This window comes from Anabas testudineus, chromosome 9 (genome assembly GCF_900324465.2).
Source record: "Anabas testudineus chromosome 9, fAnaTes1.2, whole genome shotgun sequence".
Lineage (NCBI taxonomy): Eukaryota > Metazoa > Chordata > Actinopteri > Anabantiformes > Anabantidae > Anabas > Anabas testudineus.
Window position 1 is genome coordinate 24,270,096 of NC_046618.1, and position 144,179 is coordinate 24,414,274.

At 40.0% G+C, this 144,179-nt stretch overlaps 11 protein-coding genes, 2 non-coding genes and 2 pseudogenes across 14 annotated transcripts in view; 9 read left to right on the plus strand and 6 right to left on the minus strand.

Moving 5' to 3' along the window:
* The window catches only part of ier3 (immediate early response 3), a 1,076-nt gene extending 450 nt beyond the window's left edge, over positions 1-626 (minus strand). The window contains exon 1 of the mRNA XM_033326134.1: positions 1-626. This exon is cut by the window's left edge and continues 450 nt beyond it. Coding sequence (XP_033182025.1) covers positions 1-539 — 539 coding nt within the window. The 5' untranslated portion in view covers positions 540-626.
* Positions 627-24,220: 23,594 nt separating this feature from the next.
* LOC113151039 (cilia- and flagella-associated protein 157-like) lies at positions 24,221-27,258 on the plus strand. The gene is made up of 9 exons (XM_026343845.1): positions 24,221-24,397; positions 24,476-24,747; positions 24,979-25,141; positions 25,247-25,493; positions 25,846-25,946; positions 26,155-26,305; positions 26,414-26,565; positions 26,794-26,917; positions 27,133-27,258. Exons 1-9 carry the CDS (start codon positions 24,315-24,317, stop codon positions 27,175-27,177), a joined length of 1,338 nt encoding a protein of 445 aa, XP_026199630.1. The 5' UTR covers positions 24,221-24,314; the 3' UTR covers positions 27,178-27,258.
* Positions 25,526-25,597, minus strand: trnac-gca. The gene has a single exon. It is a non-coding gene; the product is annotated as a tRNA-Cys (tRNA).
* On the minus strand, positions 26,036-26,107 carry trnac-gca. The gene has a single exon. It is a non-coding gene; the product is annotated as a tRNA-Cys (tRNA).
* A 3,815-nt stretch (positions 27,259-31,073) lies between the features above and the next one.
* Positions 31,074-36,772, minus strand: LOC113151358. 2 transcript variants are annotated; one of them, XM_026344310.2, is made up of 3 exons: positions 36,702-36,772; positions 33,820-34,705; positions 31,074-32,884 (listed from the first exon to the last, which is right to left on the minus strand). In XM_026344310.2, exons 2-3 carry the CDS (start codon positions 34,581-34,583, stop codon positions 32,635-32,637), a joined length of 1,014 nt encoding a protein of 337 aa, XP_026200095.1. In that variant the 5' UTR covers positions 34,584-34,705; positions 36,702-36,772; the 3' UTR covers positions 31,074-32,634. The 2 variants fall into 2 exon arrangements, with proteins under 2 accessions (XP_026200095.1, XP_026200096.1); XM_026344311.2 differs by lacking the exon at positions 36,702-36,772 and adding an exon at positions 35,347-35,523.
* A 2,325-nt stretch (positions 36,773-39,097) lies between these two features.
* On the plus strand, positions 39,098-41,356 carry LOC113150514 (annotated as a pseudogene).
* A 2,181-nt stretch (positions 41,357-43,537) lies between these two features.
* Positions 43,538-48,059, plus strand: LOC113150515 (GTPase IMAP family member 8-like). The gene is made up of 2 exons (XM_026343063.1): positions 43,538-43,553; positions 45,985-48,059. Exons 1-2 carry the CDS (start codon positions 43,538-43,540, stop codon positions 48,057-48,059), a joined length of 2,091 nt encoding a protein of 696 aa, XP_026198848.1.
* Positions 48,060-50,502: 2,443 nt separating this feature from the next.
* Positions 50,503-58,730, plus strand: LOC113150516. The gene is made up of 4 exons (XM_026343064.2): positions 50,503-50,832; positions 53,998-54,094; positions 54,494-55,105; positions 55,430-58,730. The coding sequence occupies exons 1-4, from the start codon at positions 50,503-50,505 to the stop codon at positions 58,165-58,167; spliced, it is 3,777 nt and encodes a 1,258-aa protein (XP_026198849.1). The 3' UTR covers positions 58,168-58,730.
* A 5,199-nt stretch (positions 58,731-63,929) lies between these two features.
* LOC113150518 (GTPase IMAP family member 8-like) lies at positions 63,930-71,032 on the plus strand. The gene is given in 7 exon segments (XM_033326147.1): positions 63,930-63,971; positions 66,504-66,556; positions 67,090-67,149; positions 67,296-67,877; positions 68,463-69,665; positions 69,775-70,773; positions 70,776-71,032. Coding segments are annotated over 6 exon segments (3,120 nt in total). The 5' UTR covers positions 63,930-63,971; positions 66,504-66,537.
* A 371-nt stretch (positions 71,033-71,403) lies between these two features.
* On the minus strand, positions 71,404-73,050 carry LOC113150519 (fucolectin-5-like). Its single transcript, XM_026343067.1, has 3 exons — positions 73,045-73,050; positions 71,795-71,928; positions 71,404-71,601 (listed from the first exon to the last, which is right to left on the minus strand). The coding sequence occupies exons 1-3, from the start codon at positions 73,048-73,050 to the stop codon at positions 71,427-71,429; spliced, it is 315 nt and encodes a 104-aa protein (XP_026198852.1). The 3' UTR covers positions 71,404-71,426.
* Positions 73,051-83,032: 9,982 nt separating this feature from the next.
* Positions 83,033-88,381, plus strand: LOC113150520 (GTPase IMAP family member 8-like). The gene is made up of 3 exons (XM_026343068.1): positions 83,033-83,710; positions 88,061-88,194; positions 88,288-88,381. The coding sequence occupies exons 1-3, from the start codon at positions 83,033-83,035 to the stop codon at positions 88,379-88,381; spliced, it is 906 nt and encodes a 301-aa protein (XP_026198853.1).
* A 927-nt stretch (positions 88,382-89,308) lies between these two features.
* On the plus strand, positions 89,309-101,900 carry LOC113150522. Its single transcript, XM_033326148.1, has 8 exons — positions 89,309-89,768; positions 94,194-94,250; positions 94,421-95,090; positions 95,160-95,182; positions 95,411-96,625; positions 96,713-98,123; positions 100,816-100,866; positions 101,879-101,900. Exons 1-8 carry the CDS (start codon positions 89,309-89,311, stop codon positions 101,898-101,900), a joined length of 3,909 nt encoding a protein of 1,302 aa, XP_033182039.1.
* Positions 101,901-113,660: 11,760 nt separating this feature from the next.
* Positions 113,661-118,281, plus strand: LOC113150108 (annotated as a pseudogene).
* A 10,925-nt stretch (positions 118,282-129,206) lies between these two features.
* Positions 129,207-133,302, plus strand: LOC113150058 (GTPase IMAP family member 8-like). Its single transcript, XM_026342439.1, is given in 3 exon segments — positions 129,207-129,394; positions 129,770-130,725; positions 130,727-133,302. Coding segments are annotated over 3 exon segments (2,874 nt in total). The 5' UTR covers positions 129,207-129,249; the 3' UTR covers positions 132,500-133,302.
* Positions 133,303-139,535: 6,233 nt separating this feature from the next.
* LOC113150523 (fucolectin-1-like) lies at positions 139,536-140,454 on the minus strand. The gene is made up of 3 exons (XM_026343070.1): positions 140,448-140,454; positions 139,883-140,165; positions 139,536-139,689 (listed from the first exon to the last, which is right to left on the minus strand). The coding sequence occupies exons 1-3, from the start codon at positions 140,452-140,454 to the stop codon at positions 139,536-139,538; spliced, it is 444 nt and encodes a 147-aa protein (XP_026198855.1).
* Positions 140,455-144,179: the final 3,725 nt, after the last annotated feature.

Here is a 144,179-nt window from a genome sequence, read left to right on the forward strand (position 1 = left end):
CTGTTGCTGGCGCTCTGCTCGAAGGGGCGGCTGCTCTCTGCGTCCTGGCCGGGCTCGCTGCTGCCGCTCGGCATGTTCTGGTTGCTGGATGAGCAGTTGTCCTCGGGGCTGGTCGGTGAGGCTGACAGGAGCTCGGAGCTGGCGCTGATGGCTGCGAGCTGTCTGGCCTCCTCCTCTGCAGACTGGAAGGAGAACCCCTTGTACTCGGTGATGGGGCTGTCCGCGCTGCCCAGCTGCGTCTCGGCGCAGGGCTCCTCGGTGTAGATCTGCCACAGAACCACCAGGCACAGGACCACCAGCCAGCGCTTGGCCTGGCTCTTCTCCGGTGGGGGAAGATGCATGCGGACTTTAGCTGGGTACATAACCCGGGTGCAGCGTTTCTTCGGCCGGATGGGCACGAAGGACGGCACGGCGGTGGCCTGGGGAGGAATCTGCTCGAAGGTAAAGACCTCCGGCTCCCTGCTGCGGGCCGCCATCCTGGAGCAGGCGAAGCTCTCCTGACGAACAGTCAGAGTCACACTGTTGGTCCGTGCGTACATGTTCTTAGAGTTTAAGGTTGGAGTTAGAGTTTCTCTGTTTGACTCTCTCGGAGCTGTGTCTAAGTCAGATATACCAGAAGCAGCTGAGCGCTCACGTTTTATATGTTCAGCTCAGGTTGAACTCTTGAAACGCCCCCGACAGGAGGCCACTCCTCGAGGTTCAGCCAGCGGTGTTTCACAAGCCGGAAAAATCCCCAGAATTTGCATATTTGTGTTTCTTGTGGTCGCGGACACAGACTGAGGAAAGCTGCGACACCAGGGCTCCATCATTAAATCCCATCAGTAACACGGAAATTAATCAACCAGGAACTTTATTATTATGGATTTTAATGAGAAAGGAGTTGTGATTGTGTAGAGTTTAGTCATGAAGTGAAGTCATAGTGACAAAGAGATCAGACACCTGAAAAAAAAAAAGAAAGCACAGAGTTACATCAGGAAATGAGAACTGTCTTATTTCTACTGATTCCAGTTTGTTGTCATGTTGTTGGACACATGCTGCAGTAACATGACCCTCATCATATTTATGATATTCATCCTGAAGGCCGCTTCTCCCAGTTTACTGTAAACACCACACACAGCACTGCTCTCTCTCTCTCTGTGTGTGTGTGTGTGTGTGTGTCCTGTAGGTGGACGTGGAACAAATATATGTGAGATTCACTCTGCAGGAAAGTTGCTCACATGAAACAGAGTTAAGATTTAACCTGAACTAGAGGAATGAACGAGACCAGCGGACACCTCAGTGACCAGCTGTGGTTCAGCTTCAGCTGCAGGTGGACGAGGGAAGACACTGCAGTGATGATGTAAATGTGGACAAACAGAGAAGTCGACAGTGGAAACAACAGGTTTCAATAAAACACAACATGCTGTAGTTTAACTATATGTTCAGTCCATAACCTGCTGAAACTGAACTGTGTCACATCAGAAATACATTTTCTAATAACTTGATTTATTTGTTTACGTCTTCAGGCCTTAATCAAATTAAATCCTATCATGTTTTTCAGACTTTAGTGACGAATGTAAACACATCACGCTGCACCTGTTTCGTTCTGAATTGGTTCTAATATTATCTCATTTTGCATGAGGAGGAACGCAGCATGACTAAGGGGGTGGGGGGTGTTTTGATGGCTGTCACTGTCATCGTGGTCGGTGAAGTCATCGGATGTTACAGCTTCAAAAGTCAGCGCTCGAAGAGGAAGGAGCTCTATTTTGAAGTCAGTTTCAGTGTTTGAAACAGGAGGGGTATCACGGCACGTTGCTTCCCCTCCTGTGTTTTTAACGCTGTTGTAAGAACTGAAAAGTCGAAACGCACACATTCAGTGCAGCGTCGTGCAGCAGGTTGAGTTTCACCACACGCTGCTCCCGTCCTGACCTGCAGGCTGCACCTGTCACTCTCTTACTGTCATTTGTTATGAGAATGACTCTGTTTACTCACACAGTCCAAAGAAATGACAGTGTTTACCTGGGAAATGTCAACTCAGCACTGACCTCGTGCTCTCTGGGGGGGTTGAACTGTAGCTTCTCTGATTCACTCCTGCCTGTATACATTCACTGCTGAGGTCTGTTGGTATTTCCAATTAATCTATCAGCTGTTTGATTTAGTGGGAATCCCTTCAAACACCCCCCCACCCACTCCCCCGCCTCTCTGCAGAAAGGGTTGCATAGTTTCACTCATCTGGAGGTACGTGACTTGGCAGCGTCCTTCTGTTATTGAAATCAGCTGCTTGTTGATTGGGTTTTTCACATGAATGGTGTGATACACCAGGAAATACAGAGATAAATGAATGAGGCGATGGAATGAATCACATGTTGGTTTTTCTTTGCCGCCTGCAGCTCATTTCCCTCTTCGTACTTTTCCTCTTTTCTCTCTCTCTCTTACTTTATTCTGTACTTTCCAGGCACAGATATTTCATGTATGTGATTTGAACACAGCTCTAGAGCTGAACCACGTCCTGAGTCCTGAGTCCAGAGTCCAGAGGACACTTCTGCAGCCCGTCCGGCAGAACGCTTCTGTTTCTGTTGCTATTTCTGTTGCATGCTCAACACGTTTGAAGTGAAACTTGAAGTCGTGCATGTTTTAAATACCTGGAATATTATTTCTGTTCCTATTGTTTCACAATGAGCTTCAGCAGAAAGAATCAGAAGCATCTGACACACATACAGAGCGCAGTGGGACGTTTGACTGTGAGTCTCGAGGGGGAGAGAGAGAAATCGCAGCTCAAAGAAGTGTCACAAAACTTTCACACTTCAGCTGAGTGGAAGATTCGTGACGTTGCATCAACACTTCAGACGACTCTGCGCTGACCTTCGTTCTTTTTCCTGGAGAGTTTCAGTAAACCTGACTATTATCAATCTGTGCTCAACCAGAAACTTTTTACAGCTACGTGAGGAGTCTCTGCAACACACACACACACACACACACACACACACACACACACACACACACACACACACACACACACACACACACACACACACTGCACCATTATTTCCAGAAACGGCAGACAGTGGGGTAAACCACAGACCAACACCAACGCTGAAGAATGTGAGATGACACATGATGTAATGGTCAGGGATCAGGTCCGACCCCCCGGCCCACGTACCCGTGTTTTGTGATGGGGGTTTATCTACAACAACACTGTGTGGCAGTGTGAATGGGTCGATTCTGGTTGAGATGACTCACACAGTTTTCGCTGCTAAAGCTGTGAATTCTCCTGAAAAGGCAGGAGTGACATGTGAGTAGGAAAAGCTCAGCACTCAGACCACATGGTTTTATTTGGGATTATACGGGGATACCTTCAATCCAAAAACCAAAGACATGTGAGAGAAACGATTTAACCTTCTACAGATCTGGATATTTCTACTTCTCCATCGTCTTTATCTAAACACAGCACGTATCCTGTGCAGATTATGTTCATGTACACATGTGATGTACTTATTATGTTATTACACTGTAAATACAATAAAAGAGTCAGGAAATGTAGATGTTAATGAACTGTGTTGTCATCGTTTCTCAGTAAAAGGTTCACAGGTGTAAAATGCACTAATCACAACGTTTACTACAAAAGAACTGAACATATAAATGAACAGTACATAAACAAGATGGTTGATATTTTATTAACTGGAAAATAACTGCACCTGATTCAACAGTTTCCCTTCAACATTTTTTCACGTTGATGTAGTGCCGTGCAGATATCGATGGTGAAACCTGTTGTGTCAGAGCCCGTTCTCCTCATGGTATGAACTTCCTTTGTCTTAGTATAATGCTGTGTTTTAACACGACTGTTCCAGGAAGGACGCGTTTCACTGTCACCTCCACCACTTTCATTTGCTTCAGACAGTTTTGTTCCTTGCAAGATGAAGGAATTGTGTCAAAATGTGTGTCGACTGCTACGTAACAAATGTTATTCTGCGGAAAATCCTTCAGTAAAACCTTGATCATCGTGTGATGTCATGAATCTGACTTGATGAATTCTCTTTGATCTGCTTCCATGGCCTGATCTCGCTCCAGTTCGCAGACAGTGAGTGAAAACCTGTCTCAGATAACACTTCATTATTAAAACAGTTTAGTTAAATGTAAACTCAGCCCTGATCCTGACCTGAAGACAAACAGGCCGTAGAGGTGGATCAGAAAAAGGTCGTGTGGGTTCGTTTTGTGAGGCTCTCTCTCCATGACTCAGCTGTCTGGACGTCTGTTCCACTCAGACACTAACTCTCTACAGAATAAAGTATTTTAATTGTAGTGTCTCTAAATGCTCTTGTGTTATTTTTATGCACCCAGCTCCTCTTTTCTTTTCTGCGTGTGGTTTATTTCTGGCGAGCTCTGTCGGCCGTCTGGTATTCAGAGCTTCCACTCCGTGAACATTGTCATGCGCCACTGTTGCCTTTTCCACACTTACTGTAAGAGTAGGGACGAGTTCCAGCTCTGCCCTCGGTTACAGCTTAACTCACACAGTCTTTTTCCTTTACAGTAACTCGTGGTCCTGCAAACCGTGAGGAGTCATGGGCAGGTTCAGTCAGCAGCTTAATGAGTGTGCACACACACACACACACACACACACACTTTACCGGCCATTGTCACTGATCACAGGCCTGTCAGGTTGTTACAGTGACCATGTGATGTGGGTCACTTCACTCTTGTGCATTGATTCTGATCAAAGACACTTTTCTCCGGCCGTGCTCGCTCATCGTTGGAGCGCTGCCACAGAAACAGGCCTACGTGCAGGACGGAGCAGCGACGAGGGGGCAGCAATTATCACAACGGGTCACGTGTTTATTCCTCGATGGTTCTTGGCGGTCGTTCATTCACAATATCTGAGTTCATTCATATTTTATAGATCAAAGATTTTTGTCCTCTGCAGCCACCATCTGAGGAGCAGATTTCAAGGCCAGCTGAGTAAACTTAGCTTCTGATTAGCAGGAGAACTTTCTCTCACATTGCTTGGGTTCATTTTTCTTGAAAACTGTGTGTTGTGTAAATGTTGTATTGCTCAACTTTGCACACTGACCGGCTCCTCACTTCGTCTTTGGCTGCCGTGCAGAAAGTTTTCTCTCTTATTTCGTCACTTTCCCTCTCGAGTGATTGGACGAGCAGATCTAGGAGGAGAGAGGCGGGGGTGGGAAACCTCCTGACCAATGCCAGTTGTTTCTGGTTTGAGGTGAGCAGGAGCGGCTGAACAGTCCAGAAACCTTGTGGGTTTTCACAGCTCATTTCGACCTCAACAAATCAAACAAATCACTTCCAGTCTCTGAGTAATTTCTGATCAACGTCAGCATCACCGGCTCCAGCCTGATGTCTACGGCCAATCGCACGGAGGAAAACACACACACACACACAGGAGATTTCTGTCACACTACTGTGTCACTACTTTTCATATTTCTTTCCTATTTCCTGTAACTCTCAGACTCAACAGCTGGAAAAACCCAGAGGTCTTTGAGTTGAAGGAAATTTGACCAATTCAAATTTACTCTGACCAACATTTTAAAAGAAAACACACTTTCACCATGTAGGTCCTTATTACATTAGCATGACTCAGCACATTTGTCTGGAAATGAGGAGAGGTCAGAGAGGAGAGTGATGCTGAGCTCCACAGATCGATGGTTGAAATCATTTTAACAGGCGAAGTCATGTTTCTGTTGCAGTGTTTCAGTCCACGGTGTCCACACGTCTCCTTTAAAAATACTTTCCTGTACTTTCTATAACAAGACACACAGTTACCTGGTCAAAGCTGAAGGTCAGAGGTCACACAGAGAAGCTACTTGTTCCTTCTGCTATGCTGCTGTGCTGAGCGCTGCGAGTGCTGTGTATCTTCATCAAGAACCCATATTAGGCCTGTGACTTCATATTACATCAACAAATCATGTTTATTCATCAGCTCAGCACTGTAAAGCCCATTTTTATGCTGATGAAAGCATCGTTATGTTATCGACCACCGGTCACTCGTCCACGTTCAGTTGGTTTTGTTTCCGTCTCCTTCCCGTTCTCACCTGGTCTCTCTCCTGTGGCTCTGACCTTCCTGATGCCCATATTTGGACTACCTCACTCCCCTTTTGCTCTTATTACGGATCAGTTTCACCTGTGCTCACCTTTTCTTTCTAGCTCCCCTCAGTCCTTTGTTTGTCGCCAGACTGTTGTACATGGATTGTTTGACGGATTCACCTGGACCCTGCCTTACTTTGTCTGTGAGTTGTTTATCTGCCTTTTGCAGTGATTTTCCATTGTTACTTCATATTGCTGATTAGATTAGATCCCGTGTCCTCTGTTTTGAAATAAAATCCTTGTTTTGTTTGTTACTTGTGTCCAGTTTGTCAGTTCGTAACAGATATGACCAAAATGAAAAGGTCAGAGGTCATGACTGGCAGCTCACAAGGCCGTACTATGTATAGTAATATTATATATAACTGCCAACATATTTATCATCCTTTTATACAACAGTAATAACATTTTAACGTGTGCTGTGATCTGTTGGTTGGTTTGAGGATCTTAGTATGAAAAAGAATCGTAACTGTAAATCTGAATAATCCTGATACAAATATCTCAGATCTTCTGTTCCATCCATCAGCTTCTTGAACAAAATGAGAACTCATGTCATGACTTCTTCTCCTGACTCTTCATCTCTGCACTGTGACAACATTAATGACATATAAGAGAAATCTGTGAGTCGATGTGTGTATTTAACTCTTTAACTCTGAGGTTTAAATCATGTTCTTTATTCTCGTCACTGTTTCTACTTGAAAGTTTACACTGTTTTAGTCATTAGGTTCATTTTGATTAAACGTCAGCTCTGAAATACTAGTAAACAAGAAGTAGAGTAGTAGTGTGTAATCAGTGTGGACTAATGTATTCACAGGAAAGGGAACTGTGAAATATTGACCTTATTTGAATAATGCAACACTACAGCAGGCATTTAGAAAACATGCACAGTCATCGTGAAGTCATGATCCAGTTTTCCACATTACTTGCTGTGCAGAAATGCACCAGCTTTTTTATTCCACATTAAGTCCAGCAGATGATGAATTGCTTCGTGCAAATCCCTTGTTTGTGAGTTGCACAATTTGAGTTCAGTGTGGGAGGGACGGACTCCGTCACCAACAATGAAAACTAATATTTGGAAAGACCATCACAGAACGTAAACACACAGAACCACGGCTGCTGTAAAGGGCTGGACAGAAACAAACCCAAAAAGTGGTCCGACATAAATAAACTTTCTACTAATAGAAGTGGAAGCAATGACGTGTCAAACTAACAAGAGTCGATGTTTTCAAACCTGCAGGCTGTTTGTGTAATGTAGAGAACTGTTAATCTTATACAGGCGTGTAGTTCACTGCAGCGTTTCCTGCAGCAGCAGCACAGTTAACGGTTTCCTGAGCAGCTAATCACACTGAAAGGCTGCATCACTGTGATTTAACTGTTCAGCTGTTAGTGCTGCGCAACTCTGAGCATCAAGAGAAGTTATGAAACACGGTGATGAACAGCGAACTTACCACAGAATGGGTGTGATTGAAGAAATTCACTTGCATCATAATTATCATTTTGGAATTACCAGAACAGGTGGAGGTGAAGAAAACTGGAGCGGAACTTCTTCTCGGCACAGGATGATGAAGCAGTTAAAGTGCCGCTCAGCAGAGTTTCTACCAGCTAACATGAAAAAACATGTTCACATCAAGCCGCAATTGAACTGAACTCATTAACTTATACCAGGTAGTTCAGGTGATGTTATCTGGAAGCTGAGTCACGGCAGCTGAATTTCTTCCTCGATAGCTCCAAACATTTCACTACTATCACGTAGCTTCTTCAGTTAATAAGAGCTTGGCATGTATAAGGTCGACTGTCTGCTTCATATTGTCGTGCCTCATTTATTATAATATATTTTTTCTTTTAAAAATGTTTATTTTAGCATTTTAGGCTAAACAGTCCATCTAATTTAGCCGTGTGTCATTGTGTTACTTTTCATTTTTATTAAATTAGCCTCTGGACTAACACCAACACACCTACAGTAATATTAATTAATGTGCAGCGTGACTTAAATAAAAATAAACAGGCCAGTTGTTTTTTTTGGAAATCTTAAACTATGATGTTTGCACCTCTTACCTGAAGTCTAGAAAATCGAGTTCTGTGTATGTGGAAGTAAAAGCAGCTGCACATAAATCATAAAAAAACAGGTAGAAAACAAGGTTAACAAACAAAACAAAACCTTTTTTCACATGTAGGAAACATCTGTCGCTGTGGAACACAACACATCCACTGTGTGAGTGCAGAAGAGGCCTTCGTGGAAAATCCAACACAGTGACAAGACAACTTATCTCAGATTACACTTTCAAAAGAAGCTATTTTCTCACCATTGTAAAAGACTTCAAACAAAGCACTGTTTCCTTTATCACAGCCAAAAATCACAACCGCCACACCTCAAGGAATGTTCCATAAACTGAAAGTAAATCAGGCTTCAAGCTAAGATTGTTAAACCTGGGCCAAGTGGCAGGAGTCACCTGTTGGTTTAGACCCGGGTGGATGAAGGGGAACCTCCTGGAGGCTCTCGTTACCCAGAAGACTTAAAGATAACTCCTGTATTCATGTTTGCTTTTGCTGCTCTCTGATGAAGCTCAATGGCAGCACAGGAATGTTTGTTTCTTTCAGGTGTGGACTTTGACATTCACTCTTTTACAAACAATGTCAGCTGTGAGCGACAGCATCAGTACGAGGATGACTGACTGATTCAATGTCTGCAGGCAGCTTTTCTGTGGAAGGAGGCAGAAGTTTCCAGGAGGTGCAACAGAAACTCTGTGAAGCTGATACTGTGGGATGAGTTTCTGTTGCTTAAAGAGCACAAAACTACTCTTAACACAGTTGTTGTTGATAAGTACAGCATACAGTATACTGAGATGTTGTTTAGTTTAGTTTAGCGTCACAAAAGTCATTTATCTTATAATTTGAAGTTCTGACTGAGTAGCAGCACATGTGGTACTAAAGATGAAGAGGAACAACCCGGATGTTCACACAGTATGTGATGAAAAACAAATGGTTTCTTTGTGCAAAATAGATTTTAAATTCAATTAAGCTGCTTTATTTTACGGGTCTAATGAAGACAGGTCACTTTTAATGCTTAGGGCAGACTGGGGTTAAATTCAGGTCAAGAAGCAAACCGACCTCAACATCCAAAGGCAATGGGAGCAAATCCCTGCAGCAGCTTCATCGTGAGCTGGAAGGACATCTCCAAGAGTGGAGGCCGGAGACGTGTCTTTAATAGACGTGTCTTTAATAGACGTGTCTTTAATAGACGTATCTTTAATAGACGTGTCTTTAATAGACGTATCTTTAATAGACGTGTCTTTAATAGACGTATCTTTAATAAACGTGTCTTTAATAAACGTATCTTTAATAGACGGTGGTCTTTAATAACGTAATCTTTAATAGTATAACGTCTTTAATAGACGTGTCTTTAATAAACGTATCTTTAATAGACGTGTCTTTAATAGACGTGTCTTTAATAGACGTGTCTTTAATAGACGTGTCTTTAATAGACGTGTCTTTAATAAACGTATCTTTAATAGACGTGTCTTTAATAGACGTGTCTTTAATAGACGTGTCTTTAATAGACGTGTCTTTAATAGACGTATCTTTAATAGACGTGTCTTTAATAGACGTGTCTTTAATAAACATGTCTTTACACGTCTTAGTGTCACATATGGCTGGAATGTTTAACCAAGGCTGAAATCTTCTGCTCCTATTTGAATCCTAATGCGGACAGAGCTGACACACACCTCAGTAAAAACAATAACACATGTAGTATTCCTCTGTATTTTCCTACTCTAACTCGGCTGATACACACTATGGAATTGAATACAAGAACATTTCTAGTGTATTTCTACGTGAACACTTGGTCGTCACAAATTATTATCATTATTAAAACAGTGCATCACAGAAAATACACAAGCAACACACTTCAGTAGGAAATCGGCTGTGACCTGTGTAACGCATGTACTACAGGTGGCTGTTATTCTGGGTGGAGGACACAGAGTGTATCAAGCTCAGTGGACATTAAGTATGTTCAGCAGACACATTTCCATCCCTCATAGTGTGTGAAGGTTAGTGGTAGCACTGTTACTCATCTGCTTTATCAGCCATTATATCTACACTGCACCTGCTGCTGTTCAGACTGGACGTGCACCACGTTACCAGATTTCCATTTTATGCAAAACAACGGCTGCGTTGAAGCTGAATTCTAAGTGAACTGATGAAAACTTGGCAGATTGAACCACAGTGAAACATGATCAGAAGGCGACTGCTGCTTAAATTCCTGTCATATTTCAGTGCAGGTTCTGTGTTGCCACACTTACTAATTTCCTTTTATTACTTTAATGATACCTTGAGGAGAAAACAATTGCACATTATCGGCAAGCATTCCTGCCATTTTTTAAGTTGGAATGAAACAGGAATGCTACTCAGGAAAATTACTGCACAGATTCCACTGTCAGTACAGAAACATGCCCAAATGAAGGTGTGTGGTGATGTGCAATGTGCTAAACTATGTCTCCTGGTGTCTTTAATCTAAATTCATTGGTCTGATTACATAATAAAACCAGTTCAGGTAGATCTTATTTATTTAACTGATCCTGTGGCACTAAAAGAAAAACCAGCTCAGGTTATAAATATCAGAACAACGACTGGACAAATACAGTTAAACACAACACGACTCGTGTTTTCTACCAGTTTAACACTTTTAAATCTTCTTCTTTTTATGTCTCAGTGTGAAGCAGCTCTGTGGGAACCTAACATGCACACATACACCTGTGCACACACCTGTACACACCTGCTTTGAGTATGCTGCCAATTTCACAACACACACACACACATTGATGAGACACTTGATAGAAACTAGCCGTCGTGCTTCATGAGGCTGTCATCCAGCTCTGCGCCGACGTTACGTCTTCTTCTTCTTCACCCTGACACAGTTTGACATTTAGTCACTTCAGGTGTCGCCAACACGGTGACAGAATCCATCCCAACATGTCTGTGTTTGCTCGTTTGTCTATTTCTGGCTCAGTGATCTCTGAGGTCGTCATCGCATGCTTCTCTTCTACATTGAAGATTATCAGACCTGTTGATGACACTTTGTGATGTGTGTTCACATCATCTGTGACAAAAGTCTCAGAGACGTCAGATTAAATTAGGATTTATCCTTTTGTCTCTTGTTAATCTTTCAAACAAATGAGTTTATTTATCGCTGCTTTTCAAATCGACCTCTGGTTACGTATTCCTTTGTCTCACACAGATGCCACATCCCTACCTCAGCTATTTTAATGCCTCCACAAGCGACACGCACCGTCAGAGTCATTATGTATTCAGGTTGTTCGTACGTCCATCCATCTGCGCGCACGTATGTACGTCTTATTCTTGCAAACAAGAGATCTTGACGTCTTGAAACAGTGTGAGGGTAGACTGATTAGTGTTTGGTGATCTGTGCTGTGACCTTCTGTATGTACAAATCACTGGTTGACAGAGTCACACAACCACAATATGGTGATTCTAGCTTCTTTAAACCAGCTGTGATTCAGTAATTGACAATGGTCCAGTTTAAGTCCAGTTTAGGTCCAGTTTAAGTCCAGTTTAAGTCCAGTTTAGGTCCAGTTTAAGTCCAGTATTCTCCCTGGTTTTACTTCAACTGGTCACAACAGTATCTGACTCTTTAGTTGTGTGAAAACATGTTGTTATTTACAGATTTACAGATCATTTAATTTTGGTAGCTTCATCAATGCAACAGTTTTTTAAGACAAAAGGCTCAAATGCAAAACACAGCGTATTTAATGTGATTCATTACTGAAAACACAGGAGCTGTACATGTACAGAGTTCAGGAAACTAATGCAGGTACTTAACAAACTCCCCCCACAGTGCACGCTGGCACATGTCGGTGTAGTGGGACAGACTCTCATCCAGGAGACTGGACCGCCATCAGCAGCTCCTAGTTTCCTTTTAGGGGCTTCGCTTGAGCAGCTGAAGCTCATTGGACGAGGTGATGGGGACAGAAAGTGTGCACGTCTCTGATGTGCTGCTGGAAACCATCTGTTTGTCATCAAACTGTCTGAGGTGACGTGATGTTTGTGCTCGTGCTATATGAACCACAGCGAGTTAGACGAGTGAACACACAGTCCTAAAGTTCACATAAATATTACAAATCCACGCTGACTTCATTTTCCCTGGAGGCAAAAACTGTTTGAACGTCTGAACGTGTGCCTTCGATCCGATCTGTGCATCAACCCATTGATGTCTCATCCATCCAAAGATTTACATCTTATCTAGAAAAACTGCGTCTCAGGTGCTTTTCAGGTTGTCTGTAATCATCTGTGAGATCACACACACCAACACAAATGTTGAACCAGGTTTATTTCCTGTTTATTTATTTATTTCTATCTTGTTTATTAAATTTTTCTCTGTTTCTTGTGCTGCTGTGATATGAATTAACCACAGACAACAGAAACTTCATGTTAGGTTTAATCATATCTAAGTTAGTGGTGTTGCATTAGAAATATATCAGTCTACACACACACACACACACACACACACACACACACACACACACACACACACACACACACATACCAGGACATGTACAGACACACTCACTTTCGTACAGTGATATCAGTCGGTCTTTGTGTCTTTGTGTTTTCTGAACATGCTGAACATGGGGTTACCTCCTCTGCTACATATACACCCACCCACACATCCACCCACACCCCCACCCACACACAGTCCTCAGAGTTTTCCAGACTGCCTCGGGATAAAGTGTGGGAAGCTCAGGTGGGTGTCTGATCATGGAGGTGGAACTATCGCGCTCAGAGCAACAAGCAGGTTAAACCAGATACTAATTAGTTCCTTGTCTGATGCAGAGTACAGAGAGTGTACTGCACACCAGTGGTGAAAGAAGTATTCACATCCTGCGCTACAGTAAAAACACAAGTACATCTGTATACAAGTACTGCATTATACTGTACATATATATGTGTATGTCACAAGCATATAAATACTTAAATTATACTAATACTCTATGGCTTCATGAGGAATTAGCTGTTTAATGTTGAACCTCATGATGTTGAAGCCAATATCTGCTAAATAAAAAGTAAGAATAGGTTTACAGCTGTACTTCAGTACAGTACTTGAACTTAGTTATTATTTTCCCCACATTTACACAGAAACACACACACAGATGCTTTTTAATTTATTTGATTTTATATTTAAAATACAGTTTAAAAATACAGATACAGACGTAACATTTTTAATATGTTATTACTAAAAGTGTGCAGATGTTTGTCTCTGAGCTTCAGAAACTTTCTTCTTTCTTTTTCAAGTCTTTTGAAGAGAAAAAGCTCATCGACATCAACTTTAAACTACACACGTCTCATGAACCCAACTGCACAGAGTCCGTGAAATGTTCGTGCAACCACTAAGCGAGAAAGAAGCCTCCACAGCATCGTCACACGAGGCTCTGTTAGTGACCACGTCTCTACCCAGTCCAACTGAACCAGGATGGAACAACTGAAACGCGCTCAGCTCACAGACTCTCTGACGTCATCTTCACAGCCAGTCTTCTTTAAACAGTTAGACCCGCTGCTCTCAGGCCACCACACACTCCTGCTGATTCTCTGAAGCTGCACCCACAGTCTGGACCCTGAAGGGCTCGTCCCTCATCAGGCCCTGTGCTGTGCTCAGGCTCCCGTCATCCTCCTGGAGCTGACACACTGCCAGGTCTGCACACTGACTCTGTGGCTCTGCAAGTACAGAAGAGGACAATTGTTCAGACTGGATTTTGGACAGAGTTCACGATCTGAGATTTTTCTGTGACAATAGCATCAGGAAACAGGAAACAAAAATGTTTCAGTAAGAATTTCATTCTTCTGTTTGTGCCTAGAACCATCAGCTGCAGACTCTCGAAGGACCATTACGATGTGCAAGCAGTCGGACTGAAGTAGTAAACGGGTGTTGGAGAATCTCCATCTCATACTTTGGTTAGTTCAGTTAGTGAAAGGTAAAGAATGACTCTGCTAGTTCAGATCATGTATCAACACTTGTTCACTGACCTGTGCAGGCGTTCGTCTCCTCGTTGTAGATCTGCAGGAAGACGAGTGCAGAAAAGAGCAGCAGCCAGCGGCGGGCCTGGTCTGGGGCCTCCTTCAGCGGGGGTCTTACTTTCTGAGAGGCCGGGTACAGGACCCGACGGGGGCGACGGAACCGGGGGCAAGAGGGATGAAGGAGAGAGGAGGGGGTGCAGGTGGTGAAGGCGCTGGTGGCCTCCAAAGGCCCCAGTCTGCAGGAGGAGGAGGGCTCCATGGTCCAGGTCTGAGGATCTTCCTACTGTTCTGTTGCTTTTCTAGCTTTAACTCTACTGTTGAGTATTTTTTCCTCTTGCTGTCCTCTGATGTCTCCTCAATAAAGACACCTCTGCACTCTGATCTGCTGCTTCTAGTCTTCTCTTTCACACCTGTCCTCTTGTTGTCACTTCCTCATTCGTTCTCTCGGTTGTCAATCTAGTCTTGCACCATGTGTGCCCCTATTTTTTGTGCTCTATTATCTCTTTCTTTCTCTGAAGGTCTTTGTCCATCACCAATCTAGTTCAAATTCAGCACCCAAACTGTTTAAATATGTGCAGAGTAGGTGTTGTCATTTTGCCTGTGGCCAGATAGATCCCGCCCACACCTGGAATTCTTGTTATTATGAGTTTAAATTATTTTTAGCTGCACGCAAACTACATGTCTCCCACAGGGGGAGAGTCCTCCACCTCTTTCTGCTGTTTGCATCACGTTTCACTGCTGCGGTTGCACCACAGGCTCGGTCAGAGAAGGAAGGATCTCTGGTATTCTTAGGATGATTTTGTCATTTTATTTACTTACTTGGCGAAAGCTGCAATGTAGGAAATAAATAGCTGAGCACAAAACTATGATACCAGTATTTTATTCGCAGGAGAAATAAAGAAAGAAAGGAGTGGGTCCTGCAAACTACAGTGTGAAAAGCAGCCATTGATCACTAGAGTCATCAACAACTGTACTTCTTTAATCTAATTCACCTTAATTCTTTCAGCACTTTTAATAGATTTGCATAGAATATCTGTCACAGGTACATTTGACCCAATCATTTGTCTGACACAGTTTACCTCCACTTTACCTCAACACATCAGGGAACTAGCTTATACTGTCTTTCTGAAAGTGTGTTTTACTTAAAGAAAATAACCACGTACTGTAGTATTAGCACAGTCGAACATTCCTCGCGAGCACGGCTCTGTTGCGCCATATATGTGAGGCGTTCAAGGAATGTACAGAGAGTAGGTCAAATCAGTGGAAATGCTGGAAACTTGTAATTGCTTCCATGCAGACTCTCCGGCTGTATCCTGTCCTGACGTGTGCTTTTCTGCGGCTGACACTCTGCCTCAGCGTGCTCCCCACTGGCAATGTCGGTTTGTTAGTTTAGAAATTGGACAGAGCATCACCCCCCTGCAGAAAAGCTCCACGTGGCAGATGCTGAGTCACTGGGCGATGCCATCTTGTGTGCACTCGGCTCCACAGCTTCCAGCTCTCTACTGCCAGTCCTCGATGCGGCCTTGTCAGCAGCTGTTGTTTGAAGGAGGAACTCAGGCACTCAGACTGTTGCTGTTTCCTTCTGTTGGCCGCTGTGTTTCGGTTCCTCCACACACATACACATCATTCATTGGATGTTTCAACATTCACTGTTCACACAGTTCCTTTCACACTGGAGACTCCATTTGTTTTTTAACTCCTTACACGACTAGATCATTGGGGCAGGTAATGGTTGGACTCAGGAACGCTCCTGCAGTCATCGGGAGAATCTGACCCAAAATCGGCCCAATGAAGTTGAGGCTGACATGTTTCATGAGGATTTGGCTGGTACCATTTTTCTTTTTTTGTCTCAGTCAGGTCAGAGTTTTAGGAGATGAAAAGCCAGTTGAAGCCATTGAGTTAAGTTCTGGCACAGACTAAAGGAACATTTCAACAATGATTGGACGGATTTTTGTGTGGGCATCATTAGTGCAGCTTCGGCTCTGGCAGCAGGACCACTTGTTTTCTCACCTCGCCTCTTGTGTAGACTTCAATTTAGTTTTCCTCGTGTCTCCTCAGGCTTCGACCACAGAAACTCTCACTGAAACTTCTGGAATGTTTTTAAGTTGCTTTGATCACCTCCTTACATCTCTCTGCACGCAACACACACACACACACACACACACACACACACACACACACACACACACACACACACACACACACACACACACACACACACACACACACACACACACCACTGCATGCATCCTGTACATCATTATTACATTACAGTCTGTGGTGTACAGTCATTTCTGCTGCATGCAATGTGCTGTAAGTTGACACCCAGAGTTTGTTAGAATAACACATGGAATAAAATGTCTCTGTATGTTGATTTATATCCTACAAATCTCACTTTCACCTTCACCTTAACCCTTGACGTTTCATAAAGTCAGTGTTTGTTTCACAACAACACACAAAAAGCTTCTCTGTACATGAACAGCGCCAAAACCACTTTCCATTGTTTTCCTATGGACATACAATGTTCCTCATCCTTGCAGTGGTGCTACATTGGGTGTTGGCTCATGAATGCACTCAATGTTCACTTTCAATACTGACTCAGTTGTCAGTAATCGTTAAGAATAAGTGCTCCATGACTGAACTTGAAAGAGATGTACATGTACCTAACCCCTTCAGAGTCATCCTTCTCTCCAGCGCTGTGACAGCACAGCTTCGTGTCACGTGGGAGAAGAACAGACGAAGACGACCGTGTTGACCACAGAGGTGAAGAAGAATAACAGCCTCTCACGTTCGGAGACAAACTGCATATTGGATCATGTCCAGGTCCAAATTAACTACAGATGGAGCTGCTGGAGATGTGGCCTAACTATCTGCATCATTAGATCCTGACTCTCATGGATCTCGACCCTGTGAAACCCCCCCTCAGTTTAATCCACGAGTTCACAGAGTCCATGCCCTCAGTAATTTACTGAGGGAGTGTTGCAGGTTCAAGTCATGGCCAAGGGGAACACATAGTTCACTGGTCCACACCCACCGTCAGACAACGACAGATCAATCAGTTGCTAAATTACAGCAGGAGAAGATCAAAGATTAGTTCAGGAATTATTTTGTCTGGGTCTCAGAACACCCACTGTGGGACCATCACGTTCCCTGCTGCATGGCTGACATCACACTTCACCCTGAAGCCGATCCCCTTCACGGTGGCTCCATGTCATTTGCCCGTTGGACCTGAACATGTTGTGCTCCCCTCACACACCCGGCTCCATTAGGAGGCCCAGCTCCAAGTCCAGAGGAGGTAACGCAGCTCTGAAAAAGATTTGTAGTAACTAGGCCGTATTTCCAGGAGCTCCAGAGTCTGACAGCAGCTGCTCCTCTCTGGGTGTCACATCGTTAGACGGAGAAGCGTTTTCAATATGTCTGCTGCTCAGGTGAACAGGTTTCCACCCACATGTAGAACACATTTTAAAGAAAGAGAACACTGAAACCAAAACGCTCGTCCTCACTGGACAATGAATTTAACACATCTGGAATCAGAGGTTTGTCTTCTAATTGTCCCACTGTCTCAGTCTCTCTGTCACATCACAGCTCAAATCATTAATACTTTAAAGTAACTCAGGGTCCGTTTGCTACTTTTGACCAACAAATCTCTGCATTTAAAAATTGAAATGTTTGATTTTATTATGAAACCCGAGATGAACTTACAGTCTAACGTTATTATGACCCCACTTTTACTTTACAGTTATGGGAGGAAGTAACTCCGCCTCTATGGATTAAATCATCCACCTAAATTCTAATTTCTCAATAAAAATAATTGGTTAAACCAGCAGGAATGATACCAAAACCACAACTTGAATAAAACTGGAATTTTCCTTTGAATTCTTTCAGCAGGGTGTTAGCCGATGGGAAATATTTGTCTGTATTATTAAGGTGTAATAAATGTGATAAATTTGACTTTCAAGCTCTAACGTGCCTTCACCTTGTGTGTTTCCTGCAGCCGAGGCCGAGCCTTTTCCTCTCAGCAGGTATGAACCAACACATCGGTATTCTGTTACCATGTCAGTGCAAACAACAGGCAGACACGATTGCAGCATCAAGGATGAGGAGAAACATTTTGACAACAGCAGAGTGAAATGTCTGCAGGTCTGCTTTCAAACATCTTCATCAAACCAAAGCGGAGCAGAGGTTTGATCACGACACCGTCGTCTCGTCGTGTCTTTTTTCAATCTCTTGCTTTCACTCTGGTTTCCTCATCTCGTTCACCTGAACTGACCCCAGAAAATGTTTTCACTTTCTTCATGTTGCAACACAGATGTCAGCGATCATCCGCTCTGACACACTGGTTTCCCGGTTTACTGCAGCTGAATACACAGAAGGTAAATCCAGGTATTTGAAAGGAATGTTTCCCAAACTCTCCTCCCTTTTTCAGGTAGAAAACCCAGAATCTCCAGGATTTATTAGAAGCAGAGGGCCTGCCTGCGCTTGTGTTGAAGACCGTCGCTTGCACTGAAACATAAAGTGCATTTCCAGAAACTTAAACACCTCATTATTCACCATAAAGCTCTTATCTTAAACCACATCAATGAAAACCTGATGGTAGAGCAGCAAGATCCTGTTTAAAGTCAGAGTAAAACTGAAACTAAGTTTTCTCCAGAAGATAATTTGTTTTCTGCTGAAGCTCCAGCAAAACACAAAAACAAACCAGTGCACTGCCCAGTCATTGCCACTGGCTATAGGCGTTAGCCTAGTGTGCAAGTATACACAACACAAATACTTTGTAACTTCAAAAACATCCTTCTGCTGTTTACCTCGTGATTGTGGAGACACAAGATAAAATACTGTTTCTCACCACATTTACTTTTCGTAGTTGTAAAATCTTATCTTGTATCGTGACATGTGAGAAGACTTTAACTCCTGAGTGCATCGTCTTCTTAACAAAAGAGATCTTATCTTAACGTAAATGTGTCACAGCATTGTGTGTGATCGGGACACACCAACATGCAAGAGTCCAGATTCAGTGTAGTTTCACCTGTGTGAACAAAAGCTGCTGCAAAGACACAATACACTGACGTAGAAGAGCTCGAGTCACGTCAGGAGAGGGTTTCACTGTGGGAACAATACAGCAGACATTTGAACAGGACAGATAAACACAAATTATGTTCTTAAAGTGATTAAATGTAAGTGGGAAAGAGGTTATCGATAAACCTACCAGCACTTCATGTGCTGAAGAACAATGTGAGGATCAGCTGAGTGTGTGAGAGGCGTTCTCTCATCTCAGTGACATTAACATGGACTAAAGGATAAAATGTCAGTTTTATTGTTTCAGCTGTAAAAAGCCACGAGAAAGTCTGAAATCCCATATCAGAGCTACTGAAATTGGGTTATGACATAATAAAGCGAGTTAGACCCTGACATTTAGAGGAAAACCCAGACTTTGGATGAAATTATCTAATGTGCTGTGGTGTCAAAGGCAGTAGCTCAGTAGACTGAGTCTTTGTGTGTGAAGATCTACACATGTCGAGCCGCCCTTAGGCAAGACATCGACACCGTGTAGCATCAGTGTCATCTGTTTGGGGGCTGTCCAACAGCGCTCAGTGTTCAGTGTTCACCACCCGACCTGTGAGACAGCTCCACGTGTTCACAGCCTGATGATTGTTAATACAACATGTGTGTTGTTCCTCTGCACCGTAAAGCTCCTGATGTCTAATGACCCACACAGCTGTACTGGGTGTGTTCATGCTAACTTTATTCCCATATTGTACAAGACATTACAATACACCATCACGCTCATTAGTGGACTTATCCACTGCTGAAAATAGTCCCTAGTAAATGCACTTTTCCCTCTTTGAATCATGTCATATCATTCCTCAGATGGGCTTTAAAACTACACTGGAATTTTCTACCTCCTGCAGGAAGATGACTGAAGCCATTAAATGAATACTTTGTGTGTTTCTGAGTCTAATAACAGACTCTGTCATGACAACAGGAAAACAAACAGCTGATGTATGTGCATGTTAATAGAACTGTGTAGGGAGCTATTTTAGCATGCCTCTCCCCTGCTCTACCTGCAGCCTGAGGCTCGCAGCAGGTCATGTTCTGTTCTCAGGTTCTGTTGATCTGAACACAAACCCCCACTGTTGTTGTCAGGAGAAGCAAAATTGATAAGAAGAAAACACTAAAAATATAATTATCATAATACTGGAAATGTCCCAGTGAGTATGAACCATTCACAGTTCAGACTTTCGTGTGCGGCATCATCAGTGGTTAGTGTCAGTTAATATGTGTCACAGATCACAGAGGCCGCTGGGTGACAAACATCCTGAGTGGTTTTCCTTTGTGTCTCTCACTGACGTGTGGTTGAACACATTCTCTCCGTTTGCTGTGAGGATCATAGAAATGCTGCAGAAACTACAGTCTAACACTGTTTGTTCTACTGTAGTTTCTGGAAATCGTGTTTCTATCTATTGAGGTTTATTTGTTTCACAGTTCTCTCTGTGATACTGAGCGCTGCTGCTCTGGGTGTCACTTTAATTTAATTCTGAATGCATTGGATGTTTTCTCTTGCTGAATTCAGCTCCAACTGTTGTGTATCTGCATGTTTTTTGTTTGATATAGATGAAAACGGCTCGAATAATGTGCAAATTAAATGATTACATGGCAACATCAGGAGCAGGAAACAGCTGCTCCAGCATCTTTGATTCATCTCAGGATTATAGTTTCAGCTTAATCGAAAACGCATTTGTGGGAGTTTCTGTCGTGAGAGTTAAACGTCTCTGCCCGTCGCCTCCACACCCTCATCTTTTCTGCCTCTGTTTGATCCTTTCCTGATGAGGAAACATTTTCCTCTCACTTTTCGTGCAAAGACTGTATTATTGGTGTTATAAAAGCATCATCCTCTCAGGCTAGTCTCTGGTAGGTTGATGCAAAGGACTGAAATGAAGAAAGAAAACACAGACAGTAAGACGGAGACTGAACAGGTACAGTACACTGGCCCTAGGCTGAATATTTGCGGGAGGTGGAGGTAGCGTGCAGGACACCACACAGGTTATGGCAGAGCACAGAGGAGAAACCTCAGCTATGCAAATTACATGCTGTACCTGAAGGCATCCTCACACAGGTGCATGCTGAGATCGGTGAACTTGGGTTCAACCCTCAGTCTGGTTGGTTACTGAATATTTCACTTTCAGAAATTGTCAGTATGAAGATATAAAGGACCGGGCTTCAAAAGTAACTGACATGATGTTTTTACGTTTGAACAGAGAACTGAACTGAACTGAACTGAACTAAATTGAACATGCAAAACCTCAGAGTGTTAGACATGGTTAAGAGTTCGCAACTGACTTAGTAAAGCACTGTATATTCTCAGTTTTGCTCTACACCAAGGAGTATCATACAGTATCTGAGAAAATTGTGTCGTATTGTTTTGTATCATATTGTGAAATAATTGCATCAAAGTTTTTGTTAAAAAACTAAAATTCATTCAGCCAAAAACAGAGATCTTCTTTTTTTTATGGCATGACATCATTCGACTACACTGTCCCTCCAGAACAAAATGACCCTCATAGGTCGGACCAGGAGGTGGAGGTAAAAGGTTTTATTCTGAATGGTAAAAACACATCAGAAAAAAATCAGAAAAAAACAGGTTAACTGTGAAAAAACAGGAACAACTTGACCAGAATAGAAGTTAAACTACAGGAAGGTGCAGGGACATGATTAAGACGACATAACAGCAGCAAATCCTTCACTGCTTGGTCATTTTTGGAACCATCACATGACCCAACTCATTGTCAGGTTGTCTTTGGGCCTACATCAAACCAAACTATTCCTCAACCATCCCATAACTCCTGTGACCGTTTGTTTATTGTTGTAACTATGAAAACAAAGGGTCCAGTTTGCCGCCACAGGAACACGTTGTATCTTCATGACTGACATCATGACGGTAAAGTGTGGTACAGCTGCTGCCTGAGGGGGTTTCAGGAGACACTCCTGTGGGTCACATCACAGGGCTGGACTGGAGGACTTGAAGGTAAATGGAAAAAATTTGTCATTTGTGAATGTGAAATTTAGAAAACGATGGATTCTTGGTCCCCTCCCCGACCAAGAACCTTAATATCAGGGTAGTTTTGAATGATGGGTAAAGGTCTGAAAAGGTCGCTGCCAGTTCCAGACTTCTTCCGTTTCACAGTCAATCAGGTCAACGTGCTCATGGCAACAATCTGAGCTGTAGACATTTTCATTTTCATCTATATCTTTGCTCTAATTATTAGAGCAAAGATATAGATGAAAATAAAAATGTCTACAGCTCAGGGTCCGTTTGCTACTTTTGACCAACAAATCTCTGCATTTAAAAATTGAAATGTTTGATTTTATTATGAAACCCGAGATGAACTTACAGTCTAACTTTATTATGACCCCACTTTTACTTTACATTTATGGGAGGAAGTAACTCCAGCTCTATGGATTAAATCATCCACCTAAATTCTAATTTCTCAATAAAGGAAATCACTGCAGACTGAAACGTTTAGGTATACCTAAACGTTTCAGTCTGCAGTGATTTCCTTTTCGTCCTGACTTGCTGTGGGACTTGTGGAGCCTTAAATAAACAGGTGTGCTTCTTTCTAAACTATGTCCCATCAGTTTAATTTGCCACAGGTGGACTGAGTCAAGTCTTTGACTCATCCCAACAAAACCTAAAGCAAACAGGAAGCACCTGGCCACAGTTTCGAGTCACGGAAAAGGGTGTGAACTTCTGTAAATTAGAGATTTAAAGTTTTAATAGATTATCTAAAAGGACTAATGACTAATTTCACTTTCTTGCTGTTTCTTTTAGTGCTGAGATTGAACACTGGTGAAAGATGTTTATTAAAATTAGATCACAGCAAAACAAAAACAAATCAGAGAATAAACTCATCTGTCTCATGGATGCTGTAAATATGACCTAAAAAAGACCTTAATCCAGATTGAAAATAAATCTGCAGTTTAGCATTATCACACAACCAGTTACTTAGATTAGAGCAGAAACATTTTCTTCTATAGAAACATAATGTGAACTTCACAGTACTTCTGATGAACATGTCGGGAACAAACCCACTAACAAAAGTGGTACAAGGACCCAAATTCAAGAAGTAGGGTTCAAATTCCTCATCTGAGTTAAAGAACAAAGTTCCAGCTTTATAATTAACTCAAGATGTGAGAAGTGCTCAACTAGAAAACTGAACAAAAACTACAGTTTGATAACAACAAGTCTCGACCAGATTTAATATGAAAATTAAGGCCAAAACTATTTCTGGTAATTAACAGAGAGGCTGCTCCTGAACTAGGCTAGAGACTGGTGGTTTAAAACAACAGCTGCTTTAGATGGAGCTAATTTTACAGTTAGTTAAATAAGAATAAAAGACATAAAAGAACCTCATAATTAAGTATTTGACTACTTAACACCTCTGCGTGTTGGTGTCATCAGTGAGATTTTATTTATTAGTTGTTGGGTTTGGGTGGATCCCAGGAAGACTAGCAACCGCTCAGTGAAAACTAATAGCGATTTAAAAATAAATAAAAGGAGGAATAACACATCAGTGTGTGTGTGTGTGTGTGTGTGTGTGTGTGTGTGTGTGTGTGTGTGTGGCTAAACACAGTAATTAGAGAAACATTTTGGTTTGGTAGCCACAGACTGAGGGAACACCTCTCTTTGTATGTGCAGGTATTAATAGAGCTGTATGTGTGTGTGTGTGTGTGTGTGTGTGTGTGTGTGTGTGTTGTTCTTGTCCTCAGGCAACACAACAATCTGCTGACTGATTCAGTTTAAAACATCTTAAATCTTCATGCAGCCTCAGCCTCCTGTTGGGTGGAGAAACCTTCACACTGAAACTCTCTCTGTCAAAGTGTTGACAGCTCTGTACTTTAGGGCAGAGAGACGAGGGAAACACACGTCCAGAGGCAGTACAGTGATTTACGAAGGTGACTGTCGGGTCAGGAAAGACCTTCTCTGTCTGTGTATACGGCGCTGAGACCTAATGTTGCTGTGACATAACCCAAAACACAGCGTTAATTCTTCTGTTGTACTGCAGAACAAACAGACTAGGACATTAAAGACCTTACCTAGCAACATATTCCATTATTATTTTTTAAACTATGTTTTTTTTTACGTGTTTGCTAGTAATTAAAAAGGTGGAGATCAAATCTAAAAGCCAAAAATCATTTAGCAAAAACATACAAGAAGAACCATGGAGGATATTCAGGGATCTGAGGACAGAGAGAAGTCTCTGTATTTGACACAAATTCGATATTTGGATGAGCAGCTGGAGAGGTAAAAAGTGATTTGTTCTTGAGTTCTTTCTTGTGCAGGTTGTACCTGGAGCTCTCACGTCCTTCCTTCCTCCTGCAGGTGTCAGCTTAAATGTGACAAGCTCCAGAAACAGAACAAGGACTTGGTCTCTCTGTACCGTGCACTGGAGCAGGAGAAGAACGACATCACTGAGTACTTGAAATACTCAGAGGCTGCGAAAGAGAAGGAGGGGGACGAGCTGGTCGTGAAGCTGGAGAAGCTGCAGCAGGCAGCTGAGCGGGACAGGGAGGCCCTGGAGCTGCAGCACAGCCAGGAACAGCAGGAGCTGCAGGAGCAGAGAGACAAGCTGGACTCAGTGGTGACAGGGCAGGGTGAGACAACGAGACGATTAACTAATGTTAATATGTTTATTACTGATGAATGTCTTGATTATTTAGTGACAGTGATCATCTCAGCGACACTAACATCAGATCACCACCAAGTAAATATGAAGGACGTGGATAAAAACTTTGAACCACGCCCTAATGAGCAGCACAAGTTTGATAAAGATCTGACATGTTCGGTTTTAATAAAATAGAAGATGTTCTCTCTCTTCCCCTTAGGGGAGGTACTGAAGGAGCAAGAGGAGCAGACGCAGCAGCTGACGGAGCTGCTGCAGCAGTGGCCTGCTGTGGAGTTGCTGGAGAAGCAGCTGGTGTGTCTGCATGACCAACATGAAGCTGCCTTCCAGAGTCTGAAGATGGAAGCACTGCTGGAGAGAACAAAGTAGTAATAGTAGTAGTAGAACAAGTGAAGCTGATCTCGGTTGTTTTGAAATGTTCAGTAAACAGTACGTGTTCAGCCTGATTGGTCCCTGTGCTCCAACAACAGGCTGATGGAGGAAAGGCGGAGCACAGTGGACGCTTCCATCAAGAAGAAGATCTGGAAGATTGTGCAGGAGGAGAGAGCTCAGCACAGCGAGCAGCTGAAGAAGCTGCAGACGCTGCTGAAGAAGAACATGAAGCTGTGGGAGCAGAAAAAGGAGATGCTGGACACAAAGTGGAGTCTGTGCCATATGATGGACCAAATGAGGGATAGCATCCACAGGTTTAACCAGGAGGCGTCCAACTGCAAGGAGGTACGGAGAATCAGGTGGTATAATAGACAGACAGGGGGCATCTGGACTTGAACCAGAGACCTCTTGATCTGCAGTCAAATGCTCTACCACTGAGCTATACCCCCACACTGTATCAAAACATCAGTGACTCACCTGTTGTTTCTTATTGTGGCCACAGTGTGAATTTAAATGTTCCTCATTCTTCTTCCTAAAATTTCTAATGCTGCAGTTTAAAATGTAGAAGTTGTTGAGACCAAATACTGAAACAAACATCATCATTAGATCTGATGTTTGGATAGAGGACAATCTACCTTTAGGTTGTTTCCTGTTTTAAGTTAAGATATGATAAAACCAGCTGATCACTTGTCCTCAGGAGATGGAGCAGCTGAGAATGAAGTTGGATCAGATGAAGGAGGAGCTGGAAGACTGTAGCTTCACTGACAAGTGTCTACAGCAGGAGGAACAGACACAGAGGTTTTATTATTGATCATGTGTCTTTATGTCTAGAAGCAGATTTTCAGAGTTGATCTCTGTGTTTTAGTCAAACTGCATAACTCTAAATGAGGGGGCATGCGGACTTGAACCGGAGACCTCTTGAACTGCAGTCAAATGCTCTACCACTGAGCTATACCCCCACACTGTATGTGAGCTGTGACAGCTCATGTCCCTGTTGTGTTTTCAGACTGCTCCTGACGTCAGCGTCAGACGAGAGCAACCAGAAAACAGCTGAGGTGGCTCAGTTCAGAGCTGAGCTACAGATGGAGACCGGCAGGAGGAAGAAGCTCGAGGACGACGTGCAGAAGGCGGTGAGGATCCTCAGACACATCCTGAAGGTAAAATCAGTCAGGACCAGAAGTATTTAGACAGCTGTCTGTAGTGTTTACATCTCAATACCAATCATCAGCCTGAACATCCTGAGGCTCGACGTTCTCTGTCTGCAGGACTCAGAGAACCTGTCTGAGAAGGAAATGCTGAATCTGTTGGAAATCCTGGAGAGCACCGTGCCCCAGGGAATAGACTCTGCCCCCCAGGGAAGCCTTGAGAAGAGCAGTGAAGGACAGAAACCAGGGACCACTGTCCTAAAACCAGACAGGTACTGGAACCACCGGCCACATGTTTGTGTGAAAAGCCCAGAACAAGCTGACTCACACTAACACAAAGTAATGAACTGTGTTATGTTGCTGTAACTTACTGTAGCTTCAGTAGTGTAACTCTGTCCAATCGGAGCTTTGTGCAGCGCCCAGCAGCAGCGGTGGTGACACCACAACAGAAAGCCCCCACTGCCTGCTCCTGTCCCAGTCATCCTGTCTGTCCTCCACAGAGCCGAGACCCACAACCTCGCCACGGATCCCATGTTCCTGATGGCCCGCTACAGGCCGGGAGACCTCGGCCTTGTACCACGACCTGCGTGGAAACAGAAACCAGCCCTCTCCAGCTCCCAGCAGGTAAAACTCAAGCAGTCGCTCATCTTATCATCACTGTCATCTTCTCACACAGGACCTGCTTTGGATGTGGGTCCATTATTTAGATCTGTCAGGAGAGGAGGTGGGTTCACGTTTGTGTTTGAAGCTGAAAAAGACCCAGTAAATAAAAAGTAAATAATAATAAAAATGTTCTGCTCTGTGGTGCTCGGTGTGTGAATGTGGTCTTTGTCTGTCAGGAAAGTCTGCAGCTCAAAGTCTGCTCCAGCTCCTCAGACGCCTGATTCAGAGGCAGGAGCCTCCTCCTCTGCAGGCTGCTGTGCACCCGACGCTCTGCTTCACAATAAAAATCAAAACCACTTCAATCCTGCTTCTGTTCTGCCTGTTTACTTAGATTTGTACCTAACTACTGAACACAGTAAAAACCATTGGGACTCTCAATAGGAGCCAATCACATGCTCCCAAAGCAGCAACAACAACATGACCTCCGAGTGACCGGACTTACTGTGGCCTGGCTTCCTGCAGCGGTGGACAGGAACTGATGACAGTGTGATGAACTGACTGAGAAAATTCCCAGTTGACTCTGAGCACACGTCCAGTGAAGTGTGACTGCACTGAATGGGAAAACACAGCAGATGGTCAGATGGTGTGTGTGTGTGTGTGTGTGTGTGCTTGTGTGTGTGTGTGTGTGTGTGTATATATACACACATTCACTTACAGGTCAGAACCAGTGTAATAAGTGAGTGTTTTGATTTCGTCAAAGAGGAAGTTGGAGCCAGCCTGGAATGTCCAGCTGAAACACATAGACATGCACACACACACACACACACACACATACAGTACTGATATTTTAATCCTGCCTCCTGTAAGAGGCGACTCAGCAGTATAATGGATTACTAAGAATTAAAAATGAAAAGTTACTCTTAAACCTCAGCTTCAGATTCCTATAAATGTACTGACGTTGGCAGCTGATAATATTCTCACCAGGATGTGGCAGCATTTGAATCTGATCTGACGACAGCTGGTGGTTGTTTAGTTACTGTCAGTCAGATCTGAACAAGCTACACCTGCACACACACACACACACACACAGTGATTGTTTGATTGTCACTTATTTAATCAGTCTGACGTCAGTTCTTGCTTTAAGAGTCGTCCCAGTTGTTCCTTTTTGTCTAGAATGAGTTCACGCAGCACGAACTGGGCGATAATTACACAGTATAAGGTCATAATGAGAGCTGTCTCCCCCTGATCTCTGATCAGCTGCATCAGACCGACTGACCGTCCTACAACTGTTTGTTGAGTTTCAGACTCCCGCAGCCTACGTGCCCACGCAGAGAACTGAATCCTGGGAAACTGGCAAAGCATCATGAGACAATGTTGATGTCCTCTGCTGCCTCCACAACAATCAGCCTTCTGACAGACAAAGTGCATTTGTGTGTGTCCTGGACAGTCGAATGAAATTGTTCTGAATGAGGACAGTGAACTAAAGAAACCCTCCTCTGTCCTCGGTGTCTCGTCTAATAATCATCTATGTGCAGGTTATTCAGCAAGAAAGAGTGTCAGGATCAAATAGAGTAAATGTTGTGTGTAACATCTGAAACAGGATCCAGAAAAACATGAAAGTCTAGTGGAGAAGAGGAGCTGCTTGTTTTGGTGTTTTACAGCTAGATGAGGGCAGGAGGGGAGCTCATTGTGTCCAGGTTAAAGGTCAAGTTCAAAACCTTTCCAGCATGAAAGCACTTTTATTTGCTGCTTTTATTCCCTCTCTTGATGACATAAGTAGGTTTATGTTAAGCGTGAGTCCTTTAAAAACAGAAGTGAAGGAGAAGCATCGAAACCGGACTTAGACCTGCAGAGTTTGCTCCCGCTTGAAGACATCTCAGTATCTCACTCTTTAGGTTGTGAGTATCACTTAAATGCTAATTGTGACAAACAACGTGTGGGAGTTTGTTTGTGTTTTTGTCAAAGCAACATTACTGAACCCAATTGGATTACAGCTGAGACAAAGTTTTCTTCAGTGTTGAAGTTTGTCACAGACTCTATGTGAGTTCTTGGACTGTTATCTTTCTGAGGATGAATTTCAGATCCCCAGGTCAGATGCTGCATTAGTTATTTTCCACTACGACACAGTTCAGAACATACAGCGTGTGTATTGGTGCATTTTAATACTCTCTGTCGTTCAAGCTGTCGATTGAAGCTTGGTGAACTGTCCTTTAAACACACAGATGCTGCACTGACCTCTTTAAAGAACTGACTCAGCTCTGGCCACATGTCATCAACGCTCGGTTTGTTCCGGCGGGTGTGGTACCTGCTGAGGGTAGGGACGGGGCGTGCAGCAGCTGATAGACAGAGGGGCAGCACAACGTTTGGCCTGGGTGTTGTTACTCAGTGGGACTGAAGGACAGACCTGTTGAGGACGTGAACTCTCAGCATGGGTGGGTTTCAAGCACTGGCTCACATGGCCTGTCTCCGGGGAAACAGGCTTGTTTAATCGCTCAGGGTGTTGTTAGGGTGGGTCCACCATTATTCACAAAGCCTCCTGTTAACACACCCACTGACACACACACACACACACACACACACACACACACACACACACACACACACACACTGTGTCATGAGGGATATCACAGCAGAGTCACAGGAAGCAAACACAACCTGGAGACTGTTCAAACAGTCAGCTGAGATACGACTTCCCCAGCGGTCACCTCGACGTTTCCAAGGTGAAGCGATTTATTGGAAACTGCCTCTAACGTACAGTAAAGTATGCTGCGTTGTCATAGTGACACGGCAGAAAAGAAGATGATGAAACCAAAATTAAGAACCACATGCTGCAGCTGAGCAGGATGCTGCAGGAAGATTCTGATTCAGGTTCACGTCTTGTCTGTTCTCACATAATCACTATAAGGAAAAGTGACGGCATCACGTGAAACGCTGTTATTAAAACTAATTTTCTAAACTAATTTTCTGAATGAGCAGATAAAAAAAAGAATGTGACATTCCTGAGTATTGTTTCAGGGAACCTGCAGAGACAAGTGTGTCAAATGATTCACGTTCAAATCCTGCATATATAGAACAATGTGTAGGAGGTTCACATTTACAGGAACTTCAAATAAACTGGAATTATGCTTTAAGCACTGTGCATCATTTTTCAAGCTAGCGGCACGATGTCTGCCAGTCAGTCGTTGTGTCAGTGTTTTACTATTTACCTGCAGTTCTGGACGAGTTCTGCTGAACTGAAACTTCACATCATAAAATAATCTCAGCATGTAGCTGCCTTTGTTTTACGATCTCTGGTCTAAACCACTAAAATCCAGGTTTTAAATTAAGGAAAATTATAAAAAATAAAACTGGAATCAAACCAAACGATAAGTCTGAGAACTGATTAAAGCACCTTGTTTATTATAGTTTATTACATTACAGTATATTGTAGTTCTCTTCATACTAATAAGTGTAACCTCGTCTTCAACTCACTGCATATCTTGATGCTACAGCGCCACCTGCTGCCAAAATGTGCAACAACAAACAAAATTCTGGAGCATTCATTACTTCAACAAACTTGAAGTCAACTCTGACATGTCGACCTCAGGCGGTCCTTGTTCCCTTGGTGGAGGGAGCTATGTGGTCTGGACTGAACTGCTGCATCAAGTCATCAAACCTCGCTTTACCCACCAACCCACTCTACACACAACAGGTTTTAAAAATATCTGCAGTACTTTTTCTGGAGACTTCCTTTTCCTACTGTAATCCAACCATCTGCTCACTAAGCACTAGCATGTTTCCAGTAGTGCTGCTTTTGTGCCATCCTGCATGTGTTGAATCCAGTTTGAACTGTCAAGTTTAAATCTGAACACTGTTCATCCAAACACTCTTCTTCAGCTGAAACACTGCAGGTTTGTCCTTCACCTGCAGAGGGAGACTGTACCTCAGCAAACATCACTTACTGATGCACAAAGATCATTCCTGGCAATAAACCAACTTTAAATGACTTTCCTGCTAGTATCCAACTCTGAGCAGCTTACTATTCCAACTTTTTATGACTTGTCTACAACTTAAAACTTGGCTTTATACTGGGAACAAGAGGATGCAGCCTATCTACATGTCAAATAGAGTTATCCTTTTTAATTTGCATGATTCTAGTTCCAATGTAAAATGTAATAAAAAACAATAAACTTTAGAATTCAATAAGGTATTTATTTAAGTTTAACAAGAGACAAACATGGTGACTGTGCAGATTCTTCTAAAACAGTAACATAAATATATAAAAGGTTTTATTTTACATGGCACAGTAAAACAGGCCAGAATCTTAAAAAACAACTACAGTACAGTTACATAAAACGCCCGACAGACAGTTTGGTATAAAATGCGTTTCTCTTTCAGTCAACTACATTTTTCATGGATGAGGTTATGGGACAAAATGTGAAGGTGGTTTCTGATTTCATGTTACAGTACGTTCGATTTGCAAGACAAATGGGCAATTTTTTTTTTTGCCTGTAGGTTGAGTTGAGCAGGATTTTTCACTGATCACTTCACTTTCTTCAGCTGGATTAGAAACCCGGTCCATACGTAATCCCAGAGTAACAGATGAGCCAACAAGCACAACACACACACTGGCCAAAACTTCTACTTCAAGTACAATTTCAACATACAATTATTTTGCTTTTCTTTTAAACAGAATCACTTCACCGAAGCTACAACTGCAGACGGTTTTCACGGGGCTATGAGATTTCTGAGACCTCTGTATCAGTACAAAACCAAAACCACCTCTCAAACTAATCCCTAACTCACCAGCTGAAGTGGGATCAGAGGAAATATCAGTATCGCCGTCATGTATTAATGGTTTTAGTATGAAAAGTTACTGAGCGCTGAGGCCATTTATAGCTGTGGTCATTTGCATGACTCCTGTTTACAGCATTTGTCTGTGAGCGAGTTCAGAGCTGCAGCTCAAACAGAAGGAAATCACCTTCAAATGTAAACACACACACACACACACACACTAACATTTAACATTCAGTATTTGTTTTTTCTCTTAAAGTGCAAAAGCTGCTAGGACGGAATAAAACAGGAGAATAGAGATGAAGACAGCACCACCTGCTGACAGGTTCACGTCATTTCATATTTAAAGTGAGGTTTAAACCACAGACCAGGTCAGGTCTTAAATAACAGTAACCAGAGACTTTGACCCGTTAATAAACCTGCTGTCAGTTGTAGCTCACACAGCGTTATCACTGCTATCAAATCAGCCAGCTTGTGTTGCCTGATTGTAAGATTGATACCAAGTGGTCCTTTCCCGCCTCTGCTGGTATCTGACCATCGTTCCGCTTCATGCAGGAAGTTTCATGCTCTTAGTTTTTTCCTTTACATCAGCTGCATCATTATTCAATTTTTAACACAAGCTTGTTGTGCAGCAGAATAAAGTCCACCTCTTCTGTTTCCTGGATCCGTTTCCTCTTCATAAATAGACGTGTTGGAAGGAAAGTTAATATTTACAGCCATCAACTGATCATTTGAATCTTCTGGAACAAGTTAAAGCAGAATTTATTCCACTGCCTCTCAGTCTCTATGGCACACTGTCAGCTGCGAAACATCATCCTGTGTCTTCACTTTGGATGATGTTTGATTAAAAGCTGGTTTTGAATGCACATCTGGACATGCGGTTATCCTTTAGCCCAGGAGTTGAAACACACATGATGGATTCAGACATGACACTCCCTCGAGGTCTAGACAGGATGTGATGTCACTCACTGATTTCTGGTGATGAGGTAGATGATGATGCCCATCAGCAGCACCATCATCAGCACCACAGACGTCAGGAGGAAGGCTCGGCACGCCGGACGGCCCGTCAGTCTGAACAGAGCTCCGCCCACTCTGCCCGCCTCGCCACGGCGACCTCCGAGAGGTGGACTGGGAAGTCCCACATCCAGAGTGCGGTTTATTGACCTCAGAGATGTTAGCGACCTCTGACCCCACTGCTGACGACTCTCAGAGGACCTTAACGACAAAACAATATAACTGGTTAAAGATGCTCCTAATCCATGTTTTCATCATTTTATTTCTGAGATTGTGTAAATTCAGGTAAACTGTGCAGCATACGCAGGTTTGAGAGCTCTGGACCTTGATCAGTAACTGATCTGGTTTTGTTCCCACCAGATTTAGCAGCAAAAGTTTGTTCTAATAAATCAAACCTCTGACCTGTGGCTCAACATTTAAATCCGATAACATTCACTTCTTCAGGTAAACTCATTAGGCCGTCTATTAGCAGTAGACTGTGGTACAGTGCACAGAACAGACACACTGCATCAAAAACCAAAGAGCACGAACTACTTGATGACATTTCCACCACTGCCCCAAAGTTAAAGACATTTGTTTTAATAACTCTTTTTCAATCAAACAACTCTGCTATTAGAAAGACTGAAGTTCTGCCCAAACACGTCTTGATGAACTTCAGACCTTTTACAAGGATTTTCTATGAGACGAAATGAAAGTGAAGGTGTTTGGATTATTAGAGTCTCAGTTCACCTGGCTGTAACCAAACAAGACATCAATCAATGAGACCATTATACCTATGGCCAAGCACAGTGGCTCTAATGTTAGTGTGTCTGCTCTCTACCAGGAAACACTGGGGGGTAATATCCAATTATTAGTTTGATTTCTGATTCACAGAGCTTTTTTATCAGCCTTCTTACAGCCTCAAAGTGTTTCTCAGTTTAATTCTTACAGCACCTTTTCAGAAAGCTTCACCTCCTCCACCAACATCCTCCCTTCAGTTGAAGGCTGAACAGAGGGAAACACTGAACATAGAATTGAGAGCCAACTTGTCAACTACACTTAAATTTGAAGTGATGACTTTCATGCAAACATGTAATTGCAGCAGCAGTTTTTAAGTAATTGGTCACAATCACAAATGATTACTCTATTCGTCTGACCTTTTGACCTCCAGCTTCCCTTTGTTGCGGAGGAAGCGGATGCTGTAGACCCTCTGCATGGCCGCAGGGAGGTAGGAGAGCACGTCAGAATCCGTGGTGAGTTTCGGCAGGCCGAGAGCCGGCAGAGGCGTGAAGCTGCGGCACAGCGGGCACTGGATGGCGCTGGGCTCCGCGGACTTGACGTTGATGCGCGCCAGGCACTCCAAGCAGAACGTGTGGTTGCACTGAAGCATCTTGGGACACCGGAAGACGTTGTTGAACTGGCTGAAGCAGATGGAGCACTCCAGGTCTGGAAGGGATTCCTCGGAGCACTGAGACGTGAGCGGAGGAGGGTGTGGTTCTGGTGACGGGATGATGACTGAGACACGGCAGGTGGTGTCAAGGGCAGGGTAGGGGTTTGGTGTGGAAATGGGGACTGGGGATGGAGTCTGTGATCGAGGTAAGACTGGAGTTAGACTGGACTGAGACCTGAAGCTAAGGTTCAAGCCTGAGTCAGTGGCTGGTAGTGGTAATGTGGAGCGGTCTGGGTTTGGTGATGGGACCTGGTTTTGATCTCCATCTTTGACTAATGGGGGCTGATAGGGAGCAGAGATCAAAACAGAGGTATGACCAGTCGGGATCACTGGAGCAGAGGGTACACCGGATGAAGAGGGACCATTTGAATTATCGTAGAGTCCTGGAACCAGAGCTGGACTTGGTAAAGGACCAGGTGCAGCAGCATCACGTGGGCAAGAGTTCAGGTTTGCATTTCCATAGGGGTTCATAACTGGTAAATTAATACAGAGGAGTGATGTAGAGAAGGAAGTGAGTGACGCTCCGGGATGGAGGCTGACGAGCCCTCAGCAGTCAGCGGGTGCAGGAGGTGTCAGACACATGGAGGATGGTCCTGGTACAGGTTCAGTGTGCAGGAAAAAAAAAAATCTCCATGAGTACACTGAAAAAGAGGATTAAATCTAAAAACTATAAACTGGCAAAAGTACGGACATGACATTTCTACTGATTTGTTCCAGACCCCTGAGTTTCTATGAACCAAATTTTTACTGCAGCAGCAAAATTATTCATGTTTCAGCAAAAGTGCAATTGACAGTTACACAGCAGTGTTCAGTGTTATAAGATCCGTGCACGTCTTCCTTCACCGTTGATGAACCTGGTGCTGAAATTAGATTCTGCAATCTCATGGCTTCATTTCATGTCGTTTGGCTCCATCTGCAATCGGTTCAGTTTCATGTCTGTAAAATGTTACTTCTACTAAAATAAACACCGATCTGGTCAAGTTGAAAGTTTCAAAGCTTTTGAAAATGATTAAGACGACAGCAGCTCGACATAAAGCTCGATCCACGTGGCGCCCACCACAGGTTCTTAGCTTTACTTCATGAAGCGTGTACATACATTTATTTTTCATCCTACTTGACCTCCAAGACTTCATATTTCATAGTCTGAACAAGAGATCTGAAATAATTTCTATAGATTCCAAAAGTTAAAGAACCCTAATGAGTAATGTATTGGAGGACAAAGTACCGTACTCACCTCCAGCCTTACAGAGAGCTACAGCTGTTTCTAACACATTGACCCTTTGTAGGCTCCTGAACGGCTCGGTAGCTCATCTCCTCTGGTTTGCATATTGTTACGTAAAACTGGATGCTGGCTGGCGTCTCGGTGAAAACCATTAATACACAACTGGACTCATGTTGGGGATATCAGGCGCCTACAGGATCAAAATTTGCATCGCCCGTTTTATTTACAAAGGCAAATAAGATGCAAAACAAACCAGTGTGCTGTTCTGATGCTGAGACATCAGCAGGAATCACCTCAGTGTATCTAATATAAACATGAAGATCATCAAGCTTCACCACCTGACGCTGTGCGTTTGCTGCACTTCGGGCCTTTGACGTAAAATCTGTCTATGCGTTAGACTCACTGTTCTGGACAAGTTGTGCAGTTACTCTGTGGAGTGTTTTTAGACTATCGTGATGCACGATCAAGTTAAACTAACTGTGAGGTAACGCTGGATCCAAACAGACAAACTAAGTTCGCTTGTGTCTTTGGGTGAAAATCTAATAACAGCAATTAAAGACAAAGTGCTTGATATAATTTGTAATACTCATGTCATGGCTGCATTGTCAGAATTTACTTCTGTATCATTTTATCTTGATTTATTTGTTATTTATATACTTAAATATTAAATAAAACTAACTTATCCCAATATTTTACGGGTACTTTAGGAAAGACATAGTAGATGATCTTAACATAGTGTTTTGAGTGTCTGAATGGGTTTCAGTAGATCAGTGGCTGCATCCTGTGAATTACATCTCACTGTCACATCTACTACCTGAACAGCACTGACAGACTGATCTCTTGCCAGCTGCTTCGTTCTTCATAATGTCATCTTTTAATCATCAAATTACTAATCAGACCAGATACTTAGTCACACATTTTAACCACTGGATGATAAATTAAGTCTAATTGGACACTAAGTGGTTCAAAGGAGGATTAATGGAGTCCTGTGTCATTGTCAGGAAGAACTAAACCAAACATCCTGCTAAGATTTAACAATCTGCAACATTAAAGAAATACATTAGAGCTCATTCAATAGTTTAAATAAAAAACAGAACAAACAGCCTCTATTGTTCCACGTACAGCACCTTCAAACGCGTTTTGCTAAAACGACCGTCATGATGGACAAACTGTTGTGTCCCGTGTGCAATGAAGTAAACGTTGTTGTTTGCTACCATCCATGCCAACTTCACCTTTAGAGCCTCTTGGTTTGTCAAACTGCTAAATACCGTGTTTTACTACGAATGTGCGGTTTTACGTGCACGTCCAATCTAAAACTAAGAGATTTCCGAGTGAAGTTTGGTGCGCGCAGCCTCCGCTGCTCTTACCGTTCACAGACGTGCGTCGCTGCAGCATCAGGTCGGTTTCTGTCACAGACCCTGTTGGAGTTCAGGTTCAGGTTCAGGTTATTATCTGACTGTGTGGTTCCTCTCTTTGGAGCTCAGCTTTCTACCCACTTTCCTGTAGAGACTCCGCGTTTGAAGAGCTGAATAAAACGAGGAAACAGGTTAGTCAAATCACCTGGAGGCCTCCTGCCAGGTTACACACCTGAGCCAGGTGATGCTGATTAGAGAGACTGACGTGACTTCATCCATTCACCAACCAGTTAGTTCCAACTTCTGCTCACGTAGGTAGGTACAGTGTGATGTTCAACCTGTTTCAGGTGATGAAAACCTGCAGATAGAGAGGTTTACCTGACTGATGTGGACCTGCTCAAACGTTTGGGTCGTGTTTTCACACTACTTATATTAAAATGATGATTTCTCTGTTTGGTGATTTTACACTTGACCTCTTGGATTCTTTATTTGCCATCAAACACGATGTGCAGACTGGAAAACTTTAGCTTCTCAGTTAAATGCTGTGTTTTGTAATTTGTGTGAAAAATTTTCTGCTGGGACAAAAGTCAAATTTGAGAATACTCAAATTAGAAAAGACACCTGAAATCTGATGGTGTGTTAACACTGTTTGATAGGAAGGAGTTATTCTGCAGGTTCGGGCAACGTCAAGTGCTGTTTGAGTTTTTACTAACAATACATTATCCACAGCATGAGGCTTTGATAAAGGATAAAGCTAAAGATAAATGTAACATGGTCGGCTGATTTGTTGCAATAATGATATCCTGATATATGTGTGTATAAATAATGAAACATGCTCACTGGAATTGGAGATTTTGGAGCAGACAAACTAGTTTTCTAAGATCTCTCTCTGTTAATATATTATAATGAATTAATCCAAAAACATCTCTTCACGCCAAAAGAGTTTTTTTTCTAAACACAAGTTTATTTATTTCTATCTCAGACACAAAATGTTTACACATAATGTGTTATTAGCTCCAGCACATTGTGTTTTGGTCTGTACCTGGCTAAACTTTGAGGACCATCAGATCAGTTTTTTCAAGGTGAATTAATATTTTGAAAAATCATTTAATATTTTAGTGTTAGTTCTGCCAGTGGTTCATACACAGCTTTCAGCCACCTTAGGTGTTTGCTACAGGTTAGAACATAAAATATTGAGCTATGTGCGCATGTGTTGCTCTTAAAATGATGTCATGTTTGTCCATTGTCCTGCCCACTGTGGCTTATGACCGTTATCAGGACAGAGTTTATGATTCACTAGAAGACTTGGCACAAAAGAATGGAGGACAAAGAGTGGAACCACGTAAGTAAGTGAAGTTTAAAATCAAACAACCGTTGCTTGTATTTACTGGAACAACTGAGCCACAAGAGCTGAAGACAAGATTATTCTTTGCTGCAGTAAAATTTATAAAGGATGGAAGACAGACGATAGAAGCACAACTGTCGTAGGTAAGAAGGTGTTTAAAGTAACTAAGAGCATGAACTACCGTCTGAAATGTACGAATCAAGCTGATAACATGAAGTTTAGTGGCTTTGTAAAATATCTACTAATATTGAGGATCAAGATAATGTACAGTCTATGGTTAAACATGTTATTATAGAGAATTTTTATAATTATGAAATATTGTTTAAATGTAATCACTGTGGTTTATTTCAGTGTCTCCACAAATTTGTCTTTAAGTGGAGTATTTTTATAGGCTTGCACCTTTCTATTGAGTTTTTGTAGTTTAAACACCTGCAGACACAATATGATCCCAATAGAAATATTGTGGATGCGTAAGATGACTTGTTAATACAGCAAAAGATGTAATGTTACCAATGTCATGCATGGGAATTTTAGAAGATTTAATATTAATAAAATGTTGTATTTCAGACAGAGACATCATGGAACCTGTAACAGACTCTCACAGTGAGTCCACCTGAATGATGCAAACACTAACACAGTTCAGAATGTCGGAAAATATACATATTATATACATAAATAAGTACTGTATTAGTTTGCTTAAAAAAATTTATTTTCAGTGTCTGAGCTGAGGGTCATTCTTCTGGGGAACAGCTGGTCGGCGAGGAGTTCAGTGGGGAACTTCATACTGCAAGAAACTAAATTCAGCGCTGAGGAAGAACCGGACTGTTGTCTGAGATTTGGAGGACAGTTAAAGGAGAAACGAGTCGTTCTCATCAACACTCCAGATCTGCTGAGTCCCAGCATCACTGAACAGAAACTGTCAGAGACTGTGAAACACTGTGTGAGACTCTCTGCTCCTGGACCTCATGTGTTCCTATTGGTGTTACAGCCTGAAGACTTCATGGAGGAACACAGACTGAGACTCTGCAGAGTCCTTGAAGACATCAGTGATCGATCGTTTGATCATTCACTGGTTTTAATGTCGACATCTAGAGATGAGACTTCAGGTGTTATGACAAAATGTAAACAATATCCACTGTTCAAAGACATTGTTAGAAGATGTCATTTCAGAGGTAGCAATCAGAAATACCTTGAACTTTCTGCATTGGTACAAAAAATAGAAACAGTTGTGATAAAGAACAATGGAGAACATGTGAGCTGTGATAGATTTGAGAAGATAACGTCTGGTTTAAATGCTGATCGAAGTTTGAAGGAACAGAAAGCAGCTGCAGTTTATCAAGCTCCTCAAAGTACATGTGGTGAGTATAGTGTTGAAGTAAAGATGAGTATTTTAATCATGCAGCAGTAACTGTTATACTTTATTTTGTGTTTTACTATGAAAGAAATCCCAGACAATGTGTACAATGTGTTAGCAAGTTAAATGTGTTTTATTAATTAATTTAAACTTCTTTTTTATTGCTTTTTTCAGCATCTGGATTCAGAGTTGTGCTTTTGGGAGGATGTGAGAACAAAAGTGAAGCACTTGGTAACTTCATCATACAGAGTGAAGCTTTTTATACACCCTCCCAAAAGGTTGAGGTTGCCCGTGGGGAGTGGAGAACAAAATTGTTATCTGTTGTGAAAACTCCAGACGTGTTCAGTCTGTCTGAGGAGATGATAAGAAGAGAGATGAAGAACTGTGTGAGTCTTTGTTCTCCTGGACCAAATGTTCTGCTGCTGTTAGTGAAACCTTCTGATTTCACTGAGGAGAACAGAAAAACACTGAAGTTCATCCTGAGTTTGTTTGATCAAGACGCTTTTAAATACTCAATGGTCGTCATCACACATGAGGAGAATGAAACCAGTTTGTCTGTTAAATTGCTCCTTAGAGGCTGTGAAGGAAGAAATTATAACATGTTTGAAAATGACCATAACCAGTTAATGAGGAAGATTGAGAACATTGTGCATGAAAACAAAGAGACCTTACTCAAGTTGACCGAAGAGACAAAAAGACCAAAGTCTGAACCCATCAAACCAGGTTTAAACCTGGTTCTGTGTGGTAGAAGAGGAGCAGGGAAGACTTCAGCAGCCAAGACCATTTTAGGTCGGACAGAGCTTCATTCAGTCTCCAACTCATCAGAGTGTGTTAAGAATCAGGGAGAGGTGTGTGGACGTTGGGTTTCCCTGGTGGAGCTGCCTGCCTTGTATGGAAAACCTCAGGAGACAGTGATGGAGGAATCATTCAGGTGTATCTCCCTCTGTGATCCTGAGGGGGTCCATGCCTTCATCCTGGTCCTACCTGTGGGTCCCCTCACTGATGAAGACAAGGGAGAGTTAGAGACCATCCAGAACACATTCAGCTCCCGAGTCAATGACTTCACCATGATTCTGTTCACTGTGGAGTCAGATCCTACAGATCCAGCTGTTGTTAAGTTTATAAGAGAGAACAGAGACATTCAGGAGCTCTGTCAGAGCTGTGGAGGAAGATATGTTGTTGTCATCAAGGACAGGAAGCAGATCTCTGAACTACTTGGAGACTGTGGAACAGATGAGAACTGTGGCTTCTGACTGCTTGAGAAAGAATGTGATTATCAAAGCTCAGTTGAATACGCAAGAAATACCAAACATACGATTTAAAGAAAAAAAGAACGACGTAAAAATCAGAGAGACTGAGAAAGGTAAACATCGTCTGAGCAGAGAGTGTCTCAGGATGGTGCTGATTGGAAAAACTGGGAGTGGGAAGAGTGCAACAGCAAACACGATTCTGGGGAAAAAACATTTTACCTCTAGAGCCAGCAACAAGTCAGTCACAAAGTCCTGCCAGAAAGCAGTGGGAGAGATTAATGGACGGCCTGTTGCTGTGGTTGACACCCCTGGCCTGTTTAACACAACACTATCCAGTGATGAAGTTCAACAGGAGCTTATGAAATGTGTCGACATGTTGTCTCCTGGACCTCATGTGTTCTTACTGGTGCTGCAGATCAGTCGCTTCACACAGGAGGAAGAAGAAGCCCTTAAAATGATCAAGAGGATATTTGGTGAAGATAGTGCAGATTTTATCTTTGTTCTGTTTACTAGAGGAGATGACCTGAAACATCAGTCACTTGAAGGTTTCATGCTTGAATGTGACAGTTTTGTCAAAGAAGTAATCGATGAATGTGGTGGAAGATACCACGTCCTCGACAACAAAGATCAGACAAACCGCTCACAAGTCACTGAGCTGATCACTAAAATTGAGGCAATGGTGAAGGAACACGGCAGCAATTGTTGGAAAATAAAATAAAATAACAAACATTTGAAAGAGAAGAAGAATGAAGGAGAAATACTCCTTACTATAATATAGTAATAGAGAAGAAAATAAAGATAAAGATAAACTTTATTGTCATTGCAACATCGTACAAGAGATTAAGGTGCCAACCAGTCTGTGCCATATATAAAATCAAAAAGGAATAAAAAACAGAATAAATAATTAGAGACACTCAAAAAGACAAATGTTTTATGGTCATAATCCTCCTAAAAGGACAACAAGAAACACTGAACACAAATTCAAAAGACGAGTGCTTTGTCATTCCTTTTTTAATAATGTAATTGACAGCTAATGCCACCTCCGATCAGAGGGACCAGGCAGACAACTTTAAACTTAAACCTATTTATAAAATTTAAAAAACATGGACCTCTGTATCTTCCTCATTTTGGTGTTATTTACAGATGTACACTGTACGGTTTACTACACTATATAATAGTTCTGTAAAATCCATGAAAGGATTAGGATCACTTTATCTCACGTCAAGTAATTTTTTCAGTTGTTGTATCTTATTCTGTTTTTTTTTTTTTTGTCTAACAGAGTTTTCACTTGCACATTATGTGTACAGAGATTTGCGAATAAGAACTGACGTGTGATGGGGTAAAATCACCTCCCATGCCATGATGGTTCTAGTTGCACTTTAGCAAGACATTCCTAATAAAAGATACTACATGTTTTAATCAGCCATAATGTTTACAGACCTTATTTTAGCGTGTCAGAAAGCTTGTTGTGCTAATTGGCATTAAGTAGGTTGTCATCTTCACTTGGTTGTAGGTTAGCTGATAAATTGGTCTGTTAGGGAGTGAGCACCTGAGACAGATTTACAAAAAAGTAAAAACCATGTTATCGCTTTTTAGTCTGGTCTGGTTAAAGCAGTCATGGCCAAAAGTCGGTGATGCAAATTTGAAGACCACAATTTCACCAATAAAGGCAAAAACTAAAATGTTGTGTCTTTGATTCTTGGTTTATTTGCAAAAGTCTGAAAATTATAAAAAGCTTATAACTTTCTTGGAACAAACAAAAAAACTGAAGCAAAAAAACAAACAAACAAACAAACAAAAAACAAAAAAACAGTCTCTGACCAGTTTGTTGTGAAGTGCAGGCTACTTGTCAATGACTGGTCCAACAATTAGCTTCTTGCTTTTACATTTTGAAAAATTCACATCACATTTCTTTGTATCACCGTGTTACAGGTCAAACTCTAACTCTAGCTGTTTTATATATGATAGTGTTTATACCAGGTCATTGTCCTGCCCACTTTGTTCACTGGGGTTTGTTAGAGAAGTTACTGTAGTTATCGCTGTGCTACTTTCATTTACAGTATGTACACAGGAAGCTGTGGCGCTCTTGGTAAGTGAAAATAATTTTAAATGTTACAAATAACATTGGACATGATGTAAAGACTATTTCTTTACAGAGTTAATTATTCATAATTTGTCTGTTGGGTCTGAAAAGAATTATTGCATGAACTCAGGTGAACACAGTTATCTGGTCTACAGTCAAGAATAACGATAACTGTCTGCGGTATTCATTCTACATGTTTAATACATGACAACTATCAAACAGATGGCAGGGTATCTGCAGCATGTCTGTGATGAAACTTTTGCATGCAAGATGAAAATGTAGTGCTCTGAATTGTTTCAATGTACTTGTTTTGATATTCATTCTTATATCAGTCTTATATCAGCAGATAAAGCTTTGTTTAAAACTCCAGAGTCTAAGGCTCAGTGTAAAGATGAAGTCAAGATAAATTTAATTACAGCAATACTGATCACAATAAAAAGGGTTATAATAAAACAAAATAACCAGCTGTAAAGAGTCTCAAACATGTTCATGTATTCTTCACTCACTGAGAATATGTTCAACTAGAGTGGTCACATTTCTGCCCACGGTCATAGTTTGACTTATGCTGTAATAAAAATAACAGGCATTCAATTAGGCAAATCCCATCAGGGAGGGAAGAGTAATTGTAGGTTGTATGCAATTCACTGAAGTAGCAACAAATTAATTTATCTAACATGAATTCTCGTATGTATTCACTATATGTGAATGAATAAATAAATAAAGGGTAAGAAAAAATGTAATCTGTAACTGGTGCTGTGTTCTTCAACCCAACAGTCAGTGGCTGAATTTCTTGTTGGTCTCTAACAGAATGCCAATATGGCTGCTTCATCTGGTGAGTCTGTTCAGACTTTATATCACACATATCCATCACATATGAATTATTTTCATTTACACTTGTTCACATAATGGTTTAATTGTGAAGAAACCTTTAGAAGTGATTATGTCAGCACTGCTGCCAGGCTGTTCAAAAAGTCTGGGACAAAAAAGTATTCAACAGCATCAAGTTCATTAGTTTTGCATTGATAAATTGAGCCTAGTCTGTGGAGGATAATATACCAGTGAATGTCCATAATAAGTTCATTACCCCTCTATACATCTCTATATTTACAAATGTTTATTTGTAAAAAATAAAGAAAGAAAGAAAAAAGTGTGGCGTGAATTTTTTGTCAGCCCCCGTTCCTATGACCCCTAACTAAAATCCAGTAAATCCAAGTGCCCTAAGAGGTCACCAAATTTTTTGATTTAAAGAAAACCTTAAGAAGTCCTATTTGCAGTTTGCAACACACCATGTGGAGGACACAGCAAACATGTGGAAGAAGATGCCTCCTGTGATACTTGGTGGTGGCAGCATCATGTTGTGAGATGCTTTTCTTCAGTTGGGACAGGGAAGCGGGTCAAATTTGATGAGAAGATGGATGGAGATAAATACAAGGCAATCTTAGAAGTTGGAGTCTGCAAAAGACTTGAGTCTAAGGGGAAGGTTTACCTTTTAGCAGGACAATGAGTCTCAACATACAGCATGAGCACACAGATTCCCTCTATCCAATCTGACTGAACTTGAGCTAAAAGAATGAACACAAATTTTAATCTCTAGATGTGTAAAGCTGGTGGAGAAATGTAGATCTACAAAGTATTGACTCAGGGGAGCTGAACCCAAATGTATGCCAGACCTTTCAGATATTTAATTGTTAATAATTTGAAAACTATAATTAATTTTCTTTCCACAATAATGTCCCACATTTTGTTGGTCTAAATCCCAATAACGCACATTTACATTTGTGGTTGTAATGTGAAAAAGTTCAAGAGGTATGAACACTTTTGCAAAGCCGCAGCAGATGCTACTCTTCCACTATTGGCTCATATAGGATGAGATTGTTTGGTACAGGAAGAGTACATCTAGTTAACCAGTAAATTAAAGGAACCAAGAAAATCACTTCAGAAAATCACTGCTTAGAACACAACTTCTTTATTAAGTCATACAGTAAAACAAATTCCTGTTCTAGCTTTATTTTATTATTTAGTATTTGTGCTCACTTGATACCCTATTGTACAAAATATCATAAAAATAACAACACTAATAGTTTTTATCTTTACAGCCACAGATGATTTGTTACCCTTTACACGCAACAGAAGCTTTGAAGTCATTCCACCTCACAGTGAGTTTTATAAGAAATGGCATAGCACAGTGTTAATATATATGTATAAAAAATGTAAGACTATATGAATTATATATTACATACTGTAAAAAAAACATTACCTCAAATCATCAAATCTTGTATTTAATTGTGACATGTTTAAGATTAAATGATGACATTGCTTTATGCCTCACCAGTTTTCTCTTTGTTTATCATTTCAGTGTCTGAACTGAGGGTTGTTTTGATGGGAAACAACTGGTCTGAGAGAAGTTCAGTGGGAAACGTAATACTGAGAGAGACAAAATTAAACACTCAGGAAGAACCAGACCGCTGCATCAGAGCCAGTGGACGGTTAAAGGAGAGAAAAATAGTTCTCATAAACACTCCAGATCTGCTGCATCCCAACATCTCTGAGCTGAAACTGACAGAGTTTGTAGAACACTGTGCAAGTCTCTGTGATCCTGGACCTCATGTGTTCCTGTTGGTTCTACAGCCTGAAGACTTCACTGAGGAACAGAGTCTGAGACTTTGCAGAGTCCTTCAACTCTTCAGCTCTCAATCATTCGATCATTCACTTGTACTGATATCACCACCCAGAACAGAGAAGCTAGATTTACAGGTCACTTCCATACATGGTGAAGTTTTACAGGACTTGATTAGAAGATGTAAATACAGGTCGTTGAGGCTGAAATACCCTGAGTTTTCTGTGTTGATGAGAAACATGAACCACATTGTTAAAAACAACAACACAAGGCACCTGAACTGTGAACATCTAAGTAAAAAACACATGAGAGCGGTTCCTGTCAGCTTGGATCATGCTGGAACTGTTGGTAAGAGCAGGAAATATTTGATAATGTGAGAACTTAAATGTAAAAGACTGTGATGTGCTGTGACTAATGGTTTGATGTTGTTCCAACTGTCTGTGAGGATTACTTATTCCTTAGACACTGACCCGAAAATGTCTGATAAAAAGATTTTCTCAATCACCACCTCTATCTATTGCAATAAATTTTCACAACTATTGAAAAAATCTTTGTCCTGGAAATAAGCCCCGAGGTCAGTCATGTTGTTCTAACAGGAACTTTGGAAACTTGTTTTCAGTGTTTCTATTTTTGTTTCCTTTCCCAGAACATGAACTCAGGGTTTTGCTGTTTGGGAAGAGCCAACACAATAAAACAACACTTTCTAATTTCATCATGAAGATACAAGGATTGGATGATTCACAATTAGCTCTGCTCAAGCAACACGAAGTTGGACAGTGGAGAGGAAAAGCATTAACAGTAGTTAAAGGTCCAGACATGTTCAGTCTGCCTGTGGAAACAGTGAGAGAAGAGATGAAGAACTGTGTGACTCTTTGTTCTCCTGGACCAAATGTTCTGCTGCTGTTGGTGAGGCCTTCTGATTTCACTGAGGAGAACAGGAAAACACTGAAGTTCATCCTGAGTTTGTTTGATCAAGATGCTTTTAAATACTCAATGGTCGTCATCACACATGAGGAGGATGAAACCAGTTTGTCTGTTAAATGGCTCATTAGAGGCTGTGGTGGAAGAAATTACAACATGTTTGAAAATGATCATAACCAGTTAATGAGGAAGATTGAGAACATTGTGCATGAAAATAAAGGGACCTTCCTCAAGTTGACCGAAGAGACAAAAAGACCAAAGTCTGACGCCATCAAACCAGCTTTAAACCTGGTTCTGTGTGGTAGAAGAGGAGCAGTGAAGACTTCAGCAGCCAAGACCATTTTAGGTCAGACAGAGCTTCATTCAGTCTCCATCTCATCAGAGTGTTCTAAGAATCAGGGAGAGGTGTGTGGACGTTGGGTTTCCCTGGTGGAGCTGCCTGCCTTGTATGGAAAACCTCAGGAGACACTGATGGAGGAATCATTCAGGTGTATCTCCCTCTGTGATCCTGAGGGGGTCCATGCCTTCATCCTGGTCCTACCTGTGGGTCCCCTCACTGATGAAGACAAGGGAGAGTTAGAGACCATCCAGAACACATTCAGCTCTATAGTCAATGACTTCACCATGATTCTGTTCACTGTGGAGTCAGATCCTACAGATCCAGCTGTTGTTAACTTTGTAAGAGAGAACAGAGACATCCAGGAGCTCTGTCAGAGCTGTGGAGGAAGATATGTTGTTGTCAACATCAAGGACAGGAAGCAGATCCCTGAGCTGTTGGATGATGTGGAAAAGATGACCCTGGGTTTAAGAAATATGTTTACAAAGGCTCACTTAAATATGCAAAAGAGTCAGAATGTGACATCTAAACATGAAAAAGCTGATGTAAAAATCAGAGGGACTGAGAAAGGTAAACATCGTCTGAGCAGAGAGTGTCTCAGGATGGTGCTGATTGGAAAAACTGGTAGTGGGAAGAGTGCAACAGCAAACACGATTTTGGGCAAAAAACATTTTACTGCTAGAGCCAGCAACAAGTCAGTCACAAAGTCCTGCCAGAAAGCAGTGGGAGAGATTAATGGACGGCCTGTCGCTGTGGTTGACACCCCCGGCTTATTCGATACAACTTTGTCAAGTGATGAAATTCAACAGGAGCTTATGAAATGTGTCGACATGTTGTCTCCTGGACCTCATGTGTTCTTACTGGTGCTGCAGATCAGTCGCTTCACACAGGAGGAAGAAGAAGCCCTTAAAATGATCAAGAGGATATTTGGTGAAGATAGTGCAGATTTTATCTTTGTTCTGTTTACTAGAGGAGATGACCTGAAACATCAGTCACTTGAAGGTTTCATGCTTGAATGTGACAGTTTTGTCAAAGAAGTAATCGATGAATGTGGTGGAAGATACCACGTCCTAGACAACAAAGATCAGACAAACCGCTCACAAGTCACTGAGCTGATCACTAAAATTGAGACAATGGTGAGGAAAAATAGTGGCACTTGCTATAAGACAGCACCAGTAATTGAAAAACAAGTGAACATGATTATGAAAGAGATGGAAGAAATCCAAAGAGAGAAAGAGGCCCTTGAAAGAAAACACATGAGGGAAATTAGAGTGCTGGACGATAAAATAAAAGCACAGGAATGCAGAATTGGAGAAGAAAGGAAAAGGAACACTCGCAGCAACGCAGAAATAGAGAAGAAAATGATGAGCCTCAAGGAGGAAATGGACAGCTTGAAGCAAAAACAAGAAAAAGAAATGTCCGAATTAAAGCAAAAACATAAAACTAAATGCACTATTCTGTGATGAGATTGCCTCATGTAATAGTTAATTGAGGATATGGAGATAATTAATGGTATTTGTTCAATATGATTCTTCTAAAAAGGCAACAGAATAAATTAAACACAAATTTAAAGGAATCAGTCAAGACAGAACAGAGTTGTTTCTTCTTTTATTTTTTCACGTCAGAATGTTCATGTAACCCTTGTACGGGTCTCTGTACATCATAAAGGCGTTTTTTAAAGTTCACCAGTTCCTTAGACATTGGGACCAGTTTCTTTACTGTCTTTAGTTTTCTCAGTCCAGTGGGTTATCGGTATTCTTTCGAGTAATAATAATGTTCATAATAAATAATCTAGTCTAAATGATTTTTCTATCATTTTATTCAAGTTTTATTTAGTAAAAGAGGCAGAATTTCTTCTAACAGATATATTCCGTCAATGCAGTAAATATTTATTTGTCATAGCGAATTATTACCTTGTTCTGTAGGAACAACAAGTAACTGGCACCGAATGATAGTATCATGTACACAAATCTTTAAATGACATTTGTAATTGTGTGTACAAATCTGTAAATTTGCATAAGTTTTGTACATGTGTAAAAAAATCTGAAAATAAATTTAATCTTATTTTGCTTAAATTGTTTGTTTTCTGGGTGAATGACTGCCCATGCCATGATGGCTGTGGTTAAGCAACATGTTCCTGTTAACTGACATGTCAGTGACAGGAACTTCACGTTGTTATCAAGTATAATGTTTACAGTTCACTAAGATTTATTGTACTAATTAGCACTAAACAAACTACAGCTAAGGCTTATCGGCTTTCTTTAATTTACAAATTATTTAACAAATTCAAACTTAGGCCTGATGACTGGACTGAATCTGAAAATGGTTTATGACAGAAGCTTTTACCTTTCAACATTATACTTTGCCTAATGCCTGTTCACTAGGTAGACAAGGGTGTTGGTCTGTTAACAACATCAAGGACAAGGAAGTGAAACTGTGGCACTATAAATCCTACTCGAAGACAAGACATTACTGTTGCACTGCTTTCTTTTATTGCCAGTAGTAAAGATGTGTTGTGAATAATTGTTTTTTTTATGTAGTAGTGGTACTAGAAGTAGTAGTAGTAGAAGTAATTTCTTTTTTGTGGTAGATTCAAGATTCAAAACACTTGTTTTGCCTTGTTAAAGTTTCTCTCAATTTAGACAGTAGGAAAGAACCACAACCAGAAAAGATCCACACCAACACAATACCAAAACTCAATATATACACAGAATATTGAAATATGGATGAGATGGGTCAAAAACAATAGACCAGAGTGGAATGATAATACAAACTACATACAACAAACTAGACACAGATTCTTGCTTGTGTTTATGCACCCACCCACACACACACACACACATCAGTGCCCACTGTGAAGCTTCGAACGTCATCGCTGTTTCGTTTCGCGCTTCGTTCCTTCAAAATGTTTCGAGCTTATTGCTCTTAGACTTGGCTAGATATGAAACTGAGTTCATCCATACAAAAATCCACCTTGGACCCCCATCACCACATAATTGGCACAACCAGTTTTCAATAAACACATCAGTTCATATACACTGCTCAAAAAAATAAAGGGAACACTTAAACAACACAATGTAACTCCAAGTCAATCACACTTCTGAGTAATCAAACTGCCCACTTAGGAAGCCACACTGATTGACAATCAGTTTCACATGCTGTTGTGCAAATGGAATAGACAACAGGTGGAAATTATAGGCAATTAGCAAGATACCCCCAATAAAGGAGTGGTTCTGCAGGTAATGGCCACAGACCACTTCTCAGTTCCGTTGCTTTCTGGCTGCTGTTTTGGTCACTTTTGAATGCTAGTGGTTCTTTCACTCTAGTGGTAGCATAAGACGGAGTCTACAACCCACACAAGTGGCTCAGGTAGTGCAGCTCATCCAGGATGGCACATCAATGCGAGCTGTGGCAAGAAGGTTTGCTGTGTCTGTCAGCGTAGTGTCCAGAGCATGGAGGCGCTACCAGGAGACAAGGCAGTACATTAGGAGATGTGGAGGAGGCCGTAGGAGAGCAGCCACCCAGTAGCAGGACCGCTACCTCTGCCTTTGTCCAAGGAGGAACAGGAGGAGCACTGCCAGAGCCCTGTAAAATGACCCCCAGCAGGCCACAAATGTGCATGTGTCTGCTCAAATGGTCAGAAACAGACTCCATGAGGGTGGTATGGGAACCCACCGTCCACAGGTGGCGGTTGTGCTTACAGCCTAACACCGTGCAGGACATTTGGCATTTGCCAGAGAACACCAAGGTTGGCACATTCGCCACTGGCGCCCTGTGCTCTTCACAGATGAAAACAGGTTCACACTGAGCACATGTGACAGACGTGACAGAGTCTGGAGACACCCTGGAGAACTTTCTGCTGCCTGCAATATCCTCCACCATGACCAATTTGGCAGTGAGTCAGTAATGGTGTGGGGTGGCATTTCTTCGAAGGGCTGCACAGCCCTCCATGGGCTCACTAGAGGTAGCCTGACTGCCATTAGGTACCGAGATGAGATCCTCAGACCCCTTGTGAGACCATATGCCGGTGTGGTTGGCCTTGGGTTCCTCCTAATGCAAGACAATGCTAGACCTCATGTGGCTGGAGTGTGTCAGCAGTTCCTACAAGTCGAAGGCATTGATGCTATGGACTGGCCCGCCCGTTCCCCAGACCTGAATCCAATTGAGCACATCTGGGACATCATGTCTCGCTTCTTCCACCACCGCCACGTTGCACCACAGACTGTCCAGAAGGATGTTGGCGGATGCTTTAGTATAAGTCTGGGAGGAGATCCCTCAGGAGACCACCGCCACCTCATCAGGAGCATGCCCAGGCGTTGAAGGGAGGTCATACAGGCATGTGGACGCCACACACACCACTGAGCCTCATTTTAACTTGTTTTAAGGACATTACATCAAAGTTGGATCAGCCCGTAGTGTGTTTTTCCACTTCAGTTTTGAGTGTGACTCCAAATCCAGACCTCCATGGGTTAATAAATTTAGTTTCCATTGATAATCTTTGTGTGATTTTGTTGTTAGCACATTCAACTATGAACACAATAAAGTATTTCATAAGAATATTTAATTCAGTCAGATCTAGGTTGTGTTATTTTAGTGTTCCCTTTATTTTTTTTGAGCAGTGTACATTGTAAACCAGTGGAATCAAACTAAGAATCACAGGACCTATCATTTACATGAATTGGTTCAGGGTTTGCCCTGACACAGTTTACACTTGGTCTTTACTGGTGCTGAGTTACAGTTAGGTTCAAGAGTATTTGGACATTACCTTTACACACCTCAGAATTCATCTTACTATTTCTGTCAGCAGTCATATCATCTATAAACACGAGTTAGCCTGTAGCAGCCATGCATGTCCATTCAATAACACTGCCTCCACTATGTTTGACACATGATACTTCAGATCATTCATTTTCCTTCAATTCATCCTACCTTTCTCTTCCTATCATTCTGATAAATGTTAATCTTGGTTTCATCAGTCCAAAGAACATAAGAGGATTTTTCGTGTTTTTGGCAAAGTCTAATGACTTTTTAATCCAGAGTTGAATTCTGCTGATGCTCTTTACCAAAGAAAGGACTCTACAATCATCCTCTTTAGTTGTCTTCCATGGTCTTTATTGAGCTCACCAGTTCTTTCTTTCTTTATAGGAATGTACTAAAGTTTGATTTGGCCACACCTGAGATTTTTGCCATCTCTCATAGATTTACAGTTGGTATCCTTCTGTTAACTAAAGTAAAACCAATATTTACAATAATATAATAATAGCTATCAAATGCCAATCAATACCTGATATCAACTGCAGACCTTTTACCTGCTTCATTTGTTTTCAAGTGAAAGGGGAATAGACTGCACCTGGTCAATTACTGTACCTTCTTCTCAGTCAACTGGACAAATAGTCTTGAGCCCCTGAAAATGGTAGTACTTAATTTTGGTCCAATCTCCAAACGGTAAAGGCAATATTTTTGTGACACCTCTTAAAATAAACCTTGAAGTCAACACCTTGATCTCATCTGGATTATTTTATTTCAAATCACTTGTGGTGGGTTATAAAAGCAAAATCATAGAAACTCTGTCGTTGTCCGTCTGGGCCCAAGTGTATTTGGCTCTGACCAGTTTGTTTTAAGCCCACAGTGAACCAGTGGACGGGTGTTTGCTGGATTCTTGTCCCTGATGGTCCAACAATTAGCTTTTTGTTTTCAGTACTTAAGATTTTGTAAAATCAACATCAGATTTCTTTCAATCACTCTGTTACAGGTTAAACATTTACTCTGCAGTTTCATTTATGACAGTGATATCGCCAGTGCATTGTCCTGCCCATTCTGCTGTGAAATGATTGTTAGGTGAGTTACTGTCGTTAACACTGTCAAACTTTCAATTATATACGTGAGGAAAGAATGAGGCCGTGATCGCATTGGTAAGTAAAAACAATTTTAAATAATTGTTTATAAACACCTTAGACATGAACACTGAAGTAAAGAATTTCTTTAAATAGTAAATCCAAATCTGTTCTTAAAGTATCTCAGGTACTGTTCAAGCCGGGTGATCAGAGGGACAGGTGTCTTTTGCTTTTGGGTCTTTCATGAATAAGTACATAAACTCTGTTTAAGGTACAACAATATCACAGCTCTGCAGTCAAGAATGTCAATAACAGTCTTACTGGAACAGTATTCGTACCTGCATGTTTAATAAGTTATAACTGATTACAGGTTAGTGTCCGCATGTCTGTCGTGAAACCTCTGCACAAAAGACAAAAACATAGTGAAAAATGTGCAGTTTAAATGTATTTATCTGGACAAAGTTGTTCTTGTATCAGTCTGATATCAGCAGATAAATCTCTGTTGCAGACTTCTGAGTCTAAGGTTCAGAGTTGAGATGAGGTAAAGATAAAGTTTCATTTGATTACAGCAATAATGACAACAACAATAATAAAGAATAATAAAGACAACCAGCCGTAAGCAGTACTTTCATGGTTTTAATACTTTCATGTTGGTAAAAGCCGCGGCCAGATGCATTATTTTTAAGTTGTTCACATGAGATCACAGGAATGCATTGAGGGATTTTATTCATATTTGGCAAAAGGTCAAACAAAGGACAAACTTTTTAGGTTTTGGTGGCCAGAGGTCATGGTGACTGTGACTGTAGGTCTGCCCCATCTATCCCATTTTTATGAAAGTGATATAACAGGAATACATAAGGAAATGTTTTCAAATTTGGCACAAAGGTCCCCTTGAACTCATGGACAAACAGAACATGTTTTAGTTAGTGGAACAGTGTGTATGTCTCATTCACATAAACTTTATATCTCAAATACATCTGGAAAGATCATCAAATCCATTTTAAATTGTGCATAAACATATTACAATACGAGTCTAGACAGACATGCATGTAAGCTAAACCTTACTAGTTAGGGAAATGGTGTAAAACCACAATTTGGTAATTCTAGTTTAATATCACATAAACAAGAGTGCATCACATGTTACTGACAGGTAAACAATTAGTCAAATCAGTCTTTTACGTCCTGCGTAATGATACTTCAATGTAGGCAGATCAAGTAGTTCAATTAGAGTTTTAACACAGTTTATTGAAGGAGCAACAAACATGTTTTCTGTGATTACACTCAAACAGATGTCAGTATTAACATCAATGGGGCAAGTTACCTCAGACTGACAACAAAATACAGCATTCTGTACATATATTGAACCCCTGATAAATCTCTGCTCTATCCTTTCTCTGAAATGGCTGCTGCCACTCTGTTCACTTTATTTTAGGCACCTGACCCAAATTTAGGTTTGCAGCCAGGTGATCCTATATCCTGATTGACTGATGACCACCAGGCACGATTTTAGCTATTTAGAGAAACAGCATAGGAATAATTAGTCTTAATTTTGCCATTTTACCTCTAGGTCTTGAAATCCTGTAAGAGGATTCATCAAGTGAATGTATCTGAACTACATGTTGAAAACGGTGACACTATGGCAGAGTCTATGTCTGCAGGATCTGGTGAGTCCACACATCCACTTTTCTACCTTATCGGTACTCAAACAATTCTCAGTCACTCATTCAAATATACAGTCACACCGATGCCAGAGTTGCTGTGCAGCCGACCTGATGCACTGGGGGAAACTTGGAGTCCAGTGCCTTGTCCAAGAACATTCAGAACAGGAGGAGTAACTGTAACTTAAAGTAATTCATGAGTTGCTTTGATTACATTTGTCTTTATCCTTACAGCCTCAGGTGATTTGTTACCCAGGACACGCAGAAGCAGTATTGAATTACTGCCACCTCACATAGCCTGTGAGTTTTATGAGAAATAACATAGCACATTGGTAATTTAGATATTATATTATATATTTATATTGAATACAGTGCAAAATGGAAAGATGTTTTTTTCACTTTCAGTGTCTGAGCTGAGGGTTGTCCTGCTGGGGAACAACTGGTCTGAGAGGAGTTCAGTGGGAAACTTCATTCTAAGTGAAGCTAAGTTCAACACGCAGGAAAAACCAGAACACTGTGTCAGAGTCACAGGACAGTTGAATGATAAAAAAATTATTTTAATCAACACCCCAGATCTGCTGCGTCCCAACATCTCTGAGCACACCCTGACAGAGTCTGTAGAAAACTGTGCGAGTCTCTCTGCTCCTGGACCTCATGTGTTCCTGCTGGTTCTTCAGCCTGAAGACTTCACTGAGGCACAAAAACTAAGACTTTGCAGAGTCCTTCAACTCTTCAGTGATGAATCTTTCAGCCATTCACTGGTACTAATAGCAGCACCTAGAGCTCAGAGGTCAGGTTTACAGATTCCTTACACACGTGGTTTGGAACCTTTACAGGACTTTGTCAAAAGATGTAGATACATGTCACTGAGGCTGAAATACCTTGAATTTTCGGAGTTGCTGAGAAACATAAACAGAATTGTGGAGAAGAACAACAGAAGACACGTGAACTGCGATCATCTAATTAAAAAACAAGCAAGACTGGTTCCTGTCACCAGGGATTGTACTGGATCTGCTGGTAAGTGTGGCAAATATTTTCAGGATGTGAAATTTAATTCTTTAACATGCTGACATGCCGAAACAATTGCTGAAGCTGATAGTATTTGTGACATAAAACAGTACTGTTTGACTGAAAGTAAAATTGATTCCATAATTTAAGATGATATCAAGACACTGTGTGGCAGGTACTCAAATGACTGATAAAAATATTTTCTCAACCGCCACCTCTATCTATTGCATTAAACATTCACAACTACTTGAAAAATCTCAGGTCAATGATGCTGTTCTAACAGGAACTTTGGAAACTTTTTTTCAGTGTTCCTATTTTTGTTTCCTTTCCCAGAACATGAACTCAGGGTTTTGCTGTTTGGAAAGAGCCAACACAAAAAATCAACACTTACTAATTTCATAATGAAGAAAAAAGGTTTTGATTTTTCAAGGTTTTCTCTTCCCAAGCAACACGAAGTTGGACAGTGGAGAGGAAAAGCATTAACATTAGTTAAAGGTCCAGACATGTTCAGTCTGCCTGTGGAAACAGCGAGAGAAGAGATGAAGAACTGTGTGACTCTTTGTTCTCCTGGACCAAATGTTCTGCTGCTGTTGGTGAGACCTTCTGATTTCACTGAGGAGAACAGAAAAACACTGAAGTTCATCCTGAGTTTGTTTGATCAAGATGCTTTGAAATACTCAATGGTCGTCATCACACATGAGGAGGATGAAACCAGTTTCTATGTTAAATGGCTCATTAGAGGCTGTGAAGGAAGAAATTACAACATGTTTGAAAATGACCATAACCAGTTAATGAGGAAGATTGAGAACATTGTGCATGAAAACAAAGGGACCTTCCTCAAGTTGACCGAGGAGACCAAAAGACCAAAGTCTGAACCCATCAAACCAGCTTTAAACCTGGTTCTGTGTGGTAGAAGAGGAGCAGGGAAGTCTTCAGCAGCCAAGACCATTTTAGGTCAGACAGAGCTTCATTCAGTCTCCAACTCATCAAAGTGTGTTAAGAATCAGGGAGAGGTGTGTGGACGTTGGGTTTCCCTGGTGGAGCTGCCTGCCTTGTATGGAAAACCTCACGAGATGGTGATGGAGGAATCATTTAGGTGTATCTCCCTCTGTGATCCTGAGGGGGTCCATGCCTTCATCCTGGTCCTACCTGTGGGTCCCCTCACTGATGAAGACAAGGGAGAGTTAGAGACCATCCAGAACACATTCAGCTCCCGAGTCAATGACTTCACCATGATTCTGTTCACTTTGGAGTCAGATCCTACAGATCCAGCTGTTGTTAACTTTATAAGAGAGAACAGAGACATCCAGGAGCTCTGTCAGAGCTGTGGAGGAAGATATGTTGTTGTCAACATCAAGTACAAGCGACAGATCCCAGAGCTCTTGGACACTGTGGTAAAGATCAGAGTTGGAGGAGTCAAATGCTTCACGAAGGACATGTTCACTAAGGCTCAGATGGAGAAGGTTGGAAAACTTAAAGCTGAATTACAAAATGTGAAGCGCAGCAGTAAGGTTGACACTGATAATGAAATACAGAACACAGATTGTCTTAGGATGGTGCTGATTGGAAAGACTGGCAGTGGAAAGAGCGCAACAGCAAACACCATTTTGAGCAACAAACAGTTCGAATCCAGAGCCAGTCAGAGGTCAGTGACCAGAATTTGCCAGAAAGCGTCAGGAGACATTGATGGACGACCTGTTGTTGTGGTCGATACCCCCGGTTTGTTTGACACCACCCTCTCTGCTGATGAAGTTAAGGAAGAACTTGTAAAGTGTATCAACATGTTGTCTCCTGGACCACATGTGTTCTTACTGGTTCTGCAGATCGGCCGTTTTACAGAGGAAGAAAAAGTAGCAGTGGAAATGATCAAGAAGATTTTCGGTAAGAAGTCTGGAAGCTTCATCATTGTTACATTCACCAGAGGAGATGATCTAGAGGAGAAATCAATTGAACGTTACATAGAAGAAGACTGTGCTGACTTTGTAAAATGTCTGATAAAGGACTGTGGAAACAGATACCATGTCTTCAATAACAAAGATCAGACAAACTGGACACAAGTCACTGAGCTGCTGTACAAAGTTGAAGCCATGGTGAAGGAAAATGGAGGCAGCTACTACACTACTGAGATGTTCCAAGAAGCTGAGACAGCAATACAACAGGCAGTGGAGAGGATACTGAAGGAGAAGGAAGAAGAGATGAAGAGAGAGAGAGAGGAGCTGAAAAGGAAGCATGAAGAAGAAATGACAAATATAAAAAGAAAAATGGAAGAACAAATATCCAAAATGGAATCAGAGCGAGAACTAATAGAGAATCGACTAAAGGAAAAGGAGGACTACATTAACAGGGAGCAAGAGGAGAGAGAGAGAGAACGAGAAATTAGAGAAGATGAAGATAGAAAGAGGAGACAACAGGAAGAAATTCAGCAGATGGAGTGGGAACTCAAACTGGAAACTTTAGAAAAACAAATATTAGAGTCACAGTCAAAGGAAGAGCTGAGCGGAGAGCTGGAGAACAACAGAGAAGAACTGAGAAAAGAGAGAGAAGCCTGGGAGAAGGAGAGAAACAAGTGGTGGGACAACAGATATAAAGAAAATATACAGAGACGAGAGCAGGAAAAAATACGACTTCAGAGGCTGAAGGAGGAATATGAACAAGAAAAAGTGGAGTATCAGAAAAAGATAAAGGAATATAGTATCAGAATAGAACAAAAAGAAAGAGAGAGACAAGTGATGGAGAACAACAACTTTAAAAAACTGGAGGAAATGAAACAGAAATATGAGGAGGAGGCCAGAAATCAAGCAGAAGAACTCAATGATTTTAGAGAGAAATACACCAAAGACTTTGAAGCTCTGATCGAAAAGTACGATGAGGAACTAAAGGATCTGAGGCAAACATATGAGACTTTAATGAAGGAGAGAGAGGAAGACAAAAGAGAGTTTACTATGCTGCATCAGCTCTCCACCCACAAAGAAGAAAGTCTGAAAGAAGAACTGAAGGAGCTGCAGAAAAAGAAGGAAGAAGAAATGGAAAACATTAGAAAGAAATATAAACACAAGTGCATCATTTGCTGATGGAGCTCCTCATTCTTTAACAGTTAATTTAGTCAAGACAGACAAACATTAATTTACTACATCAGATAATTTAAACCAGTAACAAGCAGGAGACATATTCAGCACTGACTGTAGGAGCCAGCAGATGATCATTGTTCCCAGAGGAGAGTTAAACTACAGCAGCTGCATTCACTCAGATCTTCACCCCCATTCACATTTTTACTTAAATATTTAAATGTTCCAGGTATTTTGTCCACCCTCTGTCTACCTGCAATTACCATATTTGAGTTAATGAATGGTTAAACTGAGCACAGATCGAATTAGTTTCACATCATCTCAGGTGAGTTTTCCCTGCTGCGTCCAGCAGGTGAAGCTCTAACCATCAACTAATGAGGTGAAGTCAGATACAGAACTTCTCTGCATTGAATCTGTATTTAAGGTTTTTCAGTTGATTTCAAATATGAAAACTTTCAACGTTGTTTGTTTAATGTTCAATAATGATGTAATTTTTACCATAGCAGAGTTTAAGAACATATTTTTTTTGTAAATCACTAATAACTTTGGACATGTGCTGTGTTTCAGTGTATGAGCTGTAAAGTTTCACGTGTAGTTTTCCTAAAGTAATTAAGTAAAATGTTCTGTGTTTTATGTGTGTTAGGTCAACAGCAATGACAATAAAAAAGTTGGTCTGTTAATAAAATAAGAAGATGACATTTACATTTAGCAGATGCTTTTATCCAAAGTGACTTACAAGGATAGGCAGGGTAAGCGTAAGGAGGTTTCACCCAGGGACCCCTATTGGAGGTAGGCCACAGCTGGGATTCGAACCCCAGTCTACCACATGGAAGGTGGTGATCTTACCAGTACACTTATCAGATGCTGATGAACATATCTTTCTATTCTGGATGCTGTGGACTTCGTAGAACCTCCTGTAACAGTCTTTCTTTTATCACTGCTCGGTGACACAGCAAGAATCCAGTTGGAGGGAGACACAAAAAAAAAACTAGATAATGACAAAAATAGAATAGAAGGATTTAATTACAACTTAATAAGTAGCATGTTTTCGTGTGTGGCCACTTTCCTTTTAGTATGAGACATTGAATAGTAAATAACTAATGCATTGCAGTAACTTTAGTTGAAGGTGGATTTGTTATAGACATTCAGCTAATGAGCCCTTAATCTGTGTCTGATGTTCGTTAAATCAGTCGGCAACCGAACTTTGCTTACTCTGCTAGTTCCCATCCCATCCAAGTCCAGTGACTTATTGATTGGATCTTCAATAGTTGAGTATAAATTCACTCTAAATATTGTGGTTTAATGTCCTGCAGATGTGACCCCATTTCTAATGAATGTCCTAAATTGCACAGGGGGCCAAAATCCAAAACACACTTTAGGTCGCCGGCCGAACAGGATAAACATTTATTGAACACACTAAAACTTTTAAAACTTAACTTTTTTTACATAAACCTTAAATAACTTATACCATTTTGATCTGTATAAAAATATATCCTCTCTAAATTAAACAAGTTAGAAATAAAGTAAACATTAAAAGAACAAACATTCAAATTTCTTTAATCTTATGTCATTTTATATAAAAAATAAACTTAAATTTTAAATATCCCAAAAGATTTTCCTCTCCATAAAAATATATCCTGTCAAAATTATACAAATTCAAAATGTGAACATGCTGCATCACAAAACCTGGAAATATAAATAAAATTTGTGCTTTTCAGCAATAACAAATCAAATCATTCAGTCTTTGCTCTTATGTCTTTTTATCAGAGCTGTATCTGTTTTTGTCAACAAGTTTGTTTATATTTGTTGTGAGGTTCTGTGTTGTGGAGATTCTCAGGATGGACTGTAGGTTCTCACCAGTGAGACGACTCCTGTGTGCTGTTTTGTTAGTCTTCATCACTGAGAAGAGCTTCTCACATAGATTTGTGCTACCAAACATAAACAAGGTTCGAGCCGCATGTGGACGGAGCTGGGACATTTCTGCGGGAATGGAGAGAATAAACTGTGCAGGTCCTGCAGTGTCCTACTTTACCTTCAGTCATTACACTGCAGCTCAATCAGCTCCATCTGAATCTGCACAGGTGAAGTTTACATATAGACGGTAAATGTGTTGCGAAGCAACTCTAAATTATTTTCTTGTTCGTCAAAGTCACCAAAGCTCCGTGAGAACTCAGTTAATCAGCAAAGTGCGTATTTCTGAACACCGCTGTAACGATATGTTTCAACATTACTTGGCATCGTGAGGACCAGCTTCATAATAACTAGCAGCATCATAAACTAGACTTGATTAACGTGGAATGTGTTCGGCAAGGCAGCTGAAGCGCTTCATTATGGGATCTGTAGTTTATTGTGTTACCAGCGCTTCATATCGCCGGGCCATTAATAACAATAATATAGAAATGATCTTGCGGGCCGTGAGTTTGACACATATGTGCTAAAGCATTAGTATAAAACAGTTTTAGAGTCAGGGTGAGATTTTGACCACCAGGCTCAACAAGGACACGACAACTATGCCTAGTTTAAACAAGTTTACTTTAAGAAGCTTGGATGAGATGAAGGAGGTCTGGGATCTGGTGGCACAGTGTAGTAAGCAGACAGGTTTAGGGTCTAGACTAGTGTCAGTACTACTCAGTTGAGGGGTATGGTCAAATCAAAGAATGAACAGATTCACTGTATATACACAATATGCAGAAGCAGAGGGAGCAAGATGGCTGAGTGGAGCAAGGGAGGCTGGGTAATATAGTCCAGGTTCTGTGGTGAGGCGACTAAAGTGGATGGTGGCAGGTGAATATGGCGGCAGAGGAACGGAGGATGCTGGGAGTATTGGTCCAGGAGCCAGAAAGTGACGAGAGGCAGGTAAGTGGCTTGTGGTCCGTGTAATTGGAGAGGGGAGAGAACAAACAAACAATATATCGAGTAGGCCTACACCCACAATCATGGTCAGTTCCAGAAATCAGTTAATAAGATAAGATAAGAAAACGTTTATTAGTTCCACAATGGGGAAATTGCATTTTTACAACAGGTTAAATACACTAGAATGTCAGAAAGATAGTCTGACCAAAGGGGCTTAATTAAAGATGAAAGACTAAACTGGCACAGTCTGAGATAAATAAACTAAGAAATCTGAGAGTACAAACAGTACAGTAATAAATAAAATATATCCATGTAAGTACAGTATATTAGCAGTGTGAGTTCATTGTACAGTCTGACTGCAGCAGGGAGAAAAGATCTACGTAATCTCTCCTTCGCACAGCGAGGGTGGATCAGTCTGTCACTGAAGCTGCTCCCCAGAGCAGACAGGGCGTCCTGCAGTGGGTGAGACTCGTGGTCTAGCATGGATGTCAGTTTTGCCAGGACCTTTCTCTCACCCACCTCTCGCACTGAGTCCAAGGGACAGACCAGGACAGAGCTAGAATTCTTGATTACTTTGTCCAGCTTCTTCCTCTCCCTCTCTGTGATGCTGATGCTCCAGCAGGCCACACCGTACAGGATGGCGGATGCCACTACAGAGTCATAGAAGGTCTTCAGGAGTGCTCCCTTCACTCCAAAAGACCTCAGTCTCCTCAGGAGGTACAACCTGCTCTGACCCTTCCTAAACAGTGCATCCGTGTACGAGTCCAGTCTAGTTTATTGTTTAGGTGAACACCCAGATACTTGTAAGAGTCCACTTTCTCAATAGCTGTTCCCTGTGTGTTCACCGGTTAGGGGACAGCAGACTGCCGTCTGCGAAAATCCACCACCATCTCCTTGGTTTTCTTCGCATTGATCAGGAGGTGGTTTTGCCGACACCATGCCACAAAGTTCTGCGTAAGTCCTCTGTACTCCGCGTCTTCGTCATCAGGTATCAGGTTGACAATCGCAGAATTATCTGAGAACTTCGGCAGAACACAGCTGTCCATGTTGTGCCTGAAGTCTGCAGTGCAGAGGGTGAAGAGGAAGGGGCCCAGAACAGTCCCCTGGGGGGCTGCCACACTGCATGTCAGCCTTTCAGACATACAGTCCCGGGCTCTAACAAACTGTGGTCTATTTATGAGATAGTCCAGAATCCACTCTGTAAGGTCAAGGTCCACACCACTGGTCTGAAGCTGCTGGGATCTCTGGCATGTGGTGTCTTAGGCACAGGTACCACACAGGAGGTCTTCCAGAGTTACCAGTCAATTGATTAGAGAGCACTGTCCGAGAAAGCAAAAGAATCCAATTGAATTTCCCTTTTATTTGTAAAACACACACATACATAGTACGTGTACGAGTGAGGTTTTGGATTTAACCCCATGTGTCCTATATCACAGTATTTGTCCATAGACTCGTTATCTTCAGCTTTAGTATTTCTATCGCACATAATTTATTTACACTTCTTACACAACCTTTCTTTTCTGTCGGATACTAGCTCAGCTAGCAAAACCTAATATAAAAGTTCAACAATAAATTCGTTATGAAGTGGTTATTGTTCAGTTTGTACTGGCACTGTGCTGGCAGAGAAACAGAAACAGAGATAACTTTAACTCACAGTCAGTTAAAATGAGTTTCTTCCTGCAGGCTATATTCCCTGTGACAGCGTGTGAAGAAGGGGTCTGACGTGTTTCATTTCCTCATTCACACAGTGCACTTTATATTATTAAAGCTCATTCATTTTTCAGATATATATGTTGGAGGAAGAAGTTGGCAGATTATTTGTTTTTAGCTTTAGGAACAATTGTTAACGTTACTGTCAATAATCCTGATGCTGTTGTACAACTTTTGTTTAATTTTGTATCACATGAGTAAAATATCAAAGAGAAATATAGCAGTCTTTAAAGTTTAAAAAAACCCCATAAAAAACCATGAAGCAGAGTGAAAAGGTCTTGATACTTGGGTCATGTAATAGATTCCATTGGTTTTCCGTGCAATCACTCTGTTCTTCAGAAATAAGGAAATGTCTTTCTCTGTATTTTTACAATCCTCAAAAACTGAACTAACCTGAATGACTGGACTTATAACTAGAGACTGAGGTTCAAAATATTTAACAAACTGCTGACGATCTCTATCAAAGCTCAGTGCAGATTATTTACACCCATAAACTTCATACACATTCACCAAAGTGGACAAGGTGCCCCTTTAGTACCTGATATAAACTATATATAGTCCACTACCCACCAACACCCACCCTGAAGAAAACTGACCACAAACTATGCAGCCATGCACTTTGTGGTACAGTTTTGCTTTTATTCACTATGTCTATGCTAAGAATTTGTGCCTATACATGTTGGTTTTGGGTCTCTTCATATTTATTTCTGTTTCTTTGCATTTGTTTTGTAATATTTTGCTTTCCAACCCCATCTTGGAGTGGATGATGCCATCATACATCTGTTCCATCGCACCTACACCCACCAGACAAGTTTCTGTATTAGTGTTGTTCTTTATTTGTGTTGGTGTGGGTCTTTTCTGGTTGTGTTTTTTTTTCTTTCGATCTGAATTAAAAGCAACTGTGACCAAACAAAACAATTTCCCTCTGAGATTAATCAAGTTTTTCGAATTTTGAATTGAGAATCTTGAAAATTGGTGTCTGTTGGAGGACTCTGTTTATATTTATGGTCATATTGTGTCTTTTTGTAGACATTTACACCTACTGTATGTTTGTAAGATGAGAGCTACAAACCTTTTAACCAACACACCGACGTACCAGGACACTCCCGTCACATATTTAACACTTAACCATCTTTACTTTCATTTCATTCATCTTACTGACACAGACAGAAACACAACCAAGGATGCAATGCTACTAAACTAAAAACAACAGTCTAAATTGAAAACTGAGCTTTTATCCTCATCAGGTGAGTGTCTTACACTTTACCCAGCTGAAAAATAGAAAGATTTACACTATGGTGTTCTCAGCTCATTGTCATTTTACAGAAATGTTTTTTCTTCATTTTGATGTTAAATAAGCAGTTGAAACAGTTTTTCTTTGTTTAATCTGAAAATTGTGTTTAAAATTAACTTGTTGCTGTGCAGCAAATTAATTAACAATATTCTATTTCCAATCATAAACATTTCAGTCTAAATAACAAACTGAGGTTTCAGCAGTTAAACAGAAATCTGGTTTTGCTGAAGAGATTTTTATTTTTTATCTTTTTCTCTGCTGAAAATGTTTCTAATGTTTAATCCTAAACCAGTGCAATTCTCCTTTTACACATTAGTGGTGTAGATTTTACTCTGTGCTAAAGAAATGAGGAAATGTTTTTGTCTTCCTTTCCACTCCCTGAAAACTAAACTAACCTGAATGACAGTGTTGGAGCCTCAGATGACAAATATTTAACAAGTTGCTGTTTGCTCACTACAGATAAGAAAAGCTGCAACATATTCAACTGACAGTGTCTTCTCAACACTTAATGTACAACCACAACATCATTTCTACTGACAGAATCACAAAGACGACAGAAGAAACTCAAGTAAAGTTATTGTGCATTTTGCATTTGTGCACATTTGGAAAGCAACAAGTTGAAGATGTTTGTTCAGTCATTGACGCAGCTACCACTGCTTGTACACATGGTGGCAGTGCTCGTGCCACATCATCCAGTTTGGTTGAATAAAAGGCAATTGGCCTTTGTTTGTCTTCATGTTTTCGATTTAGTACAGAGGTCATGTAACCATTCTCAAAGTCTACAGTTAGTACTGTACAAAGTCTTTAGAATAGTCTGGTAACCCTAGTAGAGCTTACTAACAGCTGTTTTATCTTTAAAATGCTTCTTCTGCCTCCTCTGTCCATACAATAGGGTCCACGGTTGATAGTGGAACATCAGAGATTAATGATGTTCCACTGCTGCATAGTTTGACACCCAGCTTCTACAAATGTTTATCATTCCTAGGAAGGACAGAATTTTTCTTTTTACCTGTGACCTTTATGCCTGTAAAGGAACAACAATAGGCAGGTATAAATCATATCCATCAGCTAGATTCCAGTTTGTGCATCTTAATAATGAGTCTTGTCATGTACACCAAAGTTGGCTGTGGAGTTTCACAGGCTTCTGTGCTTGGACTGATTCTTTTCACTCTATTTCACTCTAGTCTATGAATTTGTTACTTCCAGACTGGACTATTGTAATTTATTATTAATAGTTTGTCCCAATAACTCCTTAAAAAACCTCCAGTTAATCCAAAATGCTGCAGCCAGAGTTCTGACTGGAATTAGCAAGAGAGATCATATTTCTCCAACGTTAGCTTCTCTCCATTGGCTCCCTGTAAAATCCAGAATTGAATTTAAAATTCTTCTCCTCACTTACAAATCACTTAATAATCAGGCTCCATCTTATCTTAAAGACCTCATAGTTCCATATTTCCCAAGCAGAACTCTACGTTCTCAGACTGCAGGTTTACAAATGTAGAATGGGAGGCAGAGCCTTTAGCTATCACCTTTTACAATTTTTCACTTTCACTTTGTGTCTTCTCTCTCCTGTAGTTGTGCTTCCTCCTCTCTGTACTTTCCAAGATTCAGGATTCAAAAAACTTTATTAATCCCAGAGGGAAATTGTTTTAGCTCATTATAGTTGTTCTCAACACAGATAGAAAGAACAGGAACCACAACCAGGAAAGATCCACACCTTAAATACACAATAACATCAATACAGAGAACTCAGTATATATACAGAATATGTAAAATAGATGAATGAAAATGGGTCAATATTTATAGTCCATGGTGGAATGACAGCAATTATAAGACATACATTTTCACTTCCCCCACCCCTTACAGAGGGAGGAGGAATTGTAGAAATTGATAGCCACAGGTAGAAAGGAAGAAACAGGTAGAAAACTGCAGAAGAGACAGTAGTTACTGTGCTTTTTCTATTATAATTTGCACAAATATAATCTCCAATCCAACAAAAGTGACCAACTGACAGCTGACCCACAGCTGATCAACAGCTTATTCACCCCCATCAGAAACGGCAGATGACAGTTCAAAGGAGAAAACATCAGCTAGGAAGTGTTTTTTGTAGCAAGCCCTCCTTCTGCTCACCTTGTATCTAACTTATAAGACGCTTTGTTCCTTTCTCCTTGTTTCTTCTCTGTTATTCTCTGAATGTGTATTTTGACATTGTCCTGTTTTTGGACCTGACTTCTGTTTTTAAATATCACTGCTTCACCTGATCCTCCTAAAATAAACCTTTTAATCAAGAGTGTTCTTGTGTCCTGCTTATCAGCTGGTTGAGGTAGGAACCTGACAACTTTACATGTCAACAAGTTTAAGTTTTAAAAGTTTAAAAACCCACTGGATAAAATCTACCAAGCTCCTCCTCCTTCAACAGCTTAATAAAAGGTTTATTATATCTTTCTTTGAGTAGATAAGCTCATCGGATGTTATTCTTTTTTAGTTTCTTAAACCCAGCCACTGATCAGAGCAGCACCATGGCGACTGCTACACCAGGTGAGTTCAAACAGGCTTGTTTGAAAAAGATTTATTGTCAGATTCTACGTCCTGTTTCACCGTCTACATATCAGTACACAATAAACATAATGTGTCCAAAATTAAGTCTTTGGGTCATTGTGACTTGAATTGTAGCTCAGCACCAGAACAGATGGATAGATGGAAGTTTATGTGCAGCAGGAGTATTCATTATTTTAAATATCTTCCAATACAGCAGAAAATAATGATAACGACTGATTATCTTTGTGTATTAGTTTGACCTCTGACCCACACAGATTTTTGAGATACTTTATAAAGTTGTCCCCGTTTAATACATTTTTCAGGATAGACGGTTTGTGAAAATCCAAATTTGCATTAAAACTACACTAGTGTGACTTGGACATTGTCCTCTTGAAAAATGTCAAAACAAATATTTTAAACAGTTTCTTCCTTGATAAAGTATATTTAATCTGTTCACTTTAAACCCTAATGTACAGAGCTGAAAAATAGATTTAAAACATTATTTTAATGAAATTTTTCTTTCTCATTGACAGCCACAGAGGGTTTGTTACCTGTGAGACGTACCAACAGTTTTGAATTCCTTCAACCTCGAAGTAAGTTTTAAAAGACATGGCATAGTGTTTATTAATCTGTAGAGTGTGAAAAGACTGTAAGAATTAGTCACTGAATTCCACTAGTTTTAATTTATTTACAAACCTTTTGTTTATCTTTGTTATTTCAATTATTTTTATCCTTTTAGTGTCTGAGCTGAGGGTTGTTCTTCTGGGGAACAGCTGGTCTGAGAGGAGTTCGGTGGGGAACTTCATACTGGGAGAAATTAAGTTCAACACTGAGGAAGAACCAGACTATTGCATCAGAGTCAGTGGACAAGAAATAGTTCTCATCAACACTCCTGATCTTGTGCATCCCAACATCTCTGAGCACAAACTGACAAAATATGTAGAATACTGTGTGAGACTCTCTGCTCCTGGACCTCATGTGTTCCTGCTGGTTCTCCAGCCTGAAGACTTCACTGAGGAACAGAGACTGAGACTCTGCAGAGTCCTTGAACTCTTCAGCTCTCAATCATTTGATCATTCACTGGTTCTGATGGCAGAGCCTGGAGAAGAGGAGCCAGGTTTACAGTACAAATACTATGCACCTTTAGAGGAGATGATTAATAGTTGTGGGCACAGGTCACTGAGGCTGAGAAAGCTTGAATTATTTGAGTTGTTGAAAAACATAAACAAAATTGTGAAGGAGAACAACTGGAAACATATGAGCTGTGATCATTCAAGCATGAATGCAGCTCTTGTCAACTCTAACTATCTTGGATCTGTTGGTAAGTGCAGAAAAATACTTTAATGCAAATGACTGTGGTTTCCTGTCATTAGACCTTTGCAGCCTCTTCTGAAAAATACATTCCTATGTTTGTGTTGTGATTATTTTGATATATTTGAGTCTCAAAACACTGCTGTTTACCCACACCTGTATAAAAAAAATATAATAATATATAAAATCATTTTCGTTTACCTAACATATAACATAATGTGAAGATACTGGTTGATAACAGGTTGTCAGACACTGCCATCCAAAGTGTTGTCTGGTTAAAGTCTGGTTTAATGTAACCAATAAAAAGGATAGGTACAGTTTGCCATCATAGTTTTAGTAGATACAGCAAATTAGAAGAATACTCAACTGAAAATCTACTGTGGATCAAACATTCAGAGCTTACGTCTTCAACATTAGTTGTTTTGGATTCAGCATGGATACAAAGCTTAGACACAAAAACCCTTTGACTCTTAAGACCAGTCCTAAAACATAATCCACCTGTTGACTGTTTGCTATAGTGAAAAATGTCCTTGGCACAGGTAGACTGTATTTCCAGGAATGTTGGAAGTGATTTGTTTTTATTTTTGCTTTACAGGTTGTGGACTCAGAATTGTGCTGATAGGAAAAAGCCACCAAAAGAAGACGACACTTGGTCATTTTATTGTATCAAAAAAAGTTTCTGATTTTTCACAAATCTTTCTTCCCAAGCAAAATGAAGTTGCTGGACAGTGGAAAGGAAAATCATTAACTGTAGCTTTAACTCAAGACATGTTCAGTCTGTCTGTGCAAAGAGTGAGAGAAGAGATGAGGAACCGCGTGGCTTGTTGCCATCCTGGACCAAATGCTCTGCTGCTGTTAGTGAAACCTTCTGATTTCACTGAGGAGAACAGAAAAACACTGAAGTTCATCCTGAGTTTGTTTGATCAAGATGCTTTGAAATACTCGATGGTCGTCATCACACATGAGGAGGATGAAACCAGCTTCTCTGTTCAGCAGCTTCTCACAGACTGTGGAGGACGAAGATACAGCATTGTTGAAAACAACCATAAAATATTAATGGAGAAAATTGAGAACATAGTGAGTGAAAACAGAGGGAGCTTCCTCACCTTGACTGAAGAGACAGAAAAAACTAAATTGGAACCCATCAAACCAGCTTTAAACCTGGTTCTGTGTGGTGGAAGAGGAGCAGGGAAGACTTCAGCAGCCAAGACCATTTTAGGTCGGACAGAGCTTCATTCAGTCTCCAACTCATCAGAGTGTGTTAAGAATCAGGGAGAGGTGTGTGGACGTTGGGTTTCCCTGGTGGAGCTGCCTGCCTTGTATGGAAAACCTCAGGAGACACTGATGGAGGAATCATTCAGGTGTATCTCCCTCTGTGATCCTGAGGGGGTCCATGCCTTCATCCTGGTCCTACCTGTGGGTCCCCTCACTGATGAAGACAAGGGAGAGTTAAAGACCATCCAGAACACATTCAGCTCTATAGTCAATGACTTCACCATGATTCTGTTCACTGTGGAGTCAGATCCTACAGATCCAGCTGTTGTTAACTTTGTAAGAGAGAACAGAGACATCCAGGAGCTCTGTCAGAGCTGTGGAGGAAGATATGTTGTTGTCAACATCAAGGACAGGAAGCAGATCTCTGAGATGCTGGATGCTTTAGAGAAAATGAGAACTCGTGAAGACAAATTATGCTGCTACAAAACTCAAACCTTTAACCATGCTCAAGAAATGATTTTACGGCAAGAGGTGCACATATCGACACTGCAGCAACAACTGAACCTCAAAACAAAAGTTAACTGTAAGCACAGTAAATATTTTCCAATCATCTTTTTATGTTCTAAGTATTATACTAATGTATGATACCTGCAGTTTGTATCCAAGTAAATTCATACTCTTTTATTTCACAGGTGATGACGACGAGCAGAGTCCAGAGAGTCTCAGGATTGTTCTGATAGGGAAGACTGGCTGTGGAAAGAGTTCCTCAGGAAACACTATTGTAGGAAGAAAAGAGTTTAAAGCTGAACTAAGTCAAACATCAGTCACTAAACAATGTCAGAAAGCTCAGAGTGAAGTTAACGGTCGTCGTGTTGTTGTGGTCGACACTCCTGGTCTGTTTCATTCAACCTTATCTAATGAACAAGTTAATGATGAGATGGTGAAATGTATCAGTCTTCTGGCTCCAGAACCACATGTCTTCCTGTTGGTGTTACAGATTGGTCGACTCACACCAGAGGAGAAGGAGACGTTAAAACTTATAAAAGAAGGCTTCGGAAAGAATTCAGAGAAATTCACCATCGTTCTTTTAACTGGAGGAGATAAACTGGAACATGAGGAGCTGTCGATTGAAGAATACATCAAAACAAAATGTGATGATTCCTTTAAGAGGTTGATCAGTGACTGTGGTGGAAGATACCATGTGTTTAATAACTATGATAAAAACAACCATGTACAAGTCAGTGAGCTGATAGAAAAGATCGACACCATGGTGAAGAGAAATGGAGGCAGCTGCTTCACTAATGAGACGCTGCAAGAAGCTGAAGCAGCGATAAAGAAAGAAATGGAGAAAATCCTGAAGGAGAAAGAAGAAGAAATGAAGAGAGAGAGAGAAGAACTGGAAAGAAAATATGAGGAAGAAATAAAAGAAATGCAAAGAAGAATGGAAGAACAGAAGGCAGAAAATGAAAAAGAGAGAAAACTGAGGGATGAACTCAAAGAAATGGAGGAAAACATAAAGAGGGAGAATGAACAGAGGAAAAAAGAACAAAAAATTAGAAAAGAGGAAGACAGAAAGAAAAGACAGCAGCAAGAAATGAAACAACAGGAGTGGGCAGAAGAAACTCACAAAGAACTGATCAGAAGACATCATGAAGCCTGGGAGAAGGAAGAACAAGAATGGTGGAAAATTGAAAACAAGAAGATGAACAGAAGCAAATGGAGGAGCAAGAAAAGTGTAGGAAACTCCAAGAAAAGTACGATCAGGAAAGAGAAGAATATGAAAACAAAATAAATGAAGATGATCAACTCAGAAAGGAACAAGAAGAGGAGTTTAAAGAGTTGGAGGAAAATTATAATAGAAAACTGAAGAACATGAAGAAAACATATGAAGAGGAGGCCAAAAAGAAAGCAGAACAATTCAAATACTCTTCCAGTTTAAATATAAACTAGAAGAGTACTTTGCAGATCTGATAGAAAACCACATGGAGGAGGTGATGAATGTAAAGCAACAGTATGAAAAAGAAATGAAGGTGAAGTACAGTAGGAGTATAAATGGTTAACTGATCTGTCAGCTCATAAAGAAAAGAACCTGAAACAACATATGGATGAACTGCAGGACAAACATAAAGAAGAACTGACTGATTTGATTCTGTTACTTCTGACTCAAAAGAAAGAAAACAGGAAAAAACAGAAGACAATGCAGGAAAAACTAAAAAATATTGTAAAGATAAAAGCAAGAGTACTATTACTTTGTTGAAAAAATTGAACTATTCAAAAGAAGTAAATTAAATCAATTAAATCAAGTGGACATACTGTATGTATGAGGAAGAATTCAAGGGGACACTTAGCCAAAAATGTCTGACAAGTAATGATGTGATTCTATCGCAGTGATTTCCACCTCACACAATGTCAGGTATTCAGCTCTTCCAGGAATCACAATGTTTACATAGCGGCCTTCCATTCCATGACACAGAAAGGTCTGAGAGGCCCCAGCTGGGATAGACGAGACCACAGCGCATCTAAACAAACGGAGAAAAACTGTAGGACTTAAACAAGGTTCCTGTAAATGCACTAAATAGAGAAGTCACCAACTTTTGACATTTGAAAGTGACTATGTGATACCAGGGAATAATATCAAAGTGAACGAGATGGGTTTTGTCTAGAGCCGGGACAAATTTGGAACGGGCTATCTGAGATGGACAGAGTGTGTACCTGGGATTAGCGTTGCCATTGTCGTTCAGTGAATTTCCAATGCGGATCTCAGCTCCGTTGATTCTTTCGGGACAACAATCTTTTCTGTTGGTGATGGTGACAGTGTTGATATTGTACGTCTTCCACAGGTCCAGCTATATTAGTATCTGGAAGACGTTGTGGACTTGATGTTAAAATTAGTTATTACTCTCGAAATAGCCAGCATACCATAATATGACCCCTTTAAAGTAATAATTAAGAATTTTTTTTAGTCATTTTATTGACTAAATTATATATATATATATATATATATATATATATATATATATATATATATATATATATATTATTAAATACTTATCCTGAACAAATAAAAGGTCTGTTTTACCAAACGAGCCTCTTGTCTGTCCTAGAAAGGCCAGCCAAATTATGCTCACAGCTGCATGCATCGTTTTCTGCTGAAAATTTAGAGCATAACTTTAAAACATAAATTATAATGTTCATAAGCCTTGAATAAATTAGAACAACATCTTACATACAGATATGCACATATTATTTTATTTTTTTCAAATGAAATAAAAGGTTATTTATTATTTTTCATCATAACTTCCATTTTTGATGACATCCCATTCTCTGTTTCTAAAACTTGAAATCGAATTTATCAACTCAACATGTTCAACTTCAGTCTGAGCTCAGTGTGATTCAGATTCAGATCCTGCACATTTACTTTTTATGTGCCACTTTCTTGTGCATTAATAGTGCATTTAACATGTGACATTTGTCATTGGGGTTTTTTTTAGAGATGATTTAAACTGTAGAGAAGCAACATACTTGACAATAAACATATTTGAGTAAAGTAACATTTTTGTTTGTGTAAAATACTCAAACATTACAGGTACATAAAACTTTACTTGATTAATTTAACAACAATAAAATCAAGACAGTATCTTCCTGTGAAAAATGACATAACTCATTTGCAACTTCAGGAAAATATGATCAATAGATATGTTTTGACCATTTGATGACTTCTAATGGCTGCTCTGACCAGTACATGGTGGCCAACTGTTAATACCTACAAAGGTAAGGCAAATGTAAATTTTACAAACCTAACACAGACATTTCTATTCTTAATCCCATTCTAAATCTTTGTGGAGCCATTCTTAGAAACAAACTTTGACTTTGTTCGTACGAGGGGGTTTGGACAAATGACCTAAATGGGCAGTAAAATTGGAGGATTTGTGAGACTGAAATAAGTGAGTAAAATTGGTTACCTGCATCTCTGACAGTTGCCAGCTGTTGTTGATCTTCAGATTTATTTTTTTTACTGACAAAATAACAAAAACAAACAAACAAACAAAAAAAAAAACACGTAATAAAACTATTTTCATTTTTCTACTCTACCTGTAAGAAGTGAAGCACTCCAGAAGAATCAATGATCTGCATGTGTGCATTAACAGCATTTCTTTTATTCTTTTGTGCAGAACATTAAAACCGGTTTGAAAATCTCAGTCAAATAAAGTAATTTAATAGCTTGTTATAAAATCCCTCTGCAAACAGGAGTTAGGTTATTCAGGTTGTAGATTCACCTTGAGTCTACTAAAATTATCTACTCAAATACTCAAACGTTTGTCGTGGAAATTTCTCACAAGAAATAAAAACTAAGACGACAGCATGAGGATTCATTTCAGGTTTACTACATGCAGCATGGAGAGAAGACATCGTTAGTGTTCTCTGACTTTGTCTTCTACAGTTCCACTTTTATAGGCACAAAGAAAACAACCCCCACACAAATACAAATACTTATCACATGTCCTGAAGATCTGGTGAAAAAATGGAGTTGGCTGACACTGGCTTCTCCCTTGTACTTGGGTTCGGATGCTTTACTGCCCACCACTGAAGTGACTGTGAGATCAATCAAAAACCTGGAGTTCCTTTAGGAAAGCTTTATTCCGGCATTCCTCATTCCAATCATATTCACATTTTTGTGCTTTTATATGCGTGTGTGTGTGGTTTCTGAAAGAAACACAAAATACAAAATCAATACTAAGAACAATTATACCTAATTATCAATACGTTTTCCCATAACATTAAATATGACTGAGTTTACCGTTCACGTTACGCATATCGCTGCCAAAGATGGAGCTCTTACTTCACAACGATTCCCTCTACTGCACTTTCCTACCTAAAGCAAATACAAGTCTGCTAAACCAGTAAATCAATCATATTATTAAGAAATGGTACTTAGCATTAGACAACTCAACCATAAATACACAATATATATCTAATTAAAGCGCTGCAATATACAGTCTCGAAATGTGCAGGCTATCAATTATCCTTAATTGGTCACATGTAGCCGAAACGGCGAGCTAACTACGAAAAGCCATAATATCGGTAACAGAAACATTATACCCCTACCCCTATATAGAGAGACAGGTGACAGGACTCCCAGATTTCCTGAAATAAATCACCAGCTCTTTCGTTTTACTGATCTTGATCAAAACTAGCTGAACACCTTTCTACTACCGTGATAACATCATGGGATTAGCAAACACCAGAATTGGCAGGTCTGCCACTGGCATACTGTGCTTATCACAGTTGAGAGCAGGTTCACTCACTGAGCAGCTGTGACACACGTAAACGGTCTGGAGAAGACTTGGCAAATCTTATGCTGCCTTAAACAATGTTCCTAGGATGAAAAAAAGGTACCAACAATTTTGTCCATGTCTCTAGCAGTGGTCTGTGTAGCGTTTCTCCTACTCTAGACTGAGTACACACTGACTACTTCTCCACACTATTTTTTATAGGTGACTTCAACCATGTACATTTACATTTTAGTCAGCGGTCCATTTTTGCATGCATTTATGTTTGTATCACTGAAGCTTGACGTTACTTCAGCTGCAATAGCAGAGAAGGCTCATGGCCTTCTACAGAGAGGACAGAGCACCTGGTATCATAAGAGTTAGATCATAAAAATTATGTGCAATAGATAACATTCAGGCCCTCCTAACCTATCTTTCCCTACTGTAGATTTCGCTCCACACTTACTATTTCCTCGTTTTCTCCTAACTGCTTGTCCTCTTGCATGAATGCTGGAGCCCATCCCAGGTGTCACTGGTCGAGAGCCAGGGTACATCCTGGACAGTAGTCACCAGTTTATCAGAGGACTGACTTATAGAGACAAGACAAATATTCACAGCTACGGGCAATTTAGAGTCACCAATTAACCTAACAGGTACCAGAGAATCCATGCAGACACAGGGAGGACATCTTACTAGAAAATATACAGAAAGGCACCCCACCGACCCGAGGATACAACTCCAGGTCCTTCTTACTGAGAAGTGACAGTGAACCACTGTGCTGACCTTATTTTGGCCAATCCCTACAAATTAAAGTTATGATATAGGTTACAAAATAAATACTCCAAATAAGAAGTTTTTCATATTAAATGTAAAGCTGTTTACAGCTGTTTGTCTTTGATTCTGCAGGAGTTGTGAATCAAGAAGGCAGAAGAACTGCAGTGACACTCATACATCTGTGTACATGACTGGAGTCAATGTGATCCTGTTCAAACAGTTATATGTTGAAACATAATCATCAGACTTTCTGCAAATAAAGTTCCTAATGTACAAGACAAACCTTTCAGTTAAATATTATCCAGTTGAAACAGATATGTTGGAACAGTGACTAACCAAATTCAATTTAAGGTTACATTTCAAGGTGTTGATTAACGTCTTGATTAAAAGTCATAAGTCAAACAGAGTTTTGTTGTGTTGTGGCCTAGTGACACTGAATGATATAATTAAAATAAGACATGAACTGTCACTGTTTTTCTGTTCAGATAAGAACATCAGTGATTTAGAAAAGCTTAATGCCTTAATGAACCACATTGAAGAAACTCTGTCAACTGTGACTGAGTAAAACAAAACATGCTTTTCAGACAATGAGAGTTACAGATTAATTTTTTATACTTTTTAAGTGTTTGTAGAGATCACAGCCCTGTGTGCTACAGTTTCCTCCTCCGACCAGTTGAGGCAGTGTCCCCGGAAGTCTATTTACTAGTGTTTTTCTCTCACGTCCTGGTGACAGGTCTCAGCTGGTTCGAGTTATTGCAGGTGTTTGTTTTTAGCAGGTGTTTTGTGTTTGTCATTACTGTTCTTGTATTTAAGTTAGTGTCTGTGTGTTTGTTCTTTGTTACTGTGTCACCTGTCCTTCACCATCAGGTGGAGCTGAATCCACCTGAATGAGAAATCCACAAACATCAGTCTTTGAGATTTTTTGACCTCTTGGTTCAGTTCTAGGTCATTTTAAAACTCTTCCCTTTACCTTGTGTGGAGCTTACAAAAAAATAAACGATTTGCTGAAGGAGTCAGGTGCGCAGGACAATCAGGAGACAATTCAATACAGGAGTGAATAAATTATTGAAAGCAGTCATCAGTGTGATCTGTAAATATGCCCAACTAACAGCTGTCACACCTACATGTACATCACTTTCACACGACCTGTCGGTAGCTGAAGCGTCTCTGTCTGTGCACCAAAGACAGAGCAGAGTCCAAGTCCTTCTCTTTGAGCAAAGTCTCTGTCAGGGCCAAGATACGTGTGTCTGTGAAATCATGCTGCTAGTTGACATGAGTCTTCATGTCGGAGCATTAAGTCTCAGTTATATCAAACAGGTTGATGAAGACCTCGAACCAATTTAAATTGTAGAACTCTGGAGCTGCCCCCTTCCTCTTGTTTCATGGTATTAGTGTCAGTGAATTTCTTCTTAACACAACATGTTACAGTCTTCACCACAAGCTGAATCTACACCTGTCACAGTTCTTCAGTTAATGGCTGGTTTGTGTTGAAATGATCTGCACCTTTCATGTGTTTGCACGGTGGTGTCCAGCAGGTGGTGGTCTAACACCACCACCAATAACCTCAGACTTCTCTGTGTTAAAGTAGAAACATGAAACTAAAGTAGCTGAAAGAAAAGTGGTATTTGTTATTTTATAGTAGTTTAATGATGTGATAAAACAACCTGCACTGATTCTGTAGTTTGACACATTCAGTGTAAAATCTTCAACTGCTCATTTTATCAGGATTTCACGTAAATAACTTTGAGTTCCTCTGATTTTCTGATGAAATGAATCTATATATGAGGAATCACATTATTTTACACACCCACCTCAGGTATTTCAGTATTTATTAATAAGAAGAAAACAGACTGTGAATAAAAAATCTACTTCATACCAGAGATCCTAAAAAATAAAGAGCAATATTTGTAAAGACTTCTTATAAAATACTGTTATTATATATTTATTTTGTTGTGTGATGTTTTGTTTTCACTTCGATCCTCCTGCTTTGTGTTGCAGCACCAGTTTGAGCAGGTGAGAAAAGTCACAGAAAACTAGTTACAGATGAAGTAAATACTGTCTGGATGTGATGTAGATACTTTAATAAGATCAATGGAGAATTATTCAGCCACAGAGTCTGAACTGAATTATTCCATCTTCAGGTAAGTGCGAGCGTCAGGTTCATAGATTAATACTGTTACAGAAAAATCTGAAGCTGAGCTGAGATTTCAGTTCTTACATAATAAAAACCTGTTTACAGGCAGAAATACATTAAAACCGTCGGGTTTATTTAATTAACTGTAAACAGCTTCACCCGGTTCAGGAGAGTCGAAAACAGAACAGGTAAAAACAGGGAATGAGGAAGTTTGACCGAGAAGATAAATTTATCACAGCAAATTAAATCAGAGTCTAGTTTTATTCTCTCACATCAAACAGAGTCTACTTTCTCTTCTTTCTAGAAAAGTCTGATCAAGGTATAAACTTTGATCTGGTCCATCAGAACGAATATGAACTAAATTCATGTAATTCCAGTTACACCCACAGTAAAATTAACGTTGTTAAAATAATGTGTTTTATATTAAGTCTTCCAATGTACTGTATAAGTTCTACAGAGAACACATTTGTTACTGTTAGTCAGTTACTGATGTAATGGAAAATGTTTTAAACAGTTTAAACCTAGACCATTTATTTTTAATTTACATCTTTTAATTAGATTTGTTTTCTGTTGAACTTCCTGTCAAATCTTATCACAACTACATATGGTAAGATTTACTGTACAATTTACAACTATTTGCAGTTTTATTGCTAGACAATGAAAGTCAAATCATATTTTATAGTTGTCAGTCATTCAAATGATTACAAAAATCTGGCTTTTGAATTGAAGAAACTGAATATCCAAATATTGGTTCTTGATACATAAGTGTTGCCCCTGGGAACAAATAAAGTGTTTTCGAATTTAATTTAATTGAAAATGTAAGAAGAAGAGTTAGACAGGAAAAAATGTCTGTTAACATTTGCTGCTGAATATTAGCTCATACAAACGACCTGTTTGTGAAAACTGGATTTGTGTTTTAAGTTTCTAATGTTACTTGCTGCTTAAAACTGTTTTAAAAAATTTTCATATTCCACTCAATTATTTATTTTGAGGCAGGTTACTGTAGACTTGACAGACTAAACACTTGTACATTAATTGTAAAACAAGTAAAAAGTTATTTGAATCGTTTAATATTATACACGATGTATAATACACAAAGATAACCTGAATAGAAACAGGTTAGTTTTTAAATGATGACTTCACTTGCATGAAAAAGTTCAGAGTTAACCCAGGACAAATTACTGCCACACCTATTGAATCACTTAAATTAAATCTCCCTGGCAAAGTGAAACTAAGAGATCTCAAAAAGTATACATAAGTACAAAAACAACAACAAAAACAACAACAACAACAACAGCAACAACAACAACAACAACAACAAAACAGATGAAATAGTAACTGACGTGTATCATTCTTGAAAGTGTCACAAGTAATTTCTAAGGCTTTGGGACTTCAGTTACCATTGGTGAGAGTTATTATATACAAATGGAGAATAATTATTCCTAGAGCACAACTTATCCAAGAGATCAGTGTTCATGACTCAAGAAAAAGACTAAGAAAAAATGGTGAGTTCCAAGGTGAAAGCCACTGCTGAGCAGAAATAACAGAAAGAGCAAAACATATCTTGATTAAGGGTAAATATTGTGAAGACTAATGAGACAAAAGGTGAACTTCTTTTGAAGGTGAACAACCTGTTACAGCTGGCGTGAAACTAACGCAGCAAAGGGAACATTGTATCAGTCAAGCATGGTGGTTGTAGCGTGATAGTCTGGGCTTTACAAATAATAATAATAATGAATACTTCATTGATCCCCTTGGGGAAATTCTGGTTGAACAGCTGCCAGATGGTATGTCAGGGATACACTACGGGGTTTCCGTGTCCGCCTCAACTTGGCATCATCAATAGAAAAATGAATTCTGCACCAGCATGTCCACTTCAGAATGGCTAAAAGAAGTGGGTTACAGTAAAAGCTTGGACTTTATGTAACATTACGTTACTTTTGCCACAAAACATTGCGACATTGCAGTTGCAGCTTAGTTGCATAGGAACATAATTTTTATGAGACAGCTTTGTCTCTAAAATCAAGAAGTGGGCAAATATTTTTTCATAGCACTGTACACCGCCATCAACCCAACCACCTCTTTGTGACTGTCTTTCTGTTAATAAATGTAATACTTCATTCATTCAAAAAATAAGGTTCACCACAACACGAACACTACGTTATGTTTAATTGTAGTTTAGTTGCATAGGAGCATAATTTTCATAAGACAGGTTTGTTTCTATCTCTACAGTTTTTCATTCTTTGTATTTTTGAGCTGTTCCAGTTCCAGTACCAGTCTCTTCCCTTAGAGAAAGTAAAGTAAAGATGTCAGAGCCTCTAATGTGTATGTTTTTGTATGTTTATAATTTCAGATACAGATCAACCTCAGACCTGCAGCAGCACCCGGAGCGTTGTTCCACCTGATTTTGAGTCAAACTTAACTAAATCCGATTCAATCTAAATTAAAATAAAATCTAGGGTTTTAAGGATGATTATGTCTGATTTACTGCATTTTTAGTTCACCAGTTGTGATGAATGATGGACAGTAAGACAAGTCCAAAGACATGACAACATTTACTGTCTGGACAAGAACAAAACATATATTGGTCGTTTATAATGTTGGATTGCTGAAGGTAACTTAAACTAAAAGAGAACAAGAAGTGATGTTAGCTTATAACCAAGCTGTTGTGGAAATGAACAGAATTTATATCAAGTTGGTCTTTTAAAATTTGTTTTTAAATAAAAGAAACACAAAGAAAGAAACTTGACTAAGTTCTACAGCGCAACAGTCTCATGAGTAATGATCATGAGTAGGCTAATGAGCTAATAAACAAAGAAATAACTGTTCAAATATCTGCTCCTTCAGACATTAAATCAGAGCAACAAAAGTTCAGATATGAAGGATACATGAATTCTTATCACACTATAATTAGAAAAATAATCATTCTTTCATTAAAATTTGCAATTTGGGACGTATGTGAAACTTTTCTGTATCCACACTAAGCAACCACAGAACTAAAGATATTTAGCTATAGAACTCAAATACAAGGTTCAGAACTGAGAAACAGAATTCAAATGTAATGCTAAATATTTAGGAAAGCGAGTTTATGTTGAATTCATGGTTAATATTTTGTGACAAACCTGGTAATTATTGTTTAATAGATTTAATTACACACAAATAATAATGTTGTAGTATAAAGTGTTTACGAGCAGTTAATTAAAATAGTCAAACATTAGTGTTTACTGAGTATGTCCAATCAGTTCATATTTGCCTCTTGATGTTTTCATTCTTATCTCGACTTCAGTAAAACTCCTCCCAGACCAAAGGACACAAACATTCGCTATTTTTCCAAAGACAAACAGTTGTTGTACTTTTATAAAAGAGAGATTCCAAGTTGTTCAGAAGTTTAATTTGCAGAATTCTATTTAAAATATGTATTTTCTTTTATCTTTGTGGATTATTTTTCAGAAAGATGAAGAAAGATTAAAACATTAATTGTTTGTGAAGAGACTGTTCTTCACCTCAGCACTATTGAATAGAGACGTGTGTGTGTTTTAAGTTTATAATATTAAAATCTAACTTCTTTTAATTTTTCCCTCTGTTGCAGTTGAATCAGCTTCAGTACCAGCTGATGTCAGCAGAGTGACATCATGGCGTCTGCAGCACCAGGTGAGTCCAGGTTTACACACTGTCTTCTGTCACTGTCCACACATTTCACGTAGTGAATACAGTTAGCAACTGCAGGGGGGCAAATAGCTTTATATCTATCTTTTTGTGACTTTTAATACTTAATTAAAGTCTTTATTACCTGAAAACTTGTAATCTAACCATAACTTGTGCCAATTACCTACCTGTGCCCCTCTACTCCTGTATAAGCCTCGCTCAGTCATTGTCAGGTTGTCAGTGTTTCAGGTTCAGGTTTTACCCAGTAACTATTACGGATTACCGATGTAGAGATTCTTCTATTCAGCACCCTTTCTCAATGGCTTTTGCTTCTTTTCTAAACTTTCAGCTGACAACAACAGCTGAAAACAATTCCAACTTTGCTGATTCTAGCAATGTTTTGAATGTTTCAACAAATTACAGTAGATTTTTCTTCAGTTTGAGACTTCAAATTTCAGTTCAGGTAGCTTCTGCCAAGACTGAAAAGTTTCTGAAACTTTTTACAATTCTTGGAGAATAAATTCACCATGGCATCATTAACAGTGCATTTTCTTCAGGAAATACCTTTTCACTTTCACACTGAAAAAGCACCAGACCACTGTCTGAGGATCAGTGAACTGACTGAGGACAAAGAAATAGTTCTCATCAACACCCCAGATCTGCTGCATCCTGAAATCTCTGAAGACAAACTGACAGAACATGTAGAAAACTGTGTGAGACTCTCTGCTCCTGGACCTCATGTGTTCCTGCTGGTTCTACAGCCTGAAGACTTCACTGAGCCACAAACAAAGAGGCTATGATCAATCCTTGAACACTTTGGTGATCGATCATTTGATCATTCACTGGTGCTGATATCAACACCCAGAGAGGAGAGTTCAGGTTCCACAGTAAAATACCTGCAGCATCATCTGTTAGGAGACATTATGAGGAAATGTAGACAAAAGATGTTGTGGAAGAAAAACCTTGAACGTCCAGAGCTGTTAAAGATCATGGACCAGATTGTGGAAGAGAACGATGGAGATCATGTGAGCTGTGATGTATTTGAGGACGTGAAGTCTGAATTATCCAGTGATCATGAAAGTCTAAAAGAAGAAGGAGCAGCCAGTGTTAAAGTGGATCCTGTTGGTAAGTTCAAAAATATTCTTATCATGTGAAGACAAATGATGAAGTTTGAACATTGATCAAGAATGAGACAGATTTTCAATCCTACATTTACAGGACTGAAGTCTATCTGGGATCCTGCAAAAACTGGTTTTGACTAATAGAAAACTTACAAACAATTAACACATCTAATAAGAAGCAGGAGACCAAGACAGAACTCTTCCAAAATTTTCTGTGCACTTAAATCTTTACTTTTCCTTAAAGTTTATCTCCGTGGCTTAAATAGTTAAATAATGAAAATATACTCAATGCAATCTGGAAATTAATGTATAATTTGTATATATTTTTTTATTTATTTATTTTTCACAGCACATGGACTCAGGATTGTGATGTTTGGGAAACAAGATGACAAAAAAACAACAATGGGAAACTTCATCAGTGGGAGAAAAGAGTTTTCTACCCCAATATTAACTTCAAATAAACACTATTTCACTGCCAGTGGAGAGTGGAGAAGAAAACCAGTAACAGTAGTAAAAACTCCAGACATGTTCAGTCTGTCTGTGGAAGCAGTGAGAGAAGAGATGAAGAACTGTGTGACTCTTTGTTCTCCTGGACCAAATGTTCTGCTGCTGTTAGTGAAACCTTCTGATTTCACTGAGGAGAACAGAAAAACAGTGAAGTTCATCCTGAGTTTGTTTGATCAAGATGCTTTTAAATACTCAATGGTCGTCATCACACATGAGGAGGATGAAACCAGCTGCTCTGTTAAATGGCTCATTGGAGAAAGAAAGAAAGAAATTGTGGCTGGTTAGTGTAGTGGTAACATCACCGCCTCCCATGTGGGAGACTGGGGTTCAAATCCCAGCTGTGTCCTACCTCCAGCAGGGGTCCTTAGGCAAGACCTCTTCACGCTGCCCTGCCTACCCTTGTAACTTGTAATGACTTGTAAGTCGCTTTGGATAAAAGCGTCTGCTAAATGTAAATGTAAAAAATTATAACATGTTTGAAAATGATCATAATCCCTTAATGAGGAAGATTGAGATCATTGTTCATGAAAACAGGGGGACCTTCCTCAAGTTGACTGAAGAGACCAACAGACCAAAGTCTGAACCCAACAAACCAGCTTTAAACCTGGTTCTGTGTGGTAGAAGAGGAGCAGGGAAGACTTCAGCAGCCAAGACCATTTTAGGTCGGACAGAGCTTCATTCAGTCTCCAACTCATCAGAGTGTGTTAAGAATCAGGGAGAGGTGTGTGGACGTTGGGTTTCCCTGGTGGAGCTGCCTGCCTTGTATGGAAAACCTCAGGAGACAGTGATGGAGGAATCATTCAGCTGTATCTCCCTCTGTGATCCTGAGGGGGTCCATGACTTCATCCTGGTCCTACCTGTGGGTCCCCTCACTGATGAAGACAAGGGAGAGTTAGAGACCATCCAGAACACATTCAGCTCTATAGTCAATGACTTCACCATGATTCTGTTCACTGTGGAGTCAGATCCTACAGATCCAGCTGTTGTTAAATCTGTAAGAGAGAACAGAGACATCCAGGAGCTCTGTCAGAGCTGTGGAGGAAGATATGTTGTTGTCAACATCAAGGACAGGAAGCAGATCTCTGAGATGTTGATGACTGTGGAACAGATGAAACCTGACATGGATAATTCTTCTTCGATTCTTACACGAAAGAAACATTTGCACATGCACAAACGAGTAAGATCTTGAAACACGAGAAGCACATTATGACACTACAGTGTGAACTCAGGAAGCAAGAAGAATATGAGCATGAAAGAGAAGTTTATGAAAAGAAAACACAAGAAGAAGACAGAACACGAAGAGAACAAGAAGAAACACAGAGAAAAGAACTGTAGGGAAAATATCACAAAAATGTTGAGAATCTGATCAAACAAATGACAGTGGAAGCCAGAAAACAAGCTTCAGAGAGAATCACAATGAAGAATTAACAGCTCAGAAGCAAGAGTATGAAAAACAAGCGAAAGAAACACATTTTGTGTACTTTAATATCATGGCCTCAGAAGGTACTTCTGTGTACTGTTCCCAAAAAGGTCATCAAACAATTTCTACTTGTGATGATGTTTGGAAAACGTTTGATTAACTATAATCAAAGTCAGTCAAGAGAGTTGACAAAGATCTGTAGTAAGGCAGAATACTGTATATATATACCATCGTGGGATCACTGAGCTGAACAGTTTTCCTTGGTGTCCACTCTGTGGTGCTGGTACCAGTGGACGATGTTCCCTGGTTGAGCGCAGTGGACGGGAGGGGATGTAGACCTGAATGATTGAACTGAGATAAGATCAGCTGTGGAGTTAACCACTTTGTAGGCAAGACACAGAGCTTTGAACTTGATCCTTGCAGCCACAGGAAGCCAGTGCAAAGATCTGAAGAGCGGTGTAACATGAGACCTTTTTGGTTGATTGAAAATGAGGCGTGCTGCTGCATTTTGGATCATCTGGATGGGTTTGGTCGTGGATGCCGGTAAACCCATCAATAATGCATTGGAGTAATTCAGGCGAGATAAGATCAACGCCTGTACAATGAGTTGGGTTGTGTACTCCGTCAGATAGGGTCTGATCTTTCTGATATTGTGGAGGGCATATCTACACGACCTAGAGACTGTGGCGATGTGTTCCGTGAAGGTCAGCTGATGCTGATGTTGTGTTGAGTTGAAGGTGTCTTTTTCTCATCCAGGCCGAGATGTCAGAGAGACAGACAGTTGAGTCATCCGGCGGAAAAGACAGGAAGAGCTGTGTGTCATCTGTATAGCAGTGATAAGAAAAGCCATGAGAATGGATGATAGAGCCTAGAGAAGAAGTATAGATTGAAAAAAGAAGAGGACCAAGGACTGAGCCCTGCGGTACACTGGTGGAGAGGTTATGAGAGTCAGAGACATGCCTCTGCCAGGATACCTAAAAGGTTAATTCGGACAAGTATGACCGAAGCCAGGCTAGAGCTGATCCAGAGATGCCCAGGTCTGAGAGAGCAATCATGAGAATCTGATGGTTCACAGTGTCAAAGGCTGCAGATAGATCTAATAGAATAAGGACAGAAGAGTTACCTGCAGCTTTAGCTACCCGTAGGGATTCCACAACAGTGGTGTTTCTGTGGAGTGACCATTTTTGAAGCCAGACTGATTGACATCAGGGAGGTTGTTCCGGGAAAGAAAGTCAGAGAGTTGATTGAAGGCTGCAGAGTGTTCCAGAGTCTTGGCCAGGAATGAAAGAAGAGAGACCGGTCTGTAGTTCTCCACAAGGGAGGGATCCAGAGAAGGCTTCTTCAACAGTGGAGTAATCTGGGCCTGCTTGAACGAGGTGGGAAAGGTGCCTGTTGTGAAAGAAGTGTTGATGATCTGTGTAATGACTGGTATTAGTGTTGGTGCAATAGCTTGAAGAAGAGTAGAGAGGATGGATCCAGAGAGCAGGTGGTCAGGCGATTGGAGAGGAGGAGGGTGGATACGTCGTCCTCTGACAGTGTTGAAAAAGTGAAGTGAGATGCATCGTCAGGTTTAGTAAGCAGAATGTCATTGTCAGGAGGAGTGAACTGGGAGCTGATGGCTGCCACCTTGTTGGTAAAAAAGGAGGCAAAGTCGTCAGCTGTGAGACAGGTGGGTGGTGGAGGTGGGGGTGGATAGAGTAGAGATTTGAAAGTTGAGAACAGCTTTCTGGTGTCTGTGGTGTTGCTGAGCTTGTCCTGGTAATATTCAGTCTTCGCCCTAGTGACACTGTGAGAAAAAGATCGAAGCAAATCCTGATAATCAGTTAGAGCAGGTTGAGTCTTGGATTTGCGCCACATCCTCTCAGCACTCCTGAGCACCGTGCGTTGTTCACGGATCTGGTCAGTGAGCCACGAGTTGGAAGCTGGAGGACGAGCAGGTCTAGTAGATGTCAGGCAGAGACTATCCAGGCTGAACAAAGGAGTATCGCAGAGCCTATCCGTGGCTGCGTCGGTGTCGTCAGTGGAATAGAACCTGCAATGAGGGCAGCGTTGCAGAAACAAGGGAAGAAAACTGCTCCGGGTTGAGAGATCTGAGGTTGCGGCGGAATGTTTCCTATGCAGTGGAAGAATGAGATGGTCTAGAGATGAAGACTGTGAGCTGAATGAAGAAGTGATCCGACAATTGACAGAGATGTCGTCCACAGTGCAATTTCGGATCAGAACAAGGTCCAGGTTGTTGCCAGCTTTGTGGGTTGGAGGAGTGGAGACTAGTCTAAGGTCAAACGTGTTCAGAAGTGCGAGCAGGTCGGATGCCTGTGGTTTGTTGAGGCGGATGTTGAGATCTCCTAAGACGATGAGAGGACTGCCATCTTCAGGGAATTGAGACAATAACATATTCAGCTTGTTACAAAAGTCCCCCAGCTGGCCCGGCGGTCAGTAGATCACAATGATGTGGGCTGTGATCGGTGCTGTAATCTGGCATTACATTGTAAAGAAGACAGATTACTAAAGGGTGCCATAGTGAAGAACTTCCAGGTATCGTCTACGAGGAGACCAGTCCCGCAACCGCCCGGCGTGATGGGTGAGGAGTGTGAGAAAAAACAAAGTCGATGGAGAGCGCTGCTGGGGTGGCCGTGTTTTGCGGAGTAATCCAACAATTTTGAAAATACTGAACCTATCCCGCAACTGTACATCTCGGGCTCTATAAAATTCATACAATCCACCCACTTGGCTTTCATAATAGCTCATAAAATGGTGGGGGTCAGCTTGATACCTTAGGGGTGCCATGTCGCCTTAATGTATCGTCACTATCGTCTTACCGTGTGTGAAGTTTATTGGTTTATTTTGGTCCATTTTAATTTCAATGTGAATGTTTTCTGTATTATTCTTTGCCAGAGGTATGTACAGTGGGGGGTTAAAAGACTGGCTGATTATGTGACTATACTTCACCTCTATTTTAACAGTACGAGTGCGGATTCTCCTAACGTTGGAGCCCCATGCTGCCACAAATTAACACATTTAAAAAATACATGTTCCCTCTTCATCGTGTACAAAGTATGTGGGTATGAGATATTGGTGACCGCCACTTCCCACTGGCCATCTAGGTCGATTTGATAAGCCAAATCCATCTGGAAATTTGAATACATCACAGCTAGCGTTAGAGAGAAGTGTGACGTATGGACTAAAGAATTAGTGTGACTATAAGGAAAACTTTGTCACCCAACACATTAAGTTTTCATAGCTCAGCTTCATAAAAACTCCCCTCGATCGGCTCCCACTGGTAATCCTTTAATTTATAAAGCGGCGGAATGCATTAATCTACAATGAACAACTCGTCGTGTAAAACTCTGCATGTATTTTTTTTTTAAATATACCACGTAGTCTGGATATTCGTGCAACATCCCCCTCATGAAAATTAATTTTAAATTTGTTCTTATAATGTAATGGAAATTAACTGTACAAGTTTTAAAATAAGTATAATAATAAATAATAAGTATTTTCAGGGGTTACTTGCATAGGTGTCATTTTTATACTGCTGTGATAAGTGTTGTTGTAGCTTGAAACCAAGTCTTTAATGACATCAATGTACCAGAGAATGTTTTCTGCTATAAAATAACGATATATATTTTTGTTTTCAACGTTCTGTTGATTCATGCAGGCTTTCATATCGCTGACTGTGCTAAATAGCATCATACTGTGTTTTTCCTAAGTGTTTCAAAGGCCTGTAAAATTCACACCCCTTATCCATGCGAAGAAAGCGCGGCACCTCGCTGTCTTTCAAAATGGCTGCAAAAGCTTTGTTCACCTCCGCTGCTGTTTTTTTCTTTAAAGGTCGAACATATGCTTTTTTAGAAAATACATCGATAACCGTGAGTAGACAGTTATACCAGTCATTATGCGCTGATAGGGTTTGTATGTCGCAAAGATCAGCTTGAAATTGTTTGAGCGGTCTTGACACAAAAACCCTATTCCTTGCAAAATGTGTCCGGCGTCAGTTTGTGTAGCCTGTATGCATCCTGTGCTGCTAGAAAATGACTTATTAGAGTCAGGTTACTTTTTTAGTAGTTTCTTCTTCTACTTGAGCGTCTTGTCTTGTCCCACCTCAAGGACATTACAGCCCCCCTGCTGGACCCCTTGCAGTTCGCCTACAGGGCCAATAGATCTGTAGACGATGCTGTAAACATGGCTCTCCACTTCCTCCTCCAGCACCTGGACTCTCCAGGATCCTATGCCAGGATACTGTTTGTGGACTTCAGCTCTGCCTTCAACACTTTTGTTCCATCTCTGCTCCAAGACAAGCTCTCTCAGCTGAACGTGCCGGACTCACTGTGCAGGTGGATTACAGACTTCCTGACAGACAGAAGGCAGTTTGTGAGGCTGGGGAAGCATGTCTCAGACTACCTGTTACGAACTGACGGACAGGACTGACGGGGACCAAACGGGTGCGAACAAAAGGTATATTTATTAACAAAAAGGGTCAGGGGACACAGGAAACTAACACAAACTAACAAAGTATCAAATTAAAGAGACCCAAAAACTCTGTGGCAAAATACAAACAAACCCTAAACAAACATACAAAGTGACAACTGAAAACTACGTACTAACGTGGACAAGAACTATAAGACAAACTAGATGAACAAAGTAACAACCAAAATTCACTGCTGAAGGCAGGCGATACGGAAACAAACAGACAAAGCTAACAAGACAAAGTAACAACGGAAAATGCACTGCAAAAGGCAGGCAACATACAAACTCACAAACATAAACTCACAAACGAAAACAAAGTCCAACAGACTGAAGTGTAGTCCAGGGGAATCCGAAAAAGCCGAGTGACAAACTGACGAACTGACAAACGAGTGGCATGGATCCGTGGGAAGTTTTCAGCATGGGTGAGCGATGAATGAATGTCATGATTGAATGTCATGAAGGAACGAGTGACAAACCAGCACCGAACTGAGGACTGAGGGGTGCTTTTAAAACAGAGGGAGTAACAGGTGAACTGAATCTGTAATTAGTCAGGTGTGTGGAGAGTGGGGGAAGAGGAAGTCCATATATGGGTGTGTGGCAGGAGAGAGAGACAGAACAAACAAAACCAAACCAAAAAACAGGGACAGAGGAAGGAACTGTAACACTCCCGGACCATCAGCACTGGATCCCCCCAAGGCTGCGTCCTCTCTCCTCTGTTATTCTCCCTGTACACAAACGACTGCACATCTGGACACCAGTCCGTCAGCTGCTAAAGTTCGCGGATGACACCACCCTCATTGGCCTCATCCCCGATGGAGACAAGTCAGCCTACAGGTGTCATGGTGCAGCTTGAACAACCTGGAGCTCAACGCTCTCAAGACAGTGGAGATGATAGTGGATTTCAGAAGAGACCAAGCCCCCCTCCAGCCTGTCACCCTCTGTAACACCCCAGTCACCTCTGTTGAGTCCTTCCGTTTCCTGGGCACCACCATCACCCAGGAGCCCAAGTGGGAGCAGAACATCAGCTCCCTCACCAAGAAGCCTCAGCAGAGGCTATCCTTTTTGCGGCAGCTGAAGAAGTACAACCTCCCAAAGCAGATGTTGACCAACTTCTACACTGCCATCATCGAATCCATCCTCACCTCCTCCATCACAGTCTGGTTTGCTGCAGCCACTGCCAGGGACAAGGCCACGCTGCAGAGAATCATACGCTCTGCCGAGAAGGTGATTGGCTGCAGCCTCCCATCACTCCAGGACCTGTACAACTCCAAGACCCAGAGACGTGCATCCAGGATTGCAGCTGATCCCTCTCACCCTGGCCATGCACTATTTCAGCCTCTGCCCTCTGGCAAGAGACTCCGGTCCATCAGGACCAGGACCTCACGCCACAAGAACAGTTTCTTCCCTGCTGCTGTCAGCCTGCTGAACAGTTCCCCAATTCCCCCCAGAGAACCTCTGCAGAAACCCACCCCTCCCAACTGACTGTGAATATGCATATTTATGTCTGTTTGTTTTTCTACTATTCTATTCTATGCCTGCACCTAACATCAAGACAAATTCCTAGTGCTGTAAAATGCCCATTATCACACCTGGCAATAAAATGTTTCTGATTCTGATTCTGATTCTGATTCTGATACTTCTTGCTGTTACCGTCTCACACCACCGAAACTTGCAGGATGTGCTGGATCAAAATAGATTTTTTTCATTAGGGCAGTAAGTTTATGGGACATCTTTACACCCTGGTTCGCAATTTTGATGTTTTTACTTCAGAAAAAAAAAGCCACCAGTGTTAGCCGAAAAAAACAAGGTTTTATTTATTGTATCACAGAACTTGGTTATTGGCTCACTTATCATGTTTGATCACTTTTAATGCATGAATATAGACACTGCATCAGTTTTTACACAAGATGTGTGAATGTAGTTTTTTCAACTCCACCATCACATTAACGGTTTGCATGTTTTTTAAAAGGTAAGTCATTGTGTCAACAAACAATGCGTACAATGCAAACAGATGAAATAAATTTAATTCATCCTCGTAAAACTACTTTAGAAAATGCTACACACAGCTGCCTCAACCATGCTTTGCCATGGTTTGTTTTTAGAGTTTGCGCGGACCACTGACATTACTTTTTGTAGTCTTCAAATTTCATTTTCACATTTAAACATTTTCAACACTCTTCTCAATCAGTTTATCTAACAAATTATCCAACTCACAGACAACTGGGTACTCTCCTGTAGACACATATTTTTTTCTCAAACAATTACCCATTTTAAACCCTGCAAAAATTCTACAGTCCCTTCATTTTGGTCAGGTCGTCACTGACCAGCGATTGTTATATCTCGTTGATTGCCTGGATAATGTCAGCCTTTCTTTCAACTTATACAGAAATGTCTCAATGACTCCTTAGATTTTGGCTTCAAGTCGTAGGATTCCAGGAATTGAAGAACAGCAAGTATTAATTTTTCAGTCCACAATCTTTTCTTCACTTTATCAAAATGCCCCAGAAGAAAGCCCAGGGATACCCCACAGACATTTGTGACTGATCTGACTCAGATTGTTTGTCAGACAGCCGTAGCAGATGTCCTTCTGGGGGGCATATATGGCTATATGGAGCAACCGAGTGAGATGAGATTTCACTGTGTCCAACAATACACAGGATAGCGTGCCGTTCACGTCGTCAATGCAACACAGCTCAAGCGATGAGACTGGCCTCTACTGAGGGAATTGTTGGTACAGATACAGATACAGTCGCAGCTGAAGAAGCACGGATTTGCGTTGTGTCAAGTAGTCGGTAGATGGATCTGTCTGGTTTGGGGTCAGTGTGGATGTGGACGAGATGCCTCAGTCCATCACTTTCTGACATAAAGTAGTCAGGACTAAGGTAAGCACATCTGTTTTTTGACCTTAAGAAATAAACAGTGAAAAGATATATACGGGGCACTTTGTGTTGGTTCCAGTTTTGCGAAAAGCTGATTAGAAACCTGGTGATGCCTTTGCATGTAAGAGTAATATGACAGAAATCTACCTGGTGAAATCAGGTTTCTCTAATCCACTCTCCTGAATACAGTAACCTCGAGGAAACCTGCTTTTAATTGGTGTTGATTTAATCAGTTCTGACCTGTTTGTTTGAGCCACCATTGAACCAGTGCTGGGATATCTGGGGGCTAATTGTCCATGATAATTCTAACAATTAGCTTTTTGCGGTTCACTACTTGTTTTAACATGATATTTCTTTGAATCACTGTGTTGCAGGTCAAACATTAACTCAGCTGTTTCATTTATGACAGTGTTATCACCAGTGTCCTGCCCACTTTGTTTGATGAGTTACTGTAGTCGTCACTGTGCTACTTTCATTTTTGCACATGAAGAACGAATTAAGCCCTATTTGTCTCTGTAAGTAAAATAATTCTAAATGTTTTAAATATCACTTGACATGAATATTAAAGTTTCATTCAAAATTGATTGTTCATCATTTGTCTTAGGCCTGGTGATCAGAGGGTGTTTGTTTCTGTTGGGTCTGAAATGAATTACTGCATGAACTCTGTGACAAGTACTATTATTTTTGGCTCCAGATATTAAGATCTGCATTCAATAATAACATTAACTCAGCTTTTTGTTCTTGTTTAATAAGGGACAGCTAAACACTAACATTTAATGTGAGGAAAAATGTACAAAACATACATTTAAATATGTTTAAATCTATGCTTTGAACAAAGTCCTTCTTGAATCAGTTTTATATCAGTAGATAAATCTTTGTTCCAGGCTCCTCAGAGTCTAAGGTCCAGAGTAGATCATTTAACTACAGCAATAACAGATACTGATAACCAGCTTTAAACAGTACCTTTATGGTTTCTACGTCTTCATGCCCCCACAGCTGTTGCCAGAGGTGTTACGTTTTTTGAGTTTTTCATCTGTCTCTTTCTTGTGAATGTAACAATTCAGGAATACTTTGATAAACCCTTTCATAAAGTACAAACCTATTAGATTTTGGTGGTCAAAGGTCACAGTCAGTGTGATCTCATGTTTGTCGCGTTTCTATCAACTTTATATTTTGTAGACATCCATCCTTTATTTAACCCTTTCCACTCAAAGGTTGCAGCCGTTCTGGAGCCTCTCGCCCAGTGATACCTGGGATCAGCTCCAACACCACCAGTCACATAAGTAATTATGCTGTTGTATAAGGGTATAAACGAGCAGTTCAATTAGATACTAACTAACTTTACTCAGTTTGTCCAACTGGGAGTCAGTTCATATTTGCTTCTTGATGTTTTCATTCTTATCTCGATTTCAGTAAAACTCCTCCCAGACCAGAGGACACAAACATTTTAAAAGAGATATTTCAAGTTGTTCAGAAGTTTGATTTCCAGAACATAATGTAAAAATATGTTTTTACTTTTTCTTTGTGGATTATTTTTCTAAAAGCTGAAGAATTAAAACATTAATTGTTTGTGAAGAGACTGTTCGTCATCTCAGCACTATTGAATAGAGACCTGTGTGTGTTTTGAGTTTATCATATTAAAAATCGAACTTCTTTTTATTTTTGCCTCCGTTGCAGCTGAATCAGCTTCAGTACCAGCTGATGTCAGCAGAGTGACATCATGGCGTCTGCAGCACCAGGTGAGTCCAGGTTTACACACTGTCTTCTGTCACTGTCCACACATTACACATGTAGTGAATACAACTAACAAATGCAGGGGGGCAAATAGCTTCGTAGCTCAAGTATTTTTATACCTGAAAACTTGTAATCTAACCATAACTTGTGCGAAAGCATCAAACAGTTTTTTTAATCCTTTAACATGTAAATTTATCATTTTAATTGCAAATGTTTTGTAAATTAAAACCTAATTCAACTAATTTTATGGTTTAAACTTGCTATTTGGTCAGACCCATAGACTGTCTATGATCGCGATCCCAAATATGTTCTAATAATTATTCATTATATTTATTAATGTATTAATTAATATTATTGATTGAATTATCAAGATATTTTTAAGGACAGACAGCTGTGTTTAAGGTGCCGTTGAAAAAATGTACTGTTTTGCAAAGAATCAGGGAACTAGGTGTTGATCCATCAACCCTGGAGACAACTTAACTACCAACTTACTCCTGACTGTAAGTTGAACTGAATAAGAACATTTTGTCATGATCCCTGTTTTTCACTTCCTGTCTTAATGCTTTTGAACAGTGGTGAAAAGCAGAAATGGACATAATATAAAAGTAAATACTAAGAATTCTACAAATGATTTGCATATTATTATTGGTCAGACTATGTATGAATTTAGTAGTAATTGTTTTAACTTACTCTTTCTGCCAAATTCCTTTAAAACAAAGGCACAAATGATAACTAACTAACTAAAACCTAAACACTAATAATTGTTCTGACAATTGAAAGTAAAATAAAAAAAAAACTAAACATTCTTTCACTTTTCTGTTTAGCTTTTATATTTCAGGTTCATTGTTGGGCCCTTGTCTTGTTTCTCAATATCCAGCACCCTTTCCCAATGGCTTCAGCTTCTTTTGTAAAACTGCAGCTGACTGAAAACAATTCCAACCTAGCTCTTTGCTTCAACTTAACATTACTGTTTCCACATTAAGTGTTTTTCTCTCATGTATTATCTGTTGGAAACATCCATTAACTGAAGAGTTATGTAAATTCTAGTTGTTATTATTACGCCAGTAATCTTTGCACATTTGAATGATTTTTGGGAAAACAATAGAGAACACATTTGGAAAGAAAAAAAAAAGTATTTGTTTCTTTGTGTTTCCTCACAGTCACAGATGATGAACAACCCAGGAAACATAGAAACAGCATGGAATATCCGCCTCAAAGTGAGTCAAACTACAGTTTTGTTTTATTGATCTGAAATAATAATATTTAGAGGTGGAAGCTCTCAAAATGTCTGATTTAAACAACTAAAAAGACAAAAACATTAACACGTGATGTTTATGTATTATCTGTATTATAAGGACTTTAATTTTAGATATAATTATGTTTTCAGTGTCTGAGCTGAGGGTTTTTCTGCTGGGGAACAGCTGGTCTGAGAGGAGAAAACTGGGAAATTTTATACTGAGAGAAAGTAAGTTCAACACCGAAAAAGCACCAGACTACTGTATGAGGGTCAGTGGACTGATCGAGGACAAAGAAATTGTTCTCATCAACACCCCAGATCTGCTGCATCCTGAAATCTCTGAAGACAAACTTAGAGAACAAGTAGAAAACTGTGTGAGACTCTCTGCTCCTGGACCTCATGTGTTCCTGCTGGTTCTACAGCCTGAAGACGTCACTGAGCCACAAACAAAGAGACTACGATCAATCCTTGAACTCTTTGGTGATCGATCATTTGATCATTCACTGGTGCTGATATCAACACCCAGAGAGGAGAGTTCAGGTTCCACAGTAAAATACCTGCAGCATCATCTGTTAGGAGACATTATGAGGAAATGTAGACACAAGATGTTGTGGAAGAAAAACCTTGAACGTCCAGAGCTGTTAAAGATCATGGACCAGATTGTGGAAGAGAACGATGGAGATCATGTGAGCTGTGATGTATTTGAGGACGTAAAGTCTGATTTATCCAGTGGTCATGAAAGTCTGAAAGAAGAAGGAGCAGCCAGTGTTAAAGTGGATCCTGTTGAACCTGTTGGTAAGTTCAAAAATATTCTTATCATGTGAAGATAAATGATGAAGTTTGAACATTAGATCAAGAATGAGACAAATTTTTAATCCTACATTTACAGAACTGAAATCTATCTGGGATCCTGCAAAAACTGGTTTTGACCAATAGAAACATCTGATAAGAAGCAGGAGACCAAGACAGAAATCTTCCAAATTTTCTGTGCATTTAAATCTTTCTCTGCAAAAAAAAAAAAAAATCTAGATCACTTTACTTTAAAGTTTGTCTGCTTGGTTTAGATATTATTTTTTAAATTTAATATAAAATATTCTTGTACAATTTTTAAAACTTATCTATTTTATTTATTTTTCACAGCACATGTACTCAAGATTGTGATGTTCGGGAAACAAAAGACAAAAAAAACAACACTGGGAAATTTCATCAGTGGGAGAAAAGAGTTTTCTACCCCAATATTAACTTCACATAAACACTGTGTGACTGCCAGTGGAGAGTGGAGAGGAAAACCAGTAACAGTAGTAAAAACTCCAGACATGTTCAGTCTGTCTGTGGAAGCAGTGAGAGAAGAGATGAAGAACTGTGTGACTCTTTGTTCTCCTGGACCAAATGTTCTGCTGCTGTTGGTGAAACCTTCTGATTTCACTGAGGAGAACAGAAAAACACTGAAGTTCATCCTGAGTTTGTTTGATCAAGATGCTTTTAAATACTCGATGGTCGTCATCACACATGAGGAGAAAGAAACCAGCTGCTCTGTTAAATGGCTCATTGGAGAATGTGAAGGAAGAAATTACAACATGTTTGAAAATGATCATAATAAGTTAATGAGGAAAATTGAGAACATTGTTCATGAAAACAAAGGGACCTTCCTCAAGGTGACCGAAGAGACCAACAGACCCAAGTCTGAACCCATCAAACCAGGTTTAAACCTAGTTCTATGTGGTAGAAGAGGAGCAGGGAAGACTTCAGCAGCCAAGACCATTTTAGGTCGGACAGAGCTTCATTCAGTCTCCAACTCATCAGAGTGTGTTAAGAATCAGGGAGAGGTGTGTGGACGTTGGGTTTCCCTGGTGGAGCTGCCTGCCTTGTATGGAAAACCTCAGGAGACAGTGATGGAGGAATCATTCAGCTGTATCTCCCTCTGTGATCCTGAGGGGATCCATGCCTTCATCCTGGTCCTACCTGTGGGTCCCCTCACTGATGAAGACAAGGGAGAGTTAGAGACCATCCAGAACACATTCAGCTCTCGAGTCAATGACTTCACCATGATTCTGTTCACTGTGGAGTCAGATCCTACAGATCCAGCTGTTGTTAACTTTGTAAGAGAGAACAGAGACATCCAGGAGCTCTGTCAGAGCTGTGGAGGAAGATATGTTGTTGTCAACATCAAGGACAGGAAGCAGATCTCTGAGGTGTTGGAGACTGTGGAGGAAATAAAACTCTACAAAGATAAACCACAGTACTATACAACAGAAACATTTGCATATTCTCAAATAGATAAAGTAATACAACAGGAGAAACGTATCAACACACAACAGCGAGAAATTGAAAAGATCAAGAAGAGCAGGATCACTTGTAAGTACTTTGAATGCTGTGTGTTGTCATGTCCTACATTACAGTATTGAAACCTGTAAGATAACAACAGTTATTTTGATGTTTCAGGTGATGAAGAGGAGCAGAGTCCAGAGAGTCTCAGGATTGTTCTCATAGGGAAGACTGGCTGTGGAAAGAGTTCTTCAGGAAACACTATTCTAGGAAGAAAAGAGTTTAAAGCTGAATCAAGTCAAATATCAGTCACTAAACAATGTCAGAAAGAACAGAGTGACGTTAACGGTCGTCCTGTTGTTGTGGTCGACACTCCTGGTCTGTTTCATTCAACATTATCTAATGAAGACGTTATTGATGAGATGGTGAAATGTATCAGTCTTCTGGCTCCAGGACCACATGTCTTCCTGTTGGTGTTACAGATTGGTCGACTCACACCAGAGGATGTAGAAACATTAAAACCTATTAAAAATCTCTTTGGGGAGAATTCAGAAAGATTCATCATTATTCTTTTTACAAGAGGAGATTCACTTCAACATGAGAAACAGTCAGTTGAAGATTACATCATGAAAGAATGTGATGATTCATTGAAGAATGTGATCAGTGACTGTGGAGGAAGATACCATGTGTTTGATAACTATGATGAACAAAACTGCACACAAGTCAGTGAGTTAATAACCAAAATTGACTCTGTAGTGAAAGAAAACAGAGGTAACTTTTACACCAAGAAAATGCTACAAGATGCTGAAGAGGCAATAAAGAAAGAAGTGAAGAAGATCATGAAGAAGAAGGAAGAAAAGATTAAACGAGAAAAGGAGGAACTTGAAAGAAATCATGAGAAAGAACTGCAAGAACTGCAAAATAGAATAGAAGTACAGAAACAAGTCATTCAACAGGAGAGAAAACTGAAAAACAAACAACTTGAGGAAATGAAGGAAAATATAAGGAAGGAGTGTGAGCAGAGAAAGAAAGAACAAGAAAAGAGAGAAGAAGAAGACAGGAAGAGGAAATGTCAGGAAGCAAATGAGCGGCAGGATTGGGAACAGAAACTTTCAGCTTTGGAGAAAAAGATCAAATCACAGTCAGAAGAAAAAGAAGCAATTGATAAACAACTGGTTCAGAGCAGAGAAGAGATGAGAAAAGAACGAGAGGACTGGGAGAAGAAACAAGAAGAATGGTGGGAAAAACGATATCATGAAAGTGAACAAAAACAAAAGGAAGAACAAGAAAGACTTAAAAAACTCCAAGAAAAATATAAGCATGAAAGAGAAAATTATGAAAAGAAAACACAAGAAGAAGACAGAACACGAAGAGAACAGGAGGAAACACAGAGAAAAGAACTGGAGGAAAAATATCACAAAAAAGTTGAGAATCTGATCGAACAAATGACAGTGGAAGCCAGAAAACAAGCTTCAGATTTCAGAGAGAATCACAGTCAAGAATTAACAGCTCAGAAGCAAGAGTATGAAAAACAAGCGAAAGAAAAGGTAGAGATGTATGAGAAACTAATGAAAGAGAAAGATGAAAAGCATGAGAAACTAATGAAAGAGAAAGATGAGAGACATGATAAACTAATGAAAGAGAAAGATGAGAGACATGATAAACAAATGAAAGAGAAAGATGAGAAACATGATAAACTAATGAAAGAAAAAGATGAAAAACATGAGAAACTAATGAAAGAAAACGATGAGGAGCATAAGAAACTAATGAAAGAAAAAATAGAGTTGTATGAGAAACAAATGAAAGAGAAAGGTGAGATGTATGAGAAACATATGAAAGAAAAGATAGAAATATATGAGAAAAAAATGAAAGAGAATAATGAGAGACATGAGAAATTAATGAAAGAAAAGATAGAGATGTATGAGAAACTCACGAAAAACAAAGATGAGATGTATGAGAAACAAATGAAAGAGAAAGATGAGGAGCATAAGAAAACTAGCAGAGACAGAGATGAGATGTATGAAAAACAACACGAGAAACTAATGAAAGAGAAAGATGAAAAACATGAGAAACTAATGAAAGACAAAGATGAAAAACATGAGAAACTAATGAAAGAGAAAGATGAAAAACATGAGAAACTAATGAAAGAGAAAGATGAAAAACATGAGAAACTAATGAAAGAGAAAGATGAAAAACATGAGAAACTAATGAAAGAAAACGATGAGGAGCATAGGAAGCAACTTAAAGACAGAGTAGACATGATGAAATGTGTGGCCAAAAAGAAAGAAAATCTAAAAAAAATTGATGATTTACTGAGAAAACATGATCAGGAAATGAGACATGTGGAAAAGAAGGAAAAAGATGATCTGCAGAAAGAACATGACAAACAGATCAGTGACTTGATAGAGCAGCTCTCGAAAGACCACTCAAGGTGCTGCATTTTATGAGATGTACATGTATCGATATCTATATTAAGTATTAAGTTTTATAAAAGTTTTTTTTTAAGTATTGTAACAGCAAACATGTTTACCAAAGTTTAGTAAAAGTTAAACAGTACAAAAGATTAAATATTGTTAAAATACTTTCAGTTTCAGCAGACACACTTTTATATAGTTATGTTCTATTTTTTCTTCTGTTGTATTTTATTAAAAACCTAATATGTGTGTAATTACTAACTAACAATAAGAAATAACAAGTGAATTCAGAGGTTCTGTTTTGTTAAAATAATCTTTGTTTTCTTCTTAATATGTGAAAAAATATGCTGTAACTACAACTACTTTTCATTTGTGAAAGACCATTTGTTTACCCTTCACTGTAAAAGAATCTTTGTAATTTATTGTGAAATACCTGCATCTGTGGTTGCCACAATTTTACCGCAAAAAATAGGGTGAAAATGTACAACACATTACGGTATATTTAATATGAAACCATATATTTTATACTTGCCAACTTTTGTGGTTTACATAAAATTTCTATAAAAACACAGGTTTACTGTGACCCTGTGTACGGTAATTTAATTTAAAAATTACTGCTGTAGTTAAATCTATTTACAGGTAAACTATGTAAAATAACAGACATAATGTAAACCTAGATACAGTCTATTTCAGTACTCAGTGTCACACAGTACAGCTGTATGACACATTACTGCATTTTATTGCAAAGTTCAAAGTTACGGTGAAATACTGGCAGCTGGGGTTTCTTGGCATAGATTTTAAAGTCAACAATTACTTATTAAAAATTTCCAGAATAAACTGATAAAAACAATCTAAATCAACAAACTATAATCATTAAAAGTAAAGATTGTGCTTTTAAGTATTCTGTGTTTATCTGATGGAATAAACTGCCCATTTAATTCACAAAGTCGTTTAAGAGCTTGAAGAAACATGTATTTGTAGGACAATGTACAGTGCAATTAACAATATAAACATCATAAAAAATATGGTCATTTGCCCATGTTGATCAAGAGTAATAAGTCAGACATGACAGAAGATGGTGCTCAACAGGGTTTAGAGTCTCTCATGAACGTGGTATTCCATAAACTGGAACCTAAGATGTGTGTTCTCATCATTTCTTCAAGAAAATTCCCAAGTTGTCCATAAGGTGCACACTGTGGACTGGCAGGTTTTTCTCTGCAGCCAGAAAACACAGACAAAGCAAAATTAGATTGATGTAGTGATGAGCATTATACCCACCAAACAGCCTTATCTATACAGGCCTTCTCTATACAAAGTTCCAATGAATCTTTAGAGTCTGACCTATATATCATCAAGCAATCAACAGCATTACCAGCCTAAATACTCAGATGTCTCCACAACTATTCTTTAGAGTTCTGTTTTCTTCTGTGTATAATTAAGCTTGAGAAAGATCAAGTTGAGTGAAGTTTGAACTTTGCTTGCATCTTTCTATTTTTTATTACACTAACATGAATGAGGGGGCCAATACTGCAGCTTACCTCTATTTTTTCTAAACATCACAGATGTTTAAGTCATAAGGTTCACATTTGAAGTGTCTTGCTAATACTCACTTGTCCTCCTGGTTGGTTGGTTGTGGCACACAGCTTGTTTGCACATGGACTTGAGTTCACCCCTTTGTTTCAGCCAGGAGGTGTCACTACACTTCCTGTTTTCCTTTCAGTCTTGGCCCTTTCTTTGCCACCTCCCCCTTGATCCTTTTCTTTTGGTTCCAGAGTTTTATTAGCCATTACATATGTTGACACAGGGCATATGAAAGTGGTGATGTTGTAAAATCCATAAATTTTCCTAACTGCTTGTCATCTTCAGTGTTGCAGGAATGCTGGAGCCCATCCCAGCTGTCACCGGGCGGGAGCCAGGGTACATCCTGGACAATAGTCACCAGTTTATCACAGGACTTACAGAGACAAGACAAATATTTACAGCTATAGGCAATTTAGAGTCACCAATTAACCTAACAGGTACCAGAGAATCCATGCAGACACAGGGAGGACATCCAAACCACTGTGCTGCCATTTGTTTTGGACAATCCCTAAGAATTAAAGTTGTGGTGCACAGGTATTACATCTTAAATCAATACACGTTAAGATAACCTGAGTAAATACAAATGTAGTTTTTAAATGATGATTTCATGTGCATGAATGCCAGATTACTGCCAGACTTATTGAATCAAGAAATAACTTGAATAAAAGCTGCCTGACAAAGTGAAACACACTAAAAGATCTCAAAAAGCAGATAATGCTGTGATTTAATGTAATTCAAGAACAGACGAGAAAAAAGTAATTGTCATGTATCAGTCCTGAAAGTGTTACAAGCCATTTCTAAGGCTTTGAGACTCCGGTTACCATTGGTAACCGTTTATTCACAAATAGAGGAAAACCTGGAACAATTGTTCCTAGAGCGCAACTTAAGTTGCAAGATGGAAGCCACTGCTGAGCAAAAATAACAAAGGCTTTTTTTACATTTTCCAAAAAACATCTTGATTATCCCTGAGGGTAAATATTGTGTAGACCAGGGGTATTCAATTAAAATTTAAAGAGGTCTGGTTACACAATATTTTTACAAGCAAAGGATTGTTATGTAACAAACTGAGCATGTGTCTCCAGATCCGGGTGGACTGGTCATACTGGGCTCTGAGACTAGAAACTTTCTGTGATTGCACTTCAGATTTGAGTGGGTATGTGTGTTCAAAACCTTTGTGTTTTGTCTCATAATGCCGTTTGACATTGGTACTTTTAGTAAGAGCCACAGTTTCTGAACATATCAGTTACACTGGTTTAGTGCTCCCAGTGGGTAATATGAACAGAAAGGAGTCTGTTCATTCCAGATTAAAAACTCTATTTTAGCTGTCCCCTCTTCTCTTTTTGGACAGGAGGACCTGTCTGCTCACATGATAACGTTTACTGTCTGGACAGGAACAAAAACATATTCTAGTTATTTGTACTGTTGGATTGCTGCATGTAGCTTAAACACAGCACAAAAGAGAACAAGAAGTGATGTTAGCTCATAACCAAGCTGTGTAAATATACAGAATTTTAACAAGATGATCTATTAAGCTTTTTTTTTTAACAAAAAACTGTTACACAGCCAATTTATTTGAAACGTGCCTCACTCACTTTGTTACCAAGTTATTCTACAGCCCCTGTCTTGCCATATAGGGTCAGAGGGACCTGAGTTCTGGATTGTCTCACACGTCTACCTCTCCATGGTAAAGAGTATCACTGCCCTAAAAATATCTGCTCCTTCAGGCATTAAATCAGAGCAACAAAAGTTCCATAGTTTGTAAAAGACATGAAGAATACATGAAATAATAATTTCTTCATTAAGATTTGAGACTATTGTGAAACTTTGCTGTATCCAAACTGAGCAACCACAGAACTAAAGACATCAAGCTATTGAGCTTCCAAATACAAGGTTCAGAACTGAGAAAACAGAATTCCAATTTAATTCTAAATATTTTGAAAAATTTAAAACACTTTATATTGAATTTATCTTTAATATTTGATGACAAACCTAGTAATTATTGTTCAATAGATTAAATTACACACAAATAATAAGGTTGTGGTGTGTGCCAAAGAGCAGTTAATTAAAATAGTCAACATTAGTGTTTACTGAGTATGTCCAATCAGTTCATATTTGCTTCTTGATGTTTTCATTCTTATCTCGACTTCAGTAAAACTCCTCCCAGACCAGAGGACACAAACATTCACTATTTGTCTAAAGACACACAGTTACTATACTTTTGTAAAAGGGAAATTTCAAGTTGCTCCGGATTTTAATAAATTTTTAGCAATGTTTTCAAATATGTTTTCACTTTTATTCTTCCTTCTTCCTTCTTAATGGAGTAGTTTGTGAAATGCTGAGTTTTTTTCTAACTCAACATAAAATGCAACAAAGTTTGCAAAAAAGGAAAGATTTGTGAAGAGACTCTTTGTGGGTTATTTTTCAGAAAAATGAAGAAAGATTAAAACATTAATTGTTTGTGAAGAGACTGTTCTTCACCTCAGCACTATTAAATAGAGACGTGTGTGCGTTTTGAGTTTATCATATTAAAATCTAACTTCTTTTTATTCTTCCCTCTGTTGCAGCTGAATCAGCTTCAGTACCAGCTGATGTCAGCAGAGTGACATCATGGCGTCTGCAGCACCAGGTGAGTCCAGGTTTACACACTGTCTTCTGTCACTGTCCACACATTACACATTTCACGTAGTGAATACAGTTAGCAACTGCAGAGGGATACAAATAGCTTCATATCTATCTGTTTTGCCTTTAAATACTTAAAGTTTTTTTTTTAACTGAAAACTGAAAACCAAATACCTACAGTACCTGTGCCCCTCTACTCCTTTATAAGCCTCTCTTAGTCATCGCCAGGTTGTCAGCGTTTCAGGTTCAGGTTTTACCCAGTAACTACTACTACTATTACCGATGTAGAGATTCTTCTATCCCTCTCTCAATGGTTTTTGCTTCTTTTGTTTTGAACGTTCCAGCAAATTACAGCAAAATTTTCTTCAGTTTGAGACTGCAAATTTAAGGTCAGGTTGTTTCTGCAATGATTTAAAAGTTTGAAACAGTTGGAAAATAAATTCAGCACAACAGCAGTGCTTTTTCTAGTTATCATTACTCTGTTTCCTCGTTCAGTGGTTTCCTTCATGTATTATCTGTTTGAAATCCACCAAACATCAGGGGAGACTTAACATTTAGTCAAAGCGACTTACAAGTACGGTACAATGGTAGGCAGTGTGAGCGTGAGGAGGTCACACTGCCGGTAGCAGGCAGAGATTTGAACCAGTCTCCTACATGGGAGACGATGATGTTACCACTTCACTAAGCAGCTGCTTGTTAATGAAGATACCAGTAATCTTTGCACATCTGAATGATTTAAGGGAACATTAGAAAACAAATGTGGACATAATTTGTTTCTTTGTGTTTTGGGTTTCCTCACAGTCACAGATGATGGACAATCCAGGAAACGTACAAGCAGCCTTGAACTCCTGCCACCTAAGAGCGAGTCAGTCTGTTTGTTTTGTTGATCTAAAATAATCATATTTAACAGTGGAAGCTCTCAAATGTCTGATTTAAGCAACTAAAAAGAAAGAAATATCAATATATGTCACATTTCTGTATTCTCTGTATTATAATGACTCTATTTATAGAAAGCATTTTGTTTTCAGTGTCTGAGCTGAGGGTTGTTCTGCTGGGAAACAACTGGTCTGATCGAAAGAGAAGTGTTGAACTGTTTACTTGGACAAACTGTGTTCAACACTGAAAAAGCATCAGACCACTGTCTGAGGGTCAGAGGACTGATTGAGGACAAAGAAATAGTTCTCATCAATTCAATTCAATTCAATTCAATTCAATTCAATTTTATTTGTAGAGCGCTTTTTTACAATTGACATTGTCACAAAGCAGCTTTACACAACCAAACAACAGTACATGAACAGTGAATGTGTAAGAATCATAATAATCAGATTGTCCCTGATGAGCAAGCCGAGGGCGACAGTGGCAAGGAAAAACTCCCTGAGAAGGCAACAGGAAGAAACCTTGAGAGGAACCAGACTCAACAGGGAACCCATCCTCATATGGGTGATTACATGCTGTGTAGGCAGCAGTCCAGTATAACAGTTAAAGTCTTTTAAGTTAATATGGAGTCCAGTTAGTTAATTGCAGGCAGACTTGTTCCATTACTTGACTATCGAGCGTTGAGTCGAGACCTCCAAGAAACAGCTTCCGACGTCCGCCGAGGCCAAGACCGACTTCATAGTAGCTTGACCAATCCGGTCTCCAAACGCATCCCAAAGGGCAAACGGTGGATCCAGGCGACGAGATCTCCAGCCAGAAGTTGGGCATCAGGACGAGTCAGACAGGTCCAGAGGGCAAAGGGTGGAATGACGTGTAGCTCGACAGAAAGACAGGAAGAGGGAAATAGAGAAGTAGAGAAAGAGAGAGATGGCAGTTAGTTGTATCCACAGTCAGATAAACTTTGAGGTGAATGTATATTTAGTGTAGTGCAGCAGGGACTCCGGCAGGACTAATTATGACAGCCTAACTAAAAGGGTGGGTTCAGAAGGAAACACAGAGATGAGGGCTCACTGGGATGTAGAGCAACCGAACACTTCACCATCAACAAACCTGAGTGATCAGTGAGAGTTGGGAAGACAGCATCTAAACATACCAGTTCACCATAATGCTCTACGTCCATGAGTCCTTCCCAGATCTATTTACTCAAAATGCTTGACTAAATAAATAGGTTTTCAGCCTAGACTTAAACACTGAGACTGTGTCTGAGTCCCGAACGCTATTTGGAAGGCTATTACATAACTTTAGGGCTTTGTAAGAAAAGGCTCTGCCCCCAGCTGTAGTTTTTAGGATACGAGGTACTGACAGGTAGCCAGCATCCTTTGAGCGAAGTAGGCGTGGTGGATCATAAGACACTAGCAATTCACTTAGATATTGCGGCGCAAGACCATTTAATGCTTTAAATGTCAAAAGTAGTATTTTAAAATCAATGCGAAATTTCACGGGGAGCCAGTGAAGTGTAGATAAGATAGGCGTGATGTGCTCGTATCTTCTGGTTCTAGTGAGGACTCTCGCTGCTGCATTCTGAACTAACTGAAGCTTGTTTATGCACCTGGTTGAACAGCCAGACAGTAAGGCATTACAGTAGTCCAACCTAGAGGTGATGAAAGCATGGACTAATTTTTCTGCATCATTTAGTGACAAAATATTCCTTATCTTGGCAATATTTCTGAGGTGAAAGAAAGCTGTCCTGGTGATATTATCTACATAAGCTTCAAATGAAAGACTGGAATCTAGAATCACACCAAGGTCTTTGACTGTTGCACTAGATGTAACGGAAAGGCCATCTAGAGTTACGGTGTGATCTAACATCTTGCTTCTAGCTGCAGATGATCCTATAACTAGTACTTCTGTCTTATCAGGATTTAGCAGAAGGAAGTTAATTAGCATCCAGTCTCGTATATCCTTTACACATTGCTCAACTTTATTAAGCAGTTTGATCTCATCTGGTTTTGATGAAACATATAACTGTGTGTCGTCAGCATAACAATGAAAGTTAATACCATGTTTACGGATAATGTTGCCCAGAGGAAGCATGTAGAGGGAAAGAAGCAGGGGGCCTAAAACTGAACCCTGTGGAACACCAAACTCCACTGGAGAGCATGTGGAGTAATCGCCATTTAGATCTACATAACTGATAACGATCAGTCAAATAGGACCTAAGCCAGGAGAGGGCTGTTCCCCTAATTCCAACAACATTTTCTAGTCTGTGAAGGAGAATACTATGGTCAATGGTGTCAAAAGCTGCACTGAGGTCGAGTAGCACAAGCATAGAGACACTACCCTGATCAGCGGCCAATAGGAGGTCATTTACTACTTTAACAAGGGCCGTCTCTGTGCTGTGATGAGGCCTAAATCCTGACTGATAGAGTTCGTGTATGTTATTTCTATGAAGATACGAGGATAGCTGCCCAGTTACTATCTTTTCGAGAATCTTAGAGATAAAGGGGAGGTTTGATATCGGCCTGTAATTTGACAGCTGACAAGGGTCGAGATCAGGTTTCTTGATTAGCAGTTTAATTACTGCTAATTTAAAACACTTTGGGACATACCCCCAGCTGAGTGAGGAATTTATGATTGTCAGCAGGGGTTCTATTATTTCTGGCACTATCTGTTTTAGAAAGTGTGTCGGTATAGGGTCTAATGTACAGGTTGAAGATTTTGCAGAAGAGATGAGTGAAATTAGTTCATTCTCTTCAAGGGGAGTAAAGTAATCTAGGTACTGATCTGCTGAGCTTAGCTCGTCGCCTGCGTCAACTAAATTGTCTGGTTTTAAAGCTTGAATTTTCTGCCTTATATTTACAATTTTGTTATTGAAAAAGTTCATGAAGTCCTCACTACTGCACAACGTTGTTGTGGAGATATCTGCAGTAGTTTTCTTTCTAGTTAATTTGGCTACTGTATTAAATAAAAATCTAGGGTTATTTTTGTTGTTTTCTATAACAGTGGAGAGATACGTTGATCTAGCTGCACTAAGAGCTTTTTTATAGTTCAGGATGCTCTCCTTCCACGCTATCTGGAATACTGACAATTTAGTTTGGCGCCATTTACGTTCTAACATTCGAGCAGTCTGTTTTAAGGCGGGCGTGTCATCGTTATACCAGGGAGCGAGTTTCTTATCTCTGATGACTTCTCTTTTAACTGGAGCTACATTATCTAAGGTATAACGTAATGACGACTCGAGATATTCAGTCGCCTGGTCTAGTTCTGTGGTGTCAGACGGTGATCCGATCAAAGTTGATAACTCTGGGTGATTACTAATAAAGCTCTGTGCGGTAGTTGATGTAAACGTACGCTGAGTATACATTATTAATATGACACACTGTAGTTGAAACAAGATAGTGGTCTGAGATAACTTCAGACATTGGGAGCGTAAGTAAATTTCTTATACTTAAACCGAAGGATATTATTAAATCTAAGGTGTGACCCGCTTTATGAGTGGGTCCTACTACACACTGATCTACTCCTAGCGAGTCCAATATGGACATAAATGCTGTTCTCAGAGGGTCTTCTGGATTCTCAAAGTGAATATTAAAATCTCCAGCAATTAACGCTTTGTCTACAGAAACAACTAGGTTAGAGAGGAAATCTGCAAATTCACAAAGAAATTCAGAGTAGGGCCCTGGGGGTCTGTAAATGATAATTAGCGGGATCGGCTGAGCAGACTTTATATTTGTATCTATACTTGTTATGTTAGTATAAAGACATTCAAAAGCTTTAAATTTGTGTACATGCTTTTGTACTATAGTCAGTTTATCATTGTAAATAACTGCGACACCTCCTCCTCTACCAGTCAGACGAGGCTGGTGAATGTAGCTGTATCCAGGAGGAGTTGCTTCATTTAAAGCTACATACTCGTCCTGTTTAATCCAGGTTTCTGTTAAACAGAGTATATCAAACTCCTGATCTGTGATAGTTTCATTAACAGTAAGAGCTTTAGATGTAAGAGATCTAATATTTAACAATCCTAACTTCAGATCAGAGGTGCTGGCTGCACAATCAGTGTGCTCTGAATTTGAGGTCACTATGTTAATTAGATTATTAAAACAGACTTTCTGGGTTTTTCTAGCTTTTTGTTTAGCTCGAGGAACAGACACAGTCTCAATATGTTGAACCCTGAGCGACGACTCTGTGCAGCTAGCAGACGGTTGGTTTAGCCTGTTTGCCTGCTCCCTGGCCTGGACTCTGGGTAGCCAGCGACTAGCTAGGCCTGATCTTAGACTATGAGCTATGCTACAAGAAATGAGAGCAGCACCTTCCCGAGTGGGATGGACACCGTCCCGCCCTAACAGGCCAGGTTTGCCCTCAAAGGTCCTCCAATTATCTATGAAGCCCACGTTGTTTTCGGAGCACCACCTGGACATCCAGCGGTTCAGCGACCATAACCTGCTGTAGGTTATGTCGCCTCGTCTCATTGGGAGGGGGCCAGAGCAGATTACCACTTCGGACATCGCCTTCGCTAATTTAAACACCTCTTTAAAATTATTCTTCGTAACCTCAGACTGACGAAGGCGTATATCGTTAGCTCCGGCATGTACCACTATATTAGAAAAGCTATGCTATCCTAAGGCCCTAAGATTGCCTTCAATGTCCGGTGCCCTGGCCCCCGGGATACACCTGACCACAGCCGCTGGAGCCCCTAAAGGTCTGGCTAATTTCACGTGTCTCATGATGGAGTCTCCTATAACCAGAGTTCTTCCAGGTTTCTCAGCGGGTGAATCACTGAGGGGGGCAAACCTGTTAGACACGTGAAGCGCGGGGGTGGTGTGCTCCGGTGGGCTAGCTTTAGCCTTAGCCTTAGGTTTGGCTGCGCGAGTATGCCGCCGAGTCGTCACCCACTCGCCCCGCTCATCAACATCCCAGATCTGCTGCATCCTGAAATCTCTGAAGACAAACTGACAGAACATGTAGAAAACTGTGTGAGACTCTCTGATCCTGGACCTCATGTGTTCCTGCTGGTTCTACAGCCTGAAGACTTCACTGAGCTACAAACAAAGAGACTACGATCAATCCTTGAACTCTTTGGTGATCGATCATTTGATCATTTACTGGTGCTGATATCAACACCCAGAGAGGAGAGTTCAGGTTCCACAGTAAAATACCTGCAGCATCATCTGTTAGGAGACATTATGAGGAAATGTAGACACAAGATGTTGTGGCAGGAAAATCTCGAACGTCCAGAGCTGTTAAAGATCATGGACCAGATTGTGGAAGAGAACGATGGAGATCATGTGAGCTGTGATGTATTTGAAGACGTAAAGTCTGATTTATCCAGTGGTCATGAAAGTAGAAGGAGGAAAGAAAGAAGAAGGAGCAGCCAGTGTTAAAGTGGATCCTGTTGAACCAGTCAGCAGATGACATTCAGCACTGACTGCAGGAGCCAAAAGTTTCTCACAGTGCCAGGACAATATTGAACAACTGCAGCTGCTTTCACTCAGATCTTCACCCCAGTGACTGTTCATGACCTATGATCTCTGCCTGGGTTACACGTTACTGGTCCCACACACCAACAATCGGTGTGTGGAGCACATGTGGCAGAGCAGTGTGCAGAAAAAAGGTGCCCATGATGAGACCAAGATTAACTTTTAATAATAATAATATGATGAAATGTTTGGAGGAATAAAGGATCTCCTCATGATCCAAATCGTACAAGCTTGTCTGTGAAGCAGGGTGAAGGTGGCATCATGGTTTTAGCTGCATGGGTACTGGACTGTAGGTCTGTCATCTTTATGATTTACAAATCTAATTATTTTAAATGCATGTTTTTAAATCCTAGTTAATTGTCATGTTCCCGTTGATTGTACTCATCAGTTGTCCTAAAAACCCAGTGATGATAGAGACTCATAAATCACAAGGTGAGATAAACATACACAAGGATTAAAAGGTTGAACCAACAACATATAATCACATGATCAAAACAGTTTCCTCCCTATTAATAACACTAATTAAGTTTGGCAATGATCTTTGTGCCTTTGTTTCAATAATAATAATAAATTCACTATGGATCTACTATGACCTCTAGTGTGTTTTTACTTGTGTCCAGCAGGTGAAGCTGTTGGTTTCAGAGCTTCTGAATCTGCCTGAATTTAATAGAAGAGAATGTATTAATCTATTAAAACTGTTAACTATCACTACATATGTAGCTGTGGCTGCTGAAAATAGTGTTTTCTATGTTGAGTTTTACAGACAGGACATTTGGTTGATCTGAATAAATAAAACTAAACTACCGCTACCACTAAGTACAGTACAGTATATAGTAGAGCTCTGAGTGGTAACTTTTTAAAAATGATCATTATGTATGAACAAACAGGTGAATATTGATTAACGTACAAGTCTTTGCAGTGTAAAATAAAATATTGTACTATTTACTTCATTATATTTATTGGATCACTATAGTTTCTACTTACCTTACAAATAAAGTTTCTAAATGTGAGTGAATGTAAAAAGTCATCAGACTGTAGAAAGGTGAGATCACAATGTTACTCACTGTTATATTTACATTGTTCATGTTTCAAGGTAAAGAGTGGAAAATCATAAAAGTCTATTTATTACAATTAAGATGTAGGTTTTGTTTTTATTTCTGATGTGAACAATCCAGTAAAATCACAAACAATTGATTTGTGTTAGTTTTCTAGTGTTGAGCAGAAGTCTTTTGCTTTTAAAGTAAATTATACTAATTGATGAAGTGTCAGTCTCTGCACCACCATTAGCTCCATTATCTATAGTACTGAACGTCTAATTAGACAAGACCTGGTGGTGTTTTACCTCCTTAATTCACCTTTCTCACTTGTTCCTTCAGTTATCAGTTAATTGGATAAATGACTTGGCTCTTCCAAAACACTATAATTAATAATAGTTGATATATAATACTAACTTATTTTTCCTATTTGTAAAACTCTTACAGCTCCCACATTGTGTCACATCCTATCTTCAAAGCCGCCAACCACAGTATATGATCCAACAAATAAAATTAATTGATCTGCAAAGCTGGATTCTTAAATTGTCTCATAGTAATTTGAACGTTTTACCAGCTGATTTAAAGTGCTTGTTTGTGTCATTATGTTTTTTGTTGTTTTTTTTTTCATATGTTTTTGCAAAATCTAGGATTGTTGCTTCTGTCTTTGTTAGGCTGTATCTTACATCTCTTATTGTTGAATGGTCTTTTCTTGTTCTCAGTTCACTCTTTGAATTATTCTTATCTCACTCCTGTCAGCCTATTTTGAACTTTGTTTTTCACTATGATTGTTCAGGTGTCCACAGTGTAAAAGTGTCTGTGCATTGAGAACCAGGGTCTGATAATCTATGTCCAGCAGGTGGAGCTGTAACATGACCCAGTGATTACAGCAGCTCCACACCACAGTGACAGTGTGGGTTCTTTCCAGCTTCCTCCCACTGTTCAGAAACATGCATGTTGTCTTAATTAGTGACTCTGAAAGGCCCAGGTGTGACTGTGAATGGTCTGCAAAAAGTTCCACAGAGTTAGGAACCGTCTGCAATGCATCATTCTGTCTGTATTAATATAAAATCTCACTAACTTCTTTGTCATGTGACATATTTACTCAGACTCTGTTTTAACATGTGCAGCTACACATCTCACAGAGGGCACACTCCTTTCGTATCCTACTTTGCATAGTACTATAGTTTCTAATTGGTTTCCATAGCTTCATGTTAAGTTCCTTATTTTTCATCCTCCCCCCCTACCATCCACATATGACAGGACTCAGTGTTTTTGTTGTCATACTCACAAACTGTGGTCTGTCTCCAGGATGTGGACCTCTCTTTACCAAAGGGGTCAGTCAGTTACAGTGGAACAGTGGTCCTCATCCTTTTTTGCGCCACGGACTGGTTTAATGTCAGACAATGTTTTCACAGAGCGGCCTTTAAGGTGTGGCAGATAAATGCAACAAAATAAAATAATACATAAAAACCGGTATTTTTTAAATATATAGGGGTGAGATTTTTGCCGATTAAAATAAAGTGGCGACGCAGTTTTTAAGACTGATCAGAGAGTCGGTCGCCAGTCACCAGATAATATGCTCAGGCTTGGTGTATCACAAAAAATCAAAATTTCCAGTAGGACTCCTGGTTCTGTCTGTTAAATGCAGCTTTCTTTTTCTTTGAAGTCGTAGGTTCTTCCTCTATCTCGTCACTGGCTGTTTTACCCTGCACAAAGAAACTTTTTTTTTACTTCCACAATATGAATATAAAATAAAGACTCTGTGTTTATTACTTCAATAGGAGAAGTGTGATGCCTGTCAGAAGTGGTTTCATGTGTTTGGTATAAAATAGAATATTATAGGAGACAAAACTGGTATTTTATAGGAGACACTAGAATATTACAGGAGACAACAGGACATTATGGGAGAAGAGGAATTTAAACATATATATATTTTTACTGTATCTGAGTTCACTTAGCAGTAACAGATGTCCTTTCCTGTTACAAGCAAAATACTAATTACGTATTAATTATTTTCAGAGGTGGGTAGTAACGTGTTACATTTACTCTGTTACATGTACTTGAGTAACTTTTTTTTTAAAAAGTACTTTTTTTTTGTTTTACTGCACCATACTTTTACCTTTACTTTAGTATTTCTGTGTAGAAGTAACTTTTCTCTTACTCTGCTACATTCGACATAGCGGGAAAAAAGTCGTCAGTCCTATAAGATCAAAGTTGGCGGAGCTCTCTACAACTGAAGATGATGAACAAACCTGGCCTCATGTTAAAAACATGTTTGAACAGCTTCGTCATGCTGTGTCTTCTCTGTCAAAACAGACAAAGACATTTCAGAGTATAAACACTCAATGTCTAATCCGAGGAAACATGTTGCAGTACGTTTAGCTGTTTCATTTAGTGTTGTAATGTTAGCATGTTTAATTAGCAAGTTAGCTAGAGGCTAAAAATATAAATTCTTTAATTTGTTCTACTGGATAAGTAAATACAGACATGTGGTAGCGTCACTGTGTCAAATTATTTGTCTATTATTTCATTAATAACGTTTATATCCTGTATCGGACAGCTCTGTAGTGTTTGTGTCTGTGTCGTGGATTTTATTAAATCGTGGATTTTATTATTTCGATCATTTATTATTCCTCCTTCACTCACTTCACTCCAAGAACCTTTAAAAACTACTATTGAAGTAGTTCAATAGAGTGAAAAACCAAACATGCAGACACAGTTTATTGTAAAGTGAACCCTCTGTTGTTTGCTGCCGTTTGGAGGACAACTCAATTTACACTGGAAAAATTTAGCTGTTCAAAAATGTATTCTTTATGTTGTGATATGTTTTTACTCATTTAATTTTATTTATTTATTTCATTCATTTTATTTTATTATTTATAATGTCTGCATTATCATTTTAACTGGCTGCAGTGTTTACAAAGTTTCTAAGAAAATAAACAAGAACAATGAAACGTTACTCAGTACTTGATGAGTAACTGTGCTCTCGTTCCGTATTTCAGAAAATCCTTTATGAGTCTGGACATAAATAGAAACTGCAATGTAAATGTTTGGCATTTTGTTTTTTTCTTTCCAGCTGAATTAGTGTCTGGCTTATTTCCACACAATGTTTTCAGCAGAACACATAATGGCAGCTGCAGCACCAGGTGGGTCCAGTCAGACTTTATTAGTATGAATTATACAGTCTTCTCTCATTGTCCAACACACACTATATAATAACATGTCTGTGGACCCGGAATTAAGCTGTTTCAAGTTATTGAAATGCACCACTTAATAATGAGAATGATTTGTGCCCTGATCATGTTCAGAAGACAGTAGATTGAAAAGATTGTTTTTCCCATTTTACAGTCACAGAGAAACCACAACCCATGAAGCGCAGAAGGAGCATTGGAGGCGTGCCGCCTACAAGTGAGTCGAACTGATTTAACAGATCAAAAACTAAAAAATGTAATAATTACATTACAGTGTATATACAGTAAATTAGTGGGATATCAATGTATTATTTATTCCACTCTATCTATTGAAACAATATTTAACATTTTAATAATTAGAATACTTTTCATTTCAGTGTCTGAGCTGAGGGTTGTTCTGCTCGGGAACAACTGGTTAAGGAGGAGTTTAGTGGGGAACATTATACTGGGAGAAGCTAAGTTCAACACTGAGAATAAACCAGACCACTGTCTGAGGATCAGTGAACTGACTCAGGACAAAGAAATAGTTCTCATTAACACCCCAGATCTGGTACATCCTGAAATCTCTGAAGACAAACTGACAGAACATGTAGAAAACTGTGTGAGACTCTCTGCTCCTGGACCTCATGTGTTCCTGCTGGTTCTACAGCCTGAAGACTTCACTGAGCTACAAACAAAGAGGCTACGATCAATCCTTGAACACTTTGGTGATCGATCATTTGATCATTCACTGGTTCTGATATCAACACCCAGAGAGGAGAGTTCAGGTTCCACAGTAAAATACCTGCAGCATCATCTGTTAGGAGACATTATGAGGAAATGTAGACAATAGATGTTGTGGCAGGAAAATCTCGAACGTCCAGAGCTGTTAAAGATCATGGACCAGATTGTGGAAGAGAACAATGGAGATCATGTGAGCTGTGATGTATTTGAGGACGCAAAGTCTGATTTATCCAGTGGTCATGAAGAAGCAGCCAGTCTCAGGGACCATGTTACTCAGGGTTTAGTGACAGCAAAAAACTACGTTTTTGATTGTGAGTATACTTGATCTATAATGTTGTCACATTCACTAATATGTGAAGATGAAGTTGATGTACTGTAATGAGCAGCTTTGTCTTTAAACAGGGTTTACATCATATACTTCATCAGCAGCGTTAAGTCCAGTCGACCAATGTAAGTAGATGAAATTTACTGAAGACAAATGTGTTTAATTAATCCCAAACAGCATTTTAGTGCAGCTGTCAGAGGTGAGTGTAGGAGCAACAATCTGGTTTAAATACTGTGTAGTTTATGTAGTAACATAAACTTTAGAGCGTTATGAACCTCATACTCTCTGTAGTTATATTTAACATAACAAAAACTAATTATCAGCAGTGCAGCTCAATACTATGAAGACTTGTCTTCCAGTACTATAACTTAACTTTTGTTAACCCGAGGTCTAGAAATTATTCACCAGGGAGAAACTGATTTACGTTCAAAGAAAACTGCTGCTCTGATTTACTGAGAACTCCCTTTCAGAGCAGAGACATTCACCATCTGTCACCATCTAGTGGTCAAACCACCACTTAGATCCTGTTTTTCTCTCTGTTGTTTATAGTGTCTCCTCTCAGGATTGTGCTTTTGGGGAAAAGTGAAGACAAAAAGACAAAACTTGGCAATGTCCTGATTGGAGATCAAGGTTTTCATTTAAAAAAAAACTGAACCTATCAGACACTGTGTGGCCACCTGTGGAGAGTGGAGAGGAAGCTCTGTGACAGTAGTGAAAACGCCAGATGTGTTCAGTCTGCCTGAGCACACAGTGAAGAGAGAGGTGCTGAGATGTATGAATCTGTCCCGTCCTGGACCAAATGTTTTACTACTGTTAGTCAAAACTTCAGAATTCAACACAGAGATGAAAGAAAAACTGAAGTACACGCTCAGTTTGTTTGGTCCAGATGCATTTAAATACTCAATGGTCATCATCACACACAAGGAGAAAGAAACAAGTTTCACTGTAAATCAGCTGTTAGAGGAGTGTGGGGGAAGATGCTTCAACATGTTTGATCATGACAAGAAACTGTTGATGGAAAAGATTGAGAACATTTTATATGGAAACAAAGGGACCTTCCTCCACCTCACTGAAGAGATGTCTGAACCCATCAAACCAGCTTTAAACCTGGTTCTATGTGGTAGAAGAGGAGCAGGGAAGACTTCAGCAGCCAAGACCATTTTAGGTCAGACAGAGCTTCATTCAGTCTCCAACTCATCAGAGTGTGTTAAGAATCAGGGAGAGGTGTGTGGACGTTGGGTTTCCCTGGTGGAGCTGCCTGCCTTGTATGGAAAACCTCAGGAGACAGTGATGGAGGAATCATTCAGGTGTATCTCCCTCTGTGATCCTGAGGGGGTCCATGCCTTCATCCTGGACCTACCTGTGGGTCCCCTCACTGATGAAGACAAGGGAGAGTTAGAGACCATCCAGAACACATTCAGCTCTATAGTCAATGACTTCACCATGATTCTGTTCACTGTGGAGTCAGATCCTACAGATCCAGCTGTTGTTAACTTTGTAAGAGAGAACAGAGACATCCAGGAGCTCTGTCAGAGCTGTGGAGGAAGATATGTTGTTGTCAACATCAAGGACAGGAAGATGAGAGAGGAGATGTTGGAGACTGTGGACCAAGTTAGACTGTCCAGAAATAAATCATGTAGTTTTACAACAGAAACATTTACTCGTGTCCAAATGCAAAATGTTTTACAACTAGAGAGAAACGTCACCACATTACACACTAAACTGAGGAAGCTGAAAGACAATATTGTCACATGTAAGTACTTCCTGTTTTAAATACCTTTTCTAAACATACAGTATTCTAAATAATTAAAGCTACTATATTATTTTCTTTTGATGTTTCAGGCGATGAAGAGGAGCAGAGTCCAGAGAGTCTCAGGATTGTTCTGATAGGGAAGACTGGCTGTGGAAAGAGTTCTTCAGGAAACACTATTCTAGGAAGAAAAGAGTTTAAAGCTGAACTAAGTCAAATATCAGTCACTAAACAATGTCAGAAAGAACAGAGTGAAGTTAACGGTCGTCCTGTTGTTGTGGTCGACACTCCTGGTCTGTTTGATTCAACCTTATCTAATGAACAAGTTAATGATGAGATGGTGAAATGTATCAGTCTTCTGGCTCCAGGACCACATGTCTTCCTGTTGGTGTTACAGATTGGTCGACTCACACCAGAGGAGAAGGAGACGTTAAAACTTATAAAAGAAGGCTTCGGAAAGAATTCAGAGAAATTCACCATCGTTCTTTTAACTGGAGGAGATTCACTGGAACATGAGGAGCTGACGATTGAAGAATACATAGAACAATATTGTGATGATTGTTTTAAGAAGTTGATCAGTGACTGTGGAGGAAGATACCATGCGTTTAATAACTATGATAAAAACAACCTCAAACAAGTCAGTGAACTGATAGAAAAGATCAACACCATGGTGAAGAGAAATGGAGGCAGCTACTTCACTAATGAGATGCTGCAAGAAGCTGAAGCAGCGATAAAGAAAGAAATGGAGAGAATCCTGAAGGAGAAAGAAGAAGAGATGAAGAGAGAGAGAGAAGAACTGGAAAGAAAATATGAGGAAGAGAAAAAAGCCATAAAAAGAAGAATGGAAGAACAGAAAGCTGCAATTGAACAGGACAGAAAACTGAAAGATGAACAACTGATGGAAATGGAAGAAAAGATGAGGGAGCGTGAGGAGAGAAGGAAAGAACAAGAAACTAGAGAATAAGAAGAGAGAAAGAGGAAAAGAGATGATGAAACCAAGCAGAAGGAGTGGGAAGAAAAACAGTCAGTTTTAAAGGAACAAATCAAATCAGAGTCAGGGCTTAAGGAGCGAAGAGACATGTTGCAGCTCGAACGAGAAGCCTGGGAGAAAGAAAGAAAAGAGTGGTGGGAAAAACGAACACAAGACGACGAACAGAGGCGACACGAGGAGCAAAGACTTCAAAAGCTTCTACAACAATATGCACAGGAAAGAGAAGAATCCGAAAGGAATAAAAGAGACGAGGATAAGGCCAGAAAAGAATGGGAGGAAAAGAAGCAGAATGAATTAGAGAACAACTACAAGGAAATAATGGAGAAGCTGCAGAAGACACATGAAGAGGAAGCCAGAAAGAAAGCTGAAGAGTTGAATGAATTCAAAGAGAAACACAGCAAAGACTTAGCAGCTCACAAACAAGAGCATGAGGCACAAATGAAGGACAAAGATGAAAAGTACGACCTGTTGAAGGCGCTTTCAGTCTGCAATGAAAGACAAAGGAGGGAAAATCACCAGAGACAAATCAGTGACTTAGTGAAGTGTGTGACCAGGAGGAGTGGAAATGTGACCAGAATCAAAGAGCTACTGATCCTGCAGGAAAACCAGAAGAAGAAAGTGGAAAATCAGGAGGAGAAAGAAAACCTGCAGAAAATCCACGAGAGAGAAATAAGTGACCTGATCCAGGAACTGCTGAACCAAGTGGAGACCAAATCTCCCTGTTGTATTTTATGAAGGGGAGATCATTCAATCTGTCACTCTGTATGTTGTAACTGACTATAAACATCATAAGTATTATTAACCTGTTGATTTCAGCTACGTGTTTCTGAATAATGACAAACAGGAAGAGACAGAAGAAAAATATGTATCTTAAACACGTCTCTAGTTTTCCTACATTTTACAATAAAGGGCCTTCAAAATATTCCCTGACTCATCTTACACTAATCAATTCTGATCACTCTGTTTATTGTGGTAACATGAATTATGTTAATACTCTGTATGAGTGGTGTGACTTCTGTGGATTTGAACCCCAGTTGTACTTCACTATCCAGCCACTAACCAAATTGTGAGAGTTAAATGCATGTACAGAGGCACAAAATTTAACAGTTTTAAAATCAGAGACAGTAACAGTAAACTGATCTCTATCTCTCTCTCTCTCTCGGACTGTAGTGGGGTCGACGACTCTCCCGGCACAGACGCTGAGATGTCCGGTTCTAATTCCTCCCAGTCTCAGAGACAAAGAGCGTACAGTGACAAAAGAGTTAAACTGTTCCTGCTACGAACTAAGAACTTAAAGGGGGTGAAAGTTGAAGATTATTTTTCTGATACGGAACTGTTTGTGAACTCAGTCCGTGGTCAGATGAGGGGCAGAGGTAACGGGGGCTACACAGACCAGGAGGTGTACAGACTCAAGAAGTTAGTGTTCAAGCTGAGCCAGGAACCTGAGGATGATGGAGGGTTGTTCTAAGTGCTCACTCCCTGCCCTGGTTTTCCTGCTGTTGTTCTGTGGTTGTTTTTTCTTCTCTCTCCCCATTACTACTTTCAAAATGGGCACTTTGAATCTGAACGGGGCCAGAGACCTGAAGAAGAGAATGGTTTTATATGAACTAATGAAACTGAATCACGTTGACGTGATGCTAATACAGGAAACACACAGTGACGGCAGTAATGTGGTTGACTGGCACAGGGAGTGGCTTGGACAGGTGGTACTGAGCCATGGCAGCAGCAGCAGCGGGGGTGTAGGTATCCTGTTTTCTGGATCCTGCCCTCCTGTCTCCTTCACCACATCTGAAGTGGTTCCTGGCAGACTGCTGCTGGTCCAGGCAGTGTTTGAACGCACCAAAGTGCTCTTGGACAATGTTTACGCTCCTAATACAGGAGCGGAGAGACTCCTGCTCCTCACTGAAGTAAACTCTGTTCTGATTCACTGTAACTGTGAAGACTATTTGTTCTTAGGTGGTGATTTTAACTGTACTGCGAACGACCGTCTAGACAGGAACCACATCGAGCCTCATCCTGCATCTGGGCGTGTTTTACAACAGGTCACTGAAGCTCATGAGCTGGTCGATGTCTGGAGGAGCCTCCACGGCTCTGACAGACAGTACACATGGTCCCACGTGAGAGATGGCACGATCTCCTTAGCGAGACTGGACCGTTTTTATTCCTTTAAGCACCAGATGAGTTCTTTCAGGTCCTGTTCGATCACACCTGTTGGTTTTACTGATCACTCCATGGTTTTGTGTCATGTTTTTATTAATAACATTAAGCACAGGAGCGCATACTGGATTTTTAATGATTCACTGTTGCTGGATGAGTGTTTTAAAGATGGTTTTAGGTTCTTTTGGAAGACTTTTAAAACCCAGAAATCTGATTTTATGAATCTTAGACAGTGGTGGGACTGTGGCAAAGTCCAGATCAAGCAATTCTGCCAACAGTACACTCTCAATGTCACTAGAGACATTACCAGAAGTCGATTGAAGCGCTAGAGAGTGATATTGTGGAACTGCAACTTTTGGCAGATTCCACAGGAAACATAAGACACATTGACGTCCTCAAATCCAAAAAGGCTCTTCTTGCCAGTCTACTGGGCACCAGAACACAAGGCGCACTGGTCCGGTGCAGATTCCAGGCTGTCCCTTTTTCTTCAGTCTGGAAAAGAGGAATGGCCAGAGCAGGTACATCCACAGCCTGCGCTCCTCTGTAGGGGCTGTGCTGACGGAGCCTGGTCACATCAGGGGGAGGGCTGTGGAGTTCTACAGAGACCTGTACAGCAGTGAGTACACTGAGGACTTGGTGCACTATGAGACTTTCTGTGGTGGTCTTCCCCAGGCCTCTGAGGAGGGTAACGTGACGCTCGGCGAACCTCTGTCGTTGCAGGAGCTGTCTTTGACCTTACAGAGTATGAAGGGAGGGTAGGCTCCTGGGCTTGATGGTCTCTTGGTTGAGTTCTTCAAGGCTTTTTGGCCTGAGCTGGGGCACGATCTGCTCGGTGTTGTTGCCGAAAGCTTAACGGAGAACTCTTTGCCCCTCAGCTGCAGACGAGCAGTTCTTACTCTGCTGCCAAAGACTGGTGACCTTCAGGACATTAAGAACTGGCGTCCCGTCTCACTGCTTTGTACTGATTATAAGATCCTGTCCAAGGCTCTGGCCAACAGACTGCGAGAGGTGATGGACCAGGTGGTCCATAGGGACCAGACGTACTGTGTGCCCGGTAGGTTAATCACTGACAATAATAATTCGAGATGTTTTGGACCTCTCTGGTTCATTGGGAATAGACTTGGGTCTGATTTCGCTGGACCAAGAAAAAGCTTTCGACCGGGTCGAGCACCCGTACCTCTGGAAGACTCTGGAGAGGTTTGGTCTCAGCCCTAGTTTGACTGCTATGATCAAGGTTCTGTACCAGGACATTGAGAGTGTACTGAAGGTCAATGGTGAGCTGAGTGCTCCTTTTAAAGTGCGACGAGGCATCAGACAGGGCTGCTCGCTCTCAGGGATGTTGTACGCACTGTCCATAGAGCCTCTTTTACGTCAGGTCCGGTCCTCCATTAGTGGTTTGGCTTTACCCAATTGTACGGCCCACCCCGTGCTGTCGGCCTATGCAGATGATGTTGTTGTTCTTGTTAAGTCACAAACAGAGATCCGTACTTTAGAAAACGTAGTAACAGCTTTTAGCAATGTCTCATCTGCTAAGGTCAACTGGCACAAAAGTGCAGCGTTGGCTGTCGGCAGGTGGAGGAGTGGGCTTCCCACTCTACCAGGGGGTCTCACCTGGCAGAGGGGGGGTTTAAATACTTGGGTGTGCATTTGGGGAATGAAGAGAGTGTAAATAAGAACTGGTCTGGTGTTGTGGAGAAGGTGGAGGGGAGGTTAAAAAAGTGGAGGTGATTACTGCCACAGATGTCGTACAGGGGGAGGGCTCTGGTGATCAACAACTTGGTGGCCAGTGGGCTCTGGCACCGCCTGGCCTGTGTGGACCCCCCTGTCGATCTTCTTAAACGGGTTCAGTCCATTATGGTGAATTTTTTCTGGGACCACCTTCACTGGGTGCCACAGTGTGTTTTGTTTTTACCCAAGGATCAAGGCGGTCAAGGTCTAATCCACTTGTCCAGCAGAGTATCCGCTTTCAGACTTCAGTTTTTCCAAAGGTTTCTCTCTGGACCTGAGGATGTGGTCTGGAGACCCGTGGCCTCTGCCATTCTACGGACAGCTGACGCGTTTCACCTGGACGCTGCGCTGTTTTTAATGGACCCCACTAGTTTTGATGTTTCGGCTTTACCTGTGTTTTATCGGAATGTTTTTCAATCCTGGCGACTGTTTGGGTGGAGGAGGCTGGAGCCTCCCTGTACTGGCTCCTGGCTGAGCCCCTTCTATGCGGGGCCCGGTTAAACGGCTCCACTCCGGGTCTGGCTCCTGCTCTGCTCTCTTCAGGACTGACAACGCTGAAGCACCTGGTTCATGTGGCTGGTCCTGACCTGGGAGACGCACCGGCCGTGGCCACGGCTTTGGGTCTGAGATCAGCCCAGGTCTCAGAGAGGATTTTGGGACTGGTCCTGTCTAGACTGTCTGCTGAGGAGCAACAGATGCTGCAGGATTACTGCAGTGGTGTGGAGAGTCCGGACGAGCGAGATCCTTTTCCTGAACTTGGTTTTACTTTGGACTTTAGGGACTTGACCAGGTGCTTTGACCTCTACACCATCATGGGGAAGACTCTGTACGCCTGCTGTGCAGTGGAGTTGAATAGAGTCCAGCTGGGGGTCAGGGTGGACACAGTGTGGAGGAGGAGGCTGGTCTGCACCCCACGTGGAGGGTCCTCTACAAGCCCCCCCTGAACAAGAGAACTGGAGATCTTCAGTGGAGGATCTTGCACGGGGCGATCGCTGTGAATCATTCACCAGCAAGATCAATCCTGCGGTTTCCTGCGCTTGTGTGCACTGTGGTCTACCGGAGACTGTTTTCCACTGTTTTATGGACTGTGACCGGCTGCGTGAGCTGTTTGATTTGTTGACTGTGCTTTTTGAAGGTTTTAGTGAAACTTGGACCACGACTGTTTTTATCTTTGGGGCTGGGCACCGCAGAGCAGACGCCACCAAGTGGCAACTGCTGAACTTCTTGTCCGGCCAGGCCAAACTTGCAATTTACAAGACCAGGAAGGCCGAGGGTCAGGAGGTCACCTCTGTGTTCCGGGCTTTGGTTCGGGCCCGATTGTGGCTGGATTTTAAGTTTTATAAGTTCATGAACAATCTGCTGGGTTTTATCAGATTGTTGCGCTCAACAGCTGAGTACTGGTAGCTCTCCATGGGCTTGAAAGGGGAGCCAATAGAGTCCTTTCTGGGTCCCAGGTGGCTGTGGCGTGGCATGTAGAGAGAAACTGCAGCATTTAGTGCATCGTCCCCAGGGACACATATATATATATATGAGTGATTAACAGATATTTTGAGTCAAATCAAGTGTTACATTAGTTTAATGAGTTTGACTCATTAAAAGCTTCTCATCTATAAATGAACGGTTTAATCTTGAATATGTTCCAGCTGAATCAATACAGTACAGTTGTTTCCTATATGTCATTTACATGACAGAAAAATATGAAACACAGTGAGTTATATATATACTGTATATACAGCTCCAAGGCTGAGGAGACCTGCAGCAGTACAGAGAGAGAAAGAAAGGAGAAAACACAACTACAGGAGAGAGAAAAGACAAAGTTAATGACATGAAATGGTGGAATATAAAGTCGACATTAGTTGTTGTTGCAGAAGCTACAAAGTTCACAGCTGTTTACAATTATAGACCTAGTTGAGAAACAGAATGATGGAGACAGTTTGAGCTGTGATGTATCTGAAGTAAATACTCTAAATACTGTCTTGAATGAGTTAAATACAAACAACTGTATTATCTTTGCAGCTGTCTGAGGTGGTTTAGTACGTACAACCACCTCAGACAGCTCCATTGACACATGAATTAAACCTGACTATGACTCTTGAACCTATTTAATCTGTCACGGTGCTGTTATTTGAGGTGTTCTGTCTCTAACCAGGGAGCAGGTTGGAGTTTATTTCTCTGCGTCAGAATCCTTGTTGAATTATTAACAGGTCCCTCAAACAACACATCCATTTCCTCACACTGTAAATGTGTATTAATATACTAGTACACACAAAGTATTGTTGTCATTTACAGGTTTCTGTTGTCATCTAGTGGCCAAATAAAAAATGACAGCCTGCTCTGTTTCATATGGAAACACCCAGTTCTCCAATTTAGAAATAATATGGCAACATATCAAATAACACTGATACAAGTTTGTCTGCTTCAATAAATCTGGACCACAAATGGTCAACCAGACGATAAGATCAACTCCAACAGCAGAGATTCAGTGAGTATTAGATGATTCTGTTAAAACAAACTTGTGTCGTCAGATCTACTGTTGAATATGTGGAAACATGTGAACAGCTGCTGCAAACTGACACCAAACATTTTACTTTTACTTTTAACTCGGAGCAGTGATCAGTGAAGGCGCAGGAATAAATCGGTGAGTAAACTTGAACAAACTCTAATCATTACTTCAACATCCAGACGTTAGAATAAAGCCAGTGTCAGTGATCAGACTGTAGATGGATCAACAGACCGTCAGGAGTTGATATGAAACATGTTCACTTCACTGACAAGTCGTTTTTACAGCCTGAAAACTTATGAGGAACAAAAGCAGAAGACTTGGAGTCAGTTTGTGATGTGATTGATAAAAAAAACATTTGTGAAACAAACTTCTCAGAACCACCAATAACATTAATAAGACAGTTGTTGAATTTCTGTTGCTGCATTCCTCAGCACAGCAGCTGACAGAAACATACTCCAACAATCTCACACAGTTCTTTTTATAGATTGTAGATGGGAGGGAGATGTTTTTCTGCTTGTAACTAAACACTGAACATGCTATCTGACTCCCTAGGATAAAAGTCTGGTTCACAAGTTTCACAAGAGTCACTTTTAATTATAACAGTTTAATGAGAGAAACACATGTAAAAGGACAACTATCTATCATTTTTTAACTGTTATGATTCAAATCAAACCATCATTGATTGTTTCTTCTTTCATTCTAATGTGAACTGTTATTAATTTTCTTGTGAATCTAGTTTTGTGGTAAACGGTTCCCAAAGAAGTTCTCCTCCTGTTAATCTTTAATTACAACTTTGTTAGCACTTTCTCCCGAAACTTCACTTTTATTTCTCAGTTTGTCAAAGTATTTGGTTCCTCATTCATCCCATTAAATTACACCGTGAACCACAGGTTGTGGTATAAAGTGCTAATGATCAGTTCAATTAGATACTAACATCAGTGTTTACTCAGTTTGTCCAACTGGGAGTCAGTTCAGATTTGCTTCTTGATGTTTTCATTCTAATCTCGACTTCAGTAAAACTCCTCCCAGACCAGAGGACACAAACATTCACTATTTGTCCAAAGACACAGAGTTACTGTACTTTTGTAAAAGAGAGATTTCAAGTTGTTCAGAAGTTTAATTTCCAGAATTTTATGTAAGAATATATTTTAACTTTTTCTTTGTGGATTATTTTTCTAAAAGATGAAGAATTAAAATATTAATTGTTTGTGAAGAGACTGTTCGTCACCTCAGCACTATTGAATAGAGACGTGTGTGTGTGTTTTGAGTTTATCATATTAAAATCTTACTTCTTTTTATTCTTCCCTCTGTTGCAGCTGAATCAGCTTCAGTACCAGCTGATGTCAGCAGAGTGACATCATGGCGTCTGCAGCACCAGGTGAGTCCAGGTTTACACACTGTCTTCTGTCACTGTCCACACATTACACCTGTTATAAATTAACTCTTAATATACTCTTCAGATGTTTAATGAGGTTTCTGAGTTAAATCTTTACTTGAACAGAATCATGTAATTAATAGTTGTCTAAAGTTAGAATTAAGTTCTGAAAGGAACAGTTGAAAAACTCATGACATTATTTAATATTTATCAGTTTTTGGATTTTCCTTCTTTCCAGTTTGACCTTTATGTTTTGCAGCTGTATTGATGCAGCAATTTAATCTTTTCTCATTAAATCTAATGATTAGATTTTGACTAGGACTGAAACCTAAACTACAAAGACAGATTATCTGTTACATGTGAAGTTTAGTTCTGTAGCACCAGATTCTATATAGGGGTTTTTATTCATGACCCAGTTGCTTCAATCCTTTATTGTTAGTAATTTCAATTTTAAAGACTCATCTGGAGCCCTCAAACACCATCAACGTCCTGACTGAACACAGGACTTTGCTGTGAAATTTCTATGCCTCTGGGCCTCAGCAGCTCTGCCTCAAGGTGACATGACTTTTAAAAAATAACAAAAGTGTTGATGATGTGATTTCATCTGGTCTAGTTTAACAGTTACAGGCTGCTTGTATTTATGCAGCAACCACAGAAAAAAGTCCTACATAGGACTAACTTCAGCTGTATGTTCATGTTCAGCAACATGTCCATGAAAATTCAGCTATCTACACTTCACTATTTAGTTGCTTAGTGCATTTATTTGCAGTGAGAGATGACATTTGATGATTTAGTCAGACATTATAGAAATGATTAGAACTGTTTAATGGTAGTTTTGCCAGGCCCAAGAAAAAAACAATACACAGTGGCAAGAAAAAGTATGTGAACCCTTTGAGGTTACGTGGAGTTTTGCATGAATTTGTCATAAAATGTGCTCCAATCTTCATCTAACTCTAAACAACAATAGAAAAACACAGTCTGCTTAAAATAATACTACACAAACATTATATGTTTTCATGTTTTTATTGATCATAACATGTAAACATTCACAATACAGGGTGGAAAAAGTATGTGAACCTTTGGACTTAATAACTGGTTGACCCTTCTTTGACAGCAATAACCTCAACCAAACGTTTCCTGTAGTTGCAGATCAGACCTGCACAACGATCTGGAGTAATTTTAGACCACTCCTCTTCACAAAACTCTTTCAGTGTAGCAATATTCTTGGGATGTCTGGTGTGAATGGCTCTCTTAAGATCATGCCACAGCATTTCAATCGGGTTGAGGTCAGGACTCTGACTGGGCCACTCCAGAAGGTGTATTTTTTTCTGTTGAAGCCATTCTTTTGTTGAATTACTTGTATGCTTTGGGTCATTGTCCTGTTGCATCAACCATCCTCTGTGGCGCTTCAGTTGGTCGGACAGATGGTCTTACGTTTTCCTGCAAAATGTCTTGATAAACTCTGGAATTCATTTTTCCATCAATGACAACAATCCGTCCAGGCCCTGAGGCAGCAAAACAGACCCAAGCCATGATGCTCCCTCTGCCATGTTCTACGGTGGGGATGAGGTTTTGATGCTGGTGCACTGTGCCTTTTTTTCTAAACAACTGAATTTTGGTTTCATCTGTCCACAGAATATTTTGCCAGTAGTACTGTGGAACATCCAAGTGCTCTTTTGCAAACTTCAAATGTGCTGCAATATTGTTTTTGGACAGCAATGGCTTCCTCCATGGTGTCCTCCCATGTACTCCATTCTTGTTTGATGTTTTCCTTATTGTAGATGTGTCAACATGTTAGGATGTGCCAGAGATTTCTGTCTTTAGCTGACACTCTAGGATGCTTCTTTACCTCATTTAGTATTCTGCGCTGTGCTCTTGCAGTCGTCTTTACAGAACGACCACGCCTAGGGAGAGTAGCAACAGTGCTGCAACAGTAAACCCAAAACTGGTGTGTGTTTTTAAAGAGCAGGACAGCTTTCAGCAACACATCCAATATCATCACACTGATTGGACTCAAGGTTTCCTCACTCCTGGCTCCAATTAGCTCTTGGAGAAGGCATTAGGCTAGAGGTTCACATACTTTTTCCACCCTGCACTGTGAATGTTTACATGTTATGTTCAATAAAAACATACAATGTTTGTGTACTATTATTTTAAGCAGACTGTGTTTTTGTATTGTTGTTACTTAGATGAAGATCAGAGCACATTTTATGACAAATTAATGCAGAAAACCATGAAATTCCAAATGGTTCACTCACTTTTTCTTGCCACTGTAAGAAGAGAAAGAGGGACTGGAAGGGAAATTCAAAATAAAAGCAAGGTCCAGTAATGTGGGACAGGATCATGACAGGTAGTTGTCACCGTTTCAGCCTGGCACCTGCCCAACTGTGGGTTTTCCTCCTCTCTCCCCCTGGTCTCCACCCAGCAGCCACTTCTTTCCCTCTGCTCCCAGTAATTAATTGCACATTGGCTTCTCCTGTGTTCCCCTGTCCCTACAAAAATTCTCCCCAGTCATCTCCACTCTGTCAGATCGTGGTCGTTCCCAACTTGCCTGCTCTCAACCTGCCCTGAACCTGCTTCAAGCCTGCTACCAACCATCTATTCCCAACCTGCTGCCAGCCCTGCGTCTGCTATCAGTCCTGCACCTGCTAACAGTCCTGCTCCTGCTACCGGCCTGCTACCAATCCTGCTCCTAGCCATCCTCCTCAGTACTATTTCTTCCCCCTGGATCCTCTGGAGTCTCAGTTAGTTACCTGTATCCATGAGTTGTTTTGCTTCATTGAGCCGTGGTTTTCTTTTGTACTTTGGTTTCTTGTTTGTTACTTTGTTCTCCGCCACGTTGGTAGTTTTATGTTGTTACTTTGTCTTCGTGTTTTCTGCCTGTTTTTGTAGTTTCCGTTGACACCCCCCTTAGTTCCTTGTTTTTGTTGTCATTAATCCCTGCCTCGTCCATTTCCACACTTGTGACAGGTAGTTCAGCTGCTCCATCATGTAGATTCCACCAAATGCCAGAGACCTTAAGCTGTGTCTGAATAATTAACATTACTCAGTTTCCACATTCAGTGTTTTCCTTCATTTATCATCTGTTGGAAATCCACCAAACATCAGAGGACACTTAATTTAAATCATTGTTAATGAAGAGGCCAGTAAACTTTGCACATCTGAATAATTTTAGAGAACATTAGAGAACAGATGTGGAAAGACTAAAGATCTTTGTGTATGCTCAATCACAGTCACAGATGATAAGAATATGTAGAAGGAGCATTTCCCTGCCATCTCTCAGAGAGTCAAACTCAACAGTTGTTGGTGTAAAATGATAACATTTAACAGTTTCTTTTTAACAGTTCATTTCAGCTCTCAAAATGTCTGATTTAAGCAACTAAAAAGAAAACCATATCAATATATGTTAGATTTATGTATTCTCTGTATTATAATGACTTTAATAATAGAAATAATTTTGTTTTCAGTGTCTGAGTTGAGGGTTGTTCTACTGGGGAACAGCTGGGCTGAGAGGAGCAAACTGGAAAATTTTATACTGAGAGAGACTAAGTTCAACACTGAAACAGCACCAGACCACTGTCTGAGGGTCAGTGGACTGACTGAGGACAAAGAAATAGTTCTCATCAACACCCCAGATCTGCTGCATCCTAAAATCTCTGAAGACAAACTGACAGAACATGTAGAAAACTGTGTGAGACTCTCTGCTCCTGGACCTCATGTGTTCCTGCTGGTTCTACAGCCTGAAGACTTCACTGAAGAACAGAATCTGAGGTTACAATCAATCCTTGAAATATTTTATGATCAATCATTTGATCATTCACTGTTGCTGATATCAACACCCAGAGAGGAGAGTTCAGGTTCCACAGTAAAATACCTGCAGCATCATCTGTTAGGAGACATTATGAGGAAATGTAAACACAAGATGTTGTGGAAGAAAAACCTTGAACGTCCAGAGCTGTTAAAGATCATGGACCAGATTGTGGAAGAGAATGATGGAGATCACGTGAGCTGTGATGTATTTGAAGACGTAAAGTCTGATTTATCCAGTGGTCATGAAAGTCTGAAAGAAGAAGGAGCAGCCAGTGTTAAAGTGGATCCTGTTGAACCTGTTGGTAAGTTCAAAAATATTCTTATCATGTGAAGACAAATGATGAAGTTTGAACATTAGATCAAGAATGAGACAGATTTTCAATCCTACATTTAAAGGACTGAAGTCTATCTGGGATCCTGCAAAAACTGGTTTTGACTAATAGAAAACCTACAAACTATTAACACATCTGATACGAAGCAAGAGACCAAGACAGAACTCTGAAACTCTGTGCACTTAAATCTTTCTCTGCAAAAAAAGATCTAGATCACTTAACTTTAAAGTTTGTCTCAATGGCTCAATTTGTTTTTCTTTATGTAAATGTCATGTAAAATATTCTTGTACAATACTGTAAATTCATTTTAAAATCTTATCTATTTTACTTATTTATTTTTCACAGCACATGGACTCAGGATTATGATTTTTGGGAAACAAGATGATAAAAAAACAACACTGGGAAACTTCATCGCTGGGAGAAAAGAGTTTTTTACCCCAAAATTCACTTCACATAAACACTGTGTGTATGTCAGTGCAGAGTGGAGAGGAAAACCAGTAACAGTAGTAAAAACTCCAGACATGTTCAGTCTTTCTGTGGAAGCAGTGAGAGAAGAGATGAAGAACTGTGTGACTCTTTGTTCTCCTGGACCAAATGTTCTGCTGCTGTTAGTGAAACCTTCTGATTTCACTGAGGAGAACAGAAAAACACTGAAGTTCATCCTGAGTTTGTTTGATCAAGATGCTTTTAAATACTCAATGGTCGTCATCACACATGAGGAGGGAGCGAATGAGTCAGTGAAAAAACTGATTAAAGACTGTGAACAAAAGCAGCACAGAGTCAATCTGGACAAAAAGGGATTATTTAAAAATGATGAAGAGTTAATGCAAAAAATAGAAAATATAGTGACTGACAACAGGAGAGGATTTCTAATGAATAATGAAAAGGATGAACATCTGAACCTGGTTCTGTGTGGTAGAAGAGGAGCAGTGAAGACTTCAGCAGCCAAGACCATTTTAGGTCAGACAGAGCTTCATTCAGTCTCCAACTCATCAGAGTGTGTTAAGAATCAGGGAGAGGTGTGTGGACGTTGGGTTTCCCTGGTGGAGCTGCCTGCCTTGTATGGAAAACCTCAGGAGACAGTGATGGAGGAATCATTCAGGTGTATCTCCCTCTGTGATCCTGAGGGAGTCCATGCCTTCATCCTGGTCCTACCTGTGGGTCCCCTCACTGATGAAGACAAGGGAGAGTTAGAGACCATCCAGAACACATTCAGCTCTATAGTCAATGACTTCACCATGATTCTGTTCACTGTGGAGTCAGATCCTACAGATCCAGCTGTTGTTAACTTTGTAAGAGAGAGACAGAGACATCCAGGAGCTCTGTCAGAGCTGTGGAGGAAGATATGCTGTTGTCAACATCAAGGACAGGAAGCAGGTCTTTCAACTACTGGATGATGTGGAAAAGGTGAAAGAAGGATCTAAATCTTTCACAAAAGACATGTTCACCAAGGCTCAGATGGAGAACATTGGAAAACTTAAAGCTAAGTTACAGAATGTAAAACGCAGCACTAAGGTTGGCACAGATAATAAAAATCAGAACCCAGTTTGTCTTAGGATGGTGCTGATTGGAAAGACTGGCAGTGGAAAAAGCGCAACAGCAAACACCATTTTGAGCAACAAACAGTTCGAATCCAGAGCCAGTCAGAGGTCAGTGACCAGAATTTGCCAGAAAGCGTCAGGAGAGGTTGATGGACGACCTGTTGTTGTGGTCGATACCCCCGGCTTGTTTGACACCACCCTCTCTGCTGATGAAGTTAAAGAAGAGCTTGTAAAGTGTATCAACATGTTGTCTCCTGGACCACATGTGTTCTTACTGGTTCTGCAGATCAGCCGTTTTACAGAGGAAGAAAAAGTGGCAGTGGAAATGATCAAGAAATACTTTGGCAAGAATTCACAACATTTTATCATTGTTATATTCACCAGAGGAGATGATCTAGAGGAGAGATCAATTGAACGTTACATAGAAGAAGACTGTGCTGACTTTGTAAAACGTCTGATAAAGGACTGTGGAAACAGATACCATGTCTTCAATAACAAAGATCAGACAAACTGGACACAAGTCACTGAGCTGCTGAACAAAGTTGAAGCCATGGTGAAGGAAAATGGAGGCAGCTACTACACTACTGAGATGTTCCAAGAAGCTGAGGCAGCGATACAACAGGCAGTGGAGAGGATACTGAAGGAGAAGGAAGAAGAGATGAAGAGAGAGAGAGAGGAGCTGAAAAGGAAGCATGAAGAAGAAATGACAAATATAAAAAGGAAAATGGAAGAACAAATATCCAAAATGGAATCAGAGCGAGAACTAATAGAGAATCGACTAAAGGAAAAGGATGACTACATTAACAGGGAGCAAGAGGAGAGAGAGAGAGAACGAAAAATTAGAGAAGATGAAGATAAAAAGAGGAGACAACAGGAAGAAATTCAGCAGATGGAGTGGGAACATAAACTTGAAACTTTAGAAAAACAAATGTCAGAGTCAGAGCCAAAGGAAGAGCTGAACAGAGAGCTGGAGAACAACAGAGAAGAACTGAGAAAAGAGAGAGAAGCCTGGGAGGAGGAAAGAAACAAGTGGTGGGAAAACCGATATAAAGAAAATATACAGAGACGAGAGCAGGAAAAAATAAAAATTCAGAGGCTGAAGGAGGAATATGAACAAGAAAAAGTGGAGTATCAGAAAAAGATAAAGGAATATAGTATCAGAATAGAACAGAAAGAAAGAGAGAGACAAGTGATGGAGAACAACAACTATATAAAACTAAAGGACATGAAACAGAAATATGAGGAAGAGGCCAGAAATCAAGCAGAAGAACTCAATGAGTTCAGAGAGAAATACACCAAGGACTTTGAAGCTCTGATCGAAAAGTACGATGAGGAACTAAAGGATCTGAGGCAAACATATGAGACTTTAATGAAGGAGCGAGAGGAAGACAACAGAGAGTTTACTATGCTGCATCAGCTCTCCACCCACAAAGAAGAGAGTCTGAAAGAAGAACTGAAGGAGCTGCAGAAAAAGAAGGAAGAAGAAATGGAAAACATTAAACAGAAATACAAAAACAAGTGCATCATTTGCTGATGGAGCTCCTCATTCTTTAACAGTTAATTTAGTCAAGACAGACAAACATTAATTTACTACTTCAGTTAATTTAAACCAGTAACAAGCAGGAGACGTATTCAGCACTGACTGTAGGAGCCAGCAGATGATCATTGTTCCCAGAGGAGAGTTAAACTACAGCAGCTGCATTCACTCACATCTTTATTCCTGCTGCATCCAGCAGGTGACGCTCTAACAATCAACTAATGAGGTGAAGCCTGATACACAACTTCTCTACATTGAAACTCTATCTTTAATCTTTTTCTGATCTAATTTGAAACATGAAATGTTTAAATGTTGTTTGTTTAATATGAAATAATGATGTGTGTGAAGAAAACAAATCACAACTTTGTTTAGCTCATTTAATTAATCATGAGGGAAAATGAGATGAGGTCTTTCTTTTTTTATCTAAATCCTGCTCTAATTAAATTGTAACACAAAGTTACTGTAACACATATTAGATAGATTTTTGAACAGTGTAAGAGTTGTTTTTTTCTGTTTCATTGTTTAGTTTTGTGTTAAATAAATGTATTCAAGATAACATTAGGTACTTTATGTACAAGAAATATTTGCATCTGTTCATTCAGTTGAAGCCTTTAAATGTTTTTATGTTTAAAAATACCTGGTTTAAAAAACAGCCTGTTAATATTGATTCACATTGATTTTATCTTTATTCCTTCTGTTTTGTGAAATATTAAAATACCATTAACATACTGGAACAGTCTTTACTTTCACTTTCATCACTGTTCTGTGACACAGCAAGAAAACCAGCTGGTGATTGACACAAAGTGAAATAGATGACAACTAAATTAAGAAGGATTCAATTAGAACTTAAACAGTAGCAATTTGCAAAGTTCCTCAGGTGTTAGACATTAACAAATAATAATTAAATAATAATGCACTGTGGTGAAATTGATTCCAAGTTGGATTTGTCTAATATTTATCTGAAAAGGTCTCTGATCATCATTTTAATTCAACTTTATTATTAACTTTAATTACATTTTGACTAGTCACAATTCCAATTGCCTGTCTCCTCCTGTTGTTTTGGTTTTTCCCTGCGCCATGCTTTGGATGTTCGCCTGGTGTTTTTGGACCTTGTTTTTTTACCTGCTTTAAGCAGTGTGTTTTGTTGTCACTTTGTTTTCCTCGCCGTATCTTTTCTGGTTGTCTTCTGTTGTTACTTTGTATTTTGTGGCCTATCGTCTGTTTTGCTGAGTTTTGTTGCTGTTTTAGCTTCTCCTGTTTTAAACTAAATCTTGTTTCATTTCAAGTTGTGTCTGGGATTCATTCTTCTCAGCTTTCTTGTGTTCATCTACAGAAAAATGCAGTACCTGATCCATAAATTAAAAAAGGATCATAACTTTACTCTGAACGCAACGAGTTGCTCTTCTTCCCTCAGAATGTTAATATTGACTACAGTCATCACAGGATTGGGAAACTGTAAATATTGACAATGATAGAACATTTCAATTGTCACTCTCACTGGTCGAGCTCTTTACAGAACATGATGTTCTTAAAGCAGCCAATGTGATGAGCACAGAGTTTAGCAGACAGTACGTTCAACTAAACTGACTCTGAAGTCTACAAAAACATCTAGAATATTAAACTATACTTTTAAACTTAGATTTATTTCTTTTAAATATTTTGGGGTTCTGCATGAACGGACTACCTTGTGTCCAGTCAGATTTCAAAGGAAAGTTAAAAGAGTCTTTTCCAGATCTGCTGTATTCTAACATTTGTCAAGTGATCCACATTTAAACAGTTGAAGATGTTTCTTAATGTCTTAATTATTATTATTTTGACATACAACAATAGAAATAAATGTCATACAGATTGTATTTGCAACTTAAAATCTACAAATTAAGTTTCAATAAATGAAACTTTTTTTCCTGTTGGAAGTTTTTTACTCTTTTGTTTAGCAGATGTAACTGTTTTGTTTTCTGTGTCTCAAATTCGTCTTTGCGTTATTCAATTCAATTCAATTCAATTTGTATAGCGCCAATTCACAGCTTTAGGCAACAGTGGAGAGGAAAAACTCCCTTTAGAGGAAGAAACCTCCAGCAGAACCAGGCTATACACTTATATATTAATGAATTAAATCATTCAATTTATCAGCAAAGATTGAAACATGACAAAGATTCAAAATCAGCGGAACTTTTTTGTTTTTATAATCCTTTAGTAAATTGCTCAACAGGCTGTATTTATAGCTGTGAAGTCAGATAAGTTCTCATTACCACAGTTTTTCGAGTGGTTCTGATTTCAGTTCAGGTCATTGTGCCTTGAAAGCATGTAACTCAGCACCAGAACAGATGGATAGATGGAAGTTTGAATAACTCACAGCCTCACTAGAGTTACTCCGAGATGCCTCTGTAAAGAAAAAAGTACAGTATTTACTCTCAAGGAAATTTAAGGTGTGGCAGATAAACACAAACATCAAAATAAAATGACTTTCTAAATATACAGGGGTTTTCAAAATAAGATTTTTGCCGTTTAAATTGGCAAAACCGGTTTTGAAGGCTTCATTGCCTCATTACAGAGCCGGCTGCCGTACATTATGCAGACTTGATGTGTGGGAACTCCTGGTATTGTTTGTTAAATGCAGCTGTCTTTTTCTTTGAAGTCGTAGTTTCTTCTTCTGCCTCCTCGCTGGCTCTTTTACCCTGTGCAAAGAAACTTTTTTTGTTCATTTTGCCAGCGTGGGGGTTTCAGTTTAGCGGTAATATATGATGTGTTACAGGCTGGAGTGGCCAATTTAAGAAAATAGAGGATATAGACTCATGACCGAGGCATCAAGAGTGAGTCATAGACTGATGTGAAGGGGAGAATCCAGTAATTTTTCAAAATAAAACATTGTTGACATCAGATGTATGTTATGTGTTCTTTCAGTGCGGCCCAGTATCAAATGACCCACTGACCGGTTACCGTCAGTGACCCGGGTGTTGGGGACCACTGGTCTACAGGTTATGAAACACTTCCATCCAAAGTGTTGTCTGGTTAAAGTCTGGTTTAATCTGAACAATGAAAACTTTAGTATAGGTACAGTTTGCCATCATAGTTTCAGTAAATATAGCAAATTAGAAGAATACGCTACTGAAAATCTACTGTGGCTCAAACATTCAGAACCTTACATCTTCAACATTAGTTTTAGTTATTTGGATTCACTGCAGTTACAAAGCGTAGACAAAAAAGTGTCTAAACATTTTTACTTTTAAGACCAGTACTAAAACAGAATCCAGGAGAAATACAGTATGTTAAAATAAACTAAATAACAAACTGTTCCGACTTTCCATGAGTTAGAGAAGCGTTGACTGCCCCTTTAAGTTTTTAGAATAGTTGTTATAGGGGAAAACGTTCTTGGCACAGGTAGACTGTATTTCCAGGAATGTTGAAATGTGATTCGTTTAGATTTTTCTTGCTTTACAGGTTGTGGAATCAGGATGGTGCTGATAGGAAAGAGCCACCAAAAGAAGACGACACTTGGTCATTTTATTGTAACAAACAAAGCTTCTGATTTTTCACAAATAATAATAATGAATACTTTATTGACCCCCTTGGGGAAATTGTAGTTGGAAAGCTGCCACACTACTACAGGGTTTTGGTGTCTAGTACAAGGACACTTCAGCAGGTAGCACTGACCCTGCTATAAAGCTATACCACGTGAGCTCCAGTAGCATGATGTCAGTCCTGGGATGAACATCGTGTTAAGTTAAGGAATTTAAGTGTCAATTAAGTCATTTAAGTCAATGCTAGTTTTTACAAAGCCCAACCATGTTTATTAGCTGCCCTAAACTTAACCAAGACATTTCTATGCCTAATGTTGTGGAAACATAATTTCAAGTACTGTGGAAAATTTATTCAAGGGGATTTTTTCAGCAGTTGGCATGGTGGTGTAGTGGTTACCAGTGTTATCTTGCAACAATAAGGACCCAGGTTCAACCAATAAGTCAACCAGGTTCTGTGTTCTTAATGTATCCACATGGTTTTTATCCAGGTACTCTGGCTGCACAGAACACAAAAGAGAGAAATATTTGCACTTGATCTTCTTCATGGGTTGGATTAAAACTGGTGTTTCTTGTCTGAGCTTTCACTTTACATTTGCATCTATCCATCATTTGGCAGACGCTTTTTATCCACAGAAACTTACAAGTGAGAAACTATCGAAGTCAAGAAACACACACTTAAAGTTATTTTGTTGAACAGTAAGACAAAACTATGTTTTGTTGTTTTTTTGCCAGGCAGTGAATGTCAAACTGGAACTGCCACCACTCAGTAGGAAGTGGCCAAATACATAATCTGTTACTCATAAACAAAGCAGTTCTTTAAGCACTCTTGAGAGTCTGTCCTTAACTTAACATCCTTGATGTGAACCAGTCTGCCTTCATTCTACAGAAACAGCCGTCCTGATAACTGTGGCTCAGTACTTTGTCCTAGTTGTATTTGATCTGTCTGCAGACTTTGGTTATTTTCACATATAATCATTTTAAAAAAACAAACTCAGTCTCCTTAAAATAATTTGGAAGTGGACCAATAGAGAATGGACTTTACCCTGATCTGAATGTCTTAACGAGTTTGTAGCATCTGCAGCATTTTGCTCTTGGTTTTGATTCTTTTTACACATTTTTTTTTTTTTTTCTGTGAGATAAATACATCTTCAGCTTAATCTCCCCAAGACAGAAATTCTATAGTTATATAGCATAGGTGTAATATTATTAAATTCCACTGTTATGTATGTGTGTATGTGTATGTATGTCATACTTCGCTTGTGCCATGATGTTGGAAGAAATCCCATCTGGCTCTTAAGTCTCACAAAACAAACATTTCTTCTCATGGCACTTTGTCTTCTCCCTGACTTGGGTTTGTTGCTAATTGTTTACCTCACTTATAAATTACTTTGGATAAATGGTGGATGCTGGATGGTTTAGAAAAAATGAGAACTAGTAAAGACAAATTATGCTGCTCCACAACTCACAACAGAACCTGAAAACAAAAGTTAACTGTAAGCACAGTAAATCTTTTCCTAAACCAAGTATTATACAAATGTATGATGCTTGAAGTTTGTGTTCAAGTAAATTCATACTCTTTTATTTCACAGACGATGATGAGGAACTGAGTCCAGAGAGTCTAAAGATTGTTCTGATAGGGAAGACTGGCTGTGGAAAGAGTTTTTCAGGAAACACTATTCTAGGAAGAAAAGAGTTTAAAGCTGAACTAAGTCAAACATCAGTCACTAAACAATGTCAGAAAGAACAGAGTGAAGTTAACGGTCGTCCTGTTGTTGTGGTCGACACTCCTGGTCTGTTTGATTCAACCTTATCTAATGAACAAGTTAATGATGAGATGGTGAAATGTATCAGTCTTCTGGCTCCAGGACCACATGTCTTCCTGTTGCTGTTACAGATTGGTCGACTCACACCAGAGGAGAAGGAGACGTTAAAACTTATAAAGGAAGGCTTTGGCTTTCTTTTTACAAGAGGAAATTTACTGGAACACGAGGAGCTAAACATGCTAAAAAATGTGATGATTGTTTTAAGAAGTTGATCAGTGACTGTGGTGGAAGATACCATGTGTTTAATAACGATGATGAACAAAATCACCTTCAAGTCAGTGAACTAACTCCGTCGCTGCCTGCTCCTTGTGTTACATGAGTTTTTCTCTCCTGTTTTGACCCCCTCCTGCTCTGTTTCTGTTTGGACCTCCCAGTGTTTTGACCCGGACTGTTTTCTGTTGTGGATATTGGATTCTCCTCGGATTTGCTTGCTGTGCATGAACTGGATTGCATTCTGTTTTAGATTTTGGACTTCCCTCGGAACCATTTTCTGTGTATGACTTAGACTGTATTTTGACCTCAGCTGCTCCGCCGTAGCCCCCGGTGTACGGCTACTCTGTGTATGATCTGAACTGCCCCTGGACACTTGATTTCTGGCCTGCCCTCATGAGTGTTCTGAGCTTCTGGTGGTGTAGTGCTACTGTTAACTTTGTCTCTCGCCAGTTTGTCTCCTCAGCGACTGCAATGCCACGTGCTCCACCGTTGTCCAGCATCTTGGAGGTCACACCGGAAGTCTTCCGCCAACTTGGAGGTCGTGCCTGCCCATTGGCGTCTGTTATCTCGGCATCCAACCAAACCTACTGCCAACCCAACGCTGTTCCCCACCGACGACTGGCTTGTGGGCCATGGGTAATCTGCCATCTGCCATTACAATATATTGTTCTAATAAAGGCTTTTCTATTTCACTTTGCTTCAAGTCTCAACTCTTGCAATGGAGTCCGATCCTAGATGTGTGACAAGATTATGTACAATGTCATAACTTTTTTGGTATTGGTCTGGAAATATAACGCCAGGCTAAAAACGGCTTCCTCTGAAAAACAGACTCCACTGTTCTTATCACTGCTCTATCTAACTGGATATCAGCTAATTTCAGTATTTTACATGATGAAACATGAAAAGTAATACAATTAAAGATTTAGCTTTACTGCTACTAAAAATAGATCAAATGTAAATACAGTCTCAACAAAAACTGTAAAGAATACTTTATTATTTTTACTCTTTGTATAAACAGTACAGAGCCTGTAACAGTTAATTGAAGGTTACCACAATGCAATAATGTCAAGAAGAGACGGAATTTAAACAAAAGCTTCAAAGGAGATATTAGAACCAGAATACTCTTTATTTTAAATGTAAATGTTGTACATGTTTAAAAATGAAAAAAATATATGGCCCAGTAAAATATTTAGATTTTTAGCAAAAGTGATTGGAAAATTAGACTTAGTAGTTTGAATATATATAGCAACAGGACATGGGTGCATTACATTATCCAGACTAATGATTATATGGATAACAAAATAATGAAAGAAATAAAATAAGACCCAGATACAATTTTGTACAAATAAAAACCAAGAGTACATTTACTTTGTAACAAAAATGGAAACATGCAAAAGAAGTAAAATAAATCAATTCAATCAAGTGGACACGTATGAGGAAGAATTAAAGGGGACACTTAGCCAAAAATGTCTTTATTATTTAATGATGTGATTCTATTGCAGTGACTTCTACCTCACACAGTGTCAGGTATTCAGCTCTTCCAGGAATCACAATGTTTACATAGCGACCTTCCATTCCATGGCACAGAAAGGTCTGAGAGGTCCCAGCTGGGATAGACGAGACCACAGCGCATCTGAACAAACGGAAAATAACTGTCAGACTTAAACAAGTTTCCTGTAAATGCACTAAACAGAGAAGGCACCAATAGTTGATATTTGAAAGTGACGATGTGATACCAGGGAATAATATCAAAGTGAACGAAATGGGTTTTGTCTAGAGCCGGGACAAATTTGGAACGGGCTATCTGAGATGGACAGAGTGTGTACCTGGGATTAGCATTCCCATTGTCGTCCAGGGAATTTCCAATGCGGATCTCAGCTCCGTTGATTCTTTCGGGGCAACAATCTTGTCTGTTGGTGATGGTGACAGTGTTGATATTATACGTTGTCCACAGGTCCAGTCTCCACCAAGGCTTTTGATTATAATGTGTACAAGCACAAGAATTTTCTGCAAAGTTGCTAGCACGATTCCCATCAATGGCCCGTTCAGGGACAGCAGTTTGAAGCAGTGATGACTGAGTCACCTTTCCGCCAACAGCAATATTGGTATCTGGAAGATGTTAAAATCAAATTAGCTTTGGAGTGTTACATGTGAGTCTGACTGAATACATTAAAAGGAGATATTTGACAAAGTCAAGTGGCCAAGTTCTGTAGCCTTTCTACAGAAATTACAAACATTGTATGCTTTTTTTATTCACCATGTATAGATCTGGTTGTTGGCTACTTTGTCTTACTTAAACCACCCCAAACATTCTATTTTACATAATCAATTTCAAATTGGCCAGAATGTGCTTAAGTTTTTTTTTTTTTTTATTATTTTTGTTATTCTTACCTTCCATTGATACAATGTTTTTTCATTTTCAAGGTTAAAATATCCAAATTTATATTATTTTGTGTCTTTATTCAAAAAGTTTTCAGGTTTTAAAACAGAAACAGCTTGTTTGAGGCACTTGTTCCACTGTTTCCGAGGACGTTGATATGCAGAAATCTGTTGAGGTTGTCTGTATAAAAGCTTATAACGGCTGGCCACTAATTGAATTGACTAATGATCCAACCTTTAAATCAATAAATGAGAAATTGTTTTATTCATTTTGTTCATGTATATCTATATACTATAGCTTTTTACATTTTGTAACATATTTAATACTTATCTTGAACAAATAAAAGATCTGTTTTACCAAACAAGCCTCTTGTTTGTCCTAGAAAGGCCAGCCAAATTATGCTCACAGCTGTATGCATCGTCTTCTGCTGAAAATTTAGAGCATAACTTTAAAAAATGAATTATAATGTTCATAGGCCAAACATAGTATATACAGATATGCACATATTACTTTCTTTTTTTACTTTTTATTTTTGTTCATTCTATTTTTCATTAAATAAAAGGTCTTTTATTATTTTTCGTCAGAGCTTTAATTGACATGACAATTCATGCTCTGCCTATAAAACTTGAAATCAAATTTATCAACTCATCATGTTCAACTTCAGTCTGAGCTCAGTGTGATTCAATTTAAGATCCTGTACATTTACTTTTTATTTGCCAATTTCTTTACTTTATTGCCTCGCATTGAACAAGAAAGAGGTTGTTTTGGCTGGAGATTGTGTCATTGGGACCGAACAAGTAAGAACAAAAAAGATATATTAACAAAAAGGTCAGGGTACACAGGGAACTAACATTAACCAAGTATCAAATAAAAGAGACCCGAAAACACGGTGGTGAAGTACAAACAAAACCCTAAACAAACATACAAAGTGACAACTGAAAACACTGTGGAAACACAGGCAAAAAACTAACTAGAAACTAGACACACCAATACAAAACAAGGCTCAAACGCTTCTGGAACACAAACAAACTCACGACTAAGAAATACAAAGTAGCAATGAAAAACCACGCACTAATGCGGACAAGAAACTAACAGACTAACTAGACGTACAAAGTAACAAACCAAAATCACTGCAGAAGGCAGGATGGACAGGAACAAACAAACAAAACCAACAGGACAAAGTAACAACTAAAATACACTGCAAGGCAGGCAACTTACAAACTCACAAACAAACTCACGAATTAAAACAAAGTCCAAAAAACTAAATGCAGTCCAGGGTGATCCAAAAAGCAGAGTGACAAACTGACGTGGGTCCATGAGACGGGAGCAGCATGAATGAACATAAAAGATGTGCGACAAACCAGCAACGAACTGAGGACTGAGGGGAGCTTATAAATTGGAGGGATGACCAGGTGAAATGAGTCTGTAATTAGTCCGGTGTGTGGAGTGGAGAGTGGAGGCAGTCCATACAGGGGTGTGGCAGGAGAGTGTGACTGAACAAAAACAAAACAAAACCCACAGACCAGGGCAGAGGGAGGAACTGTAACAATTAATACCGGTTCATCCTGGTCAAATAAAGTATTTAACAGCTTGTTATAAAATCCCTCTGCAAACAGGAGTTAGGTTATTCAGGTTCTTTTTATAAGGGCTCTAAAATGATGTACTCAAATACTCAAAGCTTAGTGTAATACACTGTAACAGTGTAATTTTCTTTGCTTAACCAGATAACAAATTGAGCCTTAGAGCAGATCATAACCATTTCCAAACTAGCAGATAGTACTATTACACAGAACGTACTTTATGGTAGTTCCAAAGAAAATGTTTGAGGTGCCACTCCCCTGCACAGCAGTCAGGTGCCTGTCTATCAATGACATTAAGGAAACACACGTTTGTGCGGAGCTGTGGTTGAGTTTATTTGAGCTTTAGGACAAACTTCTACCAAATTCAAGTTAGGTCGGGACATTTGAACCAGATAAGAACGAATTAGGGCACAGAGTTTTTGTTACAGTGCTAAACAAAGACTCGGGTCGCTTTGTTCCTATGACAGTGAGTTCAAGCGATCCAGATGGTTCGTAAACGTAACTTCACAGTGTTGATCCACATTTCCTCTTCAGTGTCTCAGCCTAAAAAAGACTAAATGAGGCAAAGTCGGCAACATTGTCTGTCCTGTGCAGTACTTTTATCTTATATTATTATAATTATTTTTCTTTGGTGAATGCAATGTGCTTCCATAAGTTAGAAGCTAAAGCAACATCACAGTCAAAACATCATCATATTCCTGTTATTCTGTGCACTTCCAGTATAACCAGGTGTCGTGTTTCACATCTCCTGTGCCAGCAGACAAACACCACCTTATTCTAGCCACTAAATATATTCTTTGTTTGCATTCTCTGGAATGTGTCAAGAGTGAACTTAAATAAACCAGACATTATGTAAAAATATGATATAAGGACACACTGTATGGTCACTATCTACATTGGAGCACATTTTAGCAGCCAAACATGAGTTGGTTCTCTTTTAGAAACTTTTTTTCAAATTGCTCTGTTCTAATTTAGAAATCACCATGAGACCAAGAGAGATGAAAGAAAAGCAACATGTTATTTTTATTGAATTTTATATGAATTTTGTTATAAAGAGGAACAAACTGCACCGATTCTCTTAATGTGACAGTATTTAGTGGGAATCTGTGATATGAGGAATAAGGTGCAAGTGTTTTAACTGACAAAACTAGATTTGAAGTATTTTCTCACTACACAAAATTTCCAGTTATGTAAAATGAGATCCACCTCGAGTCATGTTGTCACAAATTAAGGAGGGGGACGAGGCAGGCTTGAACTGAAACAGGCTTTATTGCTGAGACTCCAGAAACGGAAACTAAGGGGGGTGTCAACAGACACTACAAAAATAGACAAAAACACGAAGTAACAACAGAAAACCATCAGTGCGACTGGGAACGAAGTAACAAAACAAGACTCCAAAGTATCAAAGAAAACCATTGCTTGAAGGCAGGAAAACACTCACTGAAAAAAGGGTAACAAAGTCCAAAGAGTCCAGGGGGAAGCAAACAGGCCTGAGCAAGATGAGCAGGAGCTGGCAGGGTTAAGCAGGCAGTAATAGCGACAGGCAGGAATAGCAACAGGCAGGAATAGCAACAGGCAGGAATAGCAACAGGCAGGAATAGCAACAGGCAGGAATAGCAACAGGCAGGAATAGCAACAGGCAGGAATAGCAACAGGCAGGAATAGCAACAGGCAGGAATAGCAACAGGCAGGAATAGCAACAGGCAGGGAACACAGGCTGGAAACAGGTTGGGGAGCGACGCTGGAAACAGGTGAGGGAACGACGACGATCTGACAGAGGAGAAAGGGCTGAGGAGAGCTTATTTAGCCTGAGGGGAACACAGGTGAGTCCAATATGCAGCTGATTGCTGGGAGCAGAGGGAGAGAAGTGGCTGGTGGGCGGAGTCCAGAGGGAGAGCGAGAGGAAAATCCAAGACCGGCCGGGGCCAGGCCGAAACCATGACACATGTATTTAAATAAATCTGTTAAATAAGTCTATTAGTTTTATGTTCCTAACACTGTGTGTTGTGTTGATGTTTTGTATGAAGTCTTCCATTTAGAAGTTCAATAGAAAGAGTCAACCAGTGGCTGAATTGTATTATTTAAAGGGCATAACTTTATATTTGCAGTTTTATTTCTTGGAACTAGAAAATCACTTTATTCAGTAAAAACAATTCTTTAAAT

Excerpts from the sequence above, each read along its gene's own strand:
- LOC113150519 (XM_026343067.1), bottom strand. Across the intron at positions 71,602-71,794 it reads AATGGCAACGCTAATCCCAG|ATGCGCTGTGGTCTCGTCTA; the intron begins GTACACACTCTG and ends CCGTTTGTTTAG.
- LOC113151039 (XM_026343845.1), top strand. The coding sequence starts at position 24,315 with ATGGAGGATATTCAGGGATCTGAGGACAGAGAGAAGTCTCTGTATTTG. Across the intron at positions 24,398-24,475 it reads TTGGATGAGCAGCTGGAGAG|GTGTCAGCTTAAATGTGACA; the intron begins GTAAAAAGTGAT and ends TTCCTCCTGCAG. Across the intron at positions 25,142-25,246 it reads GCACTGCTGGAGAGAACAAA|GCTGATGGAGGAAAGGCGGA; the intron begins GTAGTAATAGTA and ends CTCCAACAACAG.
- LOC113150520 (XM_026343068.1), top strand. The coding sequence starts at position 83,033 with ATGAGGAAGATTGAGATCATTGTTCATGAAAACAGGGGGACCTTCCTC. Across the intron at positions 83,711-88,060 it reads ATTTGCACATGCACAAACGA|GACATTACAGCCCCCCTGCT; the intron begins GTAAGATCTTGA and ends TCCCACCTCAAG. Across the intron at positions 88,195-88,287 it reads GGATCCTATGCCAGGATACT|GTGGATTACAGACTTCCTGA; the intron begins GTTTGTGGACTT and ends CTCACTGTGCAG.
- LOC113151358 (XM_026344310.2), bottom strand. The coding sequence starts at position 34,583 with ATGAACCCCTATGGAAATGCAAACCTGAACTCTTGCCCACGTGATGCT. Across the intron at positions 32,885-33,819 it reads GGGAAGCTGGAGGTCAAAAG|GTCCTCTGAGAGTCGTCAGC; the intron begins GTCAGACGAATA and ends TTTGTCGTTAAG.
- LOC113150522 (XM_033326148.1), top strand. The coding sequence starts at position 89,309 with ATGATAGTGGATTTCAGAAGAGACCAAGCCCCCCTCCAGCCTGTCACC. Across the intron at positions 89,769-94,193 it reads ATTTCAGCCTCTGCCCTCTG|TCACAGATGATGAACAACCC; the intron begins GCAAGAGACTCC and ends GTTTCCTCACAG. Across the intron at positions 98,124-100,815 it reads ATGAAAGAGAAAGATGAAAA|TGTTGCAGGAATGCTGGAGC; the intron begins GCATGAGAAACT and ends TGTCATCTTCAG.
- LOC113150523 (XM_026343070.1), bottom strand. Across the intron at positions 139,690-139,882 it reads AATGGGAATGCTAATCCCAG|ATGCGCTGTGGTCTCGTCTA; the intron begins GTACACACTCTG and ends CCGTTTGTTCAG.
- LOC113150516 (XM_026343064.2), top strand. The coding sequence starts at position 50,503 with ATGGTGTGGGGTGGCATTTCTTCGAAGGGCTGCACAGCCCTCCATGGG. Across the intron at positions 50,833-53,997 it reads CACAGACTGTCCAGAAGGAT|GTCTTGAAATCCTGTAAGAG; the intron begins GTTGGCGGATGC and ends TTTTACCTCTAG. Across the intron at positions 54,095-54,493 it reads GTCTATGTCTGCAGGATCTG|TGTCTGAGCTGAGGGTTGTC; the intron begins GTGAGTCCACAC and ends TTTCACTTTCAG.